Source organism: Aquarana catesbeiana, linkage group LG11, assembly GCF_042186555.1.
Source record: "Aquarana catesbeiana isolate 2022-GZ linkage group LG11, ASM4218655v1, whole genome shotgun sequence".
Taxonomy (NCBI): domain Eukaryota; kingdom Metazoa; phylum Chordata; class Amphibia; order Anura; family Ranidae; genus Aquarana; species Aquarana catesbeiana.
Genome location: NC_133334.1, coordinates 209726188 through 209870366, shown reverse-complemented (window position 1 = coordinate 209870366; position 144179 = coordinate 209726188). Strand labels below are relative to the sequence as shown.

Sequence of the window (144179 nt, the reverse complement as noted above, 5' to 3'; positions counted from 1 at the left end):
TATATAAATATTATATATAGATATATCTATATATCTATCTATATATATATATATATATATATATATATATATATATATATATATATACATATATATACAGTGGGGACGGAAAGTGTTCAGACCCCCTTAAATTTTTCACTCTTTGTTATATTGCAGCCATTTGCTAAAATCATTTAAGTTCATTTTTTTTCCTCATTAATGTACACACAGCACCCCATATTAACAGAAAAACACAGAATTGTTGACATTTTTGCAGATTTATTAAAAAAGAAAAACTGAAATATCACATGGTCCTAAGTATTCAGACCCTTTGCTCAGTATTTAGTAGAAGCACCCTTTTGATCTAATACAGCCATGAGTCTTTTTGGGAAAGATGCAACAAGTTTTTCACACCTGGATTTGGGGATCCTCTGCCATTCCTCCTGGCAGATCCTCTCCAGTTCTGTCAGGTTGGATGGTAAACGTTGGCGGACAGCAATTTTTAGGTCTCTCCAGAGATGCTCAATTGGGTTTAAGTCAGGGCTCTGGCTGGGCCATTCAAGAATAGTCACGAAGTTGTTGTGAAGCCACTCCTTCGTTATTTTAGCTGTGTGCTTAGGGTCATTGTCTTGTTGGAAGGTAAACCTTCGGCCCAGTCTGAGGTCCTGAGCACTCTGGAGAAGGTTTTCATCCAGGATATCCCTGTACTTGGCCGCATTCATCTTTCCCTCTTATTGCAACCAGTCGTCCTGTCCACCACCATGCTTCACTGTTGGGACTGTATTGGACAGGTGATGAGCAGTGCCTGGTTTTCTCCACACTTACCACTTAGAATTAAGGCCAAAAAGTTCTATCTTGGTCTCATCAGACCAAAGAATCTTATTTCTTACCATCTTGGAGTCCTTCAGGTGTTTTTTAGCAAACTCCATGCGGGCTTTCATGTGTCTTGAACTGAGGAGAGGCTTCCGTCGGGCCACTCTGCCATAAAGCCCCGAATGGTGGAGGGCTGCAGTGATGGTTGACTTTCTACAACTTTCTCCCATCTCCGACTGCATCTCTGGAGCTCAGCCACAGCGATCTTTGGGTTCTTCTTTACCTCTCTCACCAAGGCTCTTCTCCCCCGATAGCTCCTGGACGGCCAGCTCTAGGAAGGGTTCTGGTCATCCCAAACGTCTTCCATTTAAGGATTATGGAGGCCACTGTGCTCTTAGGAACCTTAAGTGCAGCAGAAATTTTTTGTGACCTTGGCCAGATCTGTGCCTTGTCACAATTCTGTCTCTGAGCTATTCAGGCAGTTCCTTTGACCTCATGATTCTCATTTGCTCTGACATGCACTGTGAGCTGTAAGGTCTTATATAGACAGGTGTGTGGTTTATCTAATCAAGTCCAATCAGTATAATCAAACACAGCTGGACTCAAATGAAGGTGTAGAACCATCTCAAGGATGATCAGAAGAAATGGACAGGATCTGAGTTAAATATAAGAGTGTCACGGCAAAGTGTCTGAATACTTAGGACTATGTGATATTTCAGTTTTTCTTTTTTAATAAACCTGCAAAAATGTCAACAATTCTTGTTTTTCTCTCAATATGGGGTGCTGTGTGTACATTAATGAGGAAAAAAATGAACTTAAATGATTTTAGCACATAGCTGCAATATAACAAAGAGTGAAAATTTAAGGGGGTCTGAATATTTTCCGTCCCCACTGTATATATAAAACTATTTCCCGAAATTCTAATTTCATATAGAGTGAAATCAAATTAGAATAGAATAGAAAATAATAGAAAAGAATAGACTAGAAAAACAATAGAACAGAATAGAATAAAATATAATATATATTATATTTTTTTCTATTCTGTTCTATTGTTTTTCTATGCTATTCTTTTCTATTATTTTCTATTCTAATCTTTTCTATTCAAATTTGATTTCAGTCTATACGAAATTCGGAAGATGATATTGATATATATATATATATATATATATTATATTATATTATATTATATTATATTCTATTCTGTTCCATTGTTTTTCTATGTTATTCTTTTCTATTCTATTCTAAACTTTTCTATTCAAATTCATTCTATACGAAATTCGAATTTCAGAAGATGGCTTCTGAAATTCGGATTTCATATAGAATAATTTCGAATTTGAATAGAAAAGATTAGAATAGGAAATAATAGAAAAAATAGACAAGAAAAACAATAGAACAGAATAGAATAAAATATATATATATAAGTGGGGTTTGACGTGGGCGATTCTGTCACTCATGGTAACTGATTCTGCCCCTGATGGTAACAGAAGGAGAGTGGAGGGGAGGGAGTAGATAGTGGGGGTACATAACCCTGGATAACTTTGAATATCCCTGTAGAATCAGGTCCCCATCTGAAGCTCAGTAGAGTGGAGGGAGGGGAGGAAAGAAGAAGGGGAAAATGAAGGGAAAGCCAGGGAAGGGGGCCACAGCCAACTCAGCTAACGCCATTAGAACAAGTGCAAGCTCGGGCACTATCAGAAAATATATGGTCCAGGATAGTGGCAAAGAAAGCCCAGGAAAGGCAGCTGGAACAAAAAACAAAACCCCTGAGTGTCCACCCAAAGTCAATACGAGAAGGCAGTTGGCTGAGATGGATACACATACCGCAAGTACTGAGATAACAGAAGAAACAGCTATGGTACCCCAACAAAACAAACAACTTGCAACTAAGAGTGAGATGGCAGAAATGTTTGCACGGCTGGAAACCTCGATTAAAGGAGAAATAGAAACAGTACGGGAAGATATGAACCACATCTTAAACAGAGTAGAAGAGGTTGAAACAACGATGGATAGACAAGGGATAGAGATAAAAAAGCTCAAAGAACAGATGGAAGAGATCCAGCAAGAACAGAGGAACTTATTGTACAGACTGGAAGACCAGGAGAACCGTAATAGGAGGAAAAACCTACGGATTAGAGGCCTTCCAGAGATACAAGGAGAAAAGGAGAATTTGCAAGAAAAAATTGATCAAATATTTGGAGGCCTATTGAACCCACTGGATAACAGCCCCAAAATTAAACTGGACAGAGTACACAGGATTAGAAAACCTACAGAGATTAGCGAGGATGCTCCACGGGATGTAATCGTAAGATTTCACAATTATCAGGACAAGGAGCAGATAAGGTCCAGTATGAAAAGGAACCAACCAGTGATGTTCGGAGAGACAAACCTGCAGATTTTCCCAGACTTGGCAGCAGAGACATTATCTAGAAGAAGAGTTCACAAACCGCTACTGGTTCAACTTAAAACACATGACGTTCAATATATTTGGGGGTTCTCAGCGTGCCTAATTGGGCGCAAAGAAGGTCGCTTGGCAACATTGAGATTTCCTGAAGAGACGCAGAAATTCTGTCAGCGTCTAGACATACCACTTGTTGAAATTCCGGGTTGGTGGGAAAGAATAGTAAGGCAAGATACTACAGAGGATCCACTGGCTTTAAAATGAAAGGCCCAGGAACAAGGAAAAAGTAGTCATAACGAGACTCATAAAAATATAAGTTCGGGGTGAAAAAAGGAAAAGTGTGAGATAGCTGGTGGGGGGTGGGGGGGGCAGGTATGCAATATCCCACTCCCGGGGGAGCTTTCGGGATCCAAGGATTGCTTTGTTGAGCTCAACCTCTAAGGGGCTAACCGAGGGGCCGGGTGGTGTAAGTGGGGCCACGTTTTTTTTGGGCCATGAGATGGCCCATTACCCCCAAATGGAAGGGAGGGGGAGGGGGTGGTTGGGGAAAGGGTAGGGCAGGGGAGAGGGAAAGATACAGGTGGGGGGGCTAAGGGGGGAGGGGGGTTGGAAACTTGCATTTACCTCAGTGCTTCACACACCCTAATCTTTTTAGAAAAACTTCTCCTTCTCCCTTGATTGCGCTTCTAAGGGGAAAAGAGAAGAGGAAGGGGAAAAGGGAAAGAAAAAAGGGAAGTAAAAAAAAACAATGTCTAGGGTAAATTTAATAACATATAACGTTAGGGGGTTGAATGCCCCCACTAAGAGGGCTAATCTACTGCGAGAGTTGAAGTCCCTGAAGGCTGATGTGGCACTGCTGCAGGAGACTCACCTGTGGGTGGGTAGTGGTCAAAAAATGTACTCTAAAGATTTCCCAGTCTGGTTCTATGGTGACTCTCCGACTAGGGGCGCAAAAGGGGTCGCAATAGGGTTTGCCAAGGAAGTAAAGTTCGAGCCCGAGACTAGACTGACTGATCCGAGGGGTGATACCTCTTTCTGAGAGGGAAACTAAATGGTTTCGAATGTTCATTGGCAAACATCTATGGACCAAATAAAAAGAAAAATAGATTTATAAGGGGAGTTCTGGCGAAGTTTGAGAAATTTAAGAGAGGAGGGGCCATAATCGCAGGGGACTTTAATTTCTGTTTGGACCCAGCGAAAGATAGTACGTCACATGCACGGGGGACAGGAGAAGGTTGGGTGAAAAAACTAAAAAAGAAGTTGCACCAATATCAACTGGTTGATGTTTGGAGGATGCAACATGAGAAAGTACATGATTACACATATTACTCCCCCATGCATGCGACATACTCGAGGTTAGATTTTTTCTTAACGGACCATAGGTTACTGGAAATGGTCACTTGTGCAAGCATTGGCACTATGACCTTCTCAGACCACGCGCCGGTGAAACTACAGATAGAAATCGAGGAGCAACAGAAACGGGGTAATAGTTGGAAATTAAATGAGGACCTAATTCATGACAAAGATACAGATAAGAGAATAAGAGAAGAACTAGAGTGGTATTTTAAAATTAATGGGGCAGGGAAGGTAGCCGAGGCAACAGTCTGGGAGGCTCATAAAGCCTACATAAGGGGTATTTTTATGATGGTGGGGGCTGAGGAAAAGAGAAAAATGACGAAAGATAAGATAGCTCTGACAAAAGAAATCTATGTATTAGAACAACAACACAAAAAATCGGGGGAGGGTATGGTGTTGGCAAACCTCCATAGGAAGAGAGAGGACTTGAGGAACCTGGTAGAGCAAGAAACACGTAAGGCGTTTAATTTAACGAAGAAAGAAAGATATATAAATGGTAATAAACCTGGTAAATTTCTGGCAGAGGTCGTGAGAAAAAAGAAATCTATTAACTTTTTTGAAAAAATCAAGACTAAAACGGGAGAATTTAGGTATAAAACCAGCGACATCGCGAAAGTCTTTCAAAAGTACTATGGTGGGCTATATGCAATAGGAAAAAACGACTCGCAAAAAGCCAAAGAAATAAAAAGATAGAAAACTATTTAAAAAAGGCTCGACTACATAAGATCACGGATCAGGAAAAGAACTTGTTAGAGGCCCCTTTCACTGAAGAAGAACTTAGGAAAGCTCTTCAGGAAACCCCAGTAGGTAAAAGCCCAGGGCCCGACGGGCTGACAGTTTTATACTATAAAAAATACCAAGACCTACTTGTTCCCAGGATGTGCTCATACATGAATGGGATCGGGGACAAGTGGGAGATAAGAAGGGAAGCATTAGAAGCCAACATAGCCATCATCCTGAAAGAAGGCAATGATAACACGTTATACTCCAGTTATAGGCCTATAGCACTTCTAAACGTAGACATAAAACTATTTGCCAAAATATTAGCCGAAAGAATGAAAACAATAATTAATGAGACTATTCACCCAGACCAGGTAGGTTTTGTATCAGGCAGAGAGGGGCGGGATAACAGTATTAAAACGTTATTGGTGGTTCAGGAGATTAAGAAAAGTGGAGCCCCAGGTCTATTCCTGTCAATTGACGCTGAAAAAGCCTTTGACAGGGTAGACTGGGGCTTCATGTGGAGTACACTCGAGGAAATCGGGTTGGGAGAGAGAATGCTTAATTGGATTAAGGCTCTATATTCCCACCCCACTGCGAAAGTCAAAGTAAACGGCACCCTCTCTGATACATTTGAAATGAAGAATGGAACGAGGCAGGGGTGCTCACTTTCCCCGCTACTGTTTGTGATAGCCCTGGAACCCCTGTTAAATAAGATCAGGAGGTGTTCGGACATTGGCGGGGTTAAAGTGGGCAACGAGGAGTACAAATTAGCTGCTTATGCAGATGATGTATTGTTTTATGTCACCCGCCCAAGGACCACCCTTCCAAACCTGGTATCGGGTCAACCCAGATAAATCCGAAACGCTGAAGATCAATAAAAATAGTTACGGGGACACTACATATCAAAAATATTTCCCCTTCAGGTGGGGTTTAGAAGAACTAAATTATTTGGAAGTTAAAATCACCCCAACAATAGAGTCACTATTCAAGGCTAACTTTATCCCACTCCTTAATGAGATCAAGAAAGAACTTAATAAAATCTCAAGAGGTCAGCTTTCATGGGGGGGGGGGATAAATTTATATAAAATGATAATCTTACCCAAGATTATTTACAAAATGCAAATGCTTCCATTAGTACTGCCACAGGGTTATTTTAAAATTCTGCGCACTATGTTGGTGAAGTTTGTTTGGAGGGGGAAAAAAACCTCGTACAAATTTTACACAATTAACTAAAGATAAGACGAAAGGGGGGGTGGGGGGCACCTGATATCAAGAAATATCATGAGGCAATCGCCTTATCACGTGTTATAAAATGGGTTAAAAATAATAGAGAAAAACACTGGGTGGAAATAGAGAATAGTAAGAGTGAAGTAGATTTAGGTAAGATAATATGGATCCCACCACATTGTAGAAAATTGAGCATGGGAACAACGGAGAGCACTAGACACGTATTAAAAATTTGGGATAAATTACATAAAAGGGAAAAATGGGAATTTAACTCACCACTGATACCACTTAAAGATGTAGAATTTTTCACCCCAGGGAAGGAGGATATGTTTGGGAAGTGGATACTGAAGGAAGATGCCCAATTAACCACTTGAGCCCCGGACCATTATGCTGCCTAAGGACCAGAGGTCTTTTTCCAATTTGGCACTGCGTCGCTTTAACTGCTAATTGCGCGGTCATGCAATGCTGTACCCAAACGAAATTTGCGTCCTTTTCTTCCCACAAATAGAGCTTTCTTTTGATGGTATTTGATCACCTCTGCGGTTTTTATTTTTTGCGCTATAAACGGAAAAAGACCGAAAATTTTGAAAAAAAATGATATTTTCTACTTTTTGTTATAAAAAAAATCCAATAAACTAAATTTTAGTCATACATTTAGGCCAAAATGTATTCGGCCACATGTCTTTGGTAAAAAAAATGTCAATAAGCGTATATTTATTGGTTTGCGCAAAAGTTATAGCGTCTACAAACTAGGGTACATTTTCTGGAATTTACACAGCTTTTAGTTTATGACTGCCTATGTCATTTCTTGAGGTGCTAAAATGGCAGGGCAGTACAAAACCCCCACAAATGACCCCATTTTGGAAAGTAGACACCCCAAGGAAATTGCTGAGAGGCATGTTGAACCCATTGAATATTTATTTTTTTTGTCCCAAGTGATTGAAAAATGACAAAAAAAAAAAAAAAAAAAATATTTACAAAAAGTTGTCACTAAATGATATATTGCTCACACAGGCCATGGGCCTATGTGGAATTGCACCCCAAAATACATTCAGCTGCTTCTCCTGAGTATGGGGATACCACATGTGTGGGACTTTTTGGGAGCCTAGCCGTGTACGGGGCCCCGAAAACCAATCACCGCCTTCAGGATTTCTAAGGGTGTAAATTTTTGCTTTCACTCTTCACTGCCTATCACAGTTTCGGAGGCCATGGAATGCCCAGGTGGCACAAAACCCCCCAAAATGACCCCATTTTGGAAAGTAGACACCCCAAGCTATTTGCTGAGAGGCATATTGAGTCCATGGAATATTTTATATTTTGACACAAGTTGCGGGAAAGTGACACTTTTTTTTTTTTTTTCATAAAGTTGTCACTAAATGATATATTGCTCACACAGGCCATGGGCATATGTGGAATTGCACCCCAAAATACATTTAGCTGCTTCTCCTGAGTATGGGGATACCACATGTGTGGGACTTTTTGGGAGCCTAGCCGCGTACGGGACCCCGAAAACCAATCACTGCCTTCAGGATTTCTAAGGGTGAAAATTTTTGATTTCACTCTTCACTGCCTATCACAGTTTCGGAGGCCATGGAATGCCCAGGTGGCATAAAACCCCCCCAAATGACCCCATTTTGGAAAGTAGACACCCCAAGCTATTTGCTGAGAGGCATGGTGAGTATTTTGCAGCTCTCATTTGTTTTTGAAAATGAAGAAAGACAAGAAAAAACATTTTTTTTTTCTTTTTTCAATTTTCAAAACTTTGTGACAAAAAGTGAGGTCTGCAAAATACTCACTATACCTCTCAGCAAATAGTTTGGGGTGTCTACTTTCCAAAATGGGGTCATTTGGGGGGGTTTTGTGCCACCTGGGCATTCCATGGCCTCCGAAACTGTGATAGGCAGTGAAGAGTGAAATCAAAAATTCACGCCCTTAGAAAGCCTGAAGGCGGTGCTTGGTTTTCGGGGTCCCGTACGCGGCTAGGCTCCCAAAAAGTCTCACACATGTGGTATCCCCGTACTCAGGAGAAGCAGCAGTATGTATTTTGGGGTGTAATTTCAAATATTCCCATGGCATGTTTGAGCAATATATCATTTAGTGACAACTTTGTGCAAAAAAAAAAAAAAAAAAAAAAAATTTGTCTCTTTCCCGCAACTTGTGTCGCAATATAAAATATTCCATGGACTCGACATGCCTCTCAGCAAATAGCTTGGGGTGTCTACTTTCCAAAATGGGGTCATTTGGGGGGGTTTTGAACTGTCCTGGCATTTTATGCACAACATTTAGAAGCTTATGTCACACATCACCCACTCTTCTAACCACTTGAAGACAAAGCCCTTTCTGACACTTATTGTTTACATGAAAAAGTTTTTTTTTTTTGCAAAAAAATTACTTTGAACCCCCAAACATTATATATTTTTTTAAAGCAAATGCCCTACAGATTAAAATGGTGGGTGTTTCATTTTTTTTTTTTCACACAGTAATTGCGCAGCGATTTTTCAAACGCATTTTTTGGGGAAAAAACACACTTTTTTAAATTTTAATGCACTAAAACACACTATATTGCCCAAATGTTTGATGAAATAAAAAAGATGATCTTAGGCCGAGTACATGGATACCAAACATGACATGCTTTAAAATTGCGCACAAACGTGCAGTGGCAACAAAATAAATACATGTTTAAAAGCCTTCAAAAGCCTTTACAGGTTACCACTTTAGATTTACAGAGGAGGTCTACTGGAAAAATTACTGCACTCGATCTGGCCTTCGCTGTGATACCTCACATGCATGGTGCAATTGCTGTTTACATATGACGCCAGACTGCCGCTTGCGTTCGCCTTAGCGCGAGAGCAGGGGGCGACAGGGGTGCTTTTTTTTTTTTTTTTTTTTTTCTTTATTATTTTTTTGCTTTTTTAATCTTACTTTTAAACTGTTCCTTTCATATTTTTTTTTTTTAATCATTTTTATTGTTATCTCGGGGAATGTAAATATCCCCTATGATAGCAATAGGTAGTGACAGGTACTCTTTTTTGAAAAAATTGTGGTCTATTAGACCCTAGATCTCTCCTCTGCCCTCAAAGCATCTGACCACACCAAGATCGGTGTGATAAAATGCTTCCCCAATTTCCCAATGGCGCTATTTACATCCGGCGAAATCTAAGTCATGAAATACTCGTAGCTTCCGGTTTTTTAGGCCATAGAGATGTTTGGAGCCACTCTGGTCTCTGATCAGCTCTATGGTCAGCTGGCTGAATCACCGGCTGCATTCTCAGGTTCCCTGTTGAGACAGGAGAGCCAGAGAAAAACACGGAAGACAGTGGGGGTGGGGGGGGCATTCCCTCCCATGGCTTGTAAAGGCAGTCTAGAGGCTAATTAGCCGCTAGGATTGCTTTTACATGAAAGCCGACCGCTGGCTGAAAAGAATGATACCAAGATGATACCTAAACCTGCAAGCATCATTCTGGTATAACCACTCAAAGTCGTGAATGGCGTACCTGAAGACAAAAAAATGGTTAACAATGGTTAACAATAAAGCACAGTAAACAGTAAAGTATAAATAATTACACACCTGAAAAACAAACATGATAAAACATAATAACAATAACAATAACAATAAAACATTGCAGAATAGAATACAGTAAAAAAGAGTAGAACAATAGAGAGAGAGAATAGAGAGAGAGAGAACAATAAAACGACAACTATTTTTTTTTTATTTCATATTTTTTTTTTTTTTTACACTTTTTTTGTAAGTAACTTTTATAACGGTAACCGGTTCCAGGTTCGGGTCTCTCAAAATGCGATGGCATCTTGGGAGACCCTGTGAAAGTGTGCCTAGTCTGTGCAATGCTGTACTCTACGCTAATACTCAACTAGTGAATGGTAGCGTTCAAAACATTCACCAATGCAAAGACCAGGATTGTCAGGACAGGAGGGACAATAATAGCGGGTGTCACGCCTATATCCGCGCTTGCTGCAGACACAACATCTTTTTTGGGGGGTTCGCTGGGTAGGGGTACTCGGGAGGACATAAAGAAAATGCCTCTCATGCAGCCGACTGCATTTGGTTGGGGATGTGAATGGGGGAAGTACGGGCGCTGCAGAAGCGGTGGGTTCCCAATTAGGATTGGCGAATGCAGCAGGAAGGGCACTATGGGCACGACGGGCCTGTGTTTGTCTTTTTGGTGGCAGCGGGACACTACTTGTGCTTGCCACCTCACCAGCTTGAACTGCATTTATGGGACTCGCCATGTCACCAAGTGTTACTGCAGTGCTGGTTTGACTACGACCGGGGTGTACTAGGCTGCTGGTGCTTGCCAGTTCCCCAAAACGCTACCAAAAAACTGTTAGCGATCGCAGGGATCAGGCCTGACTCTGCGAACGCTGCAGTTATGCGTTTAGTGTTTTGTAAGTGACAGTGATCAATCGATACTGCACTTGGGTGGGCTGGGCCGGGCGGAGGGGCAAAACGCAGGTGCTAGCAGGTATCTGGGCTGATCCCGCTAACACTGCGTTTTTGGGAACCCTAAACTGCTGGTGACGCTAGTATAGATCTGATCGGATCAGATATTGATCCGTTCAGATACTATACCACTAAGGGAGGTGTACGGTGCGTGCGTGGGTGTTAGCGGTACTGGCGCTAACCTGACGCTGCCTGGGGCTGGTGCTTGCCAGTTCACCAAAATACTACCAAAAAAACTGTTAGCAATCGCAGGGATCAGGCCTGACTCTGCGAACGCTGCAGTTATGCGTTTAGTGCCTTGTAAGTGACAGTGATCGATCGATACTGCACTTGGGTGGGCTGGGCGGAGGGGCAAAACGCAGGTGCTAGCAGGTATCTGGGCTGATCCCGCTAACACTGCGTTTTTGGGAACCCTAAACTGCTGGGGACGCTAGTATAGATCTGATCGGATCAGATATTGATCCGTTCAGATACTATACCACTAAGGGAGGTGTACGGTGCGTGCGTGGGTGTTAGCGGTACTGGCGCTAACCTGACGCTGCCTGGGGCTGGTGCTTGCCAGTTCACCAAAATGCTACCAAAAAAACTGTTAGCAATCGCAGGGATCAGGCCTGACTCTGCGAACGCTGCAGTTATGCGTTTAGTGCCTTGTAAGTGACAGTGATCGATCGATACTGCACTTGGGTGGGCTGGGCGGAGGGGCAAAACGCAGGTGCTAGCAGGTATCTGGGCTGATCCCGCTAACACTGCGTTTTTGGGAACCCTAAACTGCTGGGGACGCTAGTATAGATCTGATCGGATCAGATATTGATCCGATCAGATACTATACCACTAAGGGAGGCGCATGCTGTGTGCGTGGGTGTTAGCGGTACTGGCGCTAATCTGACGCTGCCTGGGGCGACGCATATCACCGCCGGGCGATCGGGGGGCTAAACCTTTATTCGGTAATAAACGGCGGGTGCCCTGACACTATAAAAAAAAAAAAAACTAACCAGCGTCAACCGTAACGGTTATACGGTGATCAGTGGTGAAAGGGTTAACTAGGGGGCAATCAAGGGGTTAAAACATTTATTAGGTGGTATATGGGGGTCCCTGACGCTATAAAACGCTGACGGCGAACCTAAATATTTACCTCACTAACTAGCGTCACCAGCGACACTAATACAGCGATCAGAAAAATGATCGCTTAGCGACACTGGTGACAGGGGTTTATCAAGGGGTTAAAACTTTATTAGGGGGGGTTAGGGGGGTACCCTAGACCTACAGGGGGGTAACAGTAACTGTGCTAACACAGTAACTGTCACAAACTGACACAGCAGTAATCAGAAAAAAAAAAAAAAAAAAAAACTGCTGGTGTCAGTTTGTGACAGGGGGGGGGGGGGGTGATTGGGGGGGGATCGGGGGGCGATCGGGGGGGGGATCGGGGTGTTTTGTGTGCCTGGCATGTTCTACTGTGTGTGTGTTGGTGCACTTACTCACATGTCGTCAATCCTCGGGCCGGAACGGAAACTACCGACCCGAGGGGAGATGACATCACTTCCTTTGCTGCTGTTTAGCATACAGCAGCAAAGGAGTGTTCCCATTGGCCGGCGGCGATCGCGAGGGGGGGGCCACGAACGGATGGCCTCCCCCTCATCTCTGATCGCCGGGGGACAGAACGGGACCGCCTCGGGCGGCGGGGGGGGTCCGATCGGACCCCCCACCCGCGGAAGGCAAATCACGTACCCTGTACGTGATTTTGCCTGTCCGTGCCGCCTTGCCGACGTACATCGGCGTGAGGCGGTCGTCAAGTGGTTAAAAGATGTCATGAGACAGGGTAATATTTGCACATACCAAGAACTAAAAGATAAAGATACATGGTTCATTATAAACCCCTGGCGCTATAAACAACTGAAACACTTTGTTGATTCACTCCCGCAGCCCATCAGGTCGACAAAGGAGTTGCTACCCCTGGAGAAAATATGTATGGAGAAAAAAGGGAAAGGGGGGGTTTCGAAGATATACAGAGTCTTAATGCATCTGGGGAGTGCAGAATACCCTCCATTCAAGGTGAAGTGGGAGAACGAACTGGGTCTCAAGCTAGATGAAAGGGAGTGGGGGCTGATATTGAAATGGGTTAACACCACTTCGGTGGATTGTAGGATAGTGGAGATGAATTACAAATTATTGGCAAGAATGTATATTACACCTGACAGAGCACATAGGATTCGGCGGGAAACCTCACAATTATGTTGGAGGGGATGTAATGATATCGGGACTATGGCACACATATGGTGGCTGTGGCCAGAAATTAAGAATTTTTGTGAAGAGATAAGTGGTACTATAGCGGAGATTACCGAGATGGCCATCCCAGATGATCCCCGGATATGCTTATCCCACGGGAGTGAGGTGTCCACGAAAACTTATTTGAAGTCATTACTACCACATCTTATAAATGTGGCCAAAAGCCTTATTCCTAGACACTGGCAGGACAAAAGAAGTCCCTCAATGCGGGAGTGGTTTGACAAAGTCAATGAAATATACTACCTAGAATACTTGAGATTTAGTGAAGGGTTGGGATTGGAAGCCTTTGAAAAGACATGGTGTATGTGGGAAAAATATAGATACTCAATAAGAGCAGCAGAGGCGTGCGGTATTTAGATAGAGGCCCCATAATAATAATTAATAATTAAGGATAATAATTAAGGAAACTAGACAGGTAAGATAACAAAAAATTTGAAGATGAAGACCCGATAAGAGCTATGGGTGAGCAGGGGAGTAGGAGAGAAGGTACAGAAGGAAGTGTGAACAAGTAAGGGGGAGATTTAAAAGGGAGGGGGTGGGATAAGGGGAGGTATGGAAGGGGGGATAGGGGTGGGTATCAATCAGGGACAGATAAACAAGGGGGGGTAAAATATTGATGTAAGTGTATGTTTTTTTTGTTTTTCTTTCTTTTGTGATGAAAACCAGCCACAATGATGTGACGATATAAGGGAAGATACTGAACGGTAAAGTTGAAGTAACATCCCCTGGAAAACACCTCGCTGAAGTGGCAAAAAAAAAAAAAAAATAGAATAAAATATATATATAATATTTTATTCTATTTTGTTCTATTGTTTTTTTAGTCTATTCTTTTCTACTATATTCTAATCTTTTCTATTGGAATTAATTGTATACGAAATTCAAATTTCGGAAGATGTTTAAATATATATATATATATATATATATATAAAAAGAAATTCAGATGGGATTTATTTAGAAAATATTCATAAGAAGGACATTAACATGACATCCCTTAAACAGGCATACATGATTTAAACGTTTTCGGGCTGTTCAGGATCGCACCCTTCTTCAGAAAGTCATGCCTACCAAATGAACATACATACAACAATATATAGTTCATTATCCATTAATGGATCAATTAAATAATCAATTAGAATAAACAATGAGTTTTAACTGAAACCAATCTAGTACTAACAGGTCAAAATAAAACATCAATTTTAGATATAAATTCTTTCTATAATCATGGAATCAAAAAGTCACGAGTGGAAATCAAAAGGGCTCACACCTTATGAAATGTAATAGTTCGGAATCCTGGGAAAACATAAAAAAATAAAAAATAATAAATAAAAGAATAATGGAGATACAGTAATTTTATGAACGGATGTGATAACCATTCATGTGCATGTATCCGCACATGTGACCATATGCACACCACCATGCACATGGACAGCATACCACATAAAAAAAGGTATCTATTGATATGTGTATATTTGTGCACATAATCCAGCGCTTGACTCTGCATTGGATCGCACACAGATAACCACACATAAACCGATCTGTCATAAAGGATAAATCTATCAAAAAAGAATAATAGAATGATTTTATCAAAGAGAGCAATTTTATCTAAAATGTAGAAACATTCATCACCTATAAAGATATGGTTTATTCAAAGAAATAGATACAAGTTAAAGTCGGAGTTTAACCCTTTTGGCTGAAGTGTAACTAATCAATGAATCCAGCTGACTTCTCTCTTTTTTAAAGCCATTTCCCTATCCCCGCCACGTCTATTTTTAGAAATACCGTCTATCACCATGAATTTTAGCTGTGACACTGAGTGTCCTTGCTCAACAAAATGTCGGGCTAAAGAAGAGGACGGAATCGACAACGGTCTTAACTACTTGTTTGGTACACAATATTTCATCTGTTTCTTTAACCACTTCAGCCCCGGAAGGATTTACCCCCTTCCTGACCAGAGCACTTTTTACAATTTGGCACTGCATCGCTTTAACTGCTAATTGCGCGGTAATGCAATGCTGTACCCAAAACTAAATTTGCGTCCTTTTCTTCCCACAAATAGAGCTTTCTTTTGATGGTATTTCTACTTTTTGTTATAAAAAGATCCAATAAACTCAATTTTAGTCATACATTTAGGCCAAAATGTATTCGGACACATGTCTTTGGTAAAAAAAAATGTCAATAAGTGTATATTTATTGGTTTGCGCAAAAGTTATAGCGCCTACAAACTAGGGTACATTTTCTGGAATTTACACAGCCTTTAATTTATGACTGCCTATGTCATTTCTTGAGGTGCTAAAATGGCAGGGCAGTATAACCCCCCCCCCCAAATGACCCCATTTTGGAAAGTAGACACCCCAAGGAAATTGCTTAGAGGCATGTTGAGCCCATTGAATATTAATTTTTTCTGTCCCAAGTGATTGAATAATGACAAAAAAAAAATATTTACAAAAAGTTGTCACTAAATGATATATTGCTCACACAGGCCATGGGCATATGTGGAATTGCACCCCAAAATACATTCAGCTGCTTTTCCTGAGTACGGGGATACCACATGTGTGGGACTTTTTGGGAGCCTAGCCGTGTACGGGGCCCCGAAAACCAATCACTGCCTTCAGGATTTCTAAGGGCGTAAATTTTTGATTTCACTCCTCACTACCTATGACAGTTTTGAAGGCCATAAAATGCCCAGATGGTACAAAACCCCCCAAATGACCCCATTTTGGAAAGTAGACACCCCAAGCTATTTGCTGAGAGGCATGTTGAGTACATGGAATATTTTATATTTTGACACAAGTTGCGGGAAAGTAGACATCCCAAGCTATTTGCTGAGAGGCATGGTGAGTATTTTGCAGCTCTCATTTGTTTTTGAAAATTAAGAAAGACAAGAAAAAAACATTTTTATTTTTTTCAATCTTCAAAACTTTGTGACAAAAAGTGAGGTCTGCAAAATACTCACTATACCTCTCAGCAAATAGCTTGGGGTGTCTACTTTCCATAATAGGGTCATTTGGGCGGTTTTTGTGCCACCTGGGCATTCCATGGCCTCCAAAACTGTGATAGGCAGTGAAGAATGAAATCAAAAATTTACGCCCTTAGAAAGCCTGAAGGCGGTGCTTGGTTTTCGGGGTCCCGTACGCGGCTAGGCTCCCAAAAAGTCTCACACATGTGGTATCCCCATACTCAGGAGAAGCAACAGAATGTATTTTGGGGTGTAATGTCACATATTCCCATGGCATGTTTGAGCAATATATCATTTAGTGACAACTTTGTGCAAAAAAAAAAAAATTGTCTCTTTCCCGCAACTTGTGTCACAATATAAAATATTCCATGGACTCGACATGCCTCTCAGCAAATAGCTTGGGGTGTCTACTTTCCAAAATGGGGTCATTTGGGGGGGGGGGGTTGAACTGTCCTGGCATTTTATACACAACATTTAGAAGCTTATGTCACATATCACCCACTCTTCTAACCACTTGAAGACAAAGCCCTTTCTGACACTTTTTGTTTACATGAAAAAATTTTTTTTTTTGCAAGAAAATTACTGTGAACCCCCAAACATTATACTGTATATTTTTTTTAAAGCAAATGCCCTACAGATTAAAATGGTGGGTGTTTCATTTTTTTTTTCACACAGTATTTGCACAGCGATTTTTCAAACACATTTTTTGGGGAAAAAAACACACTTTTTAAAATTTTAATGCACTAAAACACACTATATTGCCCAAATGTTTGATGAAATAAAAAAGATGATCTTAGGCCGAGTACATGGATACCAACCATGACATGCTTTAAAATTGCGCACAAACGTAAAGTGGCGACAAATTAAATACATTTTTAAAAGCCTTTAAAAGCCTTTACAGGTTACCACTTTAGATTTACAGAGGAGGTCTACTGCTAAAATTACTGCCCTCAATCTGACCTTCGCGGTGATACCTCACATGCATGGTGCAATTGCTGTTTACATTTGACGCCAGACCGACACTTGCGTTTGCCTTTGCGCGAGAGCAGGGGGGACAGGGGTGCTTTTTTTTTTTTTTTTCTTTGTTATTTTTTTTGCTTTTTTATCTTATTTTCAAACTGTTCCTTTCATTTATTTTTTTTTAAATCATTTTTATTGTTATCTCAGGGAATGTAAATATCCCCTATGATAGCAATAGGTAGTGACAGGTACTCTTTTTTGAAAAAATTGGGGTCTATTAGACCCTAGATCTCTCCTCTGCCCTCAAAGCATCCGACCACACCAAGATCGGTGTGATAAAATGCTTTCCCAATTTCCCAATGGTGCTGTTTACATCCGGCGAAATCTAAGTCATGAAATGCTCGTAGCTTCCGGTTTCTTAGGCCATAGAGATGTTTGGAGCCACTCTGGTCTCTGATCAGCTCTATGGTCAGCTGGCTGAATCACCGGCTGCATTTTCAGGTTCCCTGTTGGGACAGGAGAGCCAGAGAAAAACATGGAAGACGGTGGTGGGGGGGACATTCCCTCCCACTGCTTGTAAAAGCAGTGTAGAGGCTAATTAGCCGCTAGGATTGCTTTTACATGAAAGCCGACCGCTGGCTGAAAAGAATGATACCAAGATGATACCTAAACCTGCAGGCATCATTCTGGTATAACCACTCAAAGTCCAACAACATACTAGTACGTTGCTGGTCCTTGTTGGGCATATATTGTAATCTTTTTTTTTTTCATGCAGCCTGTGGGCTGAACGAAAAAAAGAGATTGATCGGTGGGTATGCCCACCATTAGAATACCTCCCTTCATCCACCCACTTCTAATGATGGGCATACATGCACCGTTTATATATGCCGAAGCATGGGGGCATCCTCCCACAAAAGGTAGGAGCAAATTGCTCCTCCGCCCCAGCTGCCCCCATGCTTCGGCATATATCACCTCCGCTGGAGTGGGAGCAAACGCTGTTGCTGTCAAGATAAATAAATCCGCGCTGCAGCTGAATGGCGTACCTGAAGACAAAAATATGGTTAACAATGAAACACAGTAAACGGTAAAGTATAAAAAATTGCATACCTGAAAAGCAAACATGATAAAACATAATAACAATAAAACATTGCAGAATAGAATACAGTAAAAAGGAGCAGAACAATAGAGAGAGAATAGAGAGAGAGAACAATAAAACGACAACTATTTTTTATTTTATTTTATATATATATATATTTTTTTTACACTTTTTTTGTATCTGTAACTTTTATAACTGTAACCGGTTCCAAGTTCGGGTCTCTCAAAATGCGATGGCATCTTGGGAGACCCGGTGAAAGTGTGCCTAGTCTGTGCAATGTTGTACGCTATGCTAATACTCAACTAGTGTATGGTAGCGTTCAAAACATTCACCAATGCAAAGACCAGGATTGTCAGGACAGGAGGGACAATAATAGCGGGTGTCACGCCTATATCCGCGCTTGCTGCAGACACAACATCTTTTTTGGGGGGGTTCATTGGGTGGGGTACTCGGGAGGACATAAAGAAAATGCCTCTCATGCAGCCGACTGCATTTGGTTGGGGATGTAAATGGGGGAAGTACGGGTGCTGCAGAAATGGTGGGTTCCCAATTAGGATTGGCGAATGCAGCAGGAAGGGCATTATGGGCATGACGGGCCTGTGTTTGTCTTCTTCTTGGTGGCAGCGGGACACTACTTGTGCTTGCCACCTCACCAGCTTGAACTGCACTTATGGGACTCGCCACATCACCAAGTATTACTGCAGTGCTGGTTTGACTACGACCGGGGTGTACAAGGCCGCTGGTGCTTGCCAGTTCCCCAAAACGCTACCAAAAAAACTGTTAGCGATCGCAGGGATCAGGCCTGACTCTGCGAACGCTGCAGTTATGCGTTTAGTGTTTTGTAAGTGACAGTGATCGAATGATACTGCACTTGGGTGGGCTGGGCTGAGCTGGGCGGAGGGGCAAAACGCAGGTGCTAGCAGGTATCTGGGCTGATCCCGCTAACACTGCGTTTTTGGGAACCCTAAACTGCTGGGGACGCTAGTATAGATCTGATCGGATCAGATATTGATCCGTTTAGATACTATACCACTAAGGGAGGTGTATGCTGCGTGCGTGGGTGTTAGCGGTACTGGCGCTAACCTGACGCTGCCTGGGGTGACGCAGACCCTAAAACCTAAGTTATATCACCGCCGGGCAATCAGGGGGCTAAACCTTTATTCGGTAATAAACAGCGGGTGCCCTGACACTATAAAAAATAAACTAACCAGCATCACCCGTAACAGTTATACGGTGATCACTGGTGAAAGGGTTAACTAGGGAGCAATCAAGGGGTTAAAACATTTATTAGGTAGTATATAGGGGTCCCTGACGCTATAAAACGCTGACGGCGAACCTAAATATTTACCTCACTAACTAGCGTCACCAGTGACACTAATACAGCGATAAGAAAAATGATCGCTTAGTGACACTGGCGACGGGGGGTTGATCAAGGGGTTAAAACTTTATTAGGGGGGTTAGGGGGGTACCCTAGACCTAAAGGGGGCCTAACACTAACTGCCCTACCACACTAACTGTCACAAACTGACACCAATGCAGTAATCAGAAAAAAAAACTGCTTGGTGTCAGTGTGACGGGGGGGGGTGATTGGGGGGTGATCGGGGGGGTGATTGGGGGGTGATCGGGGGGGGGATCGGGGGGTGTAATGTATGCCTGGCATGTTCTACTGTGTGTGTAGTGTTTGTGCACACATATCGATGTCTTCTCTCCTCGGCGCCGGAACGGAAAATACTGAGCCGAGGAGAGATGACATCACTTCCTCCGCTTCTGTTTACTATGCAGAAGCCGAGGAAGCTTGTCATTCGCCAGGAGCGATCACGAGGGGGGAGCCACGAATGAGTGGCCTCCCCCTCACCTCTCATCGCTCCTGACGAGTATCCGACCGCCACAGGCACCGGGGGCAGGCAAGGACATACCTGTAAGTCCTTTTGCCTGCCCGTGCCATTCTGCCGACGTACATCGTCGTGCGGCGGTTGGCAAGTGGTTAAATAACATTGAATTACAAGTGTTAAACAAAGGACTTAACCTTAGTCCAAAAGCAAAGATGGATACATTTGTATTAAAAAAGATCTTTACCATTTTTAAAAACACATTCGTTTGAAGGCTTTCGAATTTCTCTAAACCTGTGGTGAGTAATGTCAGTCTGCCGCTGTTATCACTTTCCAATTTGGGATTAAAGAATAAGAGTAATTTTGTTCTTCCTACATCTAGCGCGGCAGCTGAGTTATTCATTAACAAGGTTGATGAGGATATTAATCATTTTTTACATAACTATGATAGAAGGGATCACATTCCGAATAACATGACACAACAGGAAACTCTGGCTCTTTCCTGCTTGGCTGCACGTAAAGAGATCACGATCAAGCCAGCTGACAAAGGCGGCTCAATTGTGATAATGAACACTACACAATATGAGAGGGAAATTCATAGACAGCTGGCAGATCCTCAGGTATAAATGTTTAGAAGTTAATCCCACTACACGTGTTTTGAACAGAATAAAAAAAGTGGTTGGCCGAGCAGTACAAAATAATATCATAGATGTAAATACACAAATGTATTTAATTTCAGAAAATCCAGTGACTCCGATCATCTATGTACTCCCTAAAATACATAAAGATCCCATTAACCCTCCAGGTCGTCCCATTGTGTCCAGCACTGCATCAGTCACCATGCCTTTAGCGAAATATCTTGATAAGTGTTTATCTCCATTGATAACACAAACTCGTTCCTACATTAGGGATACTCAAGATTTTTTAAGTAAAATTCGACCTTTATTTATTCAACCTGATGCACTGCTGGTCACATGGAATGTTGCTAATTTATATACAGCCATTCCACACAAGTTGGGGATAGAAGCCTGCAAGCGTTTGTTAATTCATTCAAGAAAATACACCCCTGCTCAGATTTCCTTTTTACTAGAACTATTGGCCATTGTATTAGAAGAAAATTTATTTTTATTTAAAGATGTTTATTATTTACAATTAGCCGGAGCAGCAATGGGTAGTAATGTAGCACCTCCTTATGCTAACGCATTCATGGATGTGATAGAACAAGCTTTCATATTCCATTGTACATTATTCAATGATCACCTCTCGGGGTTTTTAAATTTATTCCCCGTAGTCAATTGAAGCGTGTAACCAGAATTGCCAAAGAAACAGATACTTGTAACATTAGACTAAGCGAAATGGAGGATAGATTGCAACAACGTGGCTATCCACCTGATTTTTTTCACTGTGAACGTATAAACATTAATAATGACACTGTATCCAGTAGGAATTTAAGTCGTAGAATGCCATTTACTTCACAATTTCATCCATTCTCACATAAGATTAATAATATTATCAAAAAACATTGGTCCTTATTACAGAATGCTTATCCCTTGGTTGCTGAATTTTTTGATCCCTCATTACCATCATACCGACGAGGTAGAACAATTAGGGATGCGCCGGTGAGACCTGATCAATATTCAACATCTGCCCCTAGGATAACATTTTTGGGTCCTAAAAACACAGGCTTTTTTCCTTGTCTTTGTTGCATTCAATGTTCATGCATGATTAAAGGGAAAAGTTTTTCCCACCCTCTTAGGGGTTATGATATTACGATTAAAGATCACTACACTTGCCAGTCATCCTACGTAGTATATATAATAAAATGTCCGTGTGGTCTCCTCTATGTAGGGGAGACCACACAAAAGGTAAAGGGCCGTATAGCTCGTCATAAATATTCGCTCAGAGATAAATTAGTTAAACTTGCTTTAGCCAGATATTTTGTTGAGCAAGGACACTCAGTGTCACAGCTAAAATTCATGGTGATCGACGGTATTTCTAAAATAGACGTGGAGGGGATAGGGAAATGGCTTTAAAAAAGAGAGAAGTCAGCTGGATTCATCGATTAGATACACTTTAGCCAAAGGGGTTAAACTCCGACTTTGACTTGTATCTATTTCTTTGAATAAACCATATCTTTATAGGTGATGAATGTTTCTACATTTTAGATAAAATTGCTCTCTTTGATAAAATCATTCTATTATTCTTTTTTATAGATTTATCCTTTATGACAGATCGGTTTATGTATGGTTATCTTTGTGTGATCCAATGCAGAGCCAAGCGCTGGATTATGTGCATACATATCAATAGATACCTTTTTTTATGTGGTATGCTGTCCATGTGCATGGTGGTGTGCATATAGTCACATGTGTGGATACATGCACATGAATGGTTATCACATCCGTTCATAAAATTAGTGTATCTCCATTATTCTTTTATTTATTATTTTTTATTTTTTTATGTTTTCCCAGGACTCCGAATTATTACATTCCATAAGGTGTGAGCCCTTTTGATTTCCACTCGTGACTTTTTGATTCCGTGATTATAGAAAGAATTTATATCTAAAATTGATGTTTTATTTTGACCTGTTAGTACTAGATTGGTTTCAGTTAAAACTCATTGTTTATTCTAATTGATTATTTAATTGATTAATTAATGGATAATGATATATTGTTGTATGTATGTTCATTTGGTAGGCATGACTTTCTGAAGAAGGGCGCGATCCAGAACAGCCCGAAAACTCTTCTGGAAGCTCTATTGGGGGAGGAGGGAGGAGCCGGATGTGGGCGAGGTCGGGTCATGGCTGAGCCTGGGTTGCTAGGCGTCCCTCAAACCGTGATGTCTGCCAAAACAGGCTCGCGGTCCATGCGCTAGTCTTCAGCTGCCCCCCCCCAGCCTGGAACGACGCCGTCGGCCCCAGCGATCACCGCTCCCTGTATCTCGGCCTCGGGCCCCAGCTGCGGAAGGTGGAGGCGGTGGGAACGGTGCCCCGAACCCATAGCTGTTAGCGGCCATTACAGCCGGGAGCTTGGACAGGTTCATCGTGCCTCCGCAAAACGTGTGCCGGTGCCTGTCAGGAGGGGAGAGGAGAGGAGACAAGTAAAGTGCAGTATGCAGCAGAGCCTGAGAAGATGGCCCGTTGGGATCCAATGACGGAGGAGAGATAGAGAGCAGCAGAGAGTGACAGTCTATGACAGAAGCTTGATGGTAATTCAAAGAAATCGTATGGAACAGGTGAAAGCCCCAGGAGTGAAGAAAGTGGGTAAGACTCTGGTTCATTTTTTCGCTTGAAGATGGGTAAGTGACGTACTGGATCACTTTTAATACTGCTAAGCTGCAGGGAAACTTTGCATCATATGTGACTGTTATACCGCCTCACCTGCATATGTGACTATACTATAATAAGGTATCACCAAAATATAATATCATACCATAATAATAAGCTGGTTTATTTTTGTGCTGGAAGATGGGTAAGTGAGGCATTGGATCACTTCTAATACTGCTAAGCTGCATGGAAACTTTGCATCATATGTGACTGTTATACCGTCTCACCTGCATTTGTGACTATACTACAATAAGGTATCACCACAATATAATATCATACTATAATAGTAGGCTGGTTTATTTTTGAGCTGGAAGATGGGCAAGTGATGCATTGGATTACTTCTAATACTGTTAAGTTGCACGGAAACTTTGCATCATATGTGACTGTTATACTGTCTCACCTACATATGTGACTGTATTATAATAACGTACCATCACAATATATTATTACACCAGAACAATAATCACGGTACAACGAAATAAATATCTTGGGGGATTAAGGCAACCCTCAGTAACAGGGGAAACAGCCAGAAAATAGCAGCACACAAAGTAGATTAGGAGCCTTTAATTCTGTGGAGGTGGAAAATGAGAGGAAAATCAACAAAAGGAGTGCCCACGAACCCACCCAGAACAAGTGCAAGCCCGGGAACCATCAGAAAATATATGGTGAATGAAAGCAGCAAAGAAAGCAATTCAACAGGCGCAAAAAATAAAACTCCAGACCGCCCGGCTAAAACTGGAACAAGAAGACAATTGGCTGATATGGACACATGACCCTCCAGCAGCGAGGTAGAAGTAGAAATGCCAGTAGAGACCCAACAGGCAAATCAGCTCCCTACCAAGGGAGAAATCGCTGAAATGTTTGCGAAACTGGAGGCCTCAATCAAAGAAGAGATCAGTGCTGTACATGAGAACATGAGCCACCTATTAACTAGAGTGGAGGAAGTAGAAACAACAGTGGACAAGCAAGGAGAAGAAATAAAAAATTTGAAACATCAGATGGAAGTGCTGCAGAAGGAACAGAGGAATATAAGGTACAAAATGGAAGACCAAGAGAATCGCAGCAGAAGAAAAAAACCTCCGGATTAGAGGCCTTCCGGAAACGCAAGGTGAAAAAGAGAATTTACAGGAAAAAATGAAGGAAATTTTCAAAGATCTGAAAAACCCTAGTAACATCAGCGGTAACTTAAAGCTAGATAGAGTTCATCGGATTAGGAAGCCAGCCAAAATCAGGGGAGATGTTCCGCGTGATGTCATTGTGCGGTTTCAGAACTCCCGGGACAAAGAGCAGATTAACATAAATTTAAAGAGAAATCCACAAGTGAAGTACGGCGAAACAAGTTTACACATCTTCCAGGATCTAGCCGCAGAAACCCTTAGCAGGAGAAGAATTCTGAAACCATTACTAGCTGCCTTAAAGGCGCACGAGGTCCAATACTCCTGGGGCTTCCCCGCCAGTCTAACTGGACGCAAGGACGGCCGTAAGGCGGTGTTGAGATTTCCGGAGGAGACACAGAATTTCTGCGACCATCTTGGAATCCCAGTAATGGAGATTCCGGGGTGGTGGGAGAGAAGCGGAAATCAAGATCATACAGGGGACTTAATCACATGGAAACCAATACTAATGGCAAAAGAACACAGGGGCTGAAAGAGATTGAAAATGGATTTATCTGTCTGTTCTTTTTCTTCTTTCTATATCTCTCTCCCTACATGATCTAAAGTTGGTGGGGGCTGGGGGTGGGGTTGAAAGAGATTGAAAATGGATTTATCTGTCTGTTCTTTTTCTTCTTTCTATATCTCTCTCCCTACATGATCTAAAGTTGGTGGGGGCTGGGGGTGGGGTGGGTGGAGGGTGTGTGGGAGGAATTGCTGGGATTACACCCAGAGGGAAGCTTTCGGCTTAGACTTGACCCTTCTTCGAGCTCAACCTCTGGGGAGTAAACCGTGTGGCCAGGTGGAGTTGGTAGGCCAAGGTTTTTTGTAGGGGGCTCATGGGGCACCCCAATACTCCCCCTAATTTATTGGGAAAGGTGAAAGGGCGAGGGGGTGGGTGAGCGAGAGGAGGGGGGAGGGGGGTTGAGGGAGGGGAGGGTGCAGGGGAGGGGAGGGAGGGGGGGTTGGGGGAGGGGGGGTGGGGGGGTCAAGGGTAGGACGAGACCGGTCCATTCCTCGGTGGATCCGACCATTTAGTCTGGAGGGGCTACGTAAAGGAGTAAATGTGGTAAAAACAACAGGATGGCCAGGATAAATATAGTTACATACAATGTGAGGGGCCTCAATTCTCCCATAAAATGTGCGAACATAATGGGAGAATTGAGATCCCTGAAAGCAGAGGTGGTATTCTTGCAGGAGACCCACCTATACCTTGGTAAAAGCAAGAGAATAGCTACAAGGGATTTCCCGTATTGGATCTATGGAGACTCCCCGATAAGAGGAGCAAAAGGAGTTGCGATTGGTTTTGCAAAGGGAGTTGGGTTCATAATAGAGGAGAGAGTAACTGACCCGGAGGGTCGCTTCCTGTTTATAAGAGGTAATCTGAATGGGACGGAATGCTCATTGGCGAATATTTACTGCCCAAACACCAACCAAGGAAGGTTCCTATTGGGAATCCTGGCAAAGTTTGAAGTTTTTAAGAAAGGGAGGGCCATTATCGCAGGAGATTTCAATATCTGTCTAGAGCCAGGTAAAGATAGTACGTCGCGTGTTCGGGGGTCTGAAGGTATTTGGATAAATAAACTCAAGAAAAAGCTGCGTCAACAGCAGCTGGTAGATATATGGAGGATGCAACACCAGAATGTAAGAGATTATACCTTCTATTCCCCCGTCCATGCGACGTACTCTAGGCTCGATCTCTTTTTTGTGGAGCATCGGTATGTGGAAGAGGTAGAGGGTACAAATATAGGACCAATGACGTTTTCGGACCATGCCCCGGTTAGCCTACAAATAAAATTAAGTAAGCATAAAACGCGGAGCAGCAATTGGATACTAAATGAGGATCTATTACATGATGAAACAATAGATAAACTTATTAAAGAAGAATTAGAATTTTACTTTAAAATTAATACCGCTGAGGAAACATCAGAATCAATAGTTTGGGAGGCTCATAAAGCCTACATCAGAGAGATCATAATAAAGGCGGGAGTAGAGAAAAAGAGAGAACAGGGAGAGACCTTTCGCGTGCTACAGGAGGAAATCATTAAATTAGAGCAACATCATAAGATATCGAGGGATGGAGAAACATTGGTAAAACTATATAGAAGTAGGGAGGCTATACGGCAGTTAATCGAACAAGAAAATCAGAAGAAGTATAATCTCGTAAAAAAAGAAAGATATTTAGGCAGTAATAGACCTGGTAGACTCCTGGCGAAGATATTAAGTAAAAAGAAAAATAACAAATATACCGATAAGATAAGGTCCAGAGCAAATGAGATCAACTACAAGGATTCAGATATTGCAAGGATGTTCCAAGAATTTTATGGGGAGTTATACTCCATAAATAGAAATGTAACAACTAAGGAGAGGGAACAAAAACAAGTGAAAATTAAAAACTATCTAAGCGAGGTGGGAATGGCCAAAATAACGGAAAATGAGCGAACCACACTTGAGACCCCTATTACGGAGACTGAAGTGATAAAGGCAATTAGGGAGACACAAGTAGGTAAGAGCCCAGGCCCGGATGGGCTGACAGTGCTTTATTATAAAAAATATCAAGACTACCTAATTCCTAAATTGTGTTCCTATATGAATGACATAGGAGATAAGGGGGAAATGAGCAGAGAAGCACTGGCAGCTAATATTACGGTTATTCATAAAGAAGACAAGGATGCTACAGTATGCTCAAGCTACAGGCCTATCTCCCTGCTAAATGTGGATACTAAACTATTCGTAAAAGTGATTGCGGATAGAATGAAGCAGGTAATAAAGAGGATCATCCACCCGGACCAGGTTGGGTTTATTTCGGGTAGGCAGGGACGAGATAACAGCATTAAAACCCTCCTATTAGCCCAGGAAATTAAAAAGAGCAGAGTCCCAGGTCTACTGCTATCTATAGACGCAGAAAAAGCGTTTGATAGAGTAGACTGGGACTTCATGATGAGCACGCTCGAGGAAGTAGGCTGTGGGGAGAGGATGTGTAAATGGATTAGGGCCTTGTACTCAAGGCCGTCGGCGAGAGTGAAAATAAATGGGACCCTCTCTGAACCAATCGACATGTACAAAGGTATAAGACAGGGGTGCCCAATTTCCCCTATGCTTTTTCTGCTGACATTAGAACCCCTCCTTTCAAAGATAAGACAGAATAGGGATATCAGCGGGGTAGTAATAGGTAACACGGAATATAAACTTGCCGCCTTTGCAGACGACATCCTGTTGTACATAACCCATCCAAGGATTTCCCTCCCGAATGTTATGGCTACCCTAGTAGAATACGGAAAGTTATCGAATTTCAAAGTAAACCCAACTAAATCTGAAGCATTAGAAATAAACCACAGTAAGGAAAGCGACCACTCTTATCAAAAATATTTCCCCTTTATGTGGGGAAAAAAAGAACTGAATTACCTGGGTGTAAAAATCACTACATCAATGGAAACGCTATACCAAGCGAACTTTATCGCGCTGTTAAATGAGGTAAAATCCGAATTGAATAGAATACATCTGGGTCAATTATCCTGGGCGGGAAGAATTAATGTATATAAAATGGTTCTATTACCAAAAATAACCTATAAAATGCAATTGCTACCAATAACATTGCCACACACATATCTCAGAAGATTACATTCAATGTTAATAAAATTTATTTGGAGGGGAAAGACACCAAGATTAAAATTTACACAATTGATTAACACTAAAGGTAAAGGGGGGTGGGGAGCACCAGACATAAGGAAATATTATGAAGCTATTGCTCTAGCTAGAGTTATCGACTGGGTTAAAAATAAAGAAAAACACTGGGTAGTAAAAGAAAATAAAATTTGGGACACTAAATTGGATAAGATTATATGGATCTCACCCCAACAGAGAAAATATAGCACTGAAACACATGAAATCACTAAGCATGCACTCAAGATATGGGACACCCTACACAGAAAGGAACACTGGGAATACAACTCACCCTTAATGCCACTTAAAGACTTAGAGCAGTTTGCACCAGGGAAAGAGGAATGGTTTGGCAAATGGTTACTAGAAGAAAACATACAATTAAAAGATGTAATGCACAGGGGTAGAATATGCTCATTCCAAGAGCTGCAGGATAAAAGAAATATGATAGTTATAAACCCCTGGCGCTATAATCAATTAAAACACTATATAGATTCACTGCTGCAACCAATTAGATCGATGGATAATTTACTACCACTTGAAAAAATTTGCGCGGATAAAGAGGAGAGAGGGGGTTTCTCCCGGATATATAAAGTTCTAGTCGAACTAGGAAGGATAGATACCCCGGACTGTATAGGGAAATGGGAGAAGGAGTTAGAGAGAACTCTCACAGATACAGAAGTCTCTCTGATTTTAAAAAGAGTTTCAGCTACGTCGGTCAATAGTAAACTGTTAGAACTAAACTTCAAATGCCTGACTAGAATGTACCTGACCCCTGATAGGGTCCATAAAATACAAAGGGATAAGTCGCAACTCTGGTGGAGGGGCTGTTCAGAACTAGGGACAATGGCCCACATTTGGTGGCTGGGTCCGGAAATGAGAATGTTCTGGGGCGAAGTAAGAAAATATATTAAAGAGATCACTAATCTAGATGTCCCTAATGACCCTTGGATATTCTTATTCCACATGAGTGATATGCCCACTAAAACATATCTCAGAACACTCTTGCCACATCTTATTGACGCAGCCAAGAGCTTAATCCCTAAGTATTGGCAAAAGAAAGAGAGACCAAAGATGAGGGAATGGTTTAATAGAATTAATGAGATACAGTGCCTGGAGTATTTAAGGTTTAGTGAAGGGATAAAAATGGGGGCCTATGAAACAAAATGGAAAGAGTGGGAAAAATTTAAAGAATCCCCAAAAGCGGTTGAGATGTGGTCCACATAGGGAGGCCAGAGGAGAGGAACGCAGAGGGATGGATGGGGTACGGTCTCAGGGGAGGGGGTGAGGGGGGGGTACTGGCAAGAGGGAAATATTAGTAAACTCTAGAATGAATATTTATTTGTCTTGTTTTGTAACATACTGATTTGGATCATTAAGCATACATAAAGCCACGATGATGTGATGATAAGATGGGAAAGAAACTTGAATTTTAAATACTTGAAAAATCATTTCCCGGGAGAAACTTTCTAACTGAAGTGGCAAAAAAAAAAAAAACAGAACAGCCCGAAAACGTTTATATCATGTATGCCTGTTTATGGGATGTCATGTTGATATCCTTTTTATGAATATTTTCTAAATAAATCATTTGTGCAGCAATCCCATCTGAATTTCTTCTATACTGGAGCCTGTGGGAAGGCTTGATTGCCAAGCACAACCAACTGAGACCGACGTGCACCTCACCCACTGGACTTTATATATATATATATATATATATATATATATATATATATATATATATATATATATATATATACCCTGTTTCCCATAAAATAGGACCTAGCGTGATTGTCGGTGATGGCTGCAATATAAGCCCTACCCTCCAAATAAGCCCTACCCTGTTTCCCAGAAAATAAGCCCTACCCTGAAAGTGAGACCTACAAAAACTTTAACTAGGGCTTATTTGGGGGGGAAGGGCTTATATTGAAGCCATCGCCGACAGTCACGCTAGGTCTTATTTTAGGGGAAATAGGCTGTATATATATATATATAAAATATTAAATTTTTTTCTGTTCTGCTCTATTGTTTTTCTGTGCTATTCTTTTCTATTATTTTCCATTCTTTTCTAATCCTTTCTATTCAAATTCATTCTATACAAAATTCCAATTTCAGAAGATGGTTATGTTATATTATATTATATTTTTTTCTATTCTGTTCTATTGTTTTTCTATTCTATTCTATTGTTTTGTTATTATTTTCTATTTTATTCTTTTCTATTCAAATTCATTCTATATGAAATTCGAATTTTGGAAGATGTTTTATTTATATATATATATATATATATATATATATATATATATATATATATATATATATATATATATAAAATATTTTTTTCTATGCTGTTCTATTATTTTATTCTAATCTCTTCTATTCGAATGCAAATTCATTCTATACGAAATTCGAATTTTGGAAGCCATTTGAATTTCATATAGAATTATTTTGAATTTGAATAGAAAACAATAGAAAAGAACAGCATAGAAAAACAATAGAACAGAATATAATAAAATATATATTATATTTTTTCTATTCTATTCTATTGTTTATGTATAGCTATTATTTTCTATTATTTTCTATTCTATTCTAATCTTTTCTATTCATATTTTAGAAATTTCAGAAATTCTAATTTCGTATAGAATTAATTCGAATAAGTGTAGAAAAAAATAAAATAGAAAAACAATAGAACAGAATAGAATAAAATATAATATATATCATATTTTAGTCTATTCTGTTCTATTGTTTTTCTAGTCTATTCTTTTCTATTATTTTCTATTCTATTCTAATCCATTCTATACGAAATTCGAATATATATATATATATATATATATATATATATATATATATATATATATATATATATATATATATACATATATATATAGAGAGAGAGAGTGAGAGAGAGAGAGAGAGAAAGAGAGAGAGAGAGAGAGAGAGAGAATGAAATTGAATTCTAATAGAAAAGACTAGAATAGAAAAAGCAACAGAACAGAATAGAAAAAAATATAATATAATATATATATACATATATATATATATATATATATATATATATATATATATAAAACCATCTTCCGAAATCCGAATTTGGTACAGAATTAATTTGAGTTTGAATAGAAAAGATTAGAATAGAATATATTATATTTTTTCTATTCTGTTCTATTGTTTTTCTATGCTATTCTTTTCCATCATTTTCTATTCTATTCTAATCTTTTTCTATTGGAATTCAATTTCATTCTATTTGAAATTCGAATTTCAGAAGATGTTATATATATATCATCTTCTGAAATTCGAATTTCGAAATTCTGGTGGTGTACACAGTACACAATACAGTGCAGCCGTAATGCAGTTTTATATATATATATATATATATATATATATATATATATATATATATATATATATATATATATATATATATATATATATAACAATAGCATATATATATAATATATAGCATATATATATAAAATATTTTTTTCTGTTCTGTGCTATTGTTTCTCTATGCTATTCTTTTCTAGTATTTTCGATTCTATTCTAATCTTTTCTATTTTAAATTCGATTTCATTCGATACGAATTTCGAATTTCGGAAAATGGTTATATTAATACTAGTTAATTAATTAATATAGTTTACTTTTTCAAATTCGATCGAATTATTTTGAATGCGGTAGAATTATTCTGAATTTGATAATTTTTTTTCGAATTCGGTAAATTTTTTTCTAATGCGGTAGATTTTTTTTTAATGCAGTCGAATTTTTTCAAATTTGAATACGAAACAAAACGAATCCCAAAAACGAATGTAACAAATGCAACGAATTTAACTAAATGAATTTAGTTAAATAACGAATCTAAACTATTTTTTTCATCCTGCACTTGTCTAGTAGAAACTGTACTACGGCTGCACTGTATTGTGTACACCACCAGAAGTGTAGTAGAACCTGTACACACTGTATTAGATACTGTGTACACCACCAGAAAAGTAGTAGAAACTTTAATACGGCTGCACTGTATTGTGTACTGTGTACATCACCAGAAGTGTAGTAGAAACTGTACACACTGTATTAGATACTGTGTACACCGCCTGCACTGTATTAGAAACTGTACAATGGCTGCACTGTATTTTATACTATGTATACCACCAGAAGTGTAGTAGAAACTGTACACACTGTATTAAATACTGTGTACACCGCCTGAAGTGTATTGGAAACATTACACCACCGAATGCACTGTAGATATAGGCTACACTGGATGCATAGTGTATATATATATATATATATATATATATATATATATATATATATATACTGTGTGTGTATATATTAATACACAGTCTGAAGTATATTAGAAACAGTACTCCACAGAATGCACTGTAGATATAGGCTACACTGGATGCAGAATATATATATATATATATATATATATATATATATATATATATATATATATATATATATATATATATATATATATACACAGCCCTCAAAAAATCCACTTGCCTGCTCACAGTTTGCGAGTGGATTTTGAGGGCTGGAGAGTGTGGGTTGCCTGGGGGTAGGGGCGAGCACCGCCGGCAGCCTGGGATGTATGGGAGCGATCGTAGGTGAAGGGAGAAGAGAGATGCTGCCACTGCCTGGTTGATCAGAGCGCAGAGAACATAACAGCTTTAATTTCAATAGCTGTGTGTTCCCCACTGCGTGCCATCATATACAGCCCCTCCTCTTTGTCCGGGTACATTGAAAGACAGATCAACCGTCCCAGGATTGGACGGGTGATCTGTCTATCAAAGTGCCCGGACAAGGGGAAGGGACTGTAGGGGAGGGGCTGTATATGACGGCGCATGGCGGGGAACACACAGCTATTGAAACTGAAAGCTGTTATGTTCGCCGAACTCTTATCAACCAGGCGGTGGTGGCTCTCCTCTCCCTTCCCCTACACAGGTAGGCTGCATTGGGGACACAGAGCTGCACTGGGGACACATGGCTGCAATGGGGACACATGGCTGCATTGGGGGCACAGAGCTGCATTGGTGACACAGGCTGCATTAAGGACACATAGCTGCATTGGGGACACATAGCTGCATTGGGGACACAGGCAGCAATGGGGGCACAGGCTGCATTGGGGACACAGTTAAAGTTGTTAATATCTATTTTTATAACGTAATTCTGCATAAAACATTTAAGTGTCATTTCATGGGATAATTTATGAGGGCGTGTTTAGGAGTGGGATTAGGGGTGGGACATGGTAGGGGTTGGGCGGGGCAGCTGGTGGCGAGTAACCCTTGAGGCCTGGCTAGTAGCATAGGACTTGAAATTTTGAGCCCTGTATATATATATAAAATTCACTGCCTGCACGGCCTGAATATTGAGTAAACACTGAATTTATAGTCTATGCTAAATGCAGAGTATATATATATATATATATATATATATATATATATATATATATATACACACTAGACTGACTGTATATATATCAAATAGGGATGAGCCGAACACCCCCCCGGTTCGGTTCGCAGCAGAACATGCGAAAAGGCAAAAAATTTGTTCGAACACGAGAACACCTTTAAAGTCTATGGGACACGAACATGAAAAATCAAAAGTGCTAATTTTAAAGACTTATATGCATGGTATTGTCATAAAAAGTGTTTGAGGACCTGGGTCCTGCCCCAGGGGACATGTATCAATGCAAAAAAAAGATTTAAAAACTGACTTTTTTGGGAGCAGTGATTTTAATAATGCTTAAAGTGAAACAATAAAAGTGAAATATTCCTTTAAATTTCGTACCTGGGGGGGTGTCTATAGCATGCCTGTAAAGTGGCACATGTTTCCCGTGTTTACAACAGTCCCTGCATAAAATGACATTTCTAAAGGAAAAAAAAGTCATTCAAGCGGGGGTTCACCCACACCGCCAAAAAAAAAAAATATTAAAAGCCAGCAGCTACAAATACTGCAGCTGCTGACTTTTAATACATTGCCACTTACCTGTCCCAGGGTCCAGCGATGTCGGCAGGGGACGCCGAGAACCCGCTCGGTTCTCGGCAGCTGCCGCCGCCATCCTGGGTGAGGGAATCAGGAAGTGAAGCATTGCGCTGCGCGTCCCTAGTGGTCCCCGCTCTCTGCTGGGAGCTGTGTGTTCCCAGCAGACAGCGCGGTCGGGACAGGAAGAAGCATAGACTCCCATGGGAGTCTATGCCGGAAGTAGGTGCAAATACCTGTCTTTGACAGGTATCTGCACCCCCCTCCCCCCTGAAAGGTGCCAAATGTGACACCGGAGGGGGGGAGGGTTCCGAAAAGCGGAAGTTCCATTTTTGTGTGGAACTCCGCTTTCAAAAGTACTCGCGGCTATAAAGAATTGTCGGTCCCAGCAATACACATAAAAGTCATTGAAAAAAATGGCATGGGATTCCCCCACAGTCCATTACCAGGCACTTCAGATCTGGTATGGGTTTTAAGGGGAACCCCGCGCCAAAATAAAAAAAAAAAATGGCGTGGGGGTCCCCCCAAAAATCCATACCAGACCCTTATCCAAGCACGCAACCTGGCAGGCCGCAGGAAAAGAGGGGGGACAAGAGAGCGCCCCCCCTGAACCGTACCAGGCCACATGCCCTCAACATGGGGAGGGTGCTTTGGGGTAGCCCCCCTAAGCACCTTGTCCCCATGTTGATGGGGACAAGGGCCTCATCCCCACAACCCTTGCCCGGTGGTTGTGGGGGTCTGTGGGCGGGGGGCTTATCGGAATCTGGAAGCCCCCTTTAACAAAGGGACCCCCAGATCCCGGTCTCCCTCCCTGTGTGAAATGGTAAAGGCCTGCTCGGATAAGGGTTTGGTATGGATTTTTGGGGGGACCCCATGCCATTTTTTAAAAAAATTTTGGCGCGGGGTTCCCCTTAATATCCATACCAGACCTGAAGGGCCTGGTATGGAATTTGGGGCGACCCCCACGCAATTTTTTTTTTTTTTTTTTTGGTTCGGGGTTCCCCTTAATATTCTTCTTAGACCCAAAGGGCTGGACAGTGGGGGAATCCCATGCCGTTTTTTTCAATGACTTTTATGTGTATTGCCGGGACCGACAATTGATTATAGCTGCGAGTAACATTGGGCTCATCCCTAATATCAAATACACTGCCACTAACTGAATAACCTGCCTGCTTAACCACTTGACCACTGGGCACTTAAACCCCCTTAATAACCAGACCAATTTTCAGCTTTCAGTGCTCTCACAATTTGAATGACAATTACACTTCATACAACACTGTACCTATATGAAATTTTCATCCTTTTTTTCACACAAATAGAGCTTTCATTTGGTGGTATTTGATCGCCTCTGGGTTTTTTATTTTTTGTGCTGTAAATGAAAAAAGACCGAAAATTTTGTAAAAAAATGCATTTTCTTCGTTTCTATTAAAAATTTTTGCAAACAAGTAATTTTTTTCATAAATTTGGCCAAAAATGTATACTGCTACATATCTTTGGTAAAAATAACCCAAATTAGTGGATATTATTTAGTCGGTGTGAAAGTTATAGGGTTTACAAGCTATGGTGCCAATCACTGAAAATGTATCAATTTGATCACACCTGCTGACAGTCTATCTGATTCTTGAGACCCTAACAAGCCAGTAAAGTACAAATACCCCCCAAATGGCCCCTTTTTGGAAAGTAGACATTCCAAGGTGGTTAGTAAGAGGCATAGTTAGTTTTTTGAAGTTGTCATTTTTTCCCACAATTCTTTGCAAAATTAAGATTTTTTTATTTTAATTTTTTTACACCAAATTGTCAATATAACAGGTTATTTCTCTCACATGGCATGTACATTTCACAAATCAAACCCCAAAATATATTCTGCTGCTCCTCCCTAGTATGGCGATACCACGTGTGTGAGACTTTTACACAGCCTGGCCACATACAGAGATCCAACATTCAGGCGTTCTAGGAGCATAAACTACACATCTCATTTCTCAACCACCTATTACACTTAGACAATGGAAACGCCCACAAAGTGACCCCATTTTGGAAAGCAAACACCCCAACGTAAAAATCTATGAGGCATAATGAGTCTTTTGAATGGTTCATTTTTTTCCAGAAGTTTTTGGAAAATGTGGAAAAAAATTAAAACGCATTTTTTTTACACAAAGGTGTCCATTTATAAGATATTTCCAACACATAGCATGTACATAGCAAAAATGACACCCCAAAATATATTTTGCTATTCCTCCTGAGTATGGCGATACCACACGTGTGAGACTTTTACACAGCCTGGCCACATAGAGGCCCAACATCCAAGAAGCACCATCAGGTGTTCTAGGGACATAAATTACGCATCCAATTTCCTTAAATCTATCACATTTTTGAAGGCCTTTCATATTTCTAACACAGCATGTACATACCAAGAATTACACCCTAAAATACATTCTGCTGAGTAAAGGGTAAACAAAAGATTACCTGTGGTTTTAGTAGTACAATCGTCCACAGGAGGAGAGCCCTGATCCAGGCAGCAGGCAGGGACGTGGTCAGTGACAGTGAATGGAATTGTCTAGGCAGCAGGCAGGAATATTGTCCATAGTCAGTACAGGCAGGGATACTGTCCATATACAGTCCAGGGTCAGTGCAAGTAGAGACGTTGTATAACAGGCCAGTGTCGGTTCCCGAGAAGGAAGAGGTATGTTTAGTGTTAGGCAGAAGCTTGGTCGTATAACAGGCCAGGGTCGGTTCCGGAGAAGGCAGACGTATGTACAGTTCAGTACAGTGGCATAAGGGGTGTGGAGGAAAATGACAGGAAATGAGAATTACGTTTACCATACTTCCTTAATAATGTAGAGAAGTATGGTAACGACGGAAACATTCACCTATACAGAGGCCTGGTTGGGAAGGACAATCGGGACAATAATACGTGGTGTCTCTTCTAATTCCTCCTCTGGAGCACACCCGGCATTTCTTCTGACGTCGTGGCCTGTTTCACAGGGGGGATTTTGTCAGGCGCTCGTGGAGTCTGCTCACAGAATCAGAGCGAATAGTTTCTGGTGGGCTTTCAGGGTACAAAAGGGCGGAAATAACCTCTTCTTGGTAGTGCAGAGAGGATACAGGGTTCTCTGTAGATTTTTGGTATATAACATAAGTGTTATACATGCCCAAACTGAAAAAATAAATGAACACTTTTTTATACCAGTGGCGGGATTTTCTTGTGGGAAGGTAGGGTTCAATCATCTGATCATTGAAGTCCACTCCCCCCATAAACAAATTATAGTCATAAACACAAGCTGGTTTCTGGATTGGGCCGTTTCTTCTGGAGACTTCCAAGTAGGTGTCATTATGGATTGTCGTGAGCATGTGGATGTTTCGTCTGTCCCTCCACTTGACAACCAATAGCTCCTGGTTCCGCAAAGATGCCGTCTCCCCTCGCCGTAGCCTTTCATTGACGAGTTTTTGCGGGAAGCCCTTTCTATTGGCTCTTACTGTACCACATGCTGGGGTGTCTCTCCGGTGAAGATTGCGGAAGAGGGGCAAGCTAATATAAAAATTATTCTCATAAAGATGGTATCCCTTTCCAAGGAGTGGATAGACAAGCTCCCAGACCACTCTTCCGCTGGCTCAGATGTACTCTGGGCATTCAGGGGGATGCAGTTGGGAGTCCTTCCCTTTGTACACCAGGAAGGCGTAGATGTACCCCGTGGCTCGGTCACAAAGTTTGTTTAACCCCATATCAGGCCCTTTTGCTGGGGATAAACTGTTTGATGCCCAGCCTGCCTGAGAATTTTACAAGGGACTCATCCTCTGAAATATTCTGTTCAGGGGTATATAACTGGGGAAATTTTTCAGAGAAATAATTTAGGAGTGGCCGAATTTTAAATAGTTTGTCAAAAGCTGGGTCATTTCGGGGAGGGCACTGGGTGTTGTCATTGTAGTGGAGGAACCGCATAATCATAAGGTATCTTGATCTTGGCAAGTCCCATAGTAAATGTTAGGCATAAGAAAATTTTGAATTCCTCTATGGTTAGTTCTCCCCACTGAAAGGGACGGGCGTAACTAGAGCCAGGGTTGCTTACTATGTACTGCTGTGCGTAGAGGTTGCACTGGGCCACAATGGACGATAGTAAGTCTTCGGTGAAAATCAAATGAAAAAAATCAAGCATGGCAAAATCATCGGTGTTCACCTGGACACCTGGCTGAGCGGTGAAAGGGGGGATATTTGCTGCTCCGGGATTAGGGGGAAGCCACAGGGGGTTTTGAAGGGCATAGGGAAGGCTGGCATGGCCCCTATCCCTTTGGGGCTGAGATGACACCCTACTGGTGCCTGGCCTTTGTTGTAGTGGCACTGCGCTTGAGGTGGATGACTCTGCTCTTGAGGTGGACGGCACTGCTCTTGAGGTGGACGGCACTGCTCTCGAGGTGGACGGCACTGCTCTCGAGGTGGACGGCACTGCTCACGAGGTCGATGGCCCTGCACTGCTGGTAGTAGGCTGCTGCTCCATGCCAGAACGCCTTCTTTTCACGGGCACACATACCTCTTCCGATTCTGTATCAGATCCGCTGCTTGTAATGGGTTCATAGTCCGAATCGGACTGAGACTCAGAGAGCTCCCCACTGCTCTCATCGGTCATGCTTAGAAGCTGGTAGGCCTCCTCTCTAATAAAATATTTTTTTGCCATACTGGTGGCTGGTGAGGCTGCACTGCAGAGCACTGTGGTGGCACTGGTGGGCACAGGCGGCACTGATGGGCACTGGCGGCACTGATGTGGCACTGCAGTGGCACAGGTGGCACTGGTGTGCACTGTAGTGGCACTGGTGTGGCTCTGGTTGCACTGGTGTGGCTCTGGTGGCACTGGTGGGCGCAGGCGGCACTGGTGGGCAGAGGTGGCACTGGTGGGCACAGCAGGCGGCACTGATTTGACACTGCAGTGGTGCAGATGAGCACTGATGGGCACAGGCGGCACTGATGGGCACAGGCGGCACTGATGTGGCACTGCAGTGGCGCAGGTGGCACTGATGGGCACAGGTGGCACTGGTGTGCACTGTAGTGGCACTGGTGTGGCTCTGGTTGCACTGGTGTGGCTCTGGTGGCACTGATTAGCACACAGGCGGCACTGGTGGGCACAGACGGCACTGGTGAGCACTGGTGGGCACAGGCGGCACTGATGTGACACTGCAGTGGCGCTGATGAGCACAGGTGGCACTGGTGTGTACTTGTGTGGCACAGAGGTGGCACAGGTGGCACAGGTGGTACAGATGACACAGATGTGGCACAGATGGCACTGTTGTGGCCCTGTTGGGCACTGCTGGGCACGGCTAGATAAAATAAAACTCAGTTTGGCACAGGATTGCTCTCCTCTCACGCTGCATCGGTATGAGGAGAGGAGAGGGATGAACTTGTGATGACCCTGCTTGACTGTCTTTGTTGACATTTGTGATTGCTCCGTCATTGGACGGAGCGATCACGTGGTAAAGGGCCGCTGTCATTGGCCCTTTACCGCGATCCCTGTTGCGCCAGGTCCCATGAACACGGCGAGCACGGATGTTCCCGTGTGCTCACCCCAGGGGGCACGCGGGAACGATTCTGTGGGAGGACGTCACTATACGCCCTCCCAGAGTTAACAAACCGCCCTGTAGCCATCATTCGGCTATGGGGCGGTTACTAAATGGATAATCTAAATCAAGCTAACTCTCTGTCCATGCCAAGAACACTACACAGGGCCGCCGTGTAAGCAGCCTTATATAGTGTGGGGCGTGGACTTAGTCCCCCTGAGCCATGATTGGCCAAAGGCACCATGCCTTTGGCCAATTATGGCTCTCTTAGCAGAGTGCGCTTTGATTCAGTCATCATACAGCAATGCACTGTGATCTTGCAGTGCATTACGGGCCTCTCAGCGGCGCTCAAATTTTCCGCAAACGCTCCATAATGTTCGCTGTTCTGCGAACTGGCGAACACCCGATGTTTGAGTTGAACTTATTTTCGACCTGAACATCAAGCTCATCTCTTGTGTGAACTGGCCCTTATTGAAAATGCAGCAACATACATTGCCAACAGTACATATCAGTGTAAGTTACAGCAGAAACACACCCACCACTGAGATCAAATCAAGAAAAATATTAACCACATTAGTACATTACCAAAGACAATATGAAACATTTCTATTTTGTTTTATGCACCCATCTCAGAGACCTACAGTATCTCACAAAAGTGAGTGCACCCCTCATATTTTTGTAAATATTTTATTATATATTTTCATGTGACAACACTGAAGAAATGACACTTTGCTACAATGTAAAGTAGTGAGTGTACAACTTGTATAACAGTGTAAATTTGCTGTCCCCTCAAAATAACTCAACACACAGCCATTAATGTCTAAACCGCTGGCAATAAAAGTGAGTACACCCCTAAGTGAAATTGTCCAAATTGGGCCCAAAGTGTCAATATTTTGTCTGGCCACCATTACTTTCCAGCAATGCTTTAACCCTCTTGGGCATGGAGTTCACCAAAGCTTCACAGGTTGCCACTGGAGTCCTCTTCCAATCCTCCATTAAGACATCATGGAGCTGGTGGATGTTAGAGACCTTGCGCTCCTCTACCTTCTGTTTGAGGATGCCCCACAGATGCTCAATAGGATTTAGGTCTGGAGACATGCTTGGCCAGTCCATCACCTTTACCCTCAGCTTCTTCAGCAAGGCAGTGGTCGTCTTGGAGGTGTGTTTGGGGTCGTTATCATGTTGGAATATTGCCCTGCGGCCCAGTCTCCAAAGGTAGGGGATCATGCTCTGCTTCAGTATGTCACAGTACATGTTGGCATTCATGGTTCCCTGAATGAACTGTAGCTTCCCAGTGCTGGCAGCACTCATGCAGCCCCACACCATGACACTCCCACCACCATACTTGACTGTAGGCAAGACACACTTGTCTTTGTACTCTTCACCTGGTTGCTGCCACACATGCTTGACACCATCTGAACCAAATATGTTTATCTTGGTCTCATCAGACCACAGGACATGGTTCTAGTAATCCATGTCCTCAGTCTGCTTGTCTTCAGCAAACTGTCAGCGGATTTCTTGTGCATCATCTTTAGAAGAGGCTTCCTTCTGGGATGACAGCCATGCAGACCAATTTGATGCAGTGTGTGGCGTATGGTCTGAGCACTGAGAGGCTGACCCCCCACCCCTTCAACCTCTGCAGCAATGCTGGCAGCACTCATACGTCTATTTCCCAAAGACAACCTCTGCAAATAACGCTGAGCACGTTCACTCGACTTCTTTGATCGAACATGGTGAGGCCTGTTCTGAGTGGAACCTGTCCTGTTAATCCACTGTATGGACTTGGCCACTGTGCTGCAGCTCAGTTTTTAGAGTCTTGACAATCTTCTTATATCCTAGGCCATCTTTATGTAGAGCAACAATTCTTTTTTTCATATCCTCAGAGAGTTATTTGCCATGAGGTGCCATGTTGAACTTCCAGTGACCAGTATGAGAGAGTGAGAGCGATAACACCAAATTTAACACACCTGCTCCCCATTCACACCTGAGAATTTGTAACACTAACGAGTCACATGACACCAGGGAAGGAAAATGGCTAATTGGGCCCAATTTGGACATATTTACTTAGGGTTGTACTCACTTTTGTTGCCAGCAGTTTAGACATAAATGGCTGTGTGTTGAGTTATTTTGAGGGGACAGCAAATTTACACTGTTATACAAGCTGTACACTCACTACTTTACATTGTAGCAAAGTGTCATTTCTTCAGTGTTGTCACATGAAAAGATATAATCAAATATTTACAAAAATGTGGTGTACTCACTTTTGTGATATATTGTAATTGTCACCTCTTGGGTTTGCTATCATTATACCCTGCATTGAGGAACCAACCTAGCCATCATTGGGCTGAAGCAGCCTATCCATGGTGCAAGCCCCGGAACATCCAACCACGGTACCCATACCCTCTTGAATTTATACACATTACCCCTATATTGGTAGATAAGTTTTTCCATTCTCAACAGCTCACATATATTTATAACTCATTCCCTCACAGTGGGGGGATAGGTAAGTGTTTTCACTCCCAGTTTTCCACATTTATGTCACCCTGCTTTTGTGTATTTTTTTGTTCACTCAGATGCTAGCATGTGGGTCTTTGGGCCTACCCTAAAGTCTGAAGTCTAGGGGATAGGGGGTGTGTGGCCATTAGGTTCCCTCCTCCACTGCTTGAGGGGGGGGCTCTCTTCCAGAAAGCCCTCCACCTAGTACTTGATGTTCGGCTTCAGCTAATCATGTGAAGCAGGGTCCTCCGGGCCTTTTTTTTGGCTAGGTGAACCTAAGTCAGACTTAGGCCATGTTCACACTGATCCAGGACGAAAGTCGCATGACTTCGGAATCGACTTTGCTCTGCGACTTCAGGTTTTCGACTTCCATGCGACTTTAACAGGATCCGATTTTGATCCGACTTTTCACATAGCACAATGGCAGCAAAGGTGTACAGTGTGTCCCCTGACCAAATTTACACCAGTAAGGTGGGGCAGATCCCACCCCCCCATGTGAATAAGTATGGGGTACACACTTCCTTGCTGTGAAGGCAAGTTATAGGTGGGGGCAGGAGCCATCTGTTTGTTACTGGTGTAAATTTGGTCAGGGGACACACTGGGCACCTTTGCTGCCATTGTGCTGAGTGTCCAGTGTGCCCCCTGTGCCTTTAAGGAGGACTAGGCTACTTCCAGGCCCACCTGCCCCCACATGGGGGGCTGCAGGCAGGGGGCTTATCGGAATCTGGAAGCCCCCTTTAAGAGACCCCGCACCCCCATGTGAATGAGTATGGGGTACTGTAAAGGAATGTCCCACACTCCGCTTGAGTGCTTCCGTCAGTATATCGCTTCCTAAGTCCTGGAACACGAGCCCAATGGATCTGGCTATAGGAACCCCCAAGAACTAGACAACACCAGTCTTGGAGTACATCAGGAATAGCCTTTTATTTGAGATCTCACACAAATATATACAACAGGATGACTAAAACCTAACCTAATTAACATGAGCTAATTATCTAATCCTTTATCCAGCCTAGGTGACTAAGAGACATGACCTTTTTTGACAGACGTGTGGTCACCGAGCTTCACACAGTGGCAGAGTTAATTAACACAAATAACAATGGGTGAAAAAGACCCTTAGAGCCCACACTAGACTTATTTACAATAAACACATTATAGCAGACAAAAGACAGATAGCTTAAGTTGATGACATTAGCATCTAACAGTATGAGTCTCAACAGTATTAATCAGTCACTATTCTAATATGGCATATAAACGGTTCCCAGAGTCTGTGTGTCTTGGGGGGACATGTACCTGAATCTAAAGTAATACCACCTCCAGGGTCCCCATGCATAGAGCTCACAGAGAGCACCATTCTCCCAAATGCCAGGGCCCATAATCAGTGGGCAAGAGGCTTGCATTCAGTCCCCTCCAAAAGCCTCTGTCCTGGCTAGGTCTGTCACAGGTACATAATACCAGTAAAAAGAGATGGCCCCTGCCCCCACCTATAACTGGCCTTCACAGCAAGGAGCACATGGAAGGGCAAACGCATGAAAGAAAAAAACAGAGAACATTCCCAGCTCAACTCACCAACCAGTCAGCTTACCAACCAAATTAACCTGTCCAACAGTCTGCGTTAAAAACAGGGGTTTAGTTAGCACACATTTGCAAACGCATGTGTAAGCTGTAAGGCCTCTTTACGGGACACCCTGTGTATTGCTTGCAGTCCTAACACTACTAAATTTATGAGTGTTTCCACAGTGGGAGCACATGCATTCTAATGGATAGAAGGGGCAGGTGGGCCTGGAGGTAGCCCAGTCCTCCTTAACTGCTTCAGCCCCGAAAGGGTTTACCCCCTTCCTGACCAGAGCACTTTTTGTGATACGGCACTGCGTCGCTTTAACTGACAACTGACGCAGTCATGCGACGTTGCACCCAAACAAAATTGACGTCCTTTTTTCCCCACAAATAGAACTTTCTTTTGATGGTATTTGATCACCTCTGTGGTTTTTATTTTTTGCGCTATAAACAAAAAAATGCAACAATTTTGAAAAAAAAAGCAATATTTTTTACTTTTTGCTATAATAAATATCCCCAAAAAATATATTTTGAAAACAAAATTTCTTTCTCGGTTTAGGCCGATATGTATTCTTCTACATATTTTTGGTAAAAAAAAAAAAAAAAAATCGCAAGAAGCGTATATTGATTGGTTTGCCCAAAAGTTATAGTGTCTACAAAATAGGGAATAGATTTATGGCATTTTTATTATTAATTTCTTTTTTTTATTAGTAATGGTGGCGATCTGCTCTTTTTTATCATGACTGCGACATTATGGTGGACATATCGGACACTTTTGACACTCTTTTGGGACCATTGTCATTTCTACAGCGATCAGTGCTATAAAAATGCACTGATTACTGTGTAAATGACACTGGCAGGGAAGGGGTTAAACACTAGGGGGCGATCAAGGGGTTAAGTGTGTCCTAGGGAGTGATTCTAACTGTGGGGGGGGGGGGTTGCCTCACTAGAACATGACAGAGATCACTGCTCAGAGTAGATCTCTGTCGTGTTGCTAGGCAGAACAGGGAAATGCCTTGTTTACATCTCCCCGTTCGGTCTCTCCATGACACGATCGCAGGCCCCCGGCGGATATTAAGTCCGCGGGACCCGCGGGCACGGTTATGGAGTATGCGGCATGCGCCCACAATGCCGCGATTTAAAGGGGACGTACCTGTACGCCCATTTGCCCAGCCATGCCGTTGTGCCAATGTATATGCGCTGGCCGGCATGTGGTTAAAGGCACAGGGGACGCACTGGACACCCAACACAGAGCACACTGGCAGCAAAGGTGCCCAGTGTGTCCCCTGACCAAATCTACACCAGTAAGGCCATCTCTTTGATATTTGCTAATGGTTGCAGCTTTTTCATGTGTATTTTTTAGGGTGATATATTATTCTTTGGTATTTATTTTGTATATCAGTTTTGGGTGGTTGTAAGGTCCATAGCAGCGCACAAGTACTTTATATTTAACTTTATTAAAAATAACTAATGTCCCCCCGTGGTAGCTCCAATGTCAGTCAGGATGTCTTCCTCCGCCGACCCGCTGAAAAAAAAAAAAAACACGCTCCTCTTCTGACGCTGGCTCCCACCATTCTGTCAGCTCCGATGTCTGACAGGGGGGAGTACAACTGGGGGAATCAATGGTGGAGAAGGATCTGGGTGTTTTGGTAGATCATAAGCTTAAAAATAGCATGCAATGCCAATCTGCGGCTTCCAAAGCGAACAAAATCCTTTGTTTTGAGAGGTATGGACTCCAGAGAGAGACATCTAATTTTGCCCCTGTACAAATCATTAAGACCTCCTCTGGAATATGCAGTTTAGTTTTTGGCACCACTTCTCAAAAAGGATATCAGGGAACTGGAGAAAGTGCAGAGAAGGGCAACCAAACTGATACGAGACATGGAGGAGCTCAGCTATGAGGAAAGATTAGAGGAACTGAATGTATTCTCTCTTGAGAAGAGGAGATTAAGGGGGGATATGGTAAATATGTACAAATACATAAGTGGTCCATATAGTGAACTTGGTCTTGAGTTATTCAGTTTAAGGTCATCATAGAGATATTAAAAACATGTTCAATAAAAAGAAATTTCTAAAAAAAAAAAAAGGTCATCACAAAGGACAAGGAGGCACTCTTTACGTCTAGAGGAAAAGAGATTTAATATCTAAATTTGGAAAGGTTTCTTCACAGTAATGCCACATACACAAGAGCGGAATTTCCGTAGGAAAAATGTTGGATGGTTTTTCCGACGGAATTCTGCTCAAGCTTGGCTTACATACACATGGTCACATAAAAGTTCACTGAACTTTTGACTGTCAAGAACGCAGTGACGTAAAACACTACTACGAGCCGAGAAAATGAAGTTCAATGCTTCCGAGCATGTGTTGAATTGTTTCTGAGCATGTGTGGGAATTTTGCGCGTCGGAATTGGCACAGACGATCGGAATTTCCGATCTGAACTTTTTCCGACCGAAAAATTGCGAACATGCTCTCAATCTTTTGCTGGCTGGAATTCCGCCAGCAAAAGTCCGATGGAGCATACACACGGTCGCATTTTCGAACCAAAAGCTCTCATCGGGCTTTTGCTGGTGGAATTTCGGCTCGTGTGTACGGGGCATAAGAGCTGTGAAAATGTGGAATAGACTCCCTCAAGAGGTGGTTCTGGCCAGTAGATTGCTTTAAAAAAGGCCTGGATTCTTTCCTAAATGTACATAATATAACTGGATACTAACATTTATAGGTAAAGTTGATCCAGGGAATATCCGAATGCCTCTCGGGGGAACAGGAAGGAATTTTTTCCCTTGCTGGAGCAAATTGGATCATGCCTTGCTGTTTTAATTTTTGCCTACCTCTGGATCAACTGTGGATTGTGTATATGGGATTGTATGATCTTTGTTTTCTTTTTCCCTTTTTATAGGTTGACCTAGATGGACTGTTGTCTTTTTTTCAACCTGACTAACTAGGTAACTATGTAACAGTTCTTATAAAGCTATGGGGCATGGCCATGTGGTGACGTAACCCCGAGACCCTGCCCCTTTGTGACATCACGGACCCATTATTAATGGGTTTGTGACATCAAATAGGGTCGGGGGTCTCCGGGTTACGTTACCGCATGGCCACCCCCTATCGCTATATAAGAACTGTTACACACCGGAGCTGACAGAATGACAGGAGCCAGCATCAGAGGAGCATTTTTTTTTTCAGCGAGTTGACGGAGGCAGAGGAAGACATTGTGATTGAAGTTGGAGCTACCACGGGGGACAATAGTAATTTTAAATAAAGGACTTGTCAAAAACCGTCTCATGTTTTTTTTTTAAACTACACTTTTTTTTTGGGTGAAGGAGTAGGGGTACTATGTACCCCTACTCATTCACATCGGGGGCAGGATCTGGGGGCCCCCTTGTTAAAGTGGACTTCCAGATTCCAATAAGCCCCCTGCCCGCACACCCCCACAACCACAGCCCAGGGTTGTGGGGAAGAGACCCTTGTCCCCATCAACATGGGGACAATGTGCTTTGGGGTGGGGGCTGCAGAGTCCCCTGCTCCAAAGCACCCACCCCATGTTGAGGGCATGTGGCCTGGTATGGTTCAGGAGAGGGGGCCGCTTGCTTGTCCCCCCTTTCCTGGCCTACCGGGCTGCATGCTCAGATAAGGGTCTGGTATGGATTTTGGGGGGACCCCACGCCGTTTTTTTATTTTTGGTGTGGGGTTCCGGACCCTTGTGCAGGAAATTTTTCAAAAGTCGGACAGACACAAGTCAGACCAGTTAAGATCGGCTCTCTTAGGAAACCATTGATTTTGACATGCCATAAAGTCAGAGCTCTTGTCGTACCAGCGTGAACCAGCCCTTACCCCCACCAGAAGTCCTACGCTCCATGGGGGGTCAGGCAAGGGTTCTACCTCTTCGTATTGGGGCCAATGCATACCCAGAGAGCACTTTTATGTGTGTGTTCACATACACTTTTTTGGTTCACTTTTGGTGTTTTGTTTTGGCACACTGCATTGTATGCTTGATATAAAATAAAATAAAAAGTTTTTTTACATCCAGCTGCATCCTCCAAAGCAATGCTGATGCTGGTGACAGGAACTCCAATGGATAGGGATAAGCCCGCATTTCGAGTCGAACATAAGTTCAACTCGAACATCAGGTGTTCGTTTGTTCTAAAATGAACCGAACATAAGGGGTGTTCGCGGGAAAGTCGAGTGCCGCAGAACACCCCATAATGCACTGCGAGATCGCAGTGCATTGCTGTATGATGACTGGCCAAAGCATGCACCTGACCTGCATGCTTTGGCCAATCACAGCGCGCTCTGCTGAGAGAGACATAATTGACCAAAGGCAGGGTGCCTTTTGCCAATCGTGGCTCAGGGGGCTAAGTTCACACCCCACACTATATAAGGCTGCTGCTTACACGGCGGCTGTATAGTGTAATGAATGAAGAGATAATAGGCAGCTTAGTTAGTGGTGTGCAGGCAGTGCAGTGTATTTCTCTCTCTTGCCCCCCCCCCCGACCTCGGATAAGGATATGGTATGGATTTGGGGGGGGGGGGCACGCCATTTTTTTTATTTTGGTGCGTGGTTCCCCTTAAACTTCATACCAGACCTGAAGGGCCTGGTATGGATTTTGGGGGGATCCCCACACCATTTTTTAAAAATTTTGGCATGGGGTTCCCCTTAATATCCATACCAGACCCGAAGGGCTTGGTAATGGACTGGGGGGAACCCACGCCGTTTTTTTCCAATGATTTTTTGTGTATATTGCCCGGATCCAGCAATACATTACAGTCACAAGCAATTTTGAATGACATTTTTTCCTTTTAGAAATGTCAAATTGCTGCAGGACTGTAATGAACATGGGAAAAATGCGCTACTTTACAGGCAGACTAAGGGGACCCCACAGGCACGATATTTAAAGAAATATTTCATTTTTATTGTTTCACTTTAAGCATTATTAAAATCACTGCTCCTGAAAAAACTGCCATCTTTAAAACTTTTTTTTGCATTGATACATGTCCCCTGGGGCAGTACCCAGGTCCCCATACACTTTTTATGAAAGTAACTTGCATATAAGCCTTTAAAATGAGCACTTTTGATTTTTCACGTTTGCGTCCCATAGACTTTAATGATGTTCGCACAAATTTTTTGTCTGTTCGTATGTTCTGGTGCGAACCAAACCGGGGAATGTTCGGCTCATGCCTAGACATGGACCCAAGTTTCTATTTGCTGAGCAGGTGAACCTGAACACTGCTCATGTACCCCCACACTCAGACACGAGGTACTGCATTGTTGGAAGACACAGGGGGTGCGATATGATCCCCTATACACAGAATATCTTTGTATTTCCCCCATCGAATGATCTAGTGGGGTAGTGGTTAAGGAAAATACATACATCATATAAACCATATAGTATAATGTACCTGTTATGGTATTCGCTGTGCTCAAAGTAAAGGTTCACTTTATAGCTGGGTATACACTAGAAGAATTTCAAATAAAACTGTACGAAAACTCTCAGAACTTTCGAATGTTGTTTAAAAGTAGTTCAAGATTTTGTTTGCTTTTAACATTTGCTTTTGTAATTAAAGTGCAGCTACACCCAAAAGGGGAAGCTCTGCTTGTTTGCACCCTCCCCTGCTCCATTGCCACATTTGACAGTTTTTGGGGGGAGCGGGTAAGTGGTTTTGACAGGTACCCTCTCCCACTTCCGGGTAATATCGCTGCATGGCAATATACACCATGTCCATCCCCTCCTCCTATCCCCTGTTCCCTTTTGGGACCTGTGTGCATCCCAGAAGACAATGAGACCATTCAGAAAGCGCATGCGCAGTAGGAAACTGGCTGTGAAGCCTGAAGGCTTCACTGCCGGTTTCCCTTACTTGCAATGCCAGCGCCTGCTCCCTGAGCCAATGGACGAATCGGCTTGGGGTGCTGACATATCGGGATTCCTGGACAGGTAAGTGTCCTTATGATTAAAGTTAGCAGCTACAGTTTCTAGGTTCACATTGCTGTGTGTTAGAAATCAATTTGAACCCGGCAATGCAGTTCGACTTCCCCCCGAAGTCGCCAAAAGTAGTACAGGAACTACTTTTGGGAATCGGTGTGACGCCACACCGATTCGGACGGTGCCATTGCCTGCAATAGCTGCCGATTTAACATGCGATTTTACATGTCAAATCACATGCCAAATTGTGCCAATGTGAACCTAGGTTTAAAGTGGAGTTCCACCCAAAAGTTTCAACTTCCACTTATTCTACTCCTCCCCCCCTCCGGTGCCACATTTGCAGCGTAGCTCGGTCCCTCTCCTTCTTCCCTCCACCATCGGGCCAATTAGAAAGTGCAATGTGCATTGAGCATGCGCAGTAGGGGACCAGCTGTGAAGCTGAAAGGCTTCACTTCCGGGTTCCCTTAAAGACAATGGCGGCGGCTGCACCCGACAGCCGATCCGAAGATCAGCTGGGGTGCCGACATTGCGGGCTCCCTGGAGTGTCCTTATCCCCTTAGCGCCGACCGTACGCACATATGCGGCCTCCGTTTTAATGGGTTATACGGGGATGATGCCTGCAGCTGCAGGCATCACCCCGATACCGTTTTTTAGAGCGGGCGGTCGGATCTTTAGGGATTACAAACAATGCGGCTAAAAGCCTCTCGGCTGCAATCCTAAAGGAGTGGGAGTGGACGTCCCCCCCTCCTGCCGCTCTTCCCGGGCCTCCCGTCCCACCGGGAGATCAGATCCGGCACTTCCGCTGGCTAGAGTGAAACTGGAACAAAGCTGGAAACAGCTTTGTTCCAGTCTCCTATGTAAAAACACGGAAGCAACGTCACTTCCAGTTTACTCGGCTGCCAGTGGCGCCAATTAAAAAAAATATACAGTATTCAGAATCGCCGTTTTTGGCGATCTGAAAAGTTTGAAGTGCAAAAGAGTACCTGTACACCACCTATTACTGTCACAAGGGATGTTTACATTCCTTGTGACAGCAATAGAAGTGATCAGATTTTTTTTTTTTTAAAGTGACAATGTAAAAAAAAGAAAGAAAAAAAAATGTTTTAAAGCGCCCCTGTCCCCGTGATCTCGCGCAGCAAAGAAACCGAATGCGTAAGTCACGCCCGCATATGTAAACGGTGTTCAAATCACACATGTGAGGTATGGCCACGATCGTTAGAGCGAGAGCAATAATTCTAGCAAAAGACCTCCTCTGTAACTCTAACCTGGTAACCGTTACATTTTTTTAAAACGTTGCCTATGGAGATGTTTAGGTTTAGGATGTTTAGGTACTGTAGTTTGTTGCCATTCCACGGGCGTGCACAATTTCAAAGCGTGACATGTTAGTTATCTATTTACTCAGCGTAACATCATCTTTCACATTGTACAAAAAAATTTTGGCTAACTTTACTGTTTCATTTTTTTTTTTAATTCATAAGTGTTTTTCCCCAAAAATTGCGTTTGAAAGACCGCTGTGCAAATACCATGTAGCATAAAATATTGCAACAATCGCCATTTTATTCTCTAGGGTCTCTGTTTAAAAAAAAACATATAATGTTTGGGGGTTCTAAGCAATTTTCTAGCAAAAAATATGGATTTTAACTTGTAACAAATGTCAGAAATAGGCTTAGGCACGGGCGTTGCTAGGTCTACAAAAGATCTGGGGCTAGAGCGTGGTAAAGAAAGTCATACACTTGGGTGGGCATACACATGTATATACAGTAATATATGTGTGTGTGTCCCACTTACATCAGGGTCCCTAGGGAGCCCCCCTTACATCAGGGTCCCCAGAGAGCCCCCCTTTACATCAGGTTCCCCAGAGAGCCCCCTCCCCTTGCATCAGGGTCCCCAGAGAGTCCCCCCTTGCATCAGGGTCCCCATAGAGCCCCCCACTTACATCAGGGTCCCCAGAGAGCCTCCCCCTTAAATCGGGGTCTTCAGAGAGCCTCCCCCTTGCATCAGGGCCCCCAGAGAGCCTCCCCCTTGCATCAGGGTCCCCAGAGAGCCCCCCACTTAGATCAGGGTCACCAGAGAGCCTCCCCTCCTCTTGGGGACCCCTGCAGAGACTCGGGGCTATGGGCCCCGGATTCAGGGCTATAGCCCCAAAAGCCACCCCCTAGCGACGCCACTGGGTTTAGGCATGAAAGGGTTATATTAAAAGTCAGCAGCTGCAGTATTTGTAGTTAATTTTTCATTGGGTGAGCGGACCTCCTCTTTAACCACTTGCGTACCGGCACTTACACCCCCTTCCTGCCCAGGCCATTTTTCAGCTTTCAGCGCTGTCACACTTTGAAAGACAATTGCGCAGTCGTGCTACACTGTACCCAAACAATTTTTTTATAATTTTCTTCACACAAATAGAGCTTTCTTTTTGTGATATTTAATCACTGCTGAGTTTTTTATTTTTTACAAAAAAAAAAAACGACCAAAAATGTTTGGAATAAAAATGTTTTTTACTTTTTTTCTTTCAGTAAATTTTGTAACTAAGTAATTTTCCGCCTTCACTGATGTGCGCTAATGAGGTGGCACTGATGGGAACTGATAGGCTGAACTGGTGGGCATTGATGAGGTGGCACTTATGGGCACTGATTAGGTGGCACTGATATGTTGTACTGATGAGCACTGATAGGCGGCACTGATGGGCACTAATAGGCGGCACTGGTGGGCACTGATAGGCAGCACTGATGGACACTGATAGGCAGCACTGGTGGGCACTGATAGGTGGCACGGATAGGCGGTACTGATAGGCATTGATGGGTGGCACTGATGGGCATTGATTGACAGCAGTGATGTGTTTAAACACACAGATCCACGTCCCGGCTCTGTTATTGGCAATCGCGAGTGCCCGGCGGAAATGCCGCCCAGCACGCGCACCGGCTCCCGAGTAACGTGGCGGGCGCGTGCAGCCTAGACGGCCGGGAAGCCCAGGATGTCATATGACACCCGCCCAGGATGGGAGATCCCTCCTGTGGATGTCATTTGACAATAGCCAGGATGTGAAGTGGTTAAAGCACAATTATTTCTACATTTTCTGTCAGGCCCAGAAGAGGGACAGTCAGGTCCCTTTCACACTGCCACAACTTGAAAGTTGTGCGATTTTGCAGCTGCATTTTAATGCGATTTTGCTGCGATTTCAGGGAATGCCCATGTAAACTTGAGGTCTATGCAGAGGTGTCGCTAGGGGGTGGCTATTGGGGCTATAGCCCTGAGTCTGGGGCCCAGGGTCCCTGCCTAACCAGCAGTCCGCGGCCGCGGCGGGCAGACTGGCTGCATGAGAGAGGCGGAGGAGAGGAGAGAAGTGAGCAGATGGACGAGCAGAGATGACATCATCTCTCTCCGACTGCTCCACATCAGCGCTCTTCACAGCCGGGCCTCTTCAATGTGGGAGCGAGGTACAGAGAGATGACATCATCTCTCACTGCCGGCACACATCAGTGCTCTTCCGCCTTCACAGCGTTGTGGAGTGGAGGTCACATGCTTCCTGTCATCGGTGGAGCTCCACTCTGCAGCCAGACTCCCTTGCTTCAGTGTTGGAGGCGTGGCGGGGAGCAGCGAGATGACATCATCTCTCACTGCCCGCCCTGCATCACTGCTTTCCTGCCCTCACTCTCACTGAATGGACCAGTGTTGCCAGCCTGCCACCAATGCAGCGACAATGCACAGTTGGTGGCACTGGCTGGCATGTCAAGTTACAATCCACATCGGTTGCTAAGTGACAATCCACATCTGGTGCCAGGTGACGTGGCAAGTGACAATCTGCAAATGGTGGCAGGAGATGTGGCAATTGACAATCTGCAAATGGTGGCAGGTGATGTGGCAATCTGCAAATGGTGGCAGGTGACGTGGCAAGTGACAATCTGCAAATGGTGGCAGGTGACGTGGCAAGTGACAATCCACATCTGGTGACAGTGGCAAGTGACAATCCACATCAGGTGGCAGGTGACAATCCACATCTAGTGGCAGGTGACGGTGGCAAGTAACAAACTGCATCTGATGACAGGCGATGGTGGCAAGTGACACACTGCATTTGGTGACAGGCGACGGTGGCAAGTTACATGCTGCATCTGGTGGCAGGAGATGTGGCAAGTGACACGCCTAGGGCTCCCACTGATTCTGTATTATGATGAGTTGAAGCACTTCCTTACCCCCCCTCCTCCTGCAAAAAGGTTGGTGACCGCTGCTATGGGCTCTAGCCCAGATCTTTTGCAGACCTAGCAACGCCCATGGGTCTATGAACCTCAACTCGCATCAAAGTTGGACCAAAGTAGTACAGGAACTACTTTGTCACACACATATGAATGGTTATCATTGCAAATCATGGGGTATGACTTGTCATGCGACCCTGATATCCAAAGTCGCACAAGTGTGAAAGGGGCCACAGGCACTGTCTCTAACACAAGTGTTTGAGTCCATAAAAGTGTACCGTACTGTTATATGACTGGAAATCTGCAGTGTTTAAATGTGTACCTTACAGGCCTACATACCACAGTCTCTAGCAGCACAATACAAGGGGTGTATGCTATCACACACTTCCTCGGTGAGGAGGAAACCTCCTCTTCACATCAAGGAAACAGACACCCGGGAAAAAAAATCGCGGGAACCTTGAGCGGGAATTTCAAAGGAGCTGCACGGACTGACACAGGTAACCATTGCGGTGGAAGGCTTTACTCCCTGCCGGCTGTATATATTGCACGTTACAGGGTCAGAATATGCTGTCTATTAGTGAGCGGCTTAAAGTTTATCTTCGGGTGACTTGTACTTGCTACAGCAGGGGGAGGACCATGGCAGGAAGAGGGGGAGGCTGTATGGGTAGAGAAATGTCATCGAGCTGTGCAATCAGACACTCACTCCATGACTAGGATTACAACACCTCGTGTGTGGGAAGTGTTGGGATTTCCCGAAAAAAATACGTGTTAAAACAGAGCACATTGTTAGAGGTGAGCACATCGATTCATCGGCTCTTCAAGCAGGTCAGTGCCACACACTCCTCACACGGGGGGCAAATGCCACACACTCCTCACACGGGGGGGCAAATGCCACACACTCCTCACACGGGGGGCAAATGCCACACACACACTCCTCACACGGGGGGCAAATGCCACACACTCCTCACACGGGGGGCAAATGCCACACACTCCTCACACGGGGGGGCAAATGCCACACACTCCTCACACGGGGGGCAAATGCCACACACACACTCCTCACACGGGGGGCAAATGCCACACACACACACTCCTCACACGGGGGGCAAATGCCACACACACACTCCTCACACGGGGGGCAAATGCCACACACACACTCCTCACACGGGGGGCAAATGCCACACACACACTCCTCACACGGGGGGCAAATGCCACACACACACTCCTCACACGGGGGGCAAATGCCACACACACACACTCCTCACACGGGGGGCAAATGCCACACACACACACTCCTCACACGGGGGGCAAATGCCACACACACACTCCTCACACGGGGGGCAAATGCCACACACACACTCCTCACACGGGGGGCAAATGCCACACACACACTCCTCACACGGGGGGCAAATGCCACACACACACTCCTCACACGGGGGGCAAATGCCACACACACACTCCTCACACGGGGGGCAAATGCCACACACACACTCCTCACACGGGGGGCAAATGCCACACACACACTCCTCACACGGGGGGCAAATGCCACACACACACTCCTCACACGGGGGGCAAATGCCACACACACACTCCTCACACGGGGGGCAAATGCCACACACACACTCCTCACACGGGGGCAAATGCCACACACACTCCTCACACGGGGGGGCAAATGCCACACACACTCCTCACACGGGGGGGCAAATGCCACACACACTCCTCACACGGGGGGAGGGGGGGCAAATGCCACACACACTCCTCACACGGGGGGAGGGGGGGCAAATGCCACACATACATGCCTCGCGGGGGGGGGCAAATGCCACACATACATGCCCCACACGGGGGGGGGGGGCAAATGCCACACATACATGCCTCACACGGGGGGGCAAATGCCTCGCACGGGTTGGGCAAATGGCACACACACGCCTCGCACGGGGGGCAAATGCCACACACACACTCCTCACACGGGGGGCAAATGCCACACACACACTCCTCACACGGGGGGCAAATGCCACACACACACTCCTCACACGGGGGGCAAATGCCACACACACACTCCTCACACGGGGGGCAAATGCCACACACACACTCCTCACACGGGGGGCAAATGCCACACACACACTCCTCACACGGGGGGCAAATGCCACACACACACTCCTCACACGGGGGGCAAATGCCACACACACACTCCTCACACGGGGGGCAAATGCCACACACACACTCCTCACATCGGGGGCAAATGCCACACACACACTCCTCACATCGGGGGCAAATGCCACACACTCCTCACATCGGGGGCAAATGCCACACACTCCTCACATCGGGGGCAAATGCCACACACACTCCTCACACGGGGGGGCAAATGCCACACACTCCTCACACGGGGGGGCAAATGCCACACACACACTCCTCACACGGGGGGGGGGGCAAATGCCACACACACTCCTCACACGGGGGGGGGGGCAAATGCCACACACACTCCTCACACGGGGGGGGGGGCAAATGCCACACACACTCCTCACACGGGGGGGGGGGCAAATGCCACACACACTCCTCACACGGGGGGGGGGGCAAATGCCACACACACTCCTCACACGGGGGGGGGCAAATGCCACACACACTCCTCACACGGGGGGGGGGGCAAATGCCACACACACTCCTCACACGGGGGGGGGGCAAATGCCACACACACTCCTCACACGGGGGGGGGGGCAAATGCCACACACACTCCTCACACGGGGGGGGGGGCAAATGCCACACACACTCCTCACACGGGGGGGGGGGGGGCAAATGCCACACACACTCCTCACACGGGGGGGGGCAAATGCCACACATACATGCCTCGCGGGGGGGGCAAATGCCACACATACATGCCTCACACGGGGGGGGCAAATGCCTCGCACGGGTTGGGCAAATGCCACACACACGCCTCGCACGGGGGGGGGCAAATGCCACACACACGCCTCGCACGGGGGGGGCAAATGCCACACACACGCCTCGCACGGGGGGGGCAAATGCCACACACACGCCTCGCACGGGGGGGGCAAATGCCACACACACGCCTCGCACGGGGGGGGGCAAATGCCACACACACGCCTCGCACGGGGGGGGGGCAAATGCCACACACACGCCTCGCACGGGGGGGGGCAAATGCCACACACACGCCTCGCACGGGGGGGGGCAAATGCCACACACACGCCTCGCACGGGGGGGGGCAAATGCCACACACACGCCTCGCACGGGGGGGGGCAAATGCCACACACACGCCTCGCACGGGGGGGGCAAATGCCACACACACGCCTCGCACGGGGGGGGCAAATGCCACACACACGCCTCGCACGGGGGGGGCAAATGCCACACACACGCCTCGCACGGGGGGGCAAATGCCACACACACGCCTCGCACGGGGGGGCAAATGCCACACACACGTCTCGCAGGGGGGGGGGGGGGCAAATGCCACACACACGCCTTGCACGGGGGGGGGGCAAATGCCACACACACGCCTCGCACGGGGGGTAAATGCCACACACATATGCCTCACACGGGGGGGGGGCAAATGCCACACGCACGTCTCATGTCTTCATTTGCAGTTCAGGGAAATGTGTGTGTGTGTGTATGTGTGTATATATATATATATATATATATATATATATATATATATATATATATATATTGTATTTATTGGCGTATAACACTCACTTTTTCACCATGAAAATTGGGTGCAAATCGTGCGTGTTATACGCCAATACTTCAATTTTAGCTGCCTCGGAGGGGGGGGGCAGGACGAGCACCGTCAGATTACATACAGTGAGAATCTCCTGTTTACTTGGCCTCTATAATATGAACTCCTGTCTCCTGGGCCACCATTGGACCACTGTTCTGTCTATCATAGGAAATTCTCACTGTATGTAATCTGTCGGCGCTCATCCCGCCCCCCTCCCTGTCCCCTCTGGGCTGCAGATGGGCATCGATCAGGCTGCACTGATGGCAATGGTGAGGCTGCTGCATTGATGGCAATGGTAAGGCTGCACTGATGGCACTTGTGAGGCTGCAGATGGGCATTGATCAGGCTGCATTGATGGCAATGGTGAGGCTGCAGATGGGCACTGACCCTTATTTTACTTCAAAGTTCCTTATTTAAAATTTAAGTTTTTTTTCCTGAAACTTCCCTCTTAAAATGAATGTGCGTGTTATACGCCGATAAATACGGGTATATATATATATATATATATATACACACACACTGCTTGTTCTGTTCTCAGTAGATGTGCTTATTATAGCTGCCACAGCAATGTTTTCTCCTCTGAAACCGATTAGCCATTCAACTTCTGCTTCATTTCTATATTTATCTGCATCCTTCATTATCGTCATTCAAGGTGGCTGGATACAATTGTTATGTATGCTTCGCTTACATTCATTGTGGGGTGATTAAAAGAATCTGGAGCAACTGTGCATAGCAACCAATGAGCTATCTTCTGTGTGTTCACTTAAAGTGGTGTTCCACTCAAATAAAAAAAAAAAAAAAAAAAAATTTGGATTTTTTTTTTTTTTGTTTAACTCACCTCTAAATGCCTGTTGCTAGGGGGTCCCACGTAGTCCTTCTTTCAGTGCCTGGGCTGGTGACATCACTTCCCCTTGGCACAGGAAGGGCTCAGCTCTGCTCCCTCCCTCTTGTCAATCATCTGGGACCCATTACAGGTCCCAGATGACTGAGTGGCCAATCGCTGCGCCGCTTGCGCAGTGGGTGCCTGGCTGTGAAGCCACAGCCCGGCGCCCACAGTTGCAATGCCGGTGCCGCCGAATGGAGGGGGAGACGAGCGGGGCTTCGATCCCCCGCATCGCTGGACCCTGGGACAGGTAAGTGTCCAATTAAAAGTCAGCAGCTGCAGTATTTGTAGCTGCTGACTTTCAATTTTTTTTCCACTGGTTTTTGAGTTTATTAAAAGTCAGCTGCTACAAAAAGTATAGCTGCTGACTTTTAATAAACAGACACTCACCTGTCCCAAGGTCCAGCGATGCGGCCGCCTGAAGCGTCTGTTCTCTCTCCCTCCTCTTCGGCGCCGACATTGTGAGTGCCCGGCTGTGAACTGTCACAGCCGGGCGAGCACTGTGCTCCGTCAATGGCCAGGCAATGTTCTGGGACCTGTCACGTGTCCCAGAACATTACTGGGAGGGGCAGTCGGAAGGAGGAAGTGGGAAACCAAACCAGGTACCCAGCACCCCCTTCCCACCCCCAATTGTGGCATGTCATGGGACGAGGGGTACTTAACCGGAAGTTCTACTTTTCGGTGGAACTCCGCTTTAAGCTTCGAAAATGAAAGATAAAAGCTGGCTGGTTGTCCCTTAGACCCCTTTCACACTGAGCCGCCCTGGGCGTCGGTGGTAAAGTGGCGCTGCTTTACCGTCATTTTAGTGGCGCGATTCAGCTGCTAGCGGGGCGGTTATAATTGCGGCCGAAAAAGGGTTAAATCCACCCGCAAAACGCTGCTGCAGCGGTGCTTTGCCGGTGGTATGGCGGCGCTGCCCCATTGTTTTAAATGGGCAGGAGCAGTGTATTCACCGCTGCAAAGAAGCTGCTGGCAGGACTTTGTGATGCCCTACCAGCGCAGTGCCCCAGTGTGAAAGCACTAGGGCTTTCACACTGGGTTTGCAGCTGAGGCTTTTTTCAGGCGCTATTTTTATCGCTGTAGTGCCTGAAAAACGCCTCCAGTGTGAAAAGGGTCTTGGGACTGCTGTGGTTTTGATCGATTCCCCTCATGGTGCACAGAGCCAGGACAATCTACAGCCCAGATCCTGTAAATGTCTTCTGAGATCTGTTTAGCTTTGAAGCTCATTCACATGGGCAGAAGAGAACACTGCGTTTTAATTTTTGTATGTATCCAAATGTAGAACTATAGTAATAAGTGGGCTCATACATCCAGCTAAATCTAGATACAAAAATGTACGCTGCGTTTAGTCGTGCACAAAAAAAAGTAGGACACAACTGCAGGTTCTCTGCAAGTACATTAGGCGTTTACTTTACACAAGATCTTCTAGGTCTGCCAGTGAGAACCTTTTTTTTTTCCTGCAGAAAATACACGTATGCCTGTGGGAATGACCCCTCAAAGGCCAAGGACGTGTACTTAAGCTACAGGTCAGAGGTGGACTCTCCTAGGTAGCCAGTGATGTATAGAATACATTCTATCATAGAGAAAGCTCAGGGCTGCGGAGGTGGCCATGAATTTGTCATAACCAGTGGACCGTGCTTCTGGTGGAAAAGGTCTGAGTGGCCACAGTGCCAGCCTTCCTCTTCCATCAAGTATAACCATGCTGCCTGTTCCTCTCTTCTCTGCCACCTTGCCTCTGGGAGTAAGTTCCGTTTCCTATCACCAGCATGTGTGATCGTAACTGAGAGCACATTTACACTCTTCCGGGTTCAGGGGGTGGAGCGCAATAATGATCTGCACACAGACATGCATTTAAAGGAGAAGTAGGGTCAGAGCTCTGTGGGTTACAGGAGAGACTTAGTTCTGCACTCCTGTGACCCATATTCAGCCAACAGTGGGCTAACATCAGCTGTTGGATGACCTCATAGCCGCTCCTGACTCTGGAGTGATCCCGACTTTAAGGCTGGGTTCACATATGAGCACTCAGCGGCTTACAGCAGGAGTCCGGTGTGTCCTTGCTTACCGTTTTCAGGTCCGATTTCAGCCTGAATTTTTGGGCTGAATTCGGACCTGAAACGGACTATAAGATGCACAGGGCACCGGTGCCACTGTGAAGATATGTGAACCGTCTCCATAGAGAGCCGCTCACAACCTCCTGCTGTACGATTTGGATGCGAAAATTCGCACTAGTGTTAACCCAGCCTAAAGTTGGGATCCACCTGGATTCCTTGCCGGCAGCTGTCTCAGCCCCTCAGCATGCTGCTGAGGGCCTGAGCCAGCCGCTCCTGCCCCTTCAACAGCCTGGCACTCCAGTGAGTGCTGAAGGGGCAGAGCAGAGAGCTGGTGACTGACTAACTTTCTGCTTACTGCCCCTGCAGTTGACGCTGGCTGACACAAGGGAGCCAGGTCATGTGACCTGAGCGGGTTTAAAATGGGTAAGTATATAAATCTATATTTTTATTTATTTTTACACAGGTTAGTTAGTATATAGGAGTTGGGAGAGAGCAGTTTTTAGATTAGTCAGGCATTAGCTGGAATTCTGGTGGAGTAATTGAGACACTGGGGATTTGCTGTTGCTTTCTAGAGATTGGATTCTGTCTACGTTCTCTTTTGAGGATAGTTTACTGTGTTCAGAGGTGGCTAAAGGATGCCTAAGGAGTGTTTACTCCTTCTAAACTCTTTCTTCAACAATATCCTATTGAAAAAGTGTTTCTTAAAAAGTGGGCCATACCTGTAGTAGATAGGCCATTAACTACCTTAACAAGACTCTGTTCCTGTGGCGGACAGATCATTGTTTAAAAGAGCAGTGTGGCCAAAGTGCTCTTGTGGGTCTCGGGGTGCGCTTGCTCTCCTGTGACCAGGAGTTGGCCCATAGCAGACTGTTTCCTGCTATCAGCTGATGTGGCAGAGCTGCTCCAGGCTCTGGAAAGAATTTCGGCAATATTTTCAGGATCCACCCAGCCGATTGACCGTTGGCTCTGCCTCTCAACACGTGGCAGAGATCGGAAGCTAGCTGCACCTGCCCCCACTCCAGCCAGATGCTCAAGTGAGCACTGGAGGAGCATGGCAGTGACTTGCAGTCACTGCTCTCCACTCTAAGCCGACTGAGTGAGTACTTGGTGGTCAGCGGCCATGTGATTGCTCAGTTCTCGGGCTTGGAGCCAACATGGGACAGCTGCAGCATCAGTGTGATCACAGAGGCGAGTATGGATGTTTATTTTTTATAAACCCCATACATCTCCTTTTGAAGACCCTATAGATAAAAGGCTAGAAGTCCTTTCCAAGGTCTCATTCTGTCTTGCTACCTGTTAACCAGCCATGTCCATCTGCCAGTTCTTGAGTGTTTGGTCCAAGGACCCTGGATCTATGATAACAGATCCTTCAGTAATTTTTTTTTTTTTGTGTAAGTATACGATATGTAGTAGAGAAAGTGTATATATTCCATTGCATGACTGTAGAGTAGTTGGGATCTTTGTAAACAACGATATCAAAGTAAAATAAAGTATAAATGATAATGTAAATTAAAGGTGTAAACTGCATAGGATAAGACTATAGAATGAGACTGGATTGACACGACCCCCACATGAGTTTATCTATGTGTACTTTGTCTCATATGTAAATATATAGACCTGTCAATATAGTCAAGTGTAATATAGTACAATAGATAGGGCCCGTAGGGTGACCAATTACATTGGATGGTGGAAAAGAAAAAAATCCTCGAAACACGTTAGCCGATCACTTCACCCTAATATCCCATGAGATGTGATACCTGCAGGGTGATTCCTGAATGAAGTAAAAATTGTGTTTAAGCCCTGGTTCACACTGACAGCGGGAATGAAATTGTGCGAGTTCAACTGAATGTGCACAATTTCAATCCTGCATGTCAGTCCCGACTTCAGGGGCAATTTCAGAGACATCTGTGCGGGTTGCTGTACAGATGTCTATGTGGTGCTAGTACCCCCCGGTACAAAGGGACTTTGAATCCGAACTTGGAAAGCGAAGAATTTTTTTTTATAAAAACATATTTATTTGAAAAAATGCTTAAAAAAGCATAGATAAAAATAGTAATCTATACAGAACATTTGTGTGAAAATAAACAATTTACACATCATATACTCTTGACACATTCAAAGGTGAATACAAGTTCCTCCATAAGCCTAAGGCCTCTTTCACATAAACGCTGACATCCGACGCTCCATAGAGGTCTATGGAAGGTCCGTTCAGGTCCGCCTAAAAAAACTGACAGGCAGACCTGAACGGACCCTCCATAGACCTCTATGGAGCGTCGGATGTCAGCGGTGACATGTCCGCTGACATCCGATCCGAAAAAGTGTAACGGAGCAAAAACCTACTTTTCCATCCGTTATCGGATCGGGTGACAACGGACTCTACGGTTCGTCATCATCTGATCCCCCATAGGGGAGAGCGGCGCTCTGATAGGTCCGTCGCTGCACAGTGTGCAGAGACAGACCTGTCATCTTCCTGCTCAGCGGGGATCGGCGGAGCGATCCCCGCTGAGCAAGCGGATGCTCACGGGGTGGATCATCACTGATCCGTCCCGTGTGAAAGGACCCTAACATGTTTCAGGACGATGTCCCTTCTTCAGAGGAGTTTTTTAGGAGAGAAAATGAATGTATTCAGTATTGAATTGTATAAAAGAGTGTATGAATATGTGCAGTAAATGATATCTTTAAAAGGTCCGATAAACTTCTGCCATCGATTCACCTTTGAATGTGTCGAGAGTATATGATGTGTAAATTGTTTATTTTCGCACAAATGTTCTGTATAGATTACTATTTTTATCTATGCGTTTTTAAGCATTTTGTCAAAAAAATGTTTTTATAAAAAAAATTCTTCGCTTTCAAAGTCCCTTTGTAGCGGGAAGGTAATAGTGTCCCTTCTTTAGGGTCCTTTTTCACAATATATTTTGGGATGTTGGCAATGCTTCATTGAGAATTCAAATTCTCCTTGTGGTTCACCACTATATACAGATGTCTATGGAAATCGCACACCGAAATCGCCAAAAGTAGTACAAAAACTACTTTTGGGAATCTGCTGCACTGCAAATGCGGCGTCGCACCAATTTGGACGGTGCAATTGATGCCGATTTGACATGCCAAATCGCTCCAATGTGAACCTAGGCTTTAGGCCAGTTTATTAAAATCGCACATAGCAATGGGCATATCTCTTCTAGTTGTGCACTGGTTACTGGTTTTCTTTCAGACTGATCAGCAGTTGGTTACCTGCACTGAGCCACAGACTTCTATTATATATCCTGTGGGTTTGGTGAGCTTCCTAAAAGCGCACCAAAACTCCTGAATGCAGAAGTTTTGATGCACTTTCAGAAAGTGCAGGATATAATAGAATTCTGTGGTAAAGTGCAGCTAACCCACAGGTAAACTGCATTGCATCAGTGTGAAAGCGGCCTTAGGCCTCCTTCCCTTTTTTTTTTTTTTTTTTTTTTTTTTTTTTTTACATTATCAGTCTGATCAGGTTCATCTGTCTGTTTTTCAATTGGACCCTCCATTAACCTCCTATGGAGCAGCAGATGTAAACAGACTTGGGTCTTTACAGGGCAACAAAAAATAGGGTGGGCAGAGTTGAGGAAGGGGGAGGCCTACAGTAGCTTAGTTAGGCAAGCTCTTCATTTGTTCTGATGTCACTGCTACCCTGCTGCAGAGGAACAATGAGGTGACCAATCCCCAGTGTACAGGGAGCAGCTGAGATATGAAGTCGGCATCATTTTCATCATAATGCAGATTTTGAGGAGGCACTGAAAGTGGATGACTTAGTAGGAAAACTCTGCATAAGATTTATTCTTTCTTTGTCTGTCCAGAGTTCAGGTTATTCAAAAACTGTATATGATCCCTTTTTAGAAAATCCCCAAACTACAACACACAGCATGTGGGATGCATTGGCATTTTTGTGCAGTGTGCTTTACCACAGCGCAGAAATCTGAACGATCTCTTAAGGGTTTACGTAATCTTTAGAGAGACCCTGTTTAACAGCAATCTATCCATAAATTATATGCACATTTAACATATTTTAGGGATGTACTTTACCTGATAAATCCTCCCTTGTGTAGACATCCAAAAACCCTGAGACTGCTGCTGGGCACCACCATCTTTGATCTGATATTTACAGCCCCAGCAAACTCCAAGCTATCACTCAATTGACACTCTAGAGCAGTGGTCTCCAAACTATGGCATGGGGGCTGGATGTGGCGCTTTGCTTGCCTTTTTTATGTAGCCCTTGAGGCACCATTCCTCCCACTGACGCACAACAATGGGGCACCATTCCTCCCACTGACGCACAACAATGGGGCACCATTCCTCCCACTGACGCACAACAATGGGGCACCATTCCTCCCACTGACGCACAACAATGGGGCACCATTCCTCCCACTGACGCACAACAATGGGGCACCATTCCTCCCACTGACGCACAACAATGGGGCACCATTCCTCCCACTGACGCACAACAATGGGGCACCATTCCTCCCACTGACGCACAACAATGGGGCACCATTCCTCCCACTGACGCACAACAATGGGGCACCATTCCTCCCACTGACGCACAACAATGGGGCACCATTCCTCCCACTGACGCACAACAATGGGGCACCATTCCTCCCAAGGGGCATTTTATTACTCACACTGCTCACAGTCCGCCCCTTTTTCCTGTCACTGTCTGAAGGACAGTAAACAAGCAAGGTTTGGAGCCACCTGCTCTAGAGTATTCTGCTTTACTCCTGACATGACTGCTATATAAAAGGTTATGCTAGGATATGGGCAAAGGAGGTTGGCCAGCACTGACCATAATCGGATGCACCCAGAAGAAGAGAGCTAACGCTGCGTTCATGTGGCTGGATGGATGGTAGTTTGCGAATGTTATTTTGGGAGCTCTCACTTCAGTGCATTAACAGCCACACCAGGAGGAACTTCCATTAACCACTTGCTTACTGGGCACTTAAACCCCCCTCCTATCCAGACCAATTTTCAGCGCTGACGCACTTTGAAAGACAATTGCGTGGTCATACAACACTGTACCCAAATGAAGTATTTATCATTTTTTTTTCCCACAAATAGAGCTTTCTTTTGGTGGTATTTGATCACCTTTTGCGGTTTTTATTTTTTGTTAAAAAAAAGTAAAAAGACCGAATTTAAAAAAAAAAAATAAAAAATTTTGTTATAAAATTTAAAAAAAGGTAAATTTTCTCCTTCTTCATTGATGTACGTTGATGAGGCGGCACTGATGGGCACCGATAGGTGGCAGTGATGCGTGGCAATAATGGGCACTGATAGGCAGCACTGCTAGGTGGCATTGGTGGGCACTGTCAGGTGGCAATGGCAGGTGGCACTGGCAGGGGGTACTGGTGGCACATATGAGGCATTATTGCCTCTTCCTCTTCGGGACCGATGTCCCTTGCTGACAAGCCGGTGATCGGCTCTTTTTTTTTTTCCTTGCGCTGTCAGCGTGAGGAGAAAAAAAACGATCACAGAGCTTTTGTTTTGATCATGTGATCAGCTGTCATTGGCTGACAGCTGATCACATGGTAAGGGGCTGGGACCGGCCCCTTACTCAGATCGGTGATCACCCGAGTCTCAGTGACTCGGTGATCACAGCGCACTCCACGCGCGCCCTATAGGGCGTGTGCACAGGCGAGGCCGTCATATGACGGCCTCCCGGGAATTCAGGTCTGCGTTGTAGCCGTCATTCAGCTATAGCGCGGATGTCAACTGGTTAAAGTACATTGATATTTCATTGATTCTGCCAGCAATTTTGAAATTTGTTGACTGGGTTTCTTTTAGGCTGCATTCACACCTGAGCGTAGCGTCTTTAAGTGGCGCTTTATTTATGAGCGACTGGCGCGGTTTAATACAGCGTTTTTTTTGGCCAATAGAGAAAACTATTATCTGTTGCATCATTTACCAGTATTTATTTTCCATTCCCTTCTATTTTATTACTATTATTATTATTATTAATAATTTTATTTCTATTTTTTTTTTTATTCAGGTAAGGGGTTAGAGTTAAGGTTAGGTTAGGAGTTGGGGTTAGAGTTTTTTTTTTTTTTTTTTTTTTTTTGTTTTTTGGGTGTTAATACTACTACCATTGCTACTAATAATAGAACAAATAAAAATCATAAATAATAAATTCAATAAATGAATACTTAGTAATGATAAAATTAACCAATAACCCTAAAAAAAATAATAAACAAACACTATATAAAAATGGGGTTTTTTTTAGCACTTTTCAATAGTTTGCTTTATTACAAAGTAAACTGTGCGATGTTCCGCAATCGGCGCATCGACACTATCATTCCTGAACCCTAGTTTTTGCATTTTTATTGCACGTGTTGATTTGAACCAGCCCCAAGGCTTTTGTCTCATTTACTGCTTTAAAAATATATATACACTCAGGGCCAGTTCACACCACATGCAGTCCAGTGCCTTTTTTTTTTTTCCATCAAAAATGTATAGAAAGTAAGTTATATGGTTTCCAACGGCATAATTCACACCCTTGCGATCAGTTCCAGGGCTTTCCAGTTCCAGGAAAAAAAAGTAGAACATGCTGCATTTTTCCTGCACTGGATTGTACTGGAAAGCAGTAAAATACACCGGACCCCAGTACAGTTAAAAAAATAAAAAGGAAAAAAAAAAGTCTGGAATGCATGCGGAAACGCATTTAAACTCGAATGCAGAAACACGTCCAGAATGAATCTGGAGTGTGTTTGGTGGCATAAACCAGCCCTCTATAAACATTTCTGCAAGTCTATCCTCCAGTTGTTGTGTGTTAGGCTGGGTTCACACTACTGCAAATTGGATGTGGATTTCTCCACATCCAATTCATATGTCAGGAGATTGTGACCGGCTCTCAATGGAGACGGCTCCCACATCTCTGGAACGAATTGCACAGGAGTCCTGTGTGTCTTCTGGTCTGTTTCAGGTTTGAATTCAGCCAAAAATTCAGACCTGAAATGGTTAATGGGGACACACCAGACCCCTGCTGTGAGCCACTCCTACTGCAGTGTGAACCCAGCCTCAAAGTACAGTGACTAATTCAATTGAGCATTTCTGATTCACTGCTGTATATGAATGAAATTGAATTAGGACGTGTGAAATTATTGTTAGTTTAACCAAGAAAGAGGTTTTTCTTTTTGTCCTCAGGAGTGTGCATAGCTGTGGTTAGTAGGGAACAACAAGGAAATGTAATTTACTAATCAACTTTTACAGTAACAGAGCTTAATTGTTTGCCAGTTAGGCTGTTAAAATGAATTTGTTATGCTGATTACCAAACCAGCAGAATTCCCTGTATTCTCTGAAATATGTTTTTAAAGGATATGAACATTTTACATGTGTGCTTTCCACACTTTGTATCTATTAGCAGATATAATTTGCATTTCTATATTCATGTGCATCTGAGAAATAGTAGCCATTTTCCCACTTTATGAACTCTCTTGTCATGAAAATTGCAGGACACTTACAATTCATGGTTATTGATTTTAAAGCCAGTTGGTGTGTGTGGACAGATGTGTATTGCAGAAGGGGATGGGCCAGGTTGACACCAGAGAGAATTTAGGTAGGGGTTGGGAGTTAACAAAAAGCTATCCACTTTTTTTTGTTAGCAGAATGAGTGTGTGAGGAGAGAGGAACAGTACACTAAAAGGCAGATTTTTAGATGAAATGGGAATCTTTGTCAAGGGAAATACAAAACTGGATTATGGGAGCATCGACAGACACTCGCAGGTTTGTAAGGGAAGAAGGGAGGCGGGGAAGCACACAGGGAGGAGGAGATAGAAACAGTTAGGCCTATTCTTGCTTCCATGGTTTATGAAACATCCACGTGATGGTCTTTCCTCCTCCTACTTGACAGCCTTTCCAGCTTAATAGGCAAGACTCTCCAGCATCCAGGGAACAGAAATCGCATGATGTCTCTTAAAGATGAGCCGCAGGACAAGTAAGTGACTGTTTGTAGCCTGAACTATTGTGCTGCTGTTCACAGCTTCTGTTTCTTCTTTGCTTTTCCTGTATTCTGTGTTTTGTCTTTTAATAACCGTCCCTCTTCTAAGTCTGCTTCTTGATTGTCAGGTTGTCTTTCCCTCCTAGACTGTGTCCCATTCCATATACTGTAACATTCCAGCAGTACATGTCTGCTTTGCATGGCTTGGTTGTGTTACTTAAAAAGAACATGCCATTCCTTTTTCTTGCACCTTCAATTTCATTGGTGCTGCAAACGTCAGTAACCTTTCATGTCACCTTGTTCCACTGAACTGGAAGTGTTGCTTTACTGCTATGTTTTGATGGGAACACTCAGCCCGGAAGCAATCTATTCTGTATTTAAATATTCTATAACTTGGCACTGGTTGGGTGTAGACTAATTTAGATATAGGGAAATGTAACCCTTTCAGTTCATGGGATGTATTTATTTGGTCACCCAAAGTGTTTCCACTTTTCACAAGATTAGGATAACACCTACTTTATACAGTATTGGTTACATGTATTTAGTATCATTGCAGAACTTAAAAATATTTTAACATTGCAGCATGCTATTTTTAAATTTCCTCTTCTGGAAGTTTCAGCACTGTTCAGTTTTACGAATTCTAAACTGGCCATACGTTTATACAATTTTCTTACCCAATTTCCTTTAGATTTACCTTCAACTATGTAGTGCAAGGGGCTGCCTGATTGCATACAAATTGAAAGTGTTTGTTTTAGGTATGACCTCCTTGAAATAAAAATTGTATAATGTATGGCCAGCCTTATTGATTAACTCCTGTGTGTACTGTGCAGACAGATTCTAATTATCAATTGTTAATTAGATGTGAACACTGTCCCAACACAGGGTTAAAGGTTTAGAAGATGACCTTCCTGCATTGTATGTTATTGCGAGGGTGCTCAGGCTGTCCCTAGGATAGTCAGTATAACCATGTGAATTAAACCACTTGAAGCATACCTGGCAATGCTGGCATACTGTAGTTTCAATCGCTGACAAGTTTCATTTTTTTTTTCTACTTCTTGCCTTCTAAATATCTCATATGCAAATAGTTAAATTATTTACAGATTTATTACTTTTCCCTATTCATCTTCACTCCTAAATGGCTCACACAAATGGTTAATAGTTCATTAATTTTTTTTTTCCTACACAGGGCCTACTCAGTCAGGATTATTTGCTTTATCCTGGGGCTTGGAACTCTGTTGCCATGGAACTTCTTTATTACAGCTATTCCAGTGAGTTTACCCCTGTTTATCATGTTTACAAAATGAATCACTGCTAAATGAATTAAATATGCCAGTGTTGGGTTATCTCTGTGTAATGTAAACTGATATATTTTAAGGTTTGAACCTAAAAAGACATTTTAGTTTAATCTGATTTCCAGCCACTGCTGACCACTTTGACAGCTCTCCTGCTTTGCCAGGAGTGAGCACACTTGCCTCAGCAGGTCACACCTTGAGCTGAAATTTAGTATGATAATATGAATTCTCTTAACTTATGAGCATTATTGGAACTAAAATTAAGTAGTTTGAGACAGTTGTACAGTAAACAGTGGTGGTATAAAGGTCTACTGTTTGTTTGGGAGGCATTCCTCTCTGTGCTACATGACAGTGACGGAGAAGGAACTGGGTGGTTTTGGTTTCAACTGGTAGGGTGAATGCTGCCTAAGTCCACTTGTACCAATAAAGAACAATGTGTGATGTTGTATTTACACTGTTTTTCAGGCTAGGTTTAGAGAGATCCACTCTTTCAGGCTGAAGCAATACTGTATGAAGAGAGTGGATCTTTTTAAAACTTGGCTTGAAAAATAAACAAATGACCAGATTTGACATGGTCATAGAGGAAGCCAGGCTGTGGAAACCGGAATTGCACTGACCCACCTGTAACATATGTTTATAAATAAGCCTACACCTAAGATTTAAATAAATAAATAAAAAATTGGTGCATCCCTCCAGTACATGCACACTTCCCCATATATTGTCTGTAAAATTCTGCAAGTACATAAACATACTTTTACTTTTTTTTTTTTTTTTTTTTTTTTTTGTTCTTGCAAGAAACCCAATGAGCTTGTAACTTTCTGTAAACTGTTTGTTCTGCACTGAGATCCAAGACGGCGTTCTCAGCCATGCCCAGTCCACCTTCTCAGAGCAGAAACACACACACACAGCTCCTCCATGGATCCAGTTCAGTAGGTGAGTGTTGTCATACTAGGACAGCAAGTGTCTTACTGACAGGATCAGTGGGTGAAAAGAAGTCTGAAATACCTAATGCAGCCATCGCATCTAAGGACTGACAATTTGCAATGTGTTAAATTTTTGTTTAGAAGCACTTTAAGATTACGTGTCGGTTCCAGCATCGCATATCACACTGATCTATGTGAACTGCTGCGGGTGTCAATAGAAAGTTAATGACGCCCCCCCCCCCCAGATCGGTTCGCATATCGAAATGTGAATTCTGACAGGATTCGGATCGCATGGGTGTGAACATCACAGTGTGGTTACATTGCAGAAGGGCAGCTACTCGGCACTGAACCAGACTGCTGCTATTACTGCAATAGCAGCAACTAGTGCTGTGAACAAGGCTTATGGCCGAAACTAGTCTGCTGCTGACTGTACTCTCTGTGAAGCCTTCAAAATAAATACGCTTGATGTTATGGAGTTGCCGGCTGCTTCTTTTACTCGATGACCGTTTGTCTATTGGTGTGTGGGAGGACACCTCAGCTTGGACACCCTGACTGCAAACTTCCAAAGTAAGACTTTGTTTCTGTTCTCAGCCATGCAATCTTTGATCAAAGCAGCAACTAATACAGTGATTTGCAGCTTACACAGGGATATACAGTATCTCACAAAAGTTAGTACACCCCTCACATTTTTTGTAAATATTTTAGTCTATCTTTTCGTGTGAATGTGACAACACTGAAGAAATTACTTTTTGTTACGATGCAAAGTAGTGAATGTACAGCTTGTATAACAGTGTAAATTTACTGTCCCCTCAAAATAACTCAACACAGCGATTATTGTCTAAATAAATGATCAAGGGGTTAATATGGCACACAATGGATGTAGTCGAGTACATATGGCTAAAGATGGTGGAGGGAAGGGGGTGGGTTGGGGGTTCCTGAGAGGGGGAACTTGGTGGTGGTAGTTAATGTTTCACAACAAGTTCAGGTATTAGTCCATGTAAGGATAAAATGATGCTGAATAAATGGAAGGCAGCCAGTCTATAAAAGCTAGAAGAAGCTCTGGAACAATAAAAAAAGATTGCGCCCTCTAAGTGCAGCATGTATGTTAAAAATATTTATTACAATAGATAAAAACACTCACATTTTGAGTTGCTAAAAACCAGCATATAAAGTAGTTTCAACCGTGTGCTCTCGGGGGATGTGGGTGTCACGGGCCAGTGGGGGGGTTCCTGGGATGTGAGTCCTGTGACTTGGGTCCTGGTAGATGTTCAGGTGGTGCCGAGGGTCCTCAGAGCCTCCGGGCGGCCAGGATGTCGGTCATGGATCCTCCATGGAGCGCCGTGCTGACCTGCGTCTTCACTTCCGGGAGTGGGGTGAGGCGGGCGGTGCTTCGCGTTCGGAGCATGCGTGCTCCTTCATTAGGCTATCCATGACCGACATCCTGGCCGCCCGGAGGCTCTGAGTACCCTCGGCACCACCTGAACAGCTACCAGGACCCAGGTCACAGGACTCACATCCCAGGAACCCCCCCACTGGCCTGTGACACCCACATCCCCCGAGAGCACACAGATGAAACTACTTTATATGCTGATTTTTTGCAACTCAAATGTGAGTGTTTTTATCTATTGTAATAAATATTTTTAACATACATGCTGCACTTAGAGGGCGCCGTCCTTCTTTCTTTTTTAGCGATTATTGTCTAAACTGCTGGCAACAAAAGTGAGTTCACCCCTAAGTGAAAGTGTCCAAATTGGGCCCAATTAGCCATTTTCCTTCCTGGTGTCATGTGACTCGTTTAATGTTACAAGGTCTCAGGTGTGAATGGGGAGCAGGTGTGTTAAATTTGGTGTTTTCACTCGCTTACTGGTCACTGGAAGTTCAACATGGCACCTCCATGGCAAAGAACTCTCTCTGAGGATCTGAAAAAAAAAATTGTTGCTCTTCGTAAAGATGACCTAGGCTATAAGAAGATTGCCAAGACCCTGAAACACAATGGCCAAAACCATACAGCGGTATAACAGGAAAGGTTCCACTCAAAACTGGCCTCACCATGGTTGACCAAAAAAGTAGAGTGCACGTGCTCAACGTCATATCCCGAGGTTGTCTTTGGGAAATGGACACATGAGTGCTGCCAGCATTGCTGCAGCGGTTGAAGGGGTGGGGGGTCAGTGCTCAGGCCATACGCCGCACACTGCATTAAATTGGTCTGCATGGCTGTCATCCCTGAAGGAAGCCTTATCTAAAGATGACACACAAGAGAGCCCGCAAACTGTTTGCTGAAGACAAGCAGACTAAGAACATGGATTACTGGAACCATGTCCTGTGGTCTGAGGAGACCAAGGTAAACCTATTTGGTTCAGATGGTGTCAAGTTTGTGTGTGGTGGCAACCAGGTGAGGAGTACAAAGACAAGTGTGTCTTGCCTGCAGCCAAGCATGGTGGTGGGAGTGTCATAGTCTGGGGCTGCATGAGTGCTGCTGGCACTGGGGAGCTACAGTTCATTGAGGGAACCATGAATGCCGCCAACATGTACTGTGACATACTGAAGCAGAGCATGATCCCCTCCCTTTGGAGACTGGGCCGCAGGGCAGTATTTCAACATAATGACCCCAAACACACCTCCAAGACCACCACTGCCTTGCTAAAGAAGCTGAGGGCATCTGGCCAAGCATGTCAAGAAGGTGATGGAATGGCCAAGCATGTTTCCAGGCCTAAACCCATTAAGCATCTGTGGGGCATCCTCAAACAGAAGGTGGAGGAGCACAATGTCTCTAACATCCACCAGCTCTGTGATGTTATCGTGGAAGAAGTCTTCAGTGGCAACCTGTGAAGCTCGGGTTAAGGCAGTGCTGGGAAATAATGGTTGCCACACACAATATTGACGCTTTGGGCCCAATTTGTTCATTTTCACTTAGGGGTGTACTCACTTTTGTTGCCAGCGGTTTAGACATTAATGGCTTGGTGTTGAGTTATTTTGAGGGGACAGCAAATTTACACTGTTATACAAGCTGTACACTCACTACTTTACATTGTAGCAAAGTGTAATTTCTTCAGTGTTGTCACATGAAAAGATATAATAAAATATATCTACAAAAATGTGAGGGGTGTACTCGCTTTTCTGAGATGGTGTGTGTGTGTGTGATATATATTTTTGATCCCCTGCTGATTTTGTATGTTTGCCCACTGACAAAGGAATGATCAGTCTATAATTTTAATGGTAGGTTTATTTTAACAGTGAGGCAGAATAGCAACAGAAATATCCAGAAAAACGCATTTGAAAAAAGTTTTATAACTTGATTTGCATTTTAATGAGTGATCTCCTATCAATCAGCAATATTTCTGGCCCCCAGGTGTCTTCTATAGGTAATGAGCTGAGATTAGGATGCTATTGCTGGCAATGGCACCGTCCGCAAAGTCGGCGCTGCACCAATTCCCAAAAGTAGTTCCTGTACTACTTTTGGCAACTTCAGGGGGGCGATTTGTATAGACATCTGTGAAGGAACCCACACAGATGTCTGTCAAATCGCTCCCCAAAGTCGGACTGCATTGCCGGGTTGAAGTCTAACCCCTCGCAGCAATGTGAACCTAGGCTTAAAGGGAGTGCTCCTAATCTCAGCTTGTTACCTGTATAAAATACACCTGTCCACAGAAGCAGTCAATCAACCAGATTCCAATCTCTCCACCATGACCAAAGAGCTGTCCAAGGATGTCAGGGACGAGATTGTAGACCTACACAAGGCTTGAATGGGCTACAAGACCATCACCAAGCAGCTTGGTGAGAGGGTGACAACAGTTGGTGCGGTTATTCAGAAATGGAAGAAACGCTAAATAACTGTCAATCTCCCTCAGTCTGGGGCTCCATGCAAGATCTCACTTTGTGTAGTTTCAATGATCATAGGAACTGTGAGGAATCGGCCCAAAGATCTCAAGGCAGCTGGGACCATAGTCACGAAGAAAACAATTGGTAACCCACTACGCTGTGAAGGACAAATCCTGCAGCGCCCGCAAGGTCCCCTTGCTCAAGAAAGCACATGTGCAGGCCCGTCTGAAGTTTGCTAATTAACATCTGAATGATTCAGAGGAGAACTGGGTGAAAGTATTGTGGTCAGATGAGACCAAAAGCAAGCTTTTTGGCATCAACTCACCGTGTTTGGAGGAGGGAGGAATTCTGCCTATGACTCCAAGAACACCATACCCACTGTCAAACATGGAGGTGGAAACATTATGCTTTTGGGGTATTTTTCTGCTAAGAGGACAAGACAACTTCACCGCATCAAAGGGACGATGGACAGGGCCATGTACTGTCAAATCTTTGGTGAGAACCTCCTTCCCTCAGCCAGGGCATTGAAAATGGGTCGTGGATGGGTATTCCAGCATGACAATGACCCAAAACACATGGCCAAGGCAACAAAGGAGTGGCTCAAGAAGAATAACATTAAGGTCCTGGAGTGGCCTAGCCTGTCTCCAGACCTTAAACCCATAGAAATTATGTGGAGGGAGCTGAAGGCTCAAGTTACCAAACGTCAGCCTCAAAACCTTAGTATTGGGTTTTTGTTTTTTTTTCTAACCCATCATACTTATCTAGGTGGATGCAGAATCTGTCCCTGCCGCCTCTGCACACTGAGATCCGAGCCATCCAACACTGCCGATGGTTCAGTTCTCTCAGCTCTCCCCGAGCAGAGAGCTGCTGCCTGTCTACCCCCCCCCACCCCCACCCCTGCACGCTCATTGGAGCACCGAGCTGTTGAGGGGCGGGGAGCAGCTAGCTGTGAGGCTGAGACAGGCATCAGTCCAGGCACCTGGCAGATCCAGTCTTTGTCGTGATGACAAAGTGGACTGATTCCAGTGATGTCAGCAGAGAGCGGACTTCAGACCGCTCTCTGGTGAAAACAAATTGCACTCCTGTGACCCATAGGAGAAGCACAACCTAATGAGCTTGGGCTGTACTTCTCATTTAATGACTTGGAGAGGATCTGCAGAGAGGAGTGGGACAAAATCCCTCCTGAGATGTTTACATACCTGGTGGCCAACTACAAGAAACGTCTGACCTCTGTGATTGCCAACAAGGGTTTTGCCACTAAGTCATGTTTTGTGAAGGGGTCAAATACTTACAGTGAAACCTCGGATTACGAGCATACTCCGTTCCAGGAGTATGCTCGTAATCCAAAGTACTCACATATCAAAGCGAGTTTTCCCATTTGAAGTCAATGAAAACGAAAATAATTTGTTCTGCGTTGACTTCAATGGGATGCAATACCGCATGCGGCCAGAGGCGGGGGAGCCGGAGAGCCTCAAACGGCCAAAAAGGCCCGAGGACACTTCGGCGGACCTTGGCAAACTTCGTAAAGACTTCCTACCCGAGATTTGCCATGGTCAGACGTGCTGTACTCGGGCCTTTCCATGCATTTCCGAGTGTGACGTTCGGCTCTGCTCGCCTCCGGCGCCCCCCCACCTCAGGCCAAAAGCGGCGCTGCACACCACTTTGGCCTGAATCGTGCTCGTTTTGCGAGACAACACTCGCAAACCGAGTTACGATTTTTAAAAATACAGTGCTCGTTACTCTCAATCAGAGGTTCCACTGTATTTCACTCATTAATATGCAAATCAATGTATAACTTTTTTGAAATGCGTTTTTCTGGATATTTTTTGTTCTGTGTCACTGCTAAAATAAACCTAGGGTACCATTTAAAATTTATAGACTGATCCTTTTTTTTTTTTTTTTTTTTTTTTTTTTTTGTCAGTGGGTAAAATCAGCAGGGGATCAAATACTTTTTTTTCCCCTCTTGCTCTGTGTGTGTGTGTGTGTGTGTGTGTGTGTGTGTGTGTGTGTATGTAATGTATAATTTTTTTTTTTTAAACAGTTTGTCACTTTCAGCTTTAATGTGGGTACTACAGAAATTAAAAAAAAAAAAAAAAAGTTCACTGCCTCTATGTATTGTCTTTTTTCATTTATAAGTTTCTTCCAGATGTTGCTGTGCACAAATGCAGTGTAATCAAGAAATAAGTAATATAATATAGCCAAAAATGATACGTTAAACTGGTCTTGCACATTACATTCTAATTGTATTTTCAAATGTTTGCCGACACATAAAATGGGTAAATCGATTAGTTTAATGGCATGTATTTCTTGTCTCAGTATTTCCATAGCCGCCTGTATGGGAATGTCTCTGTGAATGGTAATATGTCGGATTCAGAACACACGAGTGGGAAGGATGAATTAAATTTTAATAACTGGATGAGCCTCCTAGCACAGCTGCCTCTACTGCTTTGTACACTCCTCAACTCATTCATTTATCAATGGTGAGATGCATACTGTATCAATATTTATATGCTGCAATCACTGGGATTAAGTCGTTTTATGAGTATGCCAATATGTGACCAGTCAGCAGTATTTTATAGAAAGGCATGTAATTTAGGAAATTGGACATCATAACCAAGGTAAGAGTATTTTTTAGGATGGTCACCTGTTTACTGTTTCAGTGAAAAGCTAAAACTTAATTTGGAAGCCTTGTAGGCTTGTATTTTTCTAATAAAGAGGCTTTTATAAAGGAGCCATTGATATTAATGATGAATGCTGGGACTTGTAAAGCACAAGAGTCCTTGTGTGCTTGACGCTCTACAGGAGCCTGAACAGTCAGTGATCATGTAAGTGGCTACCATTTAATGTAACTAAAGACAAAACTTTTTTTTTTTTCATTTTGGTTAGAGTAAGGAAGGGTTAGGCCCCTGTCAGTTTCTTTTTGCCATCATTGTCCCTTTTTTGGGGGGGGGGCGGATTTTCCTTCACTTCCTGGTTCATAGTCAAAACAGGATGTGAGAGGAAATCCCTCCAAAGTGAGGGAATCCTGGGGTGTCCCTTCTATTACTGTTCTGGTGTCAACCCAAACGTTGAGATGTTTCTTTATTTTCAATGATAATGGTAAACAGGACAAATGGAGAGGCTGGATCTCCTTAATGGGGATGCAGACTGCAATAAAAACTGACAGGGGTTCTAATTCCTCTCCACTTTATCCTAAATGAACAAAAAGTCTTTAGTTATACTTTTTATTATCCAGACCATAGCACAATTTTGGTTTATGTGAAAAAATTGGTATAACATTTATCATTACAACATTGTTTTTTTAAAACAAAGGGGTATTTGTCCTTTAACCACAGTACATTTTGCTCTTGACATGCACAAATGCCAGATACAGACTTCATAGTTTTGCTATAAGTTTGTTTATGGTGGTGAACCAGAATCGGTAAAGTTTTTAGGTTTGATTATGTAAACTGAAATAGGTAGCTAGCCTCCAATGTGTTTCATATTAAAACCCTTGCAGTGTAAGCATTATGTAAGTGTTACACTTACAGGTATTCATAAAGAGATCATGGTAACAGTACCTTCATCTTCCTTTCTCCCCAGTGAGCAGATGCCACCTTTTTGCTTGGGCATCATTCAAGGTCAGCTTTTACTTCCAAAGATGATGACACAGTCAGGTTAACATTGATGGATAAGGACTGTAGTTCTGTTTTTGGCTGTATGTACATAATTCACACAGCTCTGCCTCTTACTGGAGGCTCTAACTTTGTAATCTAACAAAAAATAACAGTGTTGCAATAGTCTCAGTGGGTAAGCGCTGAGAAGAGAATGAGGAAATGCTTCCCACTGCCTTTAAGAGACTGGTAATGGCATATGGTCAAACACGTGCTTACTCTGTACAAGACTTAAATACGCTTTGCCTTTTACATAACTACATAAACTTAGAAGATCACATCTGCAAAAGGCATTATCCACATTCAATTTGATAAAGAAAACACTTCTAAAAAGTTTGTATGCCTCAAGCCACTAATGGGAAAGAAGTGGAATACAGTATTAAAATGTGGTTTAGCTAATACAGGTAGAGCCCTATAGCAGATGCACCTATTCAATGACCTACATTTTCACTCCTGCTGAGACATAATGCCAGCTGGAGATGAGCCAAAAACATTTTTCTTGAGGAATTCAAAATTTCTGTCTGAATATGTGCGTTTGGAATTTTATCCTTTTTTTGAAGAATTTTTGCAATTCCTCATCATTCTTATTTAATGAGTTGTTCAAGTGTCTATACAGACTGAGTGAGTCTGCATGTGAACATTTTAAGACCAGTTTATACCATAGAAACGCAGTCCGAATGCTTTTCTGCATGCGCCCTTTTGGTGTGTTTTTGATGCAGCCCAGTGCATTGCCCCCCCCTCCTTATTTTATGTTAAGAAAAAAAAAAAAGACGTGCGTTCCAGTGCATTTTTGATGCATTTTACCATGTTCCACTACAGTCCAGTGCAGAAAATGCAGCATGTTCTACTTTTTATTTATTTTATTTTATTTTTCTGGAATACACTATGCCATTGAAAACCATATAATCTACTTTCCATGTGTTTTTGATGCAGGAAAAAAACGCACTGGACTGCCTGTGGTGTGAACGGGACTTTAGACAAATTGAAAATTCACTGTAAGGACTCTTGCACACGGGCTGCCTGACCTCATTCAGGGTAATGCCTGGCGTATTTCAGCAGTCCAGGTACAAATGCTGGTACACTGTACTGGTGTTTCCAATAGCACTCGTATACAAGAGGACAGCGGTACACAGCCCTTCATGTTAATGACGGATTGTATTCTGTACTTGGGCTGCCAGGGTGGAGGTAATACGCCAAGCATTACATTAAGGCATGTAGGCAGCCTGTTGGCAGGAGCCTCTAAGATGAGAATCACCCGATTCTCAGATCAGTTTGCCAACCTGCCAATGCTTTGTGTATAGCTGAACTTTTTATATACTGTCTTCTTCTCTCCCAGTATTTCTGAAAGGATTCGCATAGCAGGCAGCATGTTGGCTATCTTGTCTCTCTTTATCTTCACTGCTGTTTTGGTAAAAGTTGTGATGGCAGCGCAGACCTTCTTCAGTTTGACCCTGGCCACTATTTGGTTTATCAATGGTAATTTTTTTTTCTCCTTCTGTGTGTGTGTAGATAGATATAGATATTGTGTGTGTGTGTGTGTGTGTGTGTGTGTGTGTGCAGCGCTATTGATCTATCATGTGAAATATATATATCCAGTGATATCAAATTATGTTCAAATCAAGCTATATAATAATGTGTTCAATTAGCATTCATATGCAAAAACATTTCTGCGTTTGAATTATTGTGACTTCTCAATTCAGATGTCATCCACCGCTGTGTTTATCATATCTTCAACAGATATTATGTGCATACCTTCACCAGCCGTTATAACTGCTCACCTCATAAATGAGTCAGGAAAACTCAAACAATTCCTTTCAGCTATGGTCTCCTCTCTTCCACATCTGACCAGCTACTCTGTATCCATTTTCCAATCAGTAGCCTCCCAGGGGTATCGCAAGGAAGATCTCCCACATACACTGCCCCACTGCTTCTCTCCTTCCTCCACATCACACCATAGAGGATACATAGTGCTCTGTTTGCAACATTTATTAAAATGCCCCAATTAAAAAAACTTACAAGATATTCAATTAACCACTTCAGCCCCGGAAGGATTTACCCCCTTCCTGACCAGAGCACTTTTTACAATTTGGCACTGCGTCGCTTTAACTGCTAATTGCACGGTCATGCAATGCTGTACCCAAACAAAATTTGCGTCCTTTTCTTCCCACAAATAGAGCTTTCTTTTGATGTTATTTGATCACCTCTGCGGTTTTTATTTTTTGCGCTATAAACGGAAAAAGACCGAAAATTTTGAGGAAAAAAATGACATTTTCTACTTTTTTGTTATAAAAAAAATCCAATAAACTCAATTTTAGTCATACATTTAGGCCAAAATGTATTCGGCCACATGTCTTTGGTAAAAAAAAAATGTCAATAAGCGTATATTTATTGGTTTGCGCAAAAGTTATAGCGTCTACAAACTAAGGTACATTTTCTGTAATTTACACAGCTTTTAGTTTGTCATTTCTTGAGGTGCTAAAATGGCAGGGCAGTACAAACCCCCCCCCCCAAATGACCCCATTTTGGAAAGTAGACACCCCAAGGAAATTGCTAAGAGGCATGTTGAGCCCATTGAATATTAATTTTTTTTACCCCAAGAGATTGAATAATGACAAAAAAAAAAAATTACAAAAAGTTGTCACTAAATGATATATTGCTCACAGGCCATGGGCATATGTGGAATTGCACCCCAAAATACATTCAGCTGCTTCTCCTGAGTACGGGGACTTTTTGGGAGCCTAATCGCGTACGGGACCCCGAAAACCCCATTTTGGAAAGTAGACACCCCAAGATATTTGCTGAGAGGCATGGTGAGTATTTTGCAGCTCTCATTTGTTTTTGAAAATGAAGAAAGACAAGAAGAAAAAAAATTTTTTTTTTTTTCAATTTTCAAAACTTTGTGACAAAAAGTGAGGTCTGCAAAATACTCACTATACCTCTCAGCAAATAGCTTGGGGTGTCTACTTTCCAAAATAGGGTCATTTGGGGGGGTTTTGTGCCACCTGGGCATTCCATGGCCTCCGAAACTGTGATAGGCAGTGAAGAGTGAAATCAAAAATTTACGCCCTTAGAAAGCCTGAAGGCGGTGCTTGGTTTTCGGGGTCCCGTGCGCGGCTAGGCTCCCAAAAAGTCTCACACATGTGGTATCCCCGTACTCGGGAGAAGCAACAGAAAGTATTTTGGGGTGTAATTTCACATATTCCCATGGCATGTTTGAGCAATATATCATTTAGTGACAACTTTGTGCAAAAAAAAAAAAAATTTGTCTTTTTCCCGCAACTTGTGTCACAATATAAAATATTCCATGGACTCGACATGCCTCTCAGCAAATAGCTGTTTGCATTTGGGGGGATTTTGAACTGTCCTGGCATTTTATGCACAACATTTAGAAGCTTATGTCACACATCACCCACTCTTCTAACCACTTAGAACAAAGATAAAGCCCTTTCTGACACTTTTTGTTTACATGAAAAAATTATTTTTTTTGCAAGAAAATTACTTTGAACCCCCAAACGTTATATATTTTTTTTTAAAGCAAATGCCCTACAGATTAAAATGGTGGGTGTTTCATTTTTTTTTTCACACTGTATTTGCGCAGCGATTTGTCAAACGCATTTTTTGGGGAAAAAACACACTTTTTTAAATTTTAATGTACTAAAACACACTATATTGCCCAAATGTTTGATGAAATAAAAAAGATGATCTTAGGCCGAGTACATGGATACCAAACATGACATGCTTTAAAATTGCGCACAAACGTGCAGTGGCAACAAAATAAATACATTTTTAAAAGCCTTTACAGGTTACCACTTTAGATTTACAGAGGAGGTCTACTGCTAAAATTACTACCCTCGATCTGACCTTCGCGGTGATACCTCACATGCATTGTGCAATTGCTGTTTACATTTGACGCCAGACCGACGCTTGCGTTCGCCTTTGCGCGAGAGCAGGGGGGGACAGGGGTGCTTTTTTTTATCTTATTTTTAAACTGTTCCTTTCATTTTTGTTTTTTAATCATTTTTATTGTTATCTCAGGGAATGTAAATATCCCCTATGATAGAAATAGGTAGTGACAGGTACTTTTTTTTTTTTTTTTTTTTTTTTTAATTGGGGTCTATTAGACCCTAGATCTCTCCTCTGCCCTCAAAGCATCTGACCACACCAAGATCAGTGTGATAAAATGCTTTCCCAATTTCCCAATGGCGCTGTTTACATCCGGCGAAATCTAAGTCATGAAATGCTCGTAGCTTCCGGTTTCTTAGGCCATAGAGATGTTTGGAGCCACTCTGGTCTCTGATTAGCTCTATGGTCAGCTGGCTGAATCACCGGCTGCATTCTCAGGTTCCCTGTTGAGACAAGAGAGCCAGAGAAAAACACGGAAGACGGTGGGGGGGGGGGGGGGGGGGGGGCATTCCCTCCCACTGCTTGTAAAAGCAGTCTAGAGGCTAATTAGCCGATAGGCTTGCTTTTACATGAAAGCCGACCGCTGGCTGAAAAGAATGATACCTAAACCTGCAGGCATCATTCTGGTTTAACCACTTAGTCGTGAATTGTGTACCTGAAGACAAAAAATGGTTAACAATAAAACACAGTAAACGGTAAAGTATAAAAAATTGCGTACCTGAAAAGCAAACATGATAAAACATAATAATAATAAAACATTGCGGAATAGAATACAGTGAAAAAGAGCAGAACAATAGAGAGAGAACAATAAAACGACAACTAATTTTTTTTTTTTTTTTTTTTTTTTTACTTTTTTTTTGGAACTGTAACCGGTTCTAGGTTTGGGTCTCTCAAAATGCGATGGCATCTTGGGAGACCCTGTGAAAGTGTGCCTAGTCTGTGCAGTGCTGTACCCTACGCTAATACTCAACTAGTGCATGGTAGCGTTCAAAACATTCACCAGTGCAAAGACCAGGATTGTCAGGACAGAAGGGACAATAATAGCGGGTGTCACGCCTATATCCGCGCTTGCTGCAGACATGACATCTTTTTTGGGGGGTTCGTTGGGTAGGGGTACTCGGGAGGACATAAAAATGCCTCTCATGCAGCCGACTGCATTTGGTTGGGGATGTGAATAGGGGGAAGTACGGGTGCTGCCGAAGTGGTGGGTTCCCAATTAGGATTGGCGAATGCAGCAGGAAGGGCATTATGGGCACGACGGGCCTGTGTTTGTCTTCTTCTTGGTGGCAGCGGGACACTACTTGTGCTTGCCACCTCACCAGCTTGAACTGCACTTATGGGACTCGCCACGTCACCAAGTGTTACTACAGTGCTGGTTTGACTATGACCGGGGTGTACTAGGCCACTGGTGCTTGCCAGTTCACCAAAATGCTACCAAAAAAACTGTTCGCGATCGCAGGGATCAGTCCTGACTCTGCGAACGCTGCAGTTATGTGTTTAGTGTTTTGTAAGTGTCAGTGATCGATCGATACTGCACTTGGGGGGGCTGGGCGGAGGGGCAAAATGCAGGTGCTAGCAGGTATCTGGGCTGATCCCGCTAGCAATGTGTTTTTGGGAACCCTAAACTGCTGGGGGCGCTAGTATAGATCTAATCGGATCAGATATTGATCCCTTCAGATACCATACCACTAAGGGAGGTGTACGGTGCGTGCACGGGGGGTTAGCGGTACTGGCGCTAAAATGACGCTGCTTGGGGCTAGTGCTTGCCAGTTCACCAAAACGCTACCAAAAAAACTGTTAGCGATCGCAGGGATCAGGCCCGACTCTGCGAATGCTGCAGTTACCGTTTAGTGTTTTGTAAGTGACAGTGATCGATCGATACTGCACTTGGGTGGGCTGGGATGGGCCAGACGGAGGGGCAAAACGCAGGTGCTAGCAGGTATCTGGGCTGATCCCGCTAACACTGCGTTTTTGGGAACCCTAAACTGCTGGGGACGCTAGTATAGATCTGATCAGATATTGATCCGTTCAGACACTATACCACTAAGGGAGGCGTATGTTGCATGCGTGGGTGTTAGCGGTACTGGCGCTAATCTGACGCTGCCTGGGGCGACGCATATCACCGCCGGGCGATCAGGGGGCTAAACCTTTATTCGGTAATAAACGGCGGGTGCCCTGACACTATAAAAAATAAACGAACTAACCAGCGTCACCCGTAACGGTTATACGGTGATCACTGGTGAAAGGGTTAACTAGGGGGCAATCAAGGGGTTAAAACATTTGTTAGGTAGTATATGGGGGTCCCTGACGCTATAAAACGCTGACGGCGAACCTAAATATTTACCTCCCTAACTAGCGTCACCAGTGACGCTAATACAGCGATCAGAAAAATAATTGCTTAGTGACACTGGCGACGGGGGGTGATCAAGAGGTTAAAACGTTGTTAGGGGGGTACCCTAGACCTAAAGGGGGCTAACACTAACTGCCCTACCACACTAACTGTCACAAACTGACAACAATGGCAGTAATCAGAGAAAAAAAAAAAAAACTGCTTGGTGTCAGTGTGAGGGGGGGGGGGGGTGATCGGGGGTGTAATGTGTGCCTGGCATGTTCTACTGAGTGTGTAGTGTTTGTGCACTCACATCGATGTCTTCTCTCCTCGGCGCCGGAACGGAAAATACCGAGCCGAGGAGAGATGACATAATTTCCTTTGCTGCTGTTTAGCATACAGCAGCAGAGGAAGAAGCTGATTGGCTGGGAGCGATCGTGAGGGGGGGGCACGAATGGATGGTCTCCCCTTCGCTTCTCATCGCTCCCAGACACAAGCCGACCGCCTCGGGCGGGGAGGTCCGATCAGACCCCCCGCCCGCGGGAGGCAGATCACGTACAGGTACGTGATTCTGCCTGCCAGTGCCATTCTGCTGACGTATATCAGCGTGAGGCGGTCGGCAAGTGGTTAAAACCAGCTCTGTACAATACAAATGCGTCCGCCTGCTCACCACTGTGGCTGCGTGATGTCACAGGCTCTGCTCCTCCCCTCTACACGCGTATTGCCCTCTGATTGGGCTTTCTCAATAGAAGCTTATATATACAAATCTATTGCGAAAGCTCATTTGCATGAAATTATTGCACGAATGTGGAGCCATATCCTATGAGGAACACCGAGTAATAACACTGGTGTGGAGGAAGGAGAAAAGCAGTGGGGCAGTGTATGTGGGAGATCTTCCTTGTGATCCCCCTGGGAGGTTACTGATTGTAAAGTGGATACAGAGTAGCTGGTCGGATGTGGAAGAGAGGAGACCATAGCTGAAAGGAATTGTTTTTGCGTCTTCCTGACTCATGTATGAGGTGAACAGGTATAACGGCTGGTGAAGGTATGCACATATTATCCGCTGAAGACACAATGAACACAGTGGTGAATTGAAATCACAATAATTCAAGGCCGAAAAGTTTCTGCATATCAATGCTAATAGAACACCTTATGCCTCGTTTCCACTGAGCGGATCGGTTCGGGTTGGTACAGTTTGAATGGCCTAGAATGGTCAATTCTATTCTGGTGAGCGTTTCCACTGCAAGTGGGACCACAAGGGGCCATACAGGGTTTAGAAAAAATGCCTCAGCATAGCAGAGCAGAGGGTTTTCTGTCAGCCAATCAGTGGAATGTATCGTAGCTCTGCCCTAACCGAACCGTTCCATTTTCTATGGCCCCACATCTGAAGCAGGACCCTGAATGGAACGGTTCGGTTGTATGGGCCGCTTTCATAATGGAAACACCCAAAATAGCGTACCGATCCACTCAGTGGAAACGAGGCACTATATAGATTGATTTATTTGAACATAATTTGATATCACTGGAGATTTTATTTAGAGAATAAATATAAATATATATATATATATATATATATATATATATATATATATATATATATATATATATATATATATATATATATATATATATATATTTATTTACTTTGCTGCCACTGCATTCTCCAGCATCGGGAAAAAATTCATCTTTGCAATTTACGATTTCAAGTCTAAAGCAGTTGATAGGTCACGTAAACGTATGTGTGTTTTGCATGTAAATGACTGTTGGGGGACCAATTGGTAGCATAATTTGTTAATGCCTAACTGACATGGTATATCTATACCAACTGAAAGGTTAAGCCAAGTTGCAGATAAAAGTGAACTGCTAATTTCTGAATAAACAATTTGCACATAAAGAAAACTTGGGTGCTGTGGAGTTTAACCACTTCAGCCCCGGAAGAATTTACCCCCTTCCTGACCAGAGCACTTTTGCAATTCGGCACTGCGTCGCTTTAACTTTTAAAATTGCAATAAGCATATATTGATTTGCACAAAATTTATAGCGTCTACAAAATAGGGGATAATTTTATAGTGTGTATGTATGTATGTGTGTGTGTATATATTATATATATATATATATATATATATAGCGGCGATCTGCAAAAATTTATAAAAATTTTTTTCGGGACTGCGACATTATGGCGGACAGATCGGACACTTTTGACACTATTTTGGGACCATTATCATTTATACAGCGAACAGTGCTATAAAAATGCATTAATTACTGTGTAAATGACACTGGCAGTGAAGGGGTTAAGCGTGTCCTAGGGAGTGATTCTAACTGGGGGGGGCGGCACCTCACATGACAGCGATCACTGCTCTCAATGACAGAGCAGTGATCTCTGTCCTGTCACTAGCAGACTAAGCAGAACGGGGAAATGCTTTGTTTACAAAAGCATCGAGTCCGCAGGACCCGTGGGCGCAGAGACCGGCAGGTGCACGCACCCGCAGCACCACTTCTTGAAGGGGACGTACCTGTGCGCCACTCTGCCGACTTAAATCGGCGTGTGGTGGTCGGCAAGTGGTTAATACAGCATTGTACATGGTGACATTACAGACTATGCCATGCATTAAAAGAAAACTGAACTCAAAGTTACGATTTCCTAGGTTTTAGGTAACCATTTAAAAAAAAAAAAAAAAATTTCTTATGGCTTTCTTTCAACAATGGCTTTCTTCTTGCCATTCTTCCATAGAGGCCAGATTTGTGGAGTGCACAACTAATAGTTGTCCTGTGGACAAATTCTCCCACCTAAACTGTGACTCTGCAGCTCCTCCAGAGTTACCATGGGCCTCTTGGCTGCTTCTCTGATTAATGCTGTCCTTGCCCGGCCTGTCAGTTTAGGTTTGCAGTTGGGCCATACTCTTTCTATTTTTGGAAGATAGATTGAACAGTGCTATTGGCCAGAATCAAACCAAGATGGGAATTATAGCCTTCCTTATGTCTGATCCTGTGAGTATTCTCATTCTAAGGACCTTTTCACATGAGGCGGATCCGTTGCACGGACTCCGCTAGCTCAGCAGGGGATCGCTCCGTTGATCCCCGCTGAGCAGAGGGATGACAGGTCTGTCTCCGCTCACTGTGCAGAGATGGACCTGTCAGAGCCCCGCTGTCCTCTATGGGGAGATCGGCTGAAAATGGACTGCCTGTCCGTTTTTCATCCAATCCGCTGGACAGATGGGGAGCGTATCACCAGCCGTCCGTTTTCAGCGGATCTTAACGGATTGGATGGCAGGCGGGGGGGTTAACGGACACATCTCCGCTGACAACCGCCTGCCCATAGAAGTCAATGGGTGGCCCACTTGGATCCGCCTGAAAAACGGACAGGCGGATCTGATCGGGCCGATTGTTTGAAAAGGGGCCTTACATGTGTATCCACTTCCTAAACTTCCACTATTATTGCATTGATTGTATCTTTTGTACTCCACACTGTTTTCTTTGCTATTGCCTCTGGCTCACTGCATCCAATGTTTCTCGCTGTAAACTGTGAAGGTCATGCATGTGAGTGTGCCTCCCTCCTTCCCATAAGGAACTATTTTACTCTCTCTTATAGGTAGCGTGCACTGAATGGAAATTTTGGTGCCGAAACCAAAAATGCAGGATGCACTTGGCCGAAAACCAAACATTTACAGTTTTTAAAAAGATTTTTATATATAATTGTATTCGACTTTTTAATTTAATATCATCAACTTTAAATAGGAATTTATTGTCGGCCTTTCTTGGCACCCCTTTTAAATTCTATGTATGTCTGCACACTGGTCTGTTGGGCTTCCATTGTGGTGTTAAAAAAATCTAACTTGGTGCATTTTTGGTCAGTTTCAAAAAAAAAAAACGCACCTCCCAGTTCAAATGTATTGAAAATGCAGCAAGAACACATCATTAACACACCTGTTAAGTTTTTGAGTCAAATGACCTATGAAAAACACACTATAAGCACAGTAACTTGTAAAATCGTGACAGAATCGCAATGCGTTTTTTGGTGCCATTATCAACACCTTCTCTATCAGCTGAATGCTGATAACACCATTTCCCTCTGAAATTTCAGAGTATCAGCAGACAGGACACTTGTTCAGCTTCAGTGTTCCTCTCCATGGGATTGTGAGAGTCTGCAGGCCTTCATGTGCTCTAATTGCTGGAAGACAAACCTTTTCTTGCCCTCTATCAGGCTTATTGTTCCTAGTGCTAATATTGGGTTCCCATTCCTAGCGCTTAGGCCTCATGCACACTGGACGTTATAAAATTGCCAGTAGCATTGCTGCATTAAAAACATGAGTTTTTTCCACTTTTTTGCATTCGCTTTTTGCCGTGTTTTAGCAACAAAACACAAGTTATGGGATCAAAAACACAGGTTAGCCGCATTTACTGAAGTAAGAGTTTTACAGCTCAAAATCTCCTCTTAAAACACACTCCGCCTGGCAGAGCAGGGAATGCTCTGATGATTCAGTGCGTTTTTGATACTGCTTGAGTATCAAAGCTGAGGCATGAAAGAGAGCCATCCATTGTTTACAATTGTTATGTGATCTGCTGTGATTGGTCACAGCGATCACATGATACTGGCAATGGGCTTGTATAGTGATCCGTCATCAGTTGTGTCCAGTGGACACAGCTTGTCACAGATTGGCACCTTCTCAGAGGATGTCATATGACTTCCACTCAGGAGGACAAAAGACCCGCCCTGCCGTCAATCTGCGATAGGCCTGGCAGGAAGGTGTTAAAGTGCTTTTATTGCTTGTTCTGAATATTTTAAACCATATAGCACGTATAGTCTGGGCACAGGTTTACTTCTAATTAATTGTACCTTATTTTGGATATAATCTAATTGCATTCTCCCTATTTCTCCTCCCCCTTTTTTTTTTTTTTTTTTTTTTTTTTTTTTTCTCCGATCCCTTTCATCAACACTGCAGCCTTTTGTGCAATTCTACAAGGCAGTCTGTTTGGACTTCTGACTCTCTTCCCTCAGCAGTATAGCAGCATGTTCCTCAGTGGTCAAGGAATGGCTGGAATGTTTGCTGCTCTGGCTATGATTCTGTCCATGTCAAGTAAGTATTATGCAGTGTTTGTAATCACCTTATGTGCATTATAGTTTATGGTGCCCCCACTATTCCTGTTGCTATTCTGTTCAACACCAGCTACGCATATATTGCACTCTATCACAGTTCCTGTTACAGCACCCTAGCAGTACCTAGATAGCAGCTTTGAAACTCTGTTCTATGGCCATCCTAAAGATCACCATTCCTTACAATTTGAATGTACAAACTCCTTTACATCTACCAACAACTATATTCTACAAGCGCCTTGCCTGATCGGATTCACACTGAATGGGTAGTTTAGGTAGGGCCTCATTACATAGTTTTGAGAAATATAAAAGATTTACAGGGATTGTAATGTGTGGTAGGCTTTAGTCTAGATAGAAACCATGTAATTTGTAACATGGGCCAGCTATATTTCATATAGATGTCTGACTTTTAACTCCTTAGCTGAAGAGGACAGAGTTGCAGGATGTTGAGCATATTAGCTTAGGTCGATCTGTGAAATGATCAGATTTTCTATAGTAGACAGTAGTTTTACAAAGTTTTAAGTGTAGTTATAGCAGAGCAAATTGCACACTCATTTCATGTATATAAACTGGAAAATGGTTACAGTGGTTTTCCTTTCATATCTTTTTAATTGGCACTAAAAATAACAATTAGTCCAAATACACAGGTGTTGAACTGGGTGGTTTCACCTTAAACACACTCCAGACTTTGAGGTACCACAACCAAAGATGCAGGTGCGTTTAAAAGGTCTATTGTAGTGTATTGACATTCCACAAAATGAAGAGGCTGCCCTACTACAGTGCAGGTTATTGCACAACATAAAGCATATTAACATGTGTGCAGTTATGTACTGCAACTACATCATTCTGGTCTAGAGGTGTAGAAAGATTACTTGAACCAACTCGACTATTTGCAGGAGACAAAATAAAGAAATTCCAGCTTAAAGGATAAGTTCACCTTTCTAAATAAAATTTTAAAAAATGCACATCTTTTTGCAGGTAAAAAAAAAATTTGGATTTTATTTTTATTAGGAGCCCATAAAGCTTTGCACCCGTGATCAGCAGATTGTGGGTGCAGTCTCAGGCTCCTGCAGACTGTGTAGCTGTTTGCCCATACCTCGTACAGGCAGACAGTTACTAAATGACAGGAAACATCAATGAACTACCTACCGTGCTCATCAGCGCCCTGGTTGTTAATTGAGAACTGCAAGTCTTCAGCTTGGCCACTATCACAATTACAAGGGGGTTTGGGGAGAGGCTGCAGGAACAGGTTAAATTTTTACACCCTAAAAACAGGTAAAGCAGGTGACATTCCCAAAGGTGAATTTATCCTGAAGGCTCGGTTCACACTGCAGCAATGCTGGAATCCTGAGAATCCACTGCGGGTTCCCACATCGCATGTCTCGTGGCGGCAGTTCACACTGCCCTATGCGAACTTCTGGGAGTGTCAATTAAAAGTTAATGACACCCCCAAATCAGTTTGCATATCGCAGTGTGAACTGCAAATTCGGACAGGAATCGGATCACATAGGTGTAAGCACCCATGCAATCCGATTCTGCTGTGTACCAAAAAAAGGGTCTTGTGCGAATTTGGTCCGAATACAATGCGAATTCAGCTGTACAATCTATATGGCTGTAATCGCATCACACAGAGATCATATGTGATGTGCGGTGCGAATCTTGATGCAATGTCGGACATCGCACCAGTGGGAACCAGCCCTTAAAGTGGAACTCTAACTTCTCCCCAGCCCTCCTCCAGGATTACTGTGAGCCCACGCTGTGTGATGTGTCCATGGCAGCCTGGACCCACAGGTAGGAGGATAGAAGACAACCTCCATTATGCAACTGAGAAGATGTGCTGCACTGGACTCAGAGCTGAGAGAGTTCCACTCTAATTTAACAGAAGTGAACATTCTTATCCTTTAGTAAATCAAGTCCACTTACTAAAGTGTCATTGTGTATGGACTCTAGCATTGCATTAAAATAATGGATAGCAATGGTTTACAGAGCACTTGCAAATCAAATTAATTCTTTTCGTATAACTCAAATGATTTATTTTTTTTTTTCAGAGCCACATTTCATTACCTAGTCTTATAGCCTATCAAAACACATAAATAAAAAGGTTATATATTGCAACTTACCAGACCTTAGATGTGGCAGCTGAATTTTTTTTCAGGCTGTTTTTCACCTAGTAATCCTGTGAAAAACACATGGCTTCACTCATTCACTCCACAGTACCTGCAGAGGGAGCCATGGTTGTAGTCCAAATTGTGATGGCAGTCTAGTGACAAACATGTCTTCCTCTTCATTTCCATTACATGGGGACAAGGGAATTAGTAGTTTAAAGAAGGTAGCTTGGAAGGAAGAGAATACTGATTGGGATTTCAGTTCAGCTCACAGGAAGCGCCAAGGACACTGCATTTCTGGTAATACTAGCAGGTATGGTCTGTACTTGCTGAAAATGTTCTTAGTCTTTAAAACTACAATGTAGCCATCACATCTAAGGACTGGTAAGCTGCAATTTTGTTTAGATATCCTTTTATTTCTTGATCTGATTGCTTAATATGTGACTATCAATGTACATGTGTCTTTATATATCACTTTAGGCTCTAAACTTGTTTCCTTCCCTGCCTTATTCCTACACCCTTTAGGTGGTGCTGATATTGAGACTGTTGCTCTGGGTTATTTCATCACCCCTTGTGTTGGAACTTCCATTTCAATCATATGCTACCTTCTGCTTCCTCGTCTAGTAAGTGCTACTATCTGTGGATTTGGATGCTCTGTCATGGAATTTTTGATTCCGTGTATTTCATCTTTATCTTATTTTTTTTTTTTTTTTTTCCATAGGATTTTGCACAGTATTATCTCTCTAAATCCAACACAAACAGTCCAAAGAGTTATGAAATGGAGACTAAAACAGAATTGTTACATCCAGGTTTGATGTCCATTTTTTTTTTTTTTTTTTAAAGCTATACAGAGAAACCATTTTGTTAAATGCATCACCATTGCATCACACTGTATATTTACTCCTTTAGGAGAGGAAAATGGAGATGCAGGACAGAAGAAAGCTGTGTTACTGCTAAAGGAGACAGAAGCTGGTGGTGTAGAGGAAGAGAAACGGACTGTGTCTATCTGCACTATTTTAAGAAAGGTAAGTATGGTTTCCACATCGCTTAATTAGCTGAGAATACACCAGAAGTTTATTAGTGTGCCAATAAAATAACTAATTTGCACAACTTAACCACTTCAGCTCCGGAAGGTTTTATCCCATTCTTGACCAAGCCATTTTTTGCTATTTAGCACTGTGCTACTGTAATTGGTATTTGTGCGGTCATGCAATGCTGTACTTTTGGTGGTAATTGATCACCACTGGATTTTTAATTTTTTTTGCTATCTAAACGAAAAGACCAAACATTTTGAAGGGGGAAAAAATCATTTTACTTTCTGCTATAAAGCATATCCAATAAAAAAAAAAAAATCTAATTTCTTCATGAATTTTGTCCAAAATGTATCACCAGTGACACTAATACAGTGATCATATTATACACTGTCACTGTACTAATGACGCTGGCTGGGAAGGGGTTAACATCTAGGGCAATCAAGGGGTTAAATGTGTGCCAAACAATGTGTATGTTTCTTATCCCTGCTTTTCAGGGATAAGAAATGGAGCGATCATTCCCTCTGTACAGAGTCCTGTGTTGATTGTTAACACAGAGCTCTGGGCTGTGGTTGTACACAGCTGATCAGCCTGTCCCGTCCATGAATCATTGGCTGGGACTTGCTGACAGACTCCCACTGTGTACAATCACAGTGGGGGGCACATGGGAATCCTAAAGCAGGAAGCAACGGATGTGTACGTCGATTTGTCTGCATGGGCCACCCATCCACAGTACATAGTGGACGGTCCGCAAGAGGTTATTTTAAATCAAGCTCTTATGACAAAAGATGGTATACAAAAAAGGCATAATAACTGGGTGATCGCAGGGACCACAAAATGTTAGTAATTTTACATTTCTCTTGTGTATTCTGGGAGACCCCAAATTTGGGTGTGAAATTAAAGCCCTCCCTGCTGTAATGTGGGTACATTGACAGACTTGACAGTGTAAGCAGAGATGGGAGGAATGTTTCTGACCTCTCAAACTTCTGTTGCCAGAGAAGAATTCTGATAAGATAGATGTATCAGTGTGTATATATATATATATATATATATATATATATATATATATATATATATATATATATATATATATATATATATATATATATATAAAAAGATCTCCCTTTTTTTTTTTTTTTTTTTTTTACCTGGAACAGCAATGCACTTTTAGACATGTGACTGTGCCTAGGTACGTGTTATGTGATAATCTAAGACACTGTCGCATTCACCTGTTCCAAGCTCCAGCGTCAAGTCTTTCCCTCTGTGTGCAACTGGTGGCTTCCTGATTCCTCTGGCACTGCAGTCATGCCAAAGCACTGTCTTAAAGGGCTAGCATGTCAGTTTCTCAGTGTTCGAACAGTGTGTCCACATGTTAAGAACCTGTGACCCTGTGTTCCCTAGCGCTTTTGCCAATATTTCCTTAACCCCCTTTGCTGCTATAGCCTTTTTTTGCAAATATGTTTAAAAAATAATTTTAGGTTTGAATATTGCATAAAACCCCTAAAGCATATATTTCCTGAAAGCAGAGACCCTAGAGAATAAAATGGTAGTAGCTCCAATTTTGTTATGTTGCACAATATTACCGCAAAGGTTTCAGTAAAATTTGAGCAAAAAATTCACTAAAGTTAATTTTAGGGCACACATACACAATAAATTTACCTAATTTTTTTGGTAAAATATAAAAGATGAGGTTTCAAAAAGTAAATGGATACCCAACATGCCAAACCTAAAATCTGTATGTGCCCAAGAAATGGCGACAAACTTCAGTACCCTAAATATGTGCATTGCTTTAAAAGCCCCCTATAGGCATTCATCCATTGTTCTGGAGGAGGTGCTAGAAATATTGCTCTCACTCCAGCGTATGTGGCAATATGTAACGTGTATCGCAATCCACCCTGACGCATGCGTATATATGGGGGGGGTTATACTTTTTTTTTTTTTTTTAAATAACTACTTTTACTATAAGATAATTTTTTGGCAACTGATTCTCTTTAATGAGACCTATGCGGTCTAAAAGACCCTGGATATCTCCCTTGTGCTCCACCGAATGTAATGCATTACATTATTTCCCAGCCATACTGGCCGGGAAAACTGTCAGGTGGACCAGCAAGTGGCATCAAACACAATGCTTTCCTCCCCAGCAACAAGAAGGGGAGGAGAGCGGCTGTATCAGCTCAGCGCCCGCTATGCCTGGCCCACAGATGGGTGAGCGGGAGCACACATTACCGGGGAGGGCAGCGAAAGGTTTATTGCCTCACTGTGCTGTGTCTCCGTGACCTCTAGTGTACCCTGTGTGCCCAGCTCCTGTGTTCCTCCAGTGATCCCCTTCATTCCCCAGTGTTGCCAGTGATTCCAGCCTTGTGTTCCAAGTCAACCCCAGCTTGCATCTAGGCTTGTTTGCCAGTGAACTTTAGTCTGTACCTTGTGCCTGTGATCCTGAGCCTGCTTCTGTGATTATGTTCCCCATCTGTATCCTGCTCCTGGGACCCCTTGCACGTCTGCCAGCATTCATTCTTCCTCTGCACTCTTGTCTGCCATCTGCTCCTCTGCACCAGCGGCAACATGAGGATGCAAAGCCTTGCTTATCTACCAAGATGGCTGCCTCACCAGAGACACCATGAGGAACAAGGCATGGTAAATCAGTAACTTGTTGGTGGGGGTTTTTTATTTTTTAATTTTTTTTTTGTTTTGTTTTTTAGGACAGCTTCCACAGTACAGGTCCCCTTTAATTTTTATATTCTTGGCACAATGATACTTTTTTGTGCTGTAATGTACAAAACCCTCCTTTTGAGTGCCCCCACAGCAAGCAGCTTGCTATGGGAGCACCCGAGCTAAGCTGCAGCTCCGTGTGTCCATTCAGACATGGAGCTTTGGCTCGGCCCCGCCCCCTCTCTCCTGACTGACTGACTTTTACAGCAGCAGGAGCCAATCAGAGTCCCAGATGGTGAGGTACTCGTGGACATCCCTGGATAGAGATGGGGCTTAGGTAAGTATTAGGGGGGAACTGCTGCACACAGAAGGCATTTTTATCCTAATGCATGGAATACATCAGGATAAAACCCTTGCCTTTTAAAACCACTTTAAAGGGGAAGTAAAAGATTTTTAAAAATTTTATTTTTCCATATTTATACTTGCCTCGTGGATGCAGCATTGGTCCGATGTCCCCGGCGCCTCTACACTTAAAACCGAGAGATGGAACATCGCCGTTCGCTCGGTTTTCAGAGCTCCATGAGCAGAGAGCTGCAGACTGTCGGACACAGCTCTCTGCTCTTCTGCCTCCTCTCTCACTGGATCGCTGAGCTGTGGAGGGGGCGGAGCGGCTGGTTTAGTCTCTCAGTGGCTCGCTGAGGCTGAGCCGGGTGTCAGCCCAGGCCCCTGGCCTATCCAGACTACATGGTCGGGATGACGTGGTGCCTGGATGGACATTGGTGATGTCAGCAGAGAGCGGACTTCAGTCTCTCTGCTGAAAACTGTTCGCAGGAGTGCAGAATGAATTACACGCATGTGATCCATAGAAATACAGCCAAACAAGCTTTGGCTATACTTCTCCTTTTTAATCTTTAGGTGGTCGTAAGGCAGGTATCTGCCACACAAAATGTGACTTCTTAATGTCAACAAATTGGCCACAAAAGGAGATTTCAGACACTTGGGAGGTGAATTTGTGGATATTTAACCATTTCATGACTAAGCCTGTTTCTGACATTTGGTGTTTACAAGTTAAAATTACTTAGAACCCCCAAACAGTATGTATATTTTTTTTTAGAAGAGAATCTAGAGAATAAAATGGCGATTGTTGCAATATTTTATGTCACACGGTATTTGTGCAGTGGTCTTTTAAACGCAACTTTTTGGGGAAAGACACTTTCATGAATTTAAAAAAAACGAAAGCGCAAAGTTAGCCCATTTCTTTTTTTGTATAATGTGAAAGATGATGTTACGCCGAGTAAATGAATACCAAACATGTCGCGCTTAAAAATTGCGCACACTCGTGGAATGGCGACAAACTACGGTACCTAAAAATCTCCATAGGCGACATTTAAAAAAAAAACTGTTACCAGGTTAGAGTTCGAGGAGGTCTAGTACTAGAATTATTGCTCTCGCTATGGCGATTGTGGCAATACCTCACATGTGTGATTTGAACACCGTTTACGTATTTGGGCGCGACTTCCGTATGCGTTCTCTTTGCTGCGCAAGCTCGCGGGGCTGGGTGCGCTTTAAAAAAAAATTTTTTTTTTTTTTTTTTTTTTTTTTTACATTACTGATCACTTTTATTGCTGTCACAAGGAATGTAAACATCCCTTGTGACAGTAATAGGTGGTGACAGGTACTCTTTATGGAGGGATCGGGGGTCTAAAAGACCCCAAATCTCTCCTTTGCACTTCAAAGTATTCAGATCGCCAAAAACAGCGATTCTGAATACTGTATTTTTTTTTTTTAATTGGCGCCACTGGCAGCTGAGTAAACCAGAAGTGACGTTGCTTCCGTGTTTATACATAGGAGACTGGAACAAAGCTGTTTCCGGCTTTGTTCAAGTTTCACTCTAGCCAGCGGAAGTGCCGGATCGGATCTCCCGGTGGGACGGGAGGCCCGGGAAGAGCAGCGGGAGGGGGGGACGTCCACTCCTTTAGGATAACAGCCGAGAGGCTTTTAGCCGCATTGGTTGTAATCCCTAAAGAGCCGACCGCCGATCACTTTTATTGCTGTCACAAGGGATGTAAACATCCCTTGTGACAGTAATAGGTGGTGTACAGGTACTCTTTATGGAGGGATTTGGGGTCTTTTAGACCCCAGATCCCTCCTTTTGCACTTAAAAGTATTCAGATCACAGAAAACGGCGATTCTGAAAACTATATTTTTTAAAAACCAGCGCCATTGGCAGCCGAGTGAACAGGAAGTGACGTTGTGACGTCACTTCCGTGTTTACAGAGAGAAGACTGTCTGTCTCTAGCCGCCATAGGTGGCGGATCAGATCTCCTGGTGGGACAGGAGGCCCGGTAAGAGCGGCAGGAGGGGGGGGGGTGTCCCCTCCCGCTCCCCCGGGATAACAACCGAGCGGCTTTTAGCCACATCGGTTGTTATCCCTGGAAAGCTGACCGCCCGCTCTAAAAAACAGTACTAGGATGATGCCTGCAGCTGCGGGCATCATCCCAGTATAACCCCCGAAAGCCAAGGCCGCTTATCTGTGTACGCTCGGGTGAAGGGCTTAAATTCAGCTGAATCATAGGTGAAAATGTACTTTTCTGGTAAATCTGTAATAGTTTGGTCTTTTTTTTCTTTTTTCCCTTCCTTCTATAGATCTGGGTGATGGCTGTGACAATAGTAATTACGTTTGGAGTAACGTTATCAGTGTTTCCAGCAATCACTGCAAAAGTTGGCACGCATATACAAGATAATGCTAGCTGGAGTGAGTTTCTACTTGTTAGAGAAAAAGTATAAGAACAGAATTGATTTTACTATTGTAGTACAACTTTGTAATATCTGTGCTTTTGTTCATGTTTTCCTCTTTTAGACAAATTTTTTAATCCTGTTTGCTGCTTCTTGATTTTTAATGTGATGGACTGGATTGGGCGTAGCCTTACTTCTAAAACTCTGTGGGTAAGTTCTTACCACCTACGTTGTATGCATTTGCATACTTCACTTCAGCCTCGGAAGATTTGGCTGCTTAACGACCAGGCCATTTTTTGCAATACGGCACTGCGTCGCTTTAACTGACCATTACGCGGATGTGCGACGTTGTACCCAAACAAAATTGACGTCCTTTATTTAACACAAATAGAGCTTTCATTTGGTGGTATTTGATCACCTCTGCGGTTTTTATTTTTTGCGCTATAAACAAAATGGCGACAATTTTGAAAAAAACACTCTTTTACTTTTTGCTATAATAAATATCCCACATTTTTTTTAAAAAAACAATTTATTTTTTCCTCAGTTTAGGCTGACATGTATTCTTAGCTTAAGAAATCACAATAAACGTATAGTAACTAGCAATATCTGCGATTTTTGATTTTTTTTTTTTTTTTTTCTTTTTTTTTTTGCTCCTCGGTACTGCGATATTGCGGCGGACAAATTGGACACTTGACACATTTTTGGGGCCATTGACAATTACACAGCGATCAGTGCTATAAAAATGCACTGATTACTGTATAAATGTCACTGGCAGGGAAGGGGTTAACTGTTCTAACTGAAGGGGGGGGAGGGGAGTTGACAGCTGTTCATACTTTGTATGAACACACATCAGCCTCTTCTCCCCTGAAAGAACCAGGATTTGTGTGTTTACACCCTCAGATCCTGGTTCTCACTCTGTCACTACCGATCACGAGTACCTGGCAGTCATTACGCCCGCCGGGCACTCGCATCGGCGGTGGCGAGCGTGCCCCCTAGCGGCCACAATGGGAAGCGACGTAAGGTAACGTTGATTTGCCAAGCCAACCTGCCGCAGTGAAACTGCGGCGGCTGGTCGGCAAGTGGTTAATAATTAAAAGAAGGTGGGAGAAATCCATAGCAACTAGTTGGGTGTAATTCTTTATGGATCTGACTTTAACTAGACAAGGCGACTGCCTCTTTAAAATATAGTAATCCTTAGGAATCAGAATCCACCTTGTAGTGATCTGACTCAAGTAGCATGAATGATGAATGGTTGCCACGTGCAAGAACCAGCACTGAACAATAACTTTATTGTATGAGGCTGATCATGTCAACCAAATCTTGGGCTTTCAGAGAATTTCATCAAATGAACTGTTATTGTAGGGCAGGGGTGCTCAACCTTTTGAAGAGCGAGGGCCATTTAAGTGATTTGATAAACAGACGTGGAACATAGTGAAATTTAAATGGTTCAAAATTTTTCATTGTTTGTGAATTGCGTAATGAAGATTTTCCTCCTGCAGCCATTGAATGCTGGTGAGAGGGAGAGGAGGAGAAGCCAGCTTTCAGCAGTTGCAGGAGGAAAATGGAGAGGATTGGTTCCTGTATATGCTTCCCTCCCTGTCCAAGTATAAAACAGAATGCTACAGGGAAGCCGCATGGGCCCCTGACACTACACCAGTGGTTGGGGTGATGAAAACACGTCTCAACTATGGGTTTTACTGCCCCCCTCAAATTTAAACAGGCCGTTGCTGTCCTGAGCCCCCTTTCACACAGGGCAGAATCTGCTCGCTCCACGGAGCAGGCGGATGACCGATCTGCTCTGCATATGCAGAGTAGACAAACACAGCCCGCTCTGCTCTATGGGCCCTCCGATCCGATCTGCCCAGACGGAGGGGAATGGATACCCTTCCTTTTTTTTTTTTTTTTTTTTTTTTTTGGGGGGGGGTGAGAGAGAATTATATTGTTGGTAGGTGGGTGTAAACGGATACAATTCAAATTACATTTGCTGCTCCATAAAGGTGAAGGGAGGGTCCAATTGGACTGATCAGACTAATCGTGTGAAAGGGGCCTATGGCTGCTTTCACACTATTGTGCTGCAGTTTACCTGGGTGCGGCACAATGCACCTGCAGGTTAGCTACGCTTTGCCATAGGCTTTCTATTATATCCTTCTTCCTGCAGATTCGGTGTGCTTTCAGAATCTAATTTGTCTATGGCCCAGTGCAGGTAACCCACAGGAAAGTCACAGGTGCGCCTGCAAATCGGTGTGAAAGCCACCTTAATAACCATTGCAACATTGTCCATTGCTCATATATGCCCATTGCCAAAAATATGATGATGAATACAGTTGCGCTCATAAGTTTACATACCCTGGCAGAATTTATGATTTCTTGGCCATTTTTTTAGAGAATATGAATGATAACACAAACTTTTCTTTCACTCATGGTTAGTGTTTGGCTGAAGCCATTTATTATCAATCAACTGTTTACTCTTTTTAAATCATAATGACAACAAACTACCCAAATGACCCTGATCAAAAGTTTATATACCCTGCTGATTTTGGCCTGATAACATGCGCACAAGTTGACACAAAGGGGTTAGAATGGCTATTAAAGGTAACCATCCTCACCTGTGATCTGTTTGCTTGTAATTAGCGTGTGTGTAAAAGGTCAATGAGTTCTGGACTCCTGACAGAACCTTGCATCTTTCATCCAGTGCTGCACTGACGTTTCTGGATTCTGAGTCATGGGGAAAGATTGTCAAAGGATCTGCAGGAAAAGGTAGTTGAACTGTGTAAAACAGGAAAGGGATATAAAAAGAGATCCAAGGAACTGAGAATACCAATCAGCAGTGTTCAAACTCTAATCAAGAAGTGGAAAATGAGGGGTTCTTTTGAAACCAAACCCCGATCAGGTAGACCAACTAAAATTTCAGCCACAACTGCCAGAAAAATAGTTTGGAATGCAAAGAAAAACCCACAAATAACTTCAGGTGAAATACAGAACTCTCTGAAAACATGTGGTGTGGCTGTTTCAAGATGCACAACAAGGAGGCACTTGAAGAAAGATGGGCTGCATGGTCGAGTCCTCAGAAGAAAGCCATTACTATGCAAATGCCACAAAGTATCCCGCTTATAATATGCCAAACAGCACAGAGACATGCCTCAAACCTTCTGGCACAAAGTCATTTGGAGCGATGAGACCAAAATTGAGCTTTTTAGTTGCAACCATGAATGCTACATTTGGAGAGGAGTCAACAAGGCCTATGACGAAAGGTACACCATTCCTACTGTGAAACACGGAGGTGGATCGCTGATGTTTTGTGGATGTGTGAGCTAAAAAGGTACAGGAAATTTGGTCAAAATTGATGGCAAGATGAATGCAGTATGTTATCAAAAAATACTGAAGGAACATTTGCATTCATCATCCAGGAAGCTGCACATGGGATATACTTGTCATTCCAACATGACAATGATCCAAAACACAAGGCCAAGTTGACCTGTCATTGGCTACAGCAGAATAAAGTGAAGGTTCTGGAGTGGCCATCTGTCTCCTGACCTCAATATCATTGAGCCACTCTGGGGAGATCTCAAACGTGCAGTTCATGGAAGACAGCCTAAGAATTTACAGGACCTGGAGGCTTTTTGCCAAGAGAAATGGGCAGCTTTACCATCTGAGAAGATAAAGAGCCTTATCCACAAAAAGACTTCAAGCTGTCATTGATGTTAAAGGGGGTAATACATGGTATTAAGAACTGGGGTATGTAAACTTTTGATCAGGGTCATTTGAGTAGTTTCTGTTGTGATTATGATTTAAAGAGTAAACACAGTTGATAATAAATGGCTTCAGCCAAACACTAACCATGTGTGAAAAAAGTTTGTGTTATCATTCATATTCTCTGAAAAATGGCCAAGGAATCATAAATTCTGCCAGGGTATGTAAACTTATGAGCACAACTGTATGCCTATTGCTACTGTGATATTCATAAACTGGCCTTTTCTATCCTGCACTTTCTGCAGGCATCTCTAGCTTTAGGAAATGTTGCTGTAATAGGTGGATTTGGTATCACGCCGCCTGGCATAGGAGCTGGCACTATAGAAGGGAGCTTTGGCTTATGTGGCTCCTGTTCCCTCTACAGCCACTTGCTTTCTCCAGTGCTGGTTCCATCCACAGATCTACACTAATGCTCTGGGATGGTGGGTTGGCACTCTGTGATCCGGGCTTGCTGACTTACCATCACAGAGCAGGAGGTTCAGGGTCCCATGTTTACTGCTTTGTTTAATAAGTAATTTCTATTAATCTGTTGCTTTCACTATCTCTGTAACCATCAGCATCTTGTTGATGACATTGTGTTTTGTCCATAGCCTGGTCCTGACTGCATGTACACACCTCTGCTGGCTGCCAGCCGCTTTATCTTTGTACCTCTTTTCATGTTCTGTAACATTGGTGATCGTCAGTATCTTACTACCTTCTTCTACAATGATGCTTGGTTTATCATCTTCATGATCCTCTTTTCTATCAGCAATGGATACTTTGTATCCCTACCCATGTGCTTGGCTCCCAAGTAAGTAAAGTGTTTTCTATAATAGTTTTTTTTTTTTTTTTTTCTCCCTCACACAGGACGTACTAAAGCATACACCCATGCAGGGTCGTGTTTACCAGCATAGGGGTGTCCGCGTTTCCCTGTAGAGGGAGTCTTATTGATGTCAGTTGGGATACAGCAGTTGAACAGACACAGCTACTGCTCCCAGTTTGACATCCGTGTGGGTGCACAGCCCTGAACTCACACAGGCCGTGTTCACACTGGTATGAAACGATAGTCGTACGACTGGATCTGACTTTGCCCTGTGACTTGAAGTCCGACATCATCCGACTTCAATGAACGGGGATCCGACTTTGATCCTGACAATGCCAGGCACTTTGTGTCTGGTATGAATCTTTAGGGGGAAACTCCATGCCAAGTTTAAAAACAAACGGCATGGGGTTCCCCCTCCAAGACCATATCAAGCACTTCGGTCTGATATTGATTTCTAAGGGGAACACCCACGCCATAAAAAAAAAAACAGCATGGGCAAACCCCCCCCCCCCCCCCCAAAATCCATACCAAACCCTTTTCTGAGCATGCAGCCCAGCAGGTCAGGAAAGTGGATGGGGACGAGCGAGCCCCCCCCCCCTCCTGAACCATAGAAGGCCTTGCCACCATGTTGATGAGGACAAGGGCCTTTTCCGGACAACTCTGGCCGTTGGTTGTCGGTCTGCAGGGGGGCTTATCGGAATCTAGAAGCGCCTTTAACAAGGGGGCCCCCAGATTCCGCCCCCCCCCCCCCCCACCCTATGTGAATGAGTATAGGGGAAATTGTAGCCCTACACGTTCACCAAAAAGTTAATGTGTAAAAAAATAAAACACGGCACACAGGTTTTTAAAGTATTAAGGCAGCTCCGGCGATGTCTTCTCTCTCTCTCTGCTGGTTCTTCTCCCCTCTCCGGTTCTTCTGCCGGTTCTCCTCCGTTCTCTGCTGGTTCTCCTCCGTTCTCTGCTGATGTTTTCTAGCCCTCTTCGGTTCTTCAGTCTGCTATCTTCTGCCTCTTCCAGGTCTCCTCTCCCTCTGTTCTACCTCCGATGTTGACATGACGCTCTCCCGCTCTAATGCTGGGTCTGCGGCGTGCCACTACTTATATTGGCACGGGGCAGGGTCATAGGGTGATGTCATCTGGAGGCCCGCTCCCTTGTGACATCACCGCCTCATCATGCCCTGGCCGGTGACATCACAAGAGGGTGGGGCATCCATGTGATGTCACCAGAAGGCCCCGCCCCATGCCAGTATAAGTAGTGGCATACCGCAGACCCAGTATTAGAGCTGGAGCGAGCGTCGAGTCAACATCGGAGGAATAACAAAGGGAGAAGACAGCGCAGAGAGGAGACCCGGCAGAGGCAGAAGATAGCGGACAGAGGGAGAAGAACCGGAGAGGGCTAAAAACCTGTGTACTGTGTTTGTTTTTTATTTTTGACTTTTTTTTTGGTGAATGGGTACCCCACACTTATTCACATAGGGTGGCGGGCTGGGATCTGGTGGCCCCGCCCCCTTGTTAACCGCTTGCTGACCGGCTCACGCCAATATACATCGGCAGAAGGGCACGTACAGGCATAAGAGGCGGTTTGCGTGCGCGTGCACCTGCCACGAGCTCCGTGAGTGTGATCGTGGGTCACGCAATCGTCTCATGGAGAGGAAGAACCGGGAAATTCTGATGTAAACAAGCATTTTCTCGTTCTGCCTAGTGACACTGATCACCGCTCCCTGTAATCGGGAGCGGTGATCAGTGTCGTGTCACACACAGCCCCGTCACACAGCGCAAAAAATAAAAAACACAGAGGCGATCAAATACCACCAAAAAGCTCTATGAGGAAAAAAAGGACTTCAAATTTGTTTGGAAAACACGTCGCACAACCACGCAATTGTCAGTTAAAGCGTCGCAGTGCTGAATCGCAAAAAGTGCTCTGGTCTTTGGGCAGCCAAATGGTCCGGGGCTTAAGTGGTTAAAGGGGCTTCCAGATTCCAATAAGCAACCCCCCCCCAACCCACTGCAGACCCCGACAACCAACGGCCAGAGTTGTCGGAAAGAGGCCTTTGTCCTCATAAACATGGGGAAAAGGCTCCCCAAAACACAACCCCCCACCCATGTTGAGGGCATGTAACCTGGTATAGTTCAGGAGGGGGGATGCTCGCTTGTCCCCACCACTTTTCCTGACCTGCTGGGCTGCATGCTCAGAAAAGTGCTCGGATAAGGGTCTAACATGGATTTTGGGGGGACCCCACGCCGTTTTTTCGGCATGGGGGTTCCCCTTTAAATCTATGCCAGGCCAAAGGGTCTGGTATGCTCTTGGAGGGGGAACCCCATGTCGTGTGTTTGTGTTTGGCGTGGGGTTCCCCTTCAAGATCTCCAGAGCACAAGTCACATGCCAAAGTCAGATCAGTTAAGACGGCGTTCCGACTTCAGTGATATTCAATGGGCTGAAGTAGGATCAAAGTCGGACCAAAGTAGTGCAGGGAGCTTTTTCAAAGTCGGACCGACTTGTGTCAGACCAGTTAAGACGGCTCTCATAGGGAAACATTGACTTGCACACGTAATGCGACATGAGCTCCCAAAGTTGGAGCGTTTGTCGTACCAGTGTGAACCCAGCCACAGTGTGTGTTCTGGGACACCCACAAATTGAGAGCAGCTGCTGTCCCAATTGACATTGTAGGAGCTGCCTGCATGGAACACCTGTGCAATCCTGTGCAGGTAAGCCCTGCCTTGCATGGGCATATGCTTTACTTGAATGAGGCCTATTAGAGACGTTAAAGCATTAGCTGTGTTTTTTTTTTTTTTTTTTTAGTCTTTTTAATATTCTATTGCTGAATTTCTCTCTAACCCTGTTAAACTATATAGATGTAGCTCAGTTTTCCTAATTAAATTGACCTAACCTGTAACTTTTTTTTTTTTTTCTGTTCCAGGAAAGTATTGCCACATGAAAGCGAGACCACGGGTGCTCTCATGACATTCTTCCTTGCTTTGGGACTTTCACTTGGAGCAGGTTTATCCTTTGGCTTCAAAGAACTTTTATAAAAGGGTGATGATCTGATGCTGTGGCCTGTGCTTACCAGTCTGCACTCCTATTATCCAGAGTATTCTGCTTGGTTTCTATTCCGCCTCTTCTACTTCATACAGTCAAGAGCCACCAGCTGAAACAACTATTGATGATATTCACATATTTTATTTGGTTAAGCTGCATTTTTTATTTTTGCTTTTTATATGCTTGTAATTTAACTGTAAAAAATGCATTGTTTTTATACATGTACTGTATAGCATAGAACGGCCTGTATCATATTTAGGACTTAAGTATTTCAACTAAGGATCCTTTTACAAATAGGACCTATGTATATAGGAACTACATTTATCAAATATGGCATACCATATTGGCACATATGTTTACACGTGATATTGCCCATACAGTACAATAGATTTGCTTTTACGTGCAAAAATGGCAGAAAATATAGTGAGTTGTAAGTGGCTGTATTTTAGCTTTGTTCGGTATAAACACACCCCCCCCCACTCCCACTCTAAATCAAGACTATCCCAGAGAGGCAGGCCTAGGCTGGAACACTATGTAGATGGTTGATAATAAAGTAAAATTAGCCAATTTTGGATAGAAAAGCCAGAATATATTGCTGTCTGTGTCCTCACTAGAAAAGGAAGCAAGAGGAAATCCCTTTTTTAATAGGGGTATATACAGCAATCTAATCCACCTTCTTTTAGTTTTTTTAAACAGATCACATTCTTTTAGTTATGTGGGAAATGTTTAGTATCTTGATTGCAATGGGTGTCACCATTTATAAGTTTCCCCCTCGCTAGCACAGGGAGTGAGATAAAATATATGCAATGAAGACAATACACAGAAAAAAATAAAAGTACATTTGACAGCCTATAACTATTTCCCACACTCTCCAAAACAAACAAAAATGGTTGGAAATACACTTTAACTATGCTAATTGTCCTTTATTGTATGTTAGCACTTAGATAAATACCATAATGTTATGTGACTAGGCATTCAAATTAAAAGGAGATAAATAAAACACATCCCCTCCCTCCCCCCCCCCCTCCTGTTCTCTGGTTCTTTTGGAATTTTTTTTTGGTTCCAGATTTTACCTTAAAACTTAAGTGTGGTCTATTGGGACCTGACGATAACAAAAATTGTTCTCTTTTATTAGTCAGGCACTCTAATCCTATCTTTTTTTTAACATGGGGAGCTTGGAGGGTGGGCACACTTCCTTCCAGGCATCTAAACAAATGTTTCCCACACAGATGTCTATATTGACTGAAATTCCCTGTCGTGTTGATTTTCTTCAGGCAAAGCGTATTCCCATAAAACCATATTTATTTTATTTTGGCTTCTTAACAATGTTTTTGTTGTGACAAAACTAGTTGCTCCTGACTGACTTTTTCCAAAAATCTTTTTTATGATTTTAAAGGGAACTGATAATGTGGCCATACACGTAACGATTTGTGATTGATCAAAGTATGAATAATCACAACATATTGAACAATATAACCCAGTTCTGCAGTCGAGTTCATTTAAAAGCTCGCTAACTTAAACAAATGGAGGTTTTATTGTTCGCAATTTTATATTGAATGATACATGTGCGGCCATCAGATATAACACTTTTTTTTGGCTGAACAATATACACAGATGCATTGGATATACAGGTATATGTAGAGAGGAATTGTTTTGTTACTTTTTTTTTATTTGTATAATATTCATAGGGAAGATTTTTATTTATTTTTTGCTACAGTGCATTTCGGTATTTGGTCTATTCTAATGGCATATTCACATTCCATTCTCCTAGGTCTATCTAGTAAGATGTTGGATCAGCCCACACTGTAAACATTTGGTTTGCATAGGTAATGATATTTCTAGTCACTTTCAGTAATCTGGTAGTGTAAGTTAGATTTGTACAGGTCAATTTCTGCAGACCCATACTGTACTCTACGAGAGTGCTAGAGGCTGTAAGAATTCAGTTGAAAAGTACAAGCTAACCTTCATAGAAATCTTTTAACATTAAAGGTAGCACATCATAAGAGACCCGCTGGCTTCAGTTATTTCTGAATAGCTGAATCAGAGAAGGGTATGCATGCCTGCAGATTCAGAAGTCTAGTAACTAGAAAGTTTGTAAAAAGGATAGTAATGGTAGTCTTCATGGTTTTCTAATGATAGGCTTTCTAGACAAAACAGAATACAGTTTGGCCTGCGGTGGTCTTACACCTTGGCTAATCCAGTGGAATCTTCTAATGGCCTGCCAGGCATGTGCTCCTTATTGTTATCGTTCTCTAGTATTAAAGATTTAAAATAAATCGTCAATCATTAGAGTAGAATATAAAATGGCTATATATAAAAAAGAATGTTAACCACAGATCCTTTAATAATAAAAGTTCTGCCTATTTTGGCCAGTTATAATCTTTTGTTAATACAGGAAAAGTGATTCATTCATTATTTATTTTTATTTTTTAGTCGTTTTTTAGTTGCGCTGCATTTTACCACTGGAAAACAAAATTCTTTACTGTGGGCAAATGCCTATCTTTAAAGCTGTTCTCCATGCAGTTCTAACAAAACGGTATTTTATGCAGTTTATTCATTAATCAAAATCCAAAAATGTATTTCTAAACAGCTAATGTAAATACCTGAATCTACATTATTAGCTCAGTGTAATCTCCTATACAGCAGACTAACTAGGAGAGAGGGTTAGTACCCTAAGGAATATGCTGACTGAAGGGGAGTAATGACCTCATTAGGGCTGCTACTCCTGTTTTTGTTTACTTGTCCTTTTATCTGTTTGCCTTGAGTTAATTTTCTGTAACTCTTTTAATTTAGACACCTCTGTCAAAGGTACAGTTGGGTCAATGACCCCACTTTTCTCTGCTGCTATGTATGCAATACAACTCAGCCACAATATGCCCCCCCCCCCCCCTCAAGCTATGAAAGGACAAAGAAGCTGCAGCTTTTTTTTTTTTTTTTTTTTTTTTAATTCTGCATAAGTCAACATTCAAATAGGTCTGCCGAAATGATGCATGTTGCAGCAAAGCAAAAACATGCATAGAATATGCACATGCATTGAAGTTGTGGGCATATTCTTGTCTGTAATAACAGTATTAATTTCTTCTTCCTGCGTGTTTTTAAATACACATACGGCATTGAATATTTTTTTGTTCATATTGACATTAAAAATATTCTGTTACATCCATTATGTAGCTGCAGGTAAACAGTAGGGTTGATTTACTAAGGGTGCAAAATCTGGTGCAACTCTGCAATGAAACCAATTGGCTTCCAGGTTTTATTGAAAAAGCTTAATTGAACAAGCTGAAGTTAGACGCTGATTGGCTACCATACAGAGCTACACCATATTTTGCACTCTCCAGTGTTAGTAAATCAACCCCAGTGAGTTCACAGCATGAAATAAAATGTGGAGATTGTAGTTTGAAGTTGGCAATATGGCACAAAATGCTATTTTATTTATTTAAGTAGTATTTATTTATTTTTAAACATATGGACACAGGCAGGAACCAAACCTTTTGAAACAAACCTAGCATACGTAGTGTCATATTGAGGTAATTTCATGGCATCTTTTATATCTCGGGTTCAAAAGATCTTACACTTTTTTTTTTTTTTTTTTTTTCAGAAGACCTGTTTGATCCATATATAGGATCAGTTTTTAGCACATTTTGCTGTTTAGTTCTAAATATAAATCTGTGCTTTGAAATGGGATGGCAGTTGGCTTGGAGATGAGATATCTAATATTTCTGAAATTGCTTATATTTGTCTTGTAAATTTTCAATAATAGTTACTGTTACATGGTCAAAACTGGAAGTAAATGCAATTTAGCAACTTATTTTTATATGAATAAAACCTTTTTACAGTAAATTAATGGTTTCATAACTCATCACTGAAATCATGGAAATATGCTGGTACTAAACTATTTAACTGAAAGGCTGGACAATTTAGCATAGTAAATACTATATATAAAGTATCAAGATTGGTATTCTTTAACAACACACTTTGCACTTCTAAGGAAATTGCTTTTATAAAATTGCTCAGAGGTTCAAGATAAGCTAATCTTAAGGCAACATTTGCATGGGTATTTTGTCCCAGTGCAAAATGGCTGCTTATTCCTGATGCTGTTTTTGATACCTGTAAGCAGCTAGCTGCAGCTGCTGAGCCGGGACACTTAGTGACAGGTTGCCGGTGCCCGCAGCTATTGTGCCATGTAATCACTGGATGTGTGAACAGCCATGAATAGCTGGGTGCTGCCTGCAACTTGTCATTAAAATGTACAGGTTTGGCTGCCGCAGCTAGCTGCTTACAGGTGTCAAAAACAGTGGGAATCAGCAAATTCCTGTTGCTGCCATTCACACTGGGGTAAAATGCTCATGCAAATGTAGCCTTACAGTGCTACAATGTGTTTAAGATTTCAAAATAAAAACCACACATAGTTTTCTGAATAGCATTATACGGTGTCCCTGGATAGGGTTAGAGCTGTGAGCTCATGAACCTCTCCTTTTCAAACTCAATTCCATTTGCTTGGAACTATCAGAACACATTCGTTTCTGTCATGTGCACTGCTCCATGCACACTACAAATCACATAGTCCACTAATCCATCTCATGAACGAGCAAGAGAAGGTAGCCACATACAGTAGGCCCATGGTGAACAAAAAATAGCCACCCTCTAACAGCCTTTCTTAATCGGGGTGCTGCAGCATTCTGCAAGATCAGACTGTTGAATACACTCAGTAAAGTGAAAGCGAAGGGAGGGGGAGTGTGTGCTGTGCTCTCTGCCTCCCCCTACAGTGCAGTACCTGGCTGTGTGAGGGAAGGTACTGTACTGCAACTTTTTAAAGGGCTGTATGTTTCTTTAAATCTTGACCCCTCTAATCCTGTACTATCAGAACAGTTTTTTTTCTCCCATCACCTTCCAGAACGGCACACCTGAGATGAGAGGCTCCTCCCCACCGGAAACAATCAACAGCTGTTTTAAGTCCCCACAATTTTTAGCAGCAAAATCCTTAATACCAGCCAGATGGTTTCTGGGCATTTGAGATCATCTCCCCTGGGGTCTGGATACAAATAGCCCAGAAGCTTCTGCTAAAACCACCATCCACAGCTCCCTCTTGCATCAGAGATGCTGTGGTTATTGCAACAGTAGCTTGCCAGCCTCTCCCTATAAGCCCAATTTGTAGTACATTAGTAGGGGTGAATATAGTGAAGAGGGGAGACCTGGTAGATACAAAGTTTCTTACAGGCCATGTATACCACTGAACAAGATATTAAAGGAAGTTTGCAGTGGTTTGCCGGAACCTGGAGGTAAACTCCCCTGTTCAGCAGGATGCACCAGGTAATTCGAGCCTATTAGCACAGCTGCTAGTAATCTGGCAAGTAGCTCCAGGATGGGATCTAAAAAAAAGCTGACCTAACTTTTAACTATATGGGGAGATGTAAGGATTAACTTGTGAACAGATCCTTTTGGAGCTTGCTTGCTATAGGTGACGTTTCATAAACTCCCACTCATTGTGGTTATATTCACAGTGCAGGAGGTAATCAGAACCCTTTGTTGGTTTGGACTACAGTCCACCCAGTGGCAGAACTAGGAGTGTAAATTACTTCCTACAAACTTGAGGATTTTCTGTGCAAACCTCTGCAAGAGCTACATATGTAAACCGGTAGTTATTGATGGCTTGTTTAAGGCGGTCAATTACCTCAAGACTAATTTGGTGACCTCTTCTAGTCTTAATTGGTCTCTAGGGCTGGGCTTATTAAGACCTTAGTTGCTGGAAGGGTTGAATTAGCCCCCACCTGTGTATGAGCTAGCTATGTTTGCTCAGATTTAGAAAGGTAAGGTAGGACAACAGCTACTATAGTAGGGGGGTGTTAACCCACTTTAGAGTTTCATTTTAAAATATATTCCTTCACTGGTGGTGAAGGGTTAGTATCTACAACCCAGGCTATGCCTATGAAATAATTTGCCCGTTTGTTTATTTCATAAAGGAATACACCATGACTCCTTGGCTACACACTAGACAAGCTTAGTAGTGAAGATTGCTTGTCCTTGCTGGGATGTTTTTCCGCACAGCAGAAATACACATTGCAGTGGCAGCCTGTCCATAGGGGGCGCACGGGTAAAAACATTTTCTTTTAAGTGCACTGTGTTCGGGCGCTGGACACAGTGCACTATGGGAAGCGCCACATCAATGCAATCACAAGATTGCAGACGAGGCGCTTCATTTGCAGGATTTTTACCTGCTTTGTGGTGCACCAAATTCTGCCCGTGGTGCTTTGTTCTTCGAGTTAAGACGTTACTTCTGGTGTGCCAGAGGGAAACCAGAAGTGACGTCAGAAGCTCTGTGGAATGCACGGCCCAAGCGGAGCTGGTAAGTAATAGACATGTGCACACTGAAATATTTCGTTTCGGAATTTCGTTTTCGTCCGAAAAATAAATTTATTTAGTTACTCCTGAAATTCGTTTTTATTCATTTTGTTTTTCGTTAAAAATTGCATTAGTCCGAAAATCCAAATTGAGTTCGAATCTGTCATTGAAGGCTTATGGTGTCTGTCGAATGTTCAAAGCAGATTCGACGGAGCAGCTAAACTGTACGACACCGTATAGTTTACCTGCTCCGTCGAATCTTCTTAGAACTTTCAACAGACACCATAAGCCAAAGTACGTGTGTACTTAGTTCTAGCTATTTTACTGCTCCTCCTCCTTTGGTTACAATCAGCCAATAACATTCATCATCATCATTATTTTTATTTATCTTTTCTCTCCTACGTCAAATCTTTTCTCTATGTAGAATAATCTTGGACTAATAGTTAACCACTTCAGCCCCAGACTATTATGCTGCCTAAGGACCAGAGGACTTTTTCCAATTTGGCACTGCGTCGCTTTAACTGCTAATTGCGCGGTCATGCAATGCTGTACCCAAACGAAATTTGCGTCCTTTTCTTCCCACAAATAGAGCTTTCTTTTGATGGTATTTGATCACCTCTGCCGTTTTTATTTTTTGCGCTATAAACGGAAAAAGACCAAAAATTTTGAAAAAAAATGATATTTTCTACTGTTTATTATAAAAAAAATCCAATAAACTCAATTTTAGTCATACATTTAGGCCAAAATGTATTCGGCCACATGTCTTTGGTAAAAAAAAATGTCAATAAGCGTATATTTATTGGTTTGCGCAAAAGTTATAGCGTCTACAAACTAGGGTACATTTTCTGGAATTTACACAGCTTTTAGTTTATGACTGCGTTTGTCATTTCTTGAGGTGCTAAAATGGCAGGGCAGTACAAAACCCCCCCAAATGACCCCATTGTGGAAAGTAGACACCCCAAGGAAATTGCTGAGAGGCATGTTGAACCCTTTGAATATTTATTTTTTTTGTCCCAAGTGATTGAATGACAGAAAAAAAAAAAATTACAAAAAGTTGTCACTAAATGATATATTGCTCACACAGGCCATGGGCCTATGTGGAATTGCACCCCAAAATACATTCAGCTGCTTCTCCTGAGTACGGGGATACCACATGTGTGGGACTTTTTGGGAGCCTAGCTTCATACGGGGCCCCGAAATCCAATCACTGCCTTCAGGATTTCCAAGGGCGTTAAATTTTGATTTCACTCCTCACTACCTATCACAGTTTCAAAGGCCATAAAATGCCAAGATAGCACAAAACCCCCCAAAATGACCCCATTTTGGAAAGTAGACACCCCAAGCTATTTGCTGAGAGGCATGGTGAGTATTTTGCAGCTCTCATTTGTTTTTCAAAATGAAGAAAGACAAGAAAAATGTGTTTTTTTTTTTTTTTTGTTTGTTTTTTGTTTTTTGTTTTTTTTCTTTTTTCAATTTTTCAAAAGTTTGTGACAAAGTGAGGTCTGCAAAATACTCACTATACCTCTCAGCAAATAGCTTGGGGTGTCTATTTTCCAAAATGGGGTCATTTGGGGAGGGGGGGGTGTTGTGCCATCTGGGCATTCCATGGCCTCCGAAACTGTGATATGCAGTGAAGAGTGAAATCAAAAATTTACGCCCTTAGAAAGCCTGAAGGCGGTGCTTGGTTTTCGGGGTCCTGTACGCGGCTAGGCTCCCAAAAAGTCTCACACATGTGGTATCCCCATACTCAGGAGAAGCAACCGAATTTATTTTGGGGTGTAATTTCACATATTCCCATGGCATGTTTGAGCAATATATCATTTAGTGACAACTTTGTGCATAAAAAAAATGGTCTTTTTCCCGCAACTTGTGTCGCAATATAAAATATTCCATGGACGCGACATGCCTCTCAGCAAATACCTTGGGGTGTCTACTTTCCAAAATGGGGTCATTTGGGGGGGGGGGGTTTGAACTGTCCTGGCATTTTATGCACAACATTTAGAAGCTTATGTCACACATCACCCACTCTTCTAACCACTTGAAGACAAAGCCCTTTCTGACACTTTTTGTTTACATGAAAAATTTTTTTTTTTTTTGCAAGAAAATTACTTTGAACCCCCAAACATTATATATTTTTTTAAAGCAAATGCCCTACAGATTAAAATGGTGGGTGTTTCATTTTTTTTTTTTTTTTCACACAGTAATTGCGCAGTGATTTTTCAAACACATTTTTGGGGGAAAAAACACATTAAATTTTAATGCACTAAAACACACTATATTGCCCAAATGTTTGATGTAATAAAAAAGATGTTCTTAGGCCGAGTACATGGATACCAAACATGACATGCTTTAAAATTGCGCACAAATGCGCAGTGGCGACAAACTAAATACATTTTTAAAAGCCTTTACAGGTTACCACTTTAGATTTACAGAGGAGGTCTACTGCTAAAATTACTGCCCTCGATCTGACCTTCGCGGTGATATCTCACATGCATGGTGCAATTGCTGTTTACATTTGACGCCAGACCGACGCTTGCGTTCGCCTTTGCGCGAGAGCAGGGGGGGGCAGGGGTGCTTTTTTTTTTTTTTTTTTTTTTTTTTTTCCTCCTCCTTTATTATTTTTTTGATTTTTTTTTTATCTTATTTTTAAACTGTTCCTTCATTTTTGTTTTTTAATCATTTTTATTGTTATCTCAGGGAATGTAAATATCCCCTATAATAGCATAGGTAGTGACAGGTACTCCTTTTTTTTTAAAAATTGGGGTCTATTAGACCCTAGATCTCTCCTCTGCCCTCAAAGCATCTAACCACACCAAGATCGGTGTGATAAAATGCTTTACCAATTTCCCAATGGCGCTGTTTACATCCGGTGAAATCTAAGTCATGAAATGCTCGTAGCTTCCGGTTTCTTAGGCCATAGAGATGCTTGGAGCCATTCTGGTCCCTGATCAGCTCTATGGTCAGCTGGCTGAATCACCGGCTGCATTTTCAGGTTCCCTGTTGGGACAGGAGAGCCAGAGAAAAACTTGGAAGACGGTGGGGGGGGCATTCCCTCCCATTGCTTGTAAAAGTAGTCTAGAGGCTAATTAGCCGCTAGGATTGCTTTTACATGAAAGCCGACCGCTGGCTGAAAAGAATGATACCAAGATGATACCTAAACCTGCAGGCATCATTCTGGTATAACCACTCAAAGTCCAGCAACATACCAGTACGTTGCTGGTCCTTGTTGGACATATATTGTAAACTTTTTTTTCATGCAGCCTGTGGACTGAACGAAAAAAAGATATTGATCGGTGGGTATGCCCACCATTAGAATACCTCCCTTCATCCACCCACTTCTAATGATGGGCATACATGCACCATTTATATATGCCGAAGCATGGGGGCATCCTCCCGCAAAAGGCAGGAGCAAATCGCTCCTCCACCCACTGCTGCCCCCACGCTTCGGCATATATGCTGAAGTATGTAACTGTGGTGGTGAAATCACCTCCGACAGTGCATGGAGTCATGGCTTTATATATCGTGGGAGCAAACGATGTTGCTGTCAAGATAAATAAATCTGTGCTGCAACTGAATGGCGTACCTGCTAAGCGAATGATGGTTAACAAAAAACAAAGTAACATTACAGTGTAACAGTAATACTTACCATACCTGCTAAGCAAATAAAAAAAAAACATAGTAAAAAATAAAATATTTAACGTAACCTGTGCCTACCTAAAATATATATATGCCGAAGCATGGGGGCATCCTCCCGCAAAAGGCAGGAGCAAATCGCTCCTCCACCCACTGCTGCCCCCATGCTTCGGCATATATGCTGAAGTATGTAACTGTGGTGGTGAAATCACCTCCGACAGCGCTGGAGTCACGGCTTTATATATCGTGGGAGCAAACGCTGTTGCTGTCAAGATAAATAAATCCGCTCTGCAGCTGAATGGCGTATATGAAAACAATAAAATGGTTACCAACAAAACACAGTAAACAGTAAAGTATAAAAAAATTGCATATCTGAAAAGCAAACATGGTAAAACATAATAACAATAAAACATTGCAGAATAGAATACAGTAAAAAAGAGCAGAACAATAGAGAGAGAGAGAACAATAAAACGACAACTATTTTTTTTATTTTATATATATTTTTTTTATTTTATATTTTTTTTTTTGTGTTCTTATTTTTTTACACTTTTTTTTTAGTAACTTTAAATTTTGTAACTGGTACCAGGTTTGGGTCTCTCAAAATGCGATGGCATCTTGGGAGACCCTGTGAAAGTGTGTCCTAGTCTGTGCAGTGCTGTACCCTACGCTAATACTCAACCAGTGTATGGTAGCGTTCAAAACATTCATCCATGCAAAGACCAGGATTGCCAGGACAGGAGGGACAATAACACCGGGTGTCACGCCTAAATCCGGGCTTGCTACAGACACGACATCTTTTTTGGGGGGCTCGTTGGGTAGGGGTACTCGGGAGGGCATAAGGAAAATGCCTCTCATGCAGCCGGCCTACTGCATTTGGTTGGGGATGGTGAGGTGGAGCACCGTCTGGATACAGAAGGGCTCTGACGATCTCTTCCTGGAATTTAAGGAAGGATCCAGTCCGTCCTGAAGCTCTGTATAGCACATGAGCGTTCAGCAAAGCCAATTGAAATAAATAAACAGACACTTTTTTGTACCAGCGTCTGGCCTTACGGGCAACTAGGTACGGCGCCAACAACTGGTCGTTAAGGTCCACCCCTCCCATATTTTGGTTATATTCGTGGACACAGAGGGGTTTCTCCACAACACCAGTCGCCGTAGTAATTTGGGTCGTCGTGTCTGCATAAAGGGAGGTGAGAACGAAAACATTCTTCTTATCCCTCCACTTCATAGCGAGCAAGTTATTACACTTCAAGCAGGCTCTCTCCCCCAGCCTAAGACGGGAATCTACAAGCCGCTGGGGAAAGCCCCGGCGATTAGGTCGCACTGTGCCACATGCTCCAATCTGCTGATCAAACAAGTGACTAAAAAGTGTCACGCTCGTGTAATAATTGTCCACGTACAAGTGGTACCCCTTTCCGAATAAGGGTGACACCAAGTCCCACACTATCTTGCCAGCGCTTCCTATGTAGTCAGGGCAGTTTGTCGGCTCTACGTGACTATCTTTGCCCTCGTAAACCATAAAACTACATGTATAGCCTGTGGCCCTGTCACAGAGCTTATACATCTTGACCCCGTATCTGGCAGGCTTGCTGGAAAGGTACTGTTTGAATGACAAGCGGCCAGAAAATTTAATCAGGGACTCATCAATGCAGACAACTTGATGGGGAGTAAACAAGTCTGCAAAACGTTGGTTGAAGTGGTTTACAAGGGGCCGAATTTTGTAGAGCCGATCGTATCCAGGTTCTCCACGAGGACGACAGAGTTCATTGTCATTGAAGTGCATGAACCGCAAAATCTGCTTGTATCGTGCCCTGGCCATGGAAGCAGAGAACACATGCATATGGTAAATTGGGTCAGTGGACCAATATGACCGCAACTTACCCTTTTTATTTATGCCCATGTTGAGGGAAAGGCCCAGAAAGATCTTAAATTCGGAGACCGTAATTGGTCTCCAATCTCTGGCAAGGGAGGACTGGGGAATAGTGGGGATGTGTTGACCAGCGTATAAATTGCTTTGGTCCACAATAGATCTATAGAGATCTTCGGTGAAAAACAGCGAATAAAAATCCAGTGGCGTAAAATCAACTGTTTCCACCTGAATTCCGGGTTGGCCAGTTAATGGGGGAAGTACGGGTGCTGCAGAAGTGGTGGGTTCCCAATTTGGATTGGCGAATGCAGCAGGAAGGGCACTATGGGCACGATGGGCCTGTCTTTGTCTTCTTGGTGGCAGCGGGACACTACTTGTGCTTGCCACCTCGTCAGCTTGAACTGCACTTATGGGACTCGCCACGTCACCACGTGATACTGCAGTGCTGGATGTACGACCAGGGTGTACTAGGCCGCTGGTGCTTGCCAGTTCACCAGAAGGAATAGCGGCGCTAGTACTTCTCTGCTCCATACGAGAGCCCTGCGGTTCTTGCACTTCAAGGACAGAAGAAGAAGTTTGGGGTCTGGTACGCCTGACCTTGGCAGGGACCACAACTCCGTCGTCAGAGCTATCTGTCATGGAGCCGCTGTCCTCTACAGGATCGTATTCTGAGCCTGAATCTGACAGATGAGTGACTTCCTCTCCACTATCTGTCATGCTCAGAAACGTGTAGGCCTCTTCACTAGTGTACCTTCGATTTGCCATTTTGGGCTCTAAACTTAGGGGTACACTAGTGAGACTCACAGGCAAAAAAGCTCCTGACTGTCAGTGACTGTATCAAAACGCTACCAAAAAACTGTTAGCGATCGCAGGGATTAGGCCTGACTCTGCGAACGCTGCAGTTATGTGTGCTTAGTGTTTTGTAAGTGTCAGTGATCGATCGATACTGTACTTGGGTGGGCTGGGCAGGGCTGGGCCGAGGGGCAAAACGTAGGTGCTAGCAGGTATCTGGACTGATCCCGCTAACACTGTGTTTATGGGAACCCTAAACTGCTGGGGACGCTAGTATAGATCTGATCGGATCAGATATCGATCCACTCAGATACTATAGCACTAAGGGAGGTGTATGCTGCGTGCGTGGGCGTTAGCGGTACTGGCGCTAACCTGGCGCTGCCTGGGGCGACGCAAACCTTATCCGACCCTAAAAACTTAACTTATATCACCGCCGGGCAATTAGGGGGTTAAACCTTTATAAGGTAATAAACGGCGGGTGCCCTAAAATTATAATAAACTATAAAAAACAAACTAACTAACCAGCGTCACCCGTAACACTTATACGGTGATCGCTGGTGAAAGGGTTAACTAGGGGGCAATCAGGGGGTTAAAACCTTTAGTAGGTAGTATATGGGGGTCCCTGTCGCTATAAAACACTGACAGCGAACCTATATACTTACCTCCCTAACTAGCGTCACCTGTGTCACTGTTGTAGCAACGAAAATAAAGCATTTGTTTATGTCGGATCTTTTGTTTTTCGGATTCTGCACTTTCGTTATCGTTTGTTAAAACGATAACGAAAATACCTGAAATTCGGCCGAAAATGCATTTGGACGAAAAAGAATGCACATGTCTAGTAAGTAAGGCTGCAAAATAGGTGAACTGCAAGCGTCATGCTTGGGGCTCGAAGTTCACTCAGCTGTGTTAGGAAAGCGAATGGCTTCGCTCGAGTCTTACCTGTCACCTGATTGGCTGAAACGACAGGCGCCGCTGTTGGATGCCTATTAGGGGGCAGGAGACACATGAAGGACCCCGCTCGCCACCGTCACCTGCTGCCCCACATACACAGGGTAAGTGCTGGGCGGGCATGGGCACACTGGCAGCATATGGGCAGTTGGGCACAGTGGCAGCGTTTGGCACAGTAGCTGCGTTTGATGGCACAGTGACAGCGTTTGGCACAGCTGCATTTGATGGCACAGTGGCTACAATTGATGTTTTTTTTCCAATTTTTAAAAATTTGTTTGCTCCCCCCAAAAAATGTTGAGCACCAGCCGCCACTGACACATTGAGATTTGTGGCATCTCTGCTCATAACGGGTATATTGCTGTACATCAGAAATACACAACACTGAGGATTGTTTGGTGTCTATTTATATCCTAAATTTACTGCCTTATTTGGCTACAGATCAGAGAAATACAACTGTGAAGGTGGTCTGTCCTTTCTGGTTTTGTGCTGCACTATAGAAATGCACATCATTGAGATTTGTGACATCTCTGCTCATAATTGTTATATTGGTCTGTCTGTTTTTTATGTGTCCTGTATTTACTGCCTTATTGGCTGCATATCAGAACGGACACAGTAGTGAAGTTTGATTGTCCTTCTGGTGTGTTTTGCCATACAGCAGAAATGCACATTGGGCCAGGGGTAGTACAGAAACCGCTTTTGGGAATTGATGCGGCGCCGCAAAATCTGCGTCACGCTGATTCGGACAGTGCTATTAACGGCAATGGCTGCCACTTTAGGCGTGCGATTTGACATGTTGAGTTGCATGCCAAATTGCTTCAACATGGACCTAGGCTTAGAGTTGTGCCATCTCTGTACAGAATTGTTATGTTGCTGCACATCAGACAGACACAAAATTGTCTGTGTCTTTTATGTCCTATATTTACTGGCTTGTTGGCCGTATATCAGAAAGGACACAGCAGTGAGGTTTGTTGGCCTCGTCTGGTTATTTTTCTGCGCAGCAGAGATTCACGTTGAGGGTCGTGGCTTCTCTGCTCAAAATTGTTATATTGTGGCACATCAGACATACACAAAATTAAAGATTGTCTGTGTCTTTAATGTCCTATATTTAATGCCTTATTGGTTGCATATCAGAAAGGACACAGCAGTGAAGGTTGCTTGTCCTTTTCTGATTTGTTTTGTTGTTCAGCAGAGAGACACATTGAAGGTGGGTGGTATCTCTGCTCAGTATTGTTATATTTCTACACATCAGGAATACACAAAGATTGAAGATTGTTTGTGTCCTGTATGTCCTATATTTACTGGCTTATCTGCATATCAGAAAAACACAGCAGTGAGGGCTGTTTTTTCCTGTTTCTCATTGTTTTACCTTGCTGCTTCTTAGGGATACACAGCAGGGGGGTTGTTGGCTGCACTCCAGGGAGACATGGCATTGGGGGCCGTTTTTGGACTTGTACGACCTGGAAATCGCACTTTTTTTCCTGCAACTTGTAGCGGTACCTGTGTGATCTTGAGGTCTGAAGTTGGCTTCCCTTTAGTCTTCACTGGTGTAAAGATAAGAATGAACAAAAAGGGTTGTCTGTCAGGGACCCCCTTTTTCAGATTTATTCCCCTTAAATAGGTAGTGTTAAGAGAGACCCTCTTATTGATCAATATAGTGTCCTTGTCTTACAAGACAGGTCTCTGATTAGTCTTTTTAGTGGTTCTAAGTAGCACCTACAGGCACAATAGGCCATGGTTGTTTGAGACAGGCAACATTGCTAACCTACAAGTTTGTTTTCTGATTCCATTTTTAAGAGCTCACTCCACTTAGATCCTGCATCCGAAGCGAAGAAGGCAGGGACATCGGTGGAGCAGACCTGCAGATCAGCCACATGATCCATCTAAGATACCTTTATCAGGCATTATGGAGTTGAGGTAAAATCTCACAGCAGAACCGAGCGTTCACCAAGAAGGTCTTGCAGGCAGTGGTCCCACCCTAAGGTAGGCCTGAGGCATTTGCTTATCCTCTCAGGTGTGCTGTCCTGGAAAAGTGATAGGAGAAAAACCCACGTTACTTACCGCTAACATTGTTTCTAGGAACCTTCCAGGATGGCAGGCCTACTTCCCGCCCTTATGAGGAGGAAAAATTGTTGAACACTAGAAGGTGAGTGCCTATGAGGAATGATTTCCCTTATGAACTGGGTTCAGGAGTTACTTCTCTACAAACTGAGAATCAGGGGGAAGGATGGGAACTTAAAACAACTGTCAATTGGGGGGGCGTGGCCTGACACTGAATGGAGTAGGACGTGTGGACCCAGAGCTCCGTCCATTACTCCTTTAAAACAATTAATCCTGGGCATACTGACCGGCTTACTGGCTAGACTGCCTCTCTGGGATACCTGGGGCGGCTGGACCTGACTCCTGGAGGAGGGAGACGCACGGCGGCCCGAACGGAGAGGCGATCTCCCGCTCGGCGGGTAAAAAAACTACTCGAGACCGCGGCTTCGGCCTACAACCGGAGGCCGCGGCCATCTTGGTACACCTCAATCTCGGCCCTGCCTGGATCCAGCCCCACAGAACAGGTACCTGGCTACTAAATAGCTCCCTGAAGGAGCTGTACTGTGTTCACTCCTCCTCCCCCTGGCCTGCTCACCCACCTGGGATCCAGAGAGATTGCCACCCACAAACGGCCTGACTGGCGGCCTGGGCCTACCTCTGCTGACCGGCGGCCATTTTGGCACACCTGCCCCCTTTGCCTGTGCTGTACACACAGACTGCGGCCCTGCTATCCCCCTGTAGTGGCGGTTTATCCTGGAGAAGTGGCCTGGCAGTGGAATAGGACACATTCCTGAGAAGATCTGTACATTAATCCTGATTTTACTCCACCCTGCACCCGCAGACCCCTCTAAACAAGCTTAGTAGCTCTCCTCTTGTGACCGCTGAAGAATCCAGTCAAGATGTCTCCCACAAAGGCTCAGAAAGCAGCGACGGCGGCAAAACTAGCTCAATACCGTCGACACGAGGGAGAGGAGATGGAGGAAGATGGTGTCGCGGAGAAGCCTGAGGAGGAACGTCCGGCGGGAGATACGGATCGGCTTCTCGAGGCAATCACATTCTGCAGAACTTCACTAACAGCACAGATAGAGGAGATAAAGGTAGATACATCTCTCATCCGGCAAGATTTACATAAACTCCAGGACCGGGTCAAAACTGCAGAAAACCGAATCAGCAATGTGGAAGACGCCATCCCGCCCCTGCAAGAGGGGACAGAACGTATGCAGCGCCAAATCCAGCAACTGTTCTCCAAGCAGGACGAAATGGAAAACAGACTGAGGAGATGCAACCTGCGATTAAACGGCCTCCCTGAAGGCGCTGAGGGAAAAGACCCCACCACATTCCTCGAGCAGCTACTCATCACACACTATGGCAGAGAGGCATTCTCCCCAAAACTAGCTGTGGAAAGGGCCCACCGAATGCCTACCAGACCGCCTCCGCAGGGAGCACCCCCACGCACCTTTATAGCCAAGCTCCTTAATTACAAGGATCGGGATGCGGCCCTGAGAATGGCGCGAGAAAAAGGCAACATTCAACTAGGGAACAGTAAAATCGCCTTATTCCCTGACTTCTCAACAGAAGTACAACGCCGCAGACAGGGGTTCACAGAGGCCAAACGCAGGCTGAGATCAAAGCAAATTAAATATGCTATGCTATTTCCAGCTCGACTCCGAGTGGAGCAAGATGGCAGAGTTCACTTTTTCGAGGACCCCGAGGAGGTGATAACCTGGCTGGAACGCCGGGGGACACCGGAGAGAGCAGACTGATACCGCTGTAAGTACACCTTTTGCAACCACTCACCACAACCAACACAGCATACAACTCCTGACACTTACTGCAGACCTGATTAGAAATTAACAGATATGCGTTGTACATTGAAGCGGACATATGCAGATCAAACTGCTAGATTTAAATATTCCTCGCATCAGCCCATTTATTCGCTCAGTGAGCCAGATGGAAAACCCGCCAGGGAACTGTGAGTTATATCCTTACTACGAGAGTCAAGTTTAGCCTAACAGTCAACAAGCTGATTTTTCCCTTACCCACATTTTTACTTTAATTTGTTTTCCCCTGACACCTTATGTGGCCCAATATATGTTTTTTGAGAAGACGGAGCCCCAGAGAGGGCACAGTCCTACCCCTTTACTGAAAAGTGCAGCGAGACTTTACCCCACTCAACATCAGAAAATGTGACGGTGGGATTGGGAGCCACTGCAATGAACACTTATATACCGCTCCTCCAACACGGAGTGTAACCCGTCAGCACTATCTAGTGCGGTGGCCCCAATTACTCACGTGTTTATTGCTTTATCATGCAAAGTTATGTATTACATTGTTGGGGATCTTCAGCCGGTTTTGGGATGATGCCTGCAACAGTTGGGGAGGTTGCAAGGCGGGGTGGGGGGTGGTGGGAGGGACAGTTCAACCGTTGAACAGATTTGCATGTGTTATAACCAGATGGTACACCAACCAAAGTTGGACATTGTTGTTGCAGACACTAAATGTTAAGCTATACCTAGTAAAGTGCACACTAAATACACAGTACAGACATCTGAGAAGGCTAACCAAAAAACTAGATGTATATAAGATGACTGGAATACGTAGCTGTATAGAAGGGAACACATGGGGACTCTGAAGTTTCTTACCTGGAATGTGCGGGGCTTGCGTGAGAAGATAAAACGCTCGGCGGCCCTCACATTCCTTAAAAAACAACACGCTGACATCCTAGTCTTAGTGGAGACTCATGTGGAAGGGAGACTGCAAATGGCTCTTCGCCGACCTTGGGTCGGATGGGCATTTCATTCAACCTACACAACACACGCACGTGGAGTATCAGTTTTGGTGGCCAAATCAGTACAATTCGAACTTATAGAGGTATCCACAGACCCACAGGGAAGGTATGTCTTTTTATCTGCCAAGCTGTATGGGGAACCTTTTCTTATTTTGGCTTTCTATATACCTCCCCCATTCTCCATACCCATAATCTTAGAGGGCTTCACATTCATGACCAAACACCCCACAGTCCAGGCGGTCTGGCTGGGGGATTTTAACACCACACTAAACCCATCGGTAGATAGACTTCAACCCTCGAATCCACATCCAATAACCAACAGAGAAACCAAATTTGCCAAGCTAATTTCCTCCTTTCACCTTGTGGATTCTTGGAGATACAAATACCCACACAAACAATTCTTCTCTTGTTTCTCTTCCTCCCACGGCTCTATGTCTAGAATCAACATGATATTGCTATCACAAAACCTCACACCCCGACTACTAGAGACGACCTTTTCTCCCAGACTGTTGTCTGACCATAGCCCATACTGGATTACACTAAATGTGCCCACTGACAAACCAAAGCGGAATTGGCGATTAAACCCATTCTGGCTCTCACTACTTCCTGAGGATGATGAACTTATGAATGAGTGGAAGTTGTTCTTCAGGAACAACGATCGCTCAGCTTCCCTGGCAGCAGTCTGGGAGTCTTTTAAATCTCATGTTCGTATGATACTCTCAACCCGCATTAACAGAATTAAAACAGATTCCTCTGGGGAGCTTGATAGAGCGATAACGGTACTATCCCAATCTGAACAAAATTATATAAATGATCCCTCTCCCGCAAATGCAGACCTACTTAAACTTCAGACCAGAGTAGTAGCCCAACTCCAATATGGGAAAGAACGACACAAAATGTTCTTTGCTAGACAGAGGCTGTTTGAGCACGGGGAGAAGGCTGGCAGGCTCCTGGCGTATCTAGTACACAATGAAGATAGACCCCCTGTGGTAATATCTTTACACGGTCCTGGCGGTGAATCCATTACTAATCCCCTCATAGTGACGTCTATGTTTAGGGGTTTTTTTATTGACCTCTACACCTCAAAAAGTCCTGAGGATAAGGGCCCAATGAACTCCTTTTTGGAGGAGACGGCACTCCCCCAATTAACAGAAGACCAGGTTAACCTCCTTGAGGCACCACTCATCGAGGAAGAAATAGCATTGGCTATTGCTGGATTTGCCAGGTCCAAATCCCGGGGCTCGGACGGCCTACCAATAGAATTTTACTCCCAATTCAGCGATTTTCTGATCCCAAAACTCCTAACTTTATATAACCACCTATTTGAGACATTTACACTTCCTGCTTCCATGAGAGAGGCAACAATAGTCCTCATACCCAAACCGGGAAAAGATCCAGGATACCCCGAATCCTACCGCCCAATCTCCCTATTACAAGTAGATATCAAGATACTAGCCAAGGTACTCTCCCTCCGACTCAATCAAGTCATTCTCTCTCTGATACATACAGATCAGGTGGGGTTCATGCCTGGTCGTAACACCTCGTTCAACCTACGAAAATTGTTTATAAATTACACATGAAAATGTAGGATCCCGGGTGATTGTGACGCTTGATACGGCCAAGGCATTCGACTCTGTAGAGTGGGGATACTTATGGCAATGTTTGGGAAAATATGACTTTGGCCCCAGATTCCTTAAGTGGATCAAACTACTTTACCAAGGTCCCACAGCTAGAGTGGTGGCGAACGGGTGGCCGTCTCAAGAGTTTGACCTCAGTCGAGGCACGAGACAGGGCTGCCCTCTTTCCCCACTTCTCTATGCCTTAGCTGCAGAGCCTCTGGCTGTGTCGATCCGTGCAAACCCTGAGATCGTGGGTCTACAAATGGGAACTCTAACTGAAAAAATTAGTTTATATGCGGACGATACTCTATTATATCTCGCTGACTCAGGCCCATCCCTTCAAAAAGCATTACAATTGATCGAACACTTCGGAACGTTTTCTGGTTTAAAGATGAACTGGGAAAAGTCTCAGATACTACCTATAGACAGCTTCCCACCATCTGAATCATGGACAGACACCCCATTAAAAAGAGCAGATACAATCAAATATCTGGGAATCCATATATCCAGAGACCCGGCTGATTATATTCCCCTCAACATTGAACCCCTCTTTTCACTAGTCAAAACCAAAATACGTACCTGGGCCCGTCTACCACTAGGAGTATGGGGTCGCATAAATCTGATAAAAATGGTTCTTCTCCCAAAAATACTTTACATATTGTGGCATACCCCACTCTATCTCCCATTAAAACACTTTAAGTCTCTCGAAGCTTTACTTAAACCCTTTGTGTGGGGGACTAGCAGACATAAAATCGCATGGTCAGCGCTTAAAAACCCGACAGACATGGGGGGAATGGCTCTACCGGATCTGAACCTTTATTACATTGCATCACAATTATCACAACTATTCCATATAGACAAGACAGACAATGTACGCTTCCTGACCCTTCTTTGCTCCAAAAGTGTGCAACTCACAGGCGATTCTCTTTACGCAATTTCGGCGGGATCCAGGAATACTGAAGTGGGGGGAGACAAGAAGTCCTTGTTACACCATTATAGACGCATTTGGGACCTTGCTTCTAACAAATTAGAAATACCAAGACTACACGATCACACACCGATATGGCACAATAGAGACATGTCAGAATTCATTAACATACCGGACGTGGAGTTGTGGGAGTCTAGGGGAATTTACTATATACATCATCTGCTGTTCAATGGAACTCTCAAAGCTTACGATACACTCAAAGAGGAGTTTTCTCTTCCAAACTTCATGTTCTTCAGATACCTGCAAGTAAGACATGCAACCCAAACACAATTCTTGCAGGTTGAGGCTCCGCCTACTCTTCATCCCGTTATGGCTATTATTAAAAATACAGACCCACGTGGACTAATATCCACATTTCATAAGATGCTTCTAACTCCTACCTCGTCAAAAATTACGTTTGATTTGAAGCCTCGATGGGAGAGAGAGGTAGGCCTGATGGAAAATTAGGAGTGGGAGGAAGCCCTCGAGACATGCAAAGCAGTATCACCAAAACTATCGGACAGACTCTCTCAGATTTACATAACACATAGAACATACCTCACCCCAATTCGAGTAGCCAGATATAAGCGTAATCAGTCTACTCTATGCCCGATGTGCGGCCAAGAAACAGGTACGTTCTTTCATTTAATATGGACATGCCCCAAGATCCAACAATTATGGAAACAGGTCATAACATTTCTACACGATACCATGGGCTCCCCAATAACGCTAGAACCAAAACAATGTCTCCTAGGGATATTTCCAGACACAGTTGATAAATTTACCAAGGTATTCCTACACGAGACTCTATTCTCCGTCAGAAAAATTATTGCAAGAAAGTGGATGAGACCATCCCCTCCCAGTGTGACAGAGTGGAAAATAGAAGTTAACACTACCTTGCCATACAAAAAACATATTTACATTAATAGAGGATGCCCGACCAAATATAACAAAATTTGGGATCGATGGTTGCAAGAACCTGAAACTTGCACTTAATCATAAATTCGCTCAGTAATATAACACGTGGACCTCTGTAGCTAAAACTCTATTCCAGATATATACAGAGAAAGTGTAGATCAAAAGACATTATAGTTCATGTTGTCCTCCCAAAATGGTCATGTCTGTACTGAATACAATATATCCCATATAGACTTAAAGGTATACAACACACAAGAGAGCGCTACATTATGCATATACATATCACGTGTACTATAATAAAATACAACTTAAACCAAATATGTTCAACGGGGGGGGGGAGATAAAACTACACATTATGATGATAGTAGTTCATAGTGGTATACTTTTATTTCTCCATTAACATATATTACCCCTAATGTTGACTATATTAACAATGTATACTTTCCTTGTTTAATACGCACTTTTATGTATAAATATATACTAGTAATACTATGTATTTATATGCACCATCTTTGCTTAATAAAACCTTGTTCTGATGAAAAAAACAACTGTCAATTGATTGTGTTTCCTTTAGGGAGGAACCTCTCATCTCTCAGGTGTGCCATTCTGGAAGGTTCCTAGAAACAACCTTACCGGTAAGTAACATGGGTTTTTTAGGCTAGGTTCACACATGTTTGGCCATGGTTTGGAGTCCGGTGCGGTTTTGTGCACCAGTTCAGGTGCAAATTTTTATTGAATTCGCACCTAAACTGGACCCAAAATCTCACAGGCCCCTTTTCAGAAATGGACCGCAGCCACCCCAGATATGTGTGAACTGGCTCGATTGAAAGCCGGTCCAATTCACATGTTATGCGAATCAGATGCGGTTAAAAACACATCCGAAGCCTTAAGGCTTCTTTGTAATTGCAGCAAGGACTGCAATCTCTCTGAAAAGCAATCCGTGCTCAGATCACTTTTCAGAGGCATTAAAGAGGCAATATGTCCCTTCCCTAACCCCGTAAATGTAGCATCACCACACCGCAACTGCATGCAATGTAGTGCAACCCCATTCACCTGGGGGTATACTTCCAGCTGTGGCCTTAGCAGCATGTGTACACCCCTCTGCTGTCTCTCAAAAAAGATTTGGAGGAGGTTGAGAGCAATGGAAGGGACTTTGAGTTAAGAATACATGCTAGAATATAATATATTTTCTTCTATTTAATCGGCGTTAAAAGTGATTGTAAAGAAAGAAGTTTTGATTTTTTCTTGACCACTTGCCCACTGGGCACTTCTAGCCCCTTCCTAACCAGACCAATTGTCAGCTTTCAGCGCTCTCACATTTTGAATGACAATTACTTAGTCATGCAACATTGTACCCACATGAAATTTCTGTCCTTTTTTTTTTTTTTTCACACAAATAGATCTTTCTTTTGGTTGGTGGTATTCAATCACCATTGAGTTTTTTTTTTTTTGCGCTATAAATGAAAAGAAATCGAAAATTTTGTAAAAAAAATAAATTTTTCTTAATTTTGGTTATAAAATTTAGCAAATTAATAATTCAATTTTTCTTTAAAAATTTGGGCCAAAAGGTATACTGCTACATATCTTTGGTAAAAAATAACCCAAATAAGTGTATATTATTTGGTCTTTGTGAAAGTTAGAGTCCACAAGCTATGGTGGCAATCATTGAAAATTGATCACACCTGACGGTCTCATTTCTTGAGACCCTTAGCCTCGGTTCACACTGGGGCGACTTGTCAGGCGACCTAGTCGCCTGACAAGTCGCCTCCCGTTCTGTGCTATGGAACCGTTCTAATCGGAGCGACGCAAGTCGCTCCGACTTAGAAAAAGGTTCCTGTATTACTTTGGGGGCGACTTGGGGCGACTTGCATAGACTTCTATGCAGAAGTCGTCTCGCAAGTCGCCCCGGCAGTCGTTTGCAGGTCGCCTCGCTGAGGCGACCTGCAAGTCGTGCCGCCCATGTGTGAACCGAGCCTAACAAGCCAGGAAAGTACAAATGCCCCCTTTTTGGAAAGTAGATATTCCAAGGTAATTAGTAAGAGGTGTGGTGAGTTTTTGAAGTTGACATTTTTTCCCACAATTCTTTGCAAAATTAAGATTTTTTTTCCACAAAATTGTCATATTACCAAATTATTTCTAACAAACAGCATATGCATACTTGAAACTACACCCAAAAACACATTCTACTACTCCTCCTGAGTATGGTGAATACCATGTGTGTGAGACATTTACACAGCCTAACCACATACATATGAGTCTCAACATGCAAGTAGTTCCTATCACACTTTTGAAGGCCCTGGACAATGAAACTGCCCACAAAATGACCCCATTTTGGAAAGCAAACACCTCAACATATAATCTATTAGGCATAATGAGTCTTTTGAACATGTCAAGTTTAAACGCTTTTTTTTTTTATTTATTTTTTTTTTTTTTTACACAAAGTTGTCCATTTATAAGATACTTCTAACACCTAGCATGTGCATACCATAAATTACACCCTAAAATACATACTGCTACTCCTGAGTATGCTGATACCACATATGTGAGACTTCACATCACTCACCGCCACACTGCCCACCCCACGTCCACAACAGCCACCACTAAGCACTTTTTTTTTAGATCAAATGAGGGGTCGAATACAGACCCATCAAAAAAAGTCTCAAGCACACCTGCCCAAAATACACAAACCCAATACGCACAGTGTTGTAAATCTGTCCTATTCTTTGGATCAGGATGAGATGGCTGTCCTTGCATGTGGCCTCACTTTTTGCCCAGACTCAAGTCTTGACAGATTTGAGGCCATCAAGGACATCCATCTCTTCATACGCAACATTTTGCTTAAAAGTCTATATGCTAAGAAACAAGCCTTAGAACTTGGGCAAACTAATCAAGACACACAAGCGCTGGATAATTTGATATCATTATTGGAAGAAAATTAACTGGAAAATCGAATTGACTCAACTGATATAGAGGCTCTCCTTGCACCTGTGGACAATACACCCACTGCATAAGGCAGTACACATACTATTGATCCCCCCCTTGAAAAAGAAATCAACCATATATCCTCCACCTAGCTCTAATCATAATGCAGTGTTATTCTTAAAATTGGTATCTGCGGACATCCAGAGAATTAGAAACCTTTCTGGACCTCATACCAATCTCAAATATAATGAGAAAAGGGCGCTAGACTCATTGGCTCATAACCACGACATTGTCAACAAACCCTCTGACAAGGGTGGCTATAAATAGTGTCCACTATATTGAAATGTGTGTAAAAATACTCAGCAATTCTGAATGGTATCAACCCATACATAGGTCGCTGCTGGATAAATTTACTCAAGTTTTCTATTTGATGGTGGATGCGGCATTTTATCATGTCATATCCAAACAAATATGGGAATTTCTAAGAGTGGGCTTCCCTAGTGAAGCCGCCTTTTATGCTTTGCCTAAGTTGCACAAGCACTTTACAAATCCCCCAGGTAGACCCATCATATCTGGGTGTGGCAATCTAACTGAAAATCTCAGTCGTGTAGTGGACAGTTGTCTTAAACCCTTTGTAACATGTATGTCATTCTATGTACGAGATGCTATCCATTATCTGCAAATCATTCAAGATATGCACGTTAAAGACAATACCCAATTGGTCGCTATAGATGTTGAGGCCCTGTACAGTACCATTCCTCACGAGAAGGGCCTTGCAGTAATACGCCATGTACTGTCACAATCCGGTGAATGTGAACCTAGTTACACTGATTTCATTTTAACATTTTTAGAATTTATACTTCATCATTGCTTTGATGGTTCCCACTACCTGGGGGAGTGGGAACATTCACTGCTTATGAACGACTCGCTGTCCATGTATATGAGCCATGTACTTGCATGGCATCGCTACATAGATGACGTGTTCATAATTTGGAACGGATCGGATAATCTCCTACACGAGTTTGTGGCCTGTATTAACGAATTTAATTTAACCACTTCAGCCCCGGAAGGATTTACCCCCTTCCCGACCAGAGCACTTTTTACAATTTGGCACTGCGTCGCTTTAACTGCTAATTGCGCGGTCATGCAATGCTGTACCCAAAAGAAATTTGCGTCCTTTTGTTCCCACAAATAGAGCTTTCTTTTAAAGGTATTTGATCACCTCTGCGGTTTTTATTTTTTGCGCTATAAACGGAAAAAGACAGAAAATTTTGAAAAACAATATTTTCTACTTTTTGTTATAAAAAAAATCTAATAAACTCAATTTTAGTCATACATTTAGTCCAAAATGTATTCAGCCACATGTCTTTGGTAAAAAAAAATGTCAATAAGCGTATATTTATTGGTACATTTTTCTGGAATTTACACAGCTTTTAGTTTATGACTGCCTATCTCATTTCTTGAGGTGCTAAAATGGCAGGGCAGTACAACCCCCCCCCCCCCCAATGACCCCATTTTGGAAAGTAGACACCCCAAGGAAATTGCTGAGAGGCATGTTGAGTCCATGGAATATTTTATATTTTGCCACAAGTTGAGGGAAAATGACAAACTTTTTTTTTTTTTTGCACAAAGTTGTCACTAAATGATACATTGCTCAAACATGCCATGGGCATATGTGGAATTACACCCCAAAATACATTCTGCTGCTTCTCCTGAGTATGGGGATACCACATGTGTGGGACTTTTCGGGAGCCTAGCTGCATACGGGGCCCCGAAAACCAATCACTGCCTTCAGGATTTCTAAGGGCGTAAATTTTTGATTTCACTCCTCAGTGCCTATCACAGTTTCCAAGGCCATAAAATGCCAAGATGGCACAAACCCCCCCAAATGACCCCTTTTTGGAAAGTAGACACCCCAAGCTATTTGCTGAGAGGCATGGTGAGTATTTTGCAGCTTTCATTTGTTTTTGAAAATTAAGAAAGAAAAAAAGAAAAGAAAAATGTATTTTTTTTTTTTCTTTTTTCAATTTTCAAAACTTTGTGACAAAAAGTGTGGTCTGCAAAATACTCACCATACCTCTCAGCAAATAGCTTGGGGTGTCTACTTTCCAAAATTGGGTCATTTGGGGGGGGGGGGGGGTTTGTGCCATCTGGGCATTCCATGGCCTCCGAAACTGTGATAGGCAGTGAGGAGTGAAATCAAAAATTTACACCCTTAGAAACCCTGAAGGCGGTGCTTGGTTTTTGAGGTCCCGTATGCGGCTAGGCTCCCAAAAAGTCTCACACGTGGTATCCCCGTACTCAGGAGAAGCAACAGAATGTATTTTGGGGTGTAATTCCACATATGCCCATGGCATGTTTGAGCAATATATCATTTAGTGACAACTTTGTGCAAAAAAAAAAAAATTTGTCTTTTTCCCGCAACTTGTGTCACAATATAAAATATTCCATGGACTTGACATGCCTCTCAGCAAATAGCTTGGGGTGTCTACTTTCCAAAATGGGGTCATTTGGGGGGGGGTTTGAACTGTCCTGGCATTTTATGCACAACATTTAGAAGCTTATGTCACATATCACCCACTCTTCTAACCACCTGAAGACAAAGCCCTTTCTGACACTATTTGTTTACATGAAAAAAAAAATTTTTTTTTGCAAGAAAATTACTTTGAACCCCCAAACATTATATTTTTTTAAAAGCAAAGGCCCTACAGATTAAAATGGTGGGTGTTTCATTTTTTTTTTCACACAGTATTTGCGCAGCGATTTTTCAAACGCTTTTTTTGGGGGGAAAACACACTTTTTTCAATTTTAATGCGCTAAAACACACTATATTGCCCAAATGTTTGATGAAATAAAAAAGATGATCTTAGGCCGAGTACATGGATACCAAACATGACATGCAATTGCGCATAAACGTGCAGTGGCGACAAACTACATACATTTTTAAAAGCCTTTACAGGTTACCACTTTAGATTTACAGATGGGGTCTATTGCTCAAATTACTGCCCTCGATCTGACCTTCGCGGTGATACCTTACATGCATGGTGCAATTGCTGTTTACATTTGACTCCAGACCAACGCTTGCACTCGCTTTTGTGCGAGAGAGGGGGGGGGGGGGGACAGGGGTGCTTTTTTTTTTTTTTTTTTTGCTTTTTTATCTTATTTTTAAACTGTTCCCTTCATTTTTTTTTATCATTTTTATTGTTATGTAAGGGAATGTAAATATCCCCTATGATAGCAATAGGTAGTGACAGGTACTCTTTTTTGGAAAAAATGGGGTCTATTAGACCCTAGATCTCTCCTCTGCCCTCAAAGCATCTGACCACACCAAGATCAGTGTAATAAAACGCTTTCCCAATTTCCCAATGGCGCTGTTTACATCCGGCAAAATCTAAGACATGAAATGCTCGTAGCTTCCGGTTTCTTAGGCCATAGAAATGATTGGAGCCATTCTGGTCTCTGATCAGCTCTATGGTCAGCTGGCGGAATCACCGGCTGCATTCTCAGGTTCCCTATTGGGACAGGAGAGCCAGAGAAAAACATGGAAGACGGTGGGAGGGGGGAACATTCCCTCCCACTGCTTGTAAAAGCAGTCTAGAGGCTAATTAGCCGCTAGGATTGCTTTTACATGAAAGCCAACTGCTGGCTGAAAAGAATGATACCAAGATGATACCTAAACCTGCAGGCATCATTCTGGTATAACCACTCAAAGTCCAGCAACATACCAGTATGTTGCTGGTCCTTGTTGGGCATATATTGTAATCTTTTTTTTCATGCCACCTGTGGGCTGAACGAAAAAAGGAGATTGATTGGTGGGTATGCCCACCATTAGAATACCTCCCTTCATCCACCCACTTCTAATGATGGGCATACATGCACCATTTATATATGCCGAAGCATGGGGGCATCCGCCCCAAAAGTTAGGAGCAAATCGCTCCTCCGCCCCTGCTGCCCCCATGCTTCGGCATATATCACCTCCGACAGCGCTGGAGTCACGGTTTATGTATCGTGGGAGCAAACGCTGTTGCTATCAAGATAAATAAATCCACGCTGCAGCTGAATGGCGTACACAAAAACAAAAAAATGGTTAACAATAAAACACAGTAAACGGTAAAGTATAAAAAATTGCATACCTGAAAAGCAAACACGATAAAACATAATAACAACAAAACATTGCATAACAGAATACAGTAAAAAAAGAGCAGAACAATAGAGAGAGAATAGAGAGAGAGAGAACAATAAAACGACAACTATTTTTGTTTTTTTTATTTTATATATATATATATTTTTTTTTACACTTTTTTTTGTAACTGTAATTTTTATAACTGTAACCGGTTCCAGGTTCGGGTCTCTCAAAATGCGATGGCATCTTGGGAGACCCTGTGGAAGTTTGCCTAGTCTGTGCAATGCTGTACCCTACGCTATTATTCAACTAGTGTATGGTAGCGTTCAAAACATTCACCAATGTAAAGGCCAGGATTGTCAGGACAGGAGGGACAATAATAGTGGGTGTCACGCCTATATCCGCGCTTGCTGCAGACACAACATCTTTTTTGGGGGGTTTGTTGGGTAGCGGTACTCGGGAGGACATAAAGAAAATGCCTCTCATGCAGCCGACTGCATTTGGTTGGGGATGTGAAGGGGGGAAGTACAGGCGCTGCAGAAGTGGTGGGTTTCCAATTAGGATTGGCGAATGCAGCAGGAAGGGCATTATGGGCACGACGGGCCTGTGTTTGTCTTTTTCTTGGTGGCAGTGGGACACTACTTGTGCTTGCCACCTCACCAGCTTGAACTGCACTTATGGGACTCGCCACGTCACCAAGTGTTACTGCAGTGCTGGTTTGACTACGACCGGGGTGTACTAGGCCGCTGGTGCTTGCCAGTTCACCAAAACGCTACCAAAAAAACTGTTAGCAATCACAGGGATCAGGCCTGACTCTGCGAACGCTGCAGTTATGTGTTTAGTGTTTTGTAAGTGACAGTGATCGATCAATACTGCACTTGGGTGGGCTGGGCTGGGCGGAGGGGCAAAACGCAGGTGCTAGCAGGTATCTGGGCTGATCCCGCTAAGACACTGCGTTTTTGGGAACCCTAAACTGCTGGGGACGCTAGTATAGATCTGATCAGATATTGATCCGTTCAGATACTATACCACTAAGGGAGGTGTACGGTGCGTGCGTGGGTGTTAGCTCTACTGGCACTAACCTGATGCTGCCTGGGGCTGGTGCTTGCCAGTTCACCAAAACGCTACCAAAAAACTGTTAGCGATCGCAGGGATCAGGCCTGACTCTGCGAACACTGCAGTTATGCGTTTAGTGTTTTGTAAGTGACAGTGATTGATTGATACTGCACTTGGGTGGGCTGGGCCGGGCGGAGGGGCAAAACGCAGGTGCTAGCAGGTATCTGGGCTGATCCCGCTAACACTGCGTTTTTGGGAACCCTAAACTGCTGGGGACGCTAGTATAGATCTGATCAGATATTGATCCGTTCAGATACTATACCACTAAGGGAGGTGTATGGTGCGTGCGTGGGTGTTAGCGGTATTGGCACTAACCTGACGCTGCCTGGGGCGACGCAGACCCTATCTGACCCTAACTTGTATCACCCGCCGGGTGATCAGGGGGTTAAACCTTTATTGGGTAATAAACGGCGGGTGCCCTGACACTATAAAAAATAAACTAACTAACCAGCGTCACCCGTAACAGTTATACCGTGATCACTGTTGAAAGGGTTAACTAGGGGGCAATCAAGGGGTTAAAACCTTTCTTAGGAGGGGGCGTGGCCTGAAGAGCTATGGAGTAGGACGTTTGCAGTGAGTGCTCCGCTTGTCCACACTCCTGTAATAACCATCCTGCTTTAATCCTGCCAGAGAAAAAATGGGATGATTCGCGCTATGTGAAAGAGTGAATGTGTGGCTAGATAGTCGCATCAAAACCACTAAATGCAACCTGTGTAAGGGAATATATAAACCATATGTGCAATAATATGTTACAATCAGTGCAAAAAAAAAAAATATATATATAAATAAATAAATAAAAATGAAGTCCAAACAGAATGAATCTGTTAGAAAATCGTTCTCACATAAAATCTCTTGTGAATGATTAAAAGTGATCCATAAAAAGAACCCAAAATAGTGAAATAGCAATCACGGGTTTTTCAGATGTATGGAACCAATCAGTGCAAACAAATCACAATCAGTGCAAGCAAATATAAAATAAAGTCCAAACAAAATGAATCTATTAGAAAATCATTGTGAATAATTAAAAATAGTCCATAAGGAGAACCCGAAAATAGTGAGATAGCAATCACGGGTTTTTCAACCGCATGTGGCCTCAGCTGTATAGAACCACCACCGACAGTAAGAGCCTGGCCGCTTACCAGAACTCCATGACCCCCCGTTACAGAGGGTCTAGAAGGGCTTTTGTGATCCTAGTGGTCCGAACTTTCCAGGAGCGAAGATGGAAATGGAAACTGGAAGGGACATCAGGTGTTGGAATGGAGATGGGTGGGTCCACAAGAAGGGGGCTCAGCCCTCAGCAAAGCAATGTCATCATAGAAGAAAAGAAGAGGAGGGCTCCCATAGTGTAAAATCCGATAGCAATTTATTTTAAAAAAAGTATAAACACTCACATGTAAAATACGACAATCAGCATCATCAGATAGAAGAACAAACTGTGGCACCGGCCGGATGACCACAGATAGCTCGTCCTGTTAGATGTACAGCGACAGTGGGAGGTGGCGCGATGATACCGCTCAGCCCTACGCTGCGTTTCGCAAAAAAATGCGTCTTCCAAGACGCATTTTTTTGCGAAATGCAGCGTAGGGCTGAGCGGTATCATCGCGCCACCTCCCACTGTCGCTGTACATCTAACAGGACGAGCTATCTGTGGTCATCCGGCCGGTGCCACAGTTTGTTCTTCTATCTGATGATGCTGATTGTCGTATTTTACATGTGAGTGTTTATACTTTTTTTAAAATAAATTGCTATCGGATTTTACACTATGGGAGCCCTCCTCTTCTTTTCTTCTATGATGACATTGCTTTGCTGAGGGCTGAGCCCCCTTCTTGTGGACCCACCCATCTCCATTCCAACACCTGATGTCCCTTCCAGTTTCCATTTCCATCTTCGCTCCTGGAAAGTTCGGACCACTAGGATCACAAAAGCCCTTCTAGACCCTCTGTAACAGGGGGTCATGGAGTTCTGGTAAGCGGCCAGGCTCTTACTGTCAGTGGTGGTTCTATACAGCTGAGGCCACATGCGGTTGAAAAACCCGTGATTGCTATCTCACTATTTTCGGGTTCTCCTTATGGACTATTTTTAATTATTCACAATGATTTTCTAATAGATTCATTTTGTTTGGACTTTATTTTATATTTGCTTGCACTGATTGTGATTTGTTTGGACTGATTGGTTCCATACATCTGAAAAACCCGTGATTGCTATTTCACTATTTTGGGTTCTTTTTATGGATCACTTCTAATCATTCACAAGAGATTTTATGTGAGAACGATTTTCTAACAGATTCATTCTGTTTGGACTTCATTTTTATTTATTTATTTATATATATATATATTTTTTTTTTTGCACTGATTGTAACATATTATTGCACATATGGTTTATATATTCCCTTACACAGGTTGCATTTAGTGGTTTTGATGCGACTATCTAGCCACACATTCACTCTTTCACATAGCGCGAATCATCCCATTTTTTCTCTTGCTTACGTTTTGTGTTTGTGTCACATTTTAGATATCGCTGCTTTTTCATCACATTTAGATTTTTTGTAGCGCAATTATTTTTCTTCTTTTTTCCTTTAATCCTGCCAATCCTAACAGAAAACAACACCCCAGCAAGCTTATCCTGGCTCCTGCTTTGCCCTTGGTGCTGTTTGGCCGTCTGGAGCGCTGCCAGAGGCCGCAAACACCAGATCGTTCCGCCCTGGGGCTTGCCTCTAGGATAGTCCCCGGCTTCGGCCTAATGCTCGGAGCGGCGGCCATCTTGCTTCACCCGGCGGCGGCTCCTATCTATCTCCCGGGCACACCAAGCTCCCCTGAGACTGATCGCTGCCTACCTCGGCCCCCGGATCGCCTGTGGCCGCTATTACTGAGCCTCTGCACCCTGTATTAGCTGGTGGGATGGCCCGCGGCTCCGGCCTAGTCCCCGGAGCGGCGGCCATCTTGCTACACCCAGCAACTGCTCTATTGATACTCCTGGCCAGCCTGGCTCCTTAAAGACTGACCTTCACCTGCCTTGGCCTCCAGATCCCCTCTAACAGTACAGCTCCCTCTTATCCAGTGGCAGCCAGTGGGAAGGTACGTGGCTCTGGCCTGGTTCCTGGGTCGCGGCCATCTTGCTTCACCCACGGTGTGTTTGTGTGGGTGCTGCTGCAGGTTTCCCTGATCATCTGAGCCCGGTTTCTCCCGTTCACATCCACTGCTTTCACAATTATCCAGCCACACCTTGTAGTCTTTACTGTGCAGCTCTGGACCTGTGGCAAGAGGGGATTCACCCCGGAGGCCCGCTGGTCATCCCTGGACTATGTCTCCGCCGAAAAAGACCTCCGAGGCTGCTGACAAGCTCGCTAAGTACCGCCGCCTTGAGGGGGAGCAACAGGCTAGGGATGGCGCTGGTCCCTCTCTGGACACGGAAAATTCTACGGTGGCCACAAACAAGGTACTCGATGCCATTGCCCTTTGCCAGAGTACGCTTACCACTAAAATCGAGGAAGTCAAAATCGATGTGTCCCTTATCCGACAGGACTTCTCTGCCCTGCGGGACCGCGTGGCAGAGACGGAGACACGCATTAGCAGAGCGGAAGACATCTTGCACCCCCTACAGCATACTAAGGATGAGGTGCGCCGCCAGCTTCAACAGATCAGTGCAAAACAGGACGATATGGAAAACCGTCTCCGGAGATGTAATCTCCGATTCATCGGCCTCCCTGAGACTGCTGAGGGCAACGACGCGGCAAGTTTCCTTGAAAACCTCCTGATATCCACCTTCGGCAGAGATGCATTTTCGGTTATGTTTGCGGTGGAAAGAGCTCATCGAATACCTACTCGTCCTCCTCCAGGGGCTCCACCGCGTACCCTGATAGCAAAATTCCTCAACTTCAGGGACCGCGACAAGATCCTCCGCCTGACCAGAGAAAAGGGGAATATCCCCCACACCAACACACAGGTGGCTGTATTTCCGGACTTTTCCAATGAGGTACAACGTCAAAGATCCAAGTTCCAGGATGTTAAACGACGCCTCAGAATACTACACCTCAAATACGCTATGCTATACCCTGCAAAGCTCCGTGTGGAATGTGAGGGCCGAACCCACTTTTTTGAAGACCCTGAGTTGGCATCCACTTGGATTGATCAGAGGGACCGCCGAGACTAAGTGCAACACCTTGCCTATAAGCTGTGAGTACTTTGTTTTTCTCCCCCCTGCTCCCCCCCTGTATCTGCAGTATCATCCAATGCTGTACTGCTGAGCCCCTCAGTAGACACATCGCATGTACGTATCCTTTGTTGGAACTGGGGGATGGATTTACAAATCCTTCTCAGCCCTATACTGGACCTCACAGTGTGCCTACCGTCTCCGGGAGACCCAACTGACTCATGATCCCCACTTTTCCTATACCTGAGAGATGCCTGTGGAGGACAGTAGATCGAACGCTACTAATAACTTTGTTACGTTACTTCATTACCCTGATGGCAAGCGGAGCCCCCCCCCTGCACGGCTGTAATGGCGCTGCACCTTTGTGGCTCCTACACCCCATGCGCTTCTCAGAGAAGAAGTCGCCTCCCTAGTGTCTAAAAAAAAAAAAACCTTTCTTAGATAGTATATGGGGGTCCCTCACACTATAAAACGCTGATGGCGAACCTATATATTTACCTCCCTAACTAGCGTCACCAGTGACTCTAATACAGCGATCAGAAAAATGATCGCTTAGTGACACTGGCAACGGGGGGTGATCAAGGGGTTAAAACCTTATTAGGGGGGGTTAGGGGGGTATCCTAGACCTAAAGGGGGCTACCACTAACTGCCCTACCACTTCTAACTGTCACAAACTGACACCAATGCAGTAATCAGAAAAAAAAAGAAAAACTGCTATTGGTGTCACTGTGACGGGGGGGGGGGGGGGTAATCAGGGGGTGAAAAGTGTGCCTAGTGTGTTTTACTGTAAGTGTGGTGTTGGTGCACTTACTCAGATAAAGGAGAAAAAGACTCCGCGCCAAATATAGTGAGAGGTAATTGGATTAAAAAATAAATAAAAATAAAAAATATATAAAAAATAAAAATGGTGAGCTGCTCCCCAATTTGAGCAAATAGTGATCAAAATGTATGTGAATAGATAGGGGGCGCTATTGATTAAAGTGAGTATTGAAAAAATAAAGTGTTAGATGTTAGATATAATAATAATATAGAAACTAGATGAATAAAAAAACCTCTCGCAGACCTTGAGAAGTAGAAAGTGAATAAATATGTAAAAAGTATATAAATAACAAATATTTTTTAAAAAATATATAAATGTGACACACAATATAAGTGATAATGGTAAATGTCCCAGTGGTAGACTAGCTCAGTAGCCAATGAAGCAAAAAGATCTTCCAAAATGGATTGATTTCTTGATGTAAACAGGTAGAGGTTCCTTCACCAAGAGAAAAGAAAAATGCACCTTGCAGTAATAAAAAGATATCTGCTTACCAGATACCAATGACTCCTTTAATTAAAAAGAGAGTCATTAGCACTGATGCAGGATTGTGCCTGCTCACATTGGATGACTGGATGCTGGATGATGGTAAGCAAAGAACCCTTCTGGCCCCGGTAGTTCAGATATGGGATATGTGAAAAACAATAGAAACTTCCATAGTATAACACTGTTTATTAAAATTGTAAAAAAAATAGATAAAAAGCCAAATGGCCGCTTACATTGGTAGGTGCCTACCCGGCACTGGGGCTGCTCGCTTGTCTAGGTATGGATGAGGACAGGGGTCCCTTTGCACCGCCTCGAGAGTCGGCGTGCGTTCCACCCGGCGTGAGTAGCAACCAGATAGCCTGGACGTAGGAAGAGATCACGTGACCACGTACCGCTCCGACGTACGTTACGTATGAACGTCTTCAGGGAAGCGTACATTGGTCACTAGGTTACGAGAATTTGTAGCAGAGGGGATGGATAGGTAGGCGTGGTAAGGAAGCCACTCATGCCGATAAAGTTGTAATGTTGAAACAGTGGTTAGGAGGCACTGAATAGTACTCCCCCTAGTGGATCATATCAAAAAAAGTTTGAGAAACGCCAACACAAAAAAATATATATATATAAAAATAAAAAATACTTTGGAAATTTGAAAAAACCTTAATAAGCGTGCAGCCACAGTCTCAGTTTACAGTATCTAATTTGTTAAATTGTTTTAAAAGAATTATTATTACCATTAGGTTAATCACAATAGGATACTCCCATAGATTACCATAGGTAGCACATATTAAAAAAAAATGTTATTATACTATAAAGATTGATATGCAACAGATGGGCATGTATATGTAAAGGAGATAGTGTTAGGACTAATTAGGGACAAGAGTAGAGGGTAATTCTAGCTAGTTGGAATAAAGTAGGAATAAAAATATAGAGTATTCTCAGCTGATTGGGAAAGTGTATAAATACAGAATGAATAACACTTAAAGGTGACCCAAGGTGTCAATCATTGGTCAGAAAGCAATTTAGGTCTATTTCTATATTCATTCCATGGGGTTGCATGGTATGTAATTTATAGAGCCAGTATGTTTCATTTTGTGATATAGCTCTCTTCATATGTGTACCCCTCCAGTGTTTGGAAATTTTGTCAATACCGTAAAACGTGCATAGTGTTGGATCACTGTTATGGAAGAGTTTAAAATGTCTTGAAACACTGTGGTTAGGGTAGCCATTTTTTATATTTGTAAGGTGTTCATTTATTCTAGTTTTTAATTGTCGTGTAGTCCTGCCCACGTATTGTAGGGAGCATGGGCATTCCAGAACATATGTAACATATTCTGAATCGCATGTGATGAGGGGTTTGATTGTGAATTCTTGTTTTGTCACCTGAGATTTAAACTGAGATAGTTTCTTGGTCGTACCTGGTTTCCTGGTTAATTTACAAGCTTTGCACCTCATGCAATAATGGAAACCAGATCCATCCAAAAAGATGGATGGTTTTCCCGGGGGATCTGGTACATTGTGAGCAATACCCCTGTCCTCATCCATACCTAGAAAAGCGAGCAGCCCCAGTGCCGGGTAGGCACCTACCAATGTAAGCGCCCATTTGGCTTTTTATCTGTTTTTTTTACAATTTTATTAAACGGTGTTATGCTATGGAAGTTTCTATTGTCTTTCACATATCCCATATCTGAACTACCGGGGCCGGAAGGGTTCTTTGCTTACCATCATCCAGCATCCAGTCATCCAAAGTGAGCAGGCACAATCCTGCATAGCGCTAATGACTCTCTTTTTAATTAAAGGAGTCATTGGTATCTGGTAAGCAGATATCTTTTTATTACTGCAAGGTGATTTTTCTTTTCTCTTGGTGAAGGAACCTCTACCTGTTTACATCAAGAAATCAATCCATTTTGGAAGATCTTTTTGCTTCATTGGCTACTGAGCTAGTCTACCACTGGGACATTTACCATTATCACTTATATTGTGTGTCACATTTATATATATTTTTTTAAATATTATTTATATACTTTTTACATATTTATTTACTTTCTACTTCTCAAGGTCCGTGAAAGGTTTTTTATTCATCTAGTTTCTATATCATAATATCTAACACTTTATTTTATCAATACTCACTTTAATCAATAGCGCCCCCTATCTATTCACGCACTTACTCAGATGTCTTCTCTCCTCGGCGCCGCAACGGAAAATACCGACCCGAGGAGAGATGACATCACTTCCTCTGCCGCTGTTTACCTTACAGCAGCAGTGGAAGATTCTCATTCGTTGGGAGCGATCGCGAGGGGGTGGCCACGAATGAGTGGTCTCCCCCTCAGCCTGGATCGTTCCCCTAACGAAGCCGACCGCCTCGGGCACCGGGGGGGTGCGATACGCCCCCCACCCGGGGGAAGCAGATCACGTACACTAGCGGTCGGCAAGTGGTTAAGTTTTACCATGTCACACAATACAACTGAGATCACCTTTTTAGATGTACTCATTAAAAAACAATACAACAAAAACAAACAATACAACTAAAAAACAAACAGATGCTAGCCTTTCAAGTGAACTATACCGTATCTACAGCAGGGAACTCATTATTATACGCATCAAGTTTCCATCCTAAACCCTTACTTGCATCAATCCCTTACAGTCGATATTTGAGAGCTCGCCGGAATTGCTTGGATGATGCCAGCTTCAAAAATGAGGCTGACACCCAGAGAAATAGACTTCTAGAAAGGGGATATTCACCTACTGTCTCAACAAAGTCTATAGAAATACAGTTAATCTATCCTACCAAGATTTATTAAATGCACATAAACAACCATCAAATGACGATACAACTAGAACTATTACAACTTATTCGACACAGCACAAACAAGTCAGGCATAACTTGAACAAGTCGCCTATAGGAGGGCCCCTTCTGTGGGTGACAAATTGGTAGCTAGTGAATGTATGTAAAACCTTGGGAACCTTTGCGTGTGGTGGATGTGGCTACTGCCAATACATAAATAGGCGCAAACACATTGATCTACCTAATGGATGCAATTTTTCATCTGAAACAT

At 43.4% G+C, this 144179-nt stretch overlaps 1 protein-coding gene across 5 annotated transcripts; it reads left to right on the top strand.

The window, feature by feature from the left end:
• The first annotated feature begins 54258 nt into the window (after window positions 1–54258).
• On the top strand, window positions 54259–109445 carry SLC29A2 (solute carrier family 29 member 2). 5 transcript variants are annotated; one of them, XM_073605239.1, is made up of 13 exons: window positions 54259–54379; window positions 68399–68482; window positions 69672–69753; window positions 76836–76999; window positions 79509–79648; window positions 89345–89479; window positions 92127–92224; window positions 92323–92410; window positions 92511–92626; window positions 97928–98036; window positions 98142–98227; window positions 102358–102557; window positions 105487–109445. In XM_073605239.1, exons 2-13 carry the CDS (start codon window positions 68451–68453, stop codon window positions 105596–105598), a joined length of 1362 nt encoding a protein of 453 aa, XP_073461340.1. In that variant the 5' UTR covers window positions 54259–54379; window positions 68399–68450; the 3' UTR covers window positions 105599–109445. The 5 variants fall into 5 exon arrangements, with proteins under 5 accessions (XP_073461340.1, XP_073461341.1, XP_073461339.1 ...); XM_073605240.1 differs by lacking the exon at window positions 54259–54379 and adding an exon at window positions 54535–54674; XM_073605238.1 differs by lacking the exon at window positions 54259–54379 and adding an exon at window positions 54562–54707.
• The last annotated feature ends 34734 nt before the right edge of the window (window positions 109446–144179 follow it).

Coding starts and splice junctions, on each gene's coding strand:
- SLC29A2 (XM_073605237.1), top strand. CDS start 68,204: ATGAAATGGGAATCTTTGTCAAGGGAAATACAAAACTGGATTATGGGA. Junction 68,272..68,398: donor GCATCGACAGACACTCGCAG/GTTTGTAAGGGA, acceptor CCTACTTGACAG/CCTTTCCAGCTTAATAGGCA. Junction 92,411..92,510: donor AACAGAATTGTTACATCCAG/GTTTGATGTCCA, acceptor TTACTCCTTTAG/GAGAGGAAAATGGAGATGCA.